This window comes from Helianthus annuus, chromosome 17, assembly GCF_002127325.2.
Source record: "Helianthus annuus cultivar XRQ/B chromosome 17, HanXRQr2.0-SUNRISE, whole genome shotgun sequence".
Taxonomy (NCBI): Eukaryota; Viridiplantae; Streptophyta; class Magnoliopsida; order Asterales; family Asteraceae; genus Helianthus; species Helianthus annuus.
In genome coordinates, this window is record NC_035449.2 from 159,872,519 (window position 1) to 160,016,697 (window position 144,179).

The 144,179-nt window shown below is 38.5% G+C and overlaps 1 protein-coding gene across 1 annotated transcript; it reads left to right on the forward strand.

Moving 5' to 3' along the window:
- The first annotated feature begins 15,736 nt into the window (after positions 1-15,736).
- Positions 15,737-17,704, forward strand: LOC110925067 (protein FAR1-RELATED SEQUENCE 2-like). The gene is made up of 4 exons (XM_022169038.1): positions 15,737-16,236; positions 16,627-16,885; positions 17,028-17,594; positions 17,678-17,704. The coding sequence occupies exons 1-4, from the start codon at positions 15,737-15,739 to the stop codon at positions 17,702-17,704; spliced, it is 1,353 nt and encodes a 450-aa protein (XP_022024730.1).
- The last annotated feature ends 126,475 nt before the right edge of the window (positions 17,705-144,179 follow it).

Here is a 144,179-nt window from a genome sequence, read left to right on the forward strand (position 1 = left end):
ATTAATGAAGAGAGAGAATGTCAGACGGGCACGGGGCCGTGTCCAGCGGACACGGGGCCGTGTCCAGCGTTCTGTTCAGCCTATAAATAGAGGAGCTTGGCTTCATTCTCTCTCATCCCTTGGCACACCACCTCTCTCACACTTCATCCACCACCCATCACCACCATAACACCATCATCCACCACCATCATCCATTGTCCATCATAGAGTGTGTGAGTCGTCTCGGGATCCAAGATTGATCGTAAGAGTTCTTGACAATCAAGGCCATGTTTGCCTAAGTCTCTTACATCACTTGGTGAAGACAAGTGTTTAGTATAATACTTTTTATTTTTAATCTTTTGCACTTTTTATTTGGTTTTGTATTAATGACTTTAATAACTAGTTACTTATGTTGAAGGTGATCTTTCCTTATCGTTTGTCCGTGGTGTCTTGGCATTATTTTACTGTCTATATAAAATAAAAGATTTTCACCATTCATATCTCCACGGTCTATATGGAGGTATGTTGGCTACCTGGTCGGGGGTTAAGGGAACGGTTTGGTAAAGGTCTTGCCCTTGTTCAGCGTTTAGAGGTCCTGCTTGGGACCTGGGTCAAATTTAGTAGGATCTCCTTCAATGCCCATAGGTATTGGATGGCGGGGATCCAAACTCTTTGATCCCCTCATAAGCTAACTACTATTAATACTATAACCCGGCTATTTAGGACTGTATCCCTGCTGACTCAGACTACTTAGCCGAGGGTAACGTCACCGCCAAAAGCGGGGCCTACCATAATTTGCATTAATAACTTAATTCATTATCTTTCAATAATCCGACCCTTTAGGATTGTATCCTTGCTGACTCAAACTACTGGGTTGAGGGTAACGTCGCCTTCAAAAGAGGGGCCTACTACAATAACTAAGATAATCTCTTAAACAAGTGCAAAAGTGCGAAAATAATCAAAGGTTATACTAATACACGAGTCGGATCCAAGTGATTCATCTTGTCTATCTGTTTTTATTTTATTTTCTTTTTCAGCATTTAGTTAGTTTTTATTTTTCTTAGTTTAAAACATTTTTCTAACTTTTTGATTTGATTAGACGTTGAGGATAAACCGGTATTAAAAGCTCTTGTGTCCTTGGACGACCTCGGTATCTTACCAACACTATACTACGTCCACGATGGGTGCACTTGCCCATATGTGTGCTTAGTGTTAGTAAATATCGTGTTTTATAAATTTAAAACTTGGCTAAAAGTGTAAAAAGGGCTTAAATAAACATCTAAAAACATATATACACTAACACGCATCAATTATCCTTATTATCATCTTCTGCAACTAGTTTCAAAAAAAAAAAAAAAATACAATCAGCCTAACACAATACCATACAAAATACAACAATTTAAAAAAAATTTACCTTTGTTTTCTTCATCCTTTTCATCTTTATCATCCAAAGACGACCCCAACGACGCTCCAATATCACCTTCCTTTCGCGACGCTAAATAAGAAGATAATAAAAAATGTTATACAACATACAGTACACATGTGTACATTCACGCTTAACACAATACCTAATCTTTCCTTTGCTACAACGACGCCAATCGGTTTACTATTTACATTTGTCCGTTGCGTACTCTGACTTTCTTTGATATCAACTGTAGACAAATCATAACAAACTCATTTAAATCCATTCACACTAGCACTACAGATGTTGTTACTTTAAATTGAAATACTATTAATTTACTTTCTCGTACATCAGAAAACAGAACACGAACGGGCTTCATTATCGGTTTTCTTCCCTTTTTCATCGACAAACTTTTCACTATCTGCCACCTATTTAAACTTTTCACTCTCTGCTGACTCTCGATCTTTATCTCGCCGGTTGAATCTGCGTTAACCGCTACAACCATTTTACATTACAATTTCTTCAAATTTTAGCATGCTATTTTGTAATTAACGTTTTATATTTTTGTTACTTGCCTTTTCCGTCAATCACCCTAGGTTCGCACGTTTGTTCCCTCTTTTTCCCCGGCTTCTTTTCACATATACCATGGACAGTTTTTCCATGATCAACACCTACAAACAACCATTACAAAAAACAGACTCTTACGATATCATTAGTTACACAACTATGTAACATACAAAACCTTAACTTAAAACCATAAAAATATAAAACACATTTTTTCACAATATTACCATCATCTTTCTTAAACCGTACGTCAACATCCGTTGCAGCAGCCATCGGTTTCTTACAGTCCCTTGTTTCCTTTAACATCTTCGGAACTTTTTTTCAAAAATAATTATTTTAATCATTTATACAAAACAGACAAAACCCAACTTACAATTAATTTAAATAAGACATTGATATTAAATTATAGACTATTAACTTTAAAACATTTTCACCTATATTGTCCGTTCCTTCGTCCTCCGAACATTCAATGGGGCAATCTATTCTGGATACTAAATCTACGCGCCAAAATACGAGCTATCCTCTTGCTCTTTCCACCTACAAAATTAAGTTACATACGTTCCTAGTAAATTTATTACCACCTACATTCAATCAATTCAATCGTGAGATCTTGCAAAAAACCTAAAACTTACGTCTTCTTATTGTTACATTTTGAACCTCAAATGTAAACACAAAAGAAATTACTCAGCAGTAAAACTTTATCCATTGCTGTAACATTACGGTATTGTACATAAATGTAATATCATTATTAACACCAAAAATAACACATACTAAGGTAGCAAGGCACATAATAGGCATAACATATCACTTCTCAATTCATCTTATAGTATACATACACATGTGTACACATTCTCCTGACATTCACATTCATATAAATACACAATTTTGGGCAACCAGTTCACATGTGTACTTTGAAAACCCACTCCTGGATAACTCAACAAACAGACGAACCTAAAATTACTTAAAAACATGGCACAAACCCCTATTTGTGATTAACCAAACTTTTTATTCAACATAATAAACAAACAAAACATATATCATCATATTACCACTATGTACACCGGTGTACATCACGAATTAAACAACATCATCAACCGAATTGCCAACAACATACACAGGTGTACTGATCGATTATATATTATCTAGAACAAACCAACATACCTACAATCTAATAAAAAAGAACAAAATCAAAACATTCAAGCCCTAATTCCAACTAACTGCTTCAACGTAATCTTACTCAGAATCGATTAACTCCTACTAAAAATAATACCATTGTACCTAAGATTTGTAACTAAACAACTTTCATAACACAACATTCAAGCCCTAATTCCGATTGGTGTTCTTAGTTCATTAATAAAAGGAACGGAACATGCAACTAGTTTATGAAACATATAAGATTTTCAATGTGTACCTTTGATTGTTGAAGAAGAAGCTGTTTTTTCCGGAGATTAAAAAAGTTTCGACGCCGTTCTTGGGTTTTTCTCTGCTGTCGACGATTGAGTATAGAGAGGGGGGGGATACGTGATTGATTTTGTTATAAAGGGGATATGAAAAGATTTGACAAACAAAAGAATAGATAATTACGGGATTTGATCTCTTATTATGGAAATAATCTTGCAATTTGTTTTTAAATGAGTAATTAATGTAATTACACTTTTACCCTTTTGATTTTAATAAAACAATAAAAGCTAACATATTAATTACAATCATGCCACCCATTCACGCAGTTCACTCTTGGAGGTTGTTCACTCTAGAACCTCACCCTATATATAGTATAAAAAGGGCCTAAAGTGTGAGAAAGGGTGAGAAGTGTATTATAACACTATATATAATACTATATAACACCATATAAACACCGTATAACAATATGTAACATCATATAATACCATATAACACTATGTAACACTATATAACATTATATAACAAATATAACACTATACATCTATCATAGACATGCTATCAGACACCCTATAGTGTTATATTTGTTATATAATGATATATAGTGTTACATAGTGTTATATGGTATTATATGGTGTTACATATTGTTATACAATGTTTATATGGTGTTATATAGTATTATATATAGTGTTATAATACACTTCTCACACTTCTCACACTTTGAGCAGTTTTTACAGGATCCTCTACCTATATATATATATATATATGTGACAACTCGAAATTTAAAACCTTTCTTGTGCCTCGATGTAACATACTTGTACGTTATGTGACTAGTTAACTGATTAAGCTTAATGATAAACGTGAACCTTTTATGTGATATGTGCTTTGTCATGTGTGCATTTGTATGTATATATGTACGTGTTATATGTGAGCCGAGAACCCAACTCGAGACGACAAGGACCCGACTCGAGACCATGAGGTCTCGAGTGATTAGTGGCCAATTTGGGCCTTTGGGCGGTGACCTCCTTTAACCGGTTTAGTAAGCCCTTTAGGGTGCATGTGTGAAACAAGTATATATATTATACTTGTAACCATCTTTGCCATTTTCTTGGGCAACCAACACACCCACACTCTCACTCTTTCCCTTTCTAAAAACCCTTGAAACCAATCATCACCTCCATCTCCCTCTTCTTCGGATCTAACCGGCGGAACTAGGACTCTCGGATTGAGCTTGGGATCACCATTCGAAAGTGCACTCATCGATCCTTCTTACCCTCACACTTAGAGAACATAACCGGTTAGTGTTTTATGATTGTGTATTGTGATATGTAGTGAAGTTGCATGATGATATGTGGTTGCTTGGTTGTTGTTTAATCCATAATGAAAGGGTAATGTTTCGGTTAAGTGTTTATGCTATAAAGGTCACCATACTTGATTTGTAAATGAAAAACCATGGTTTAAATGATTATGTGTTGTTATGTACAATGTTTCGGATGATGATAATGTATAATGGAATGGTTGAATTCATGTTTGCTTAGTAGCTTTGTATATGTCTTGATTGAAAAATGAGTTGGTATCTAGTTTAGAAACCATAACACTTGTCCGAAAATGCATAAAAGGTTTGTATGAGGTTATTTATGCTTTGAATGTTTGAAGAACATGAAGAACTTGTTGAATATCATATGAATGTGTGTTGAATATTTGAATTCTGCCATGTTTGATCCATTTTAGCAAATGTTTAGACAAGAAAACATGTTTAAGTGGATAGTACACAAATAGGGTGCATGCAATCGGAATGTTATTGGATAGTACAACTGTGCAGAATCAGCAACTGTTGGGGAGTCGAGAACCCCTGGTTGCGACTCGGAATCTCCAGGTTACGACACCGGTTGCGAGTCAAGAACACCCGATTGCGACTCGCAACCACAGCATGATGAACCGAGACCACAGGTTGCGAGTCCTGTTGCGACTCGAGATCATAACATGACCAGCCGAGACCATGGTTACGACATAGGTTGCGACTCGAAACCTTAGCATGATCGGCCGAGACCACGGTTGCGACTCGCAACCACCCACGATCAACATAACAGCACAACTCGAAACCACGCTTGCGAGTCCGGTTGCGACTCGAGACTACACTTGGTGGGCTTGCTTTGTTATGGGCCTAATTTAGTGGGCCGGACTTATGGACTTCTGTATTACTGTCGACGTGTTGTTTTGGGCCTGTTATTACGAGCCCAACTGTTGGGCCTCACTCTTGGACCTTAGATTGTGTATGACTGTTAACTGTGAACTGTTGATGTTAAACGTGTTTGCCATGATTATTACCTGTGTATAATACGTGTTGAACATACGTGCACTACTTGGCTTGAATCTGATACGAATAATATCTGTGATAGGACCCAATTGAATTCCTGCAACTTGATTAACTTTTCTGTGATTAACTGCCGAGCAAACCCAGGTGAGTTCACACCCTCTACAAAGCATGGGATTCCCTGGGTTGGGAACGGGGTTAAGGAACGTGGGTTCCTCGTCCTCCTTGGGTAGGACGGCTATGATTCAGGAATGTGATTCCTCGTCCGGATGGACGGATAACTCGTACTAGACTAAAACTCTATCACGAAGTCCCTCCTTTTTGTATCGACTTAATCGCCGGGCCAATGGCGAGCGGGTCATTAGTTAGATAGCGCTATTTAGGTCTGACAAACCTCACACCGTGCCGCAGAGGGCGGGCGTGAACTAATGGATCTGGGGCACGTCAATGATGATAGACATTGATGTTTTCAGGGCACATAAACATGACTACAGTCAGCAGTCGATATGGTAACAAGTCTAGTGTACGCATGGGGTAGCCCCCACGGCCGAAATGCCTGATAACTAACATGGGGTAGCCCCCACGGCTGGAATGCCGGAGTAACTGGGAATGAACAAGTCACGTTTTTAAACTATGGGGTAACCCCCACGGCAGGATGCCAGATAAAGGAAACTGTTTTCGAAACAATTAAAAACGAACACCCAACTGTGAACTCACTCAACTAGTTGTTGACTCGTTACTACATGCTTTGCAGGACCTTAGGTACTCAGCTGGAGCTTGCATGGAGGAGAGTCGTTGTGGGACACGGATTGCTGCGTACTATGTTAAACTTGAAACCATTTGAACTTATGTTTTAACTTTAAGACTTATGCTTCCGCTTGCAACTTAAACTTGTTTGTTTAGAAACACCAATCGTATTGGTTAAACTTTTATAACTGTTTATATGCTTGTTCAGTATGATTGGTGGCTGGATCCTGGTCAGTCACGCCTCCAAGCGGTAGTACTCCGCAGGTGGATTTTGGGGGTGTGACAGATTGGTATCAGAGCCATTGGTTATAGTGAACTAGGTTTTAATAAAAGAGAAACGTTTTTGTTAAAACCAGACTATAACCGGTACAGTGCTCAACGGTCCACAACGACACTTCACTCCGCATGCAAGGCTCGACATACTAGGTAATATGATATGTGTATATTGCCTACTTGTTAGTTACGTAGTACATTGCTCATGGTATGCTTGATTAGTATAACTACTGTTGCTTGAACACATGCGTGCTTACTCTATCCTACTATCGTACTTTCGCGAACCTCTCTCACTCGTGTTACTCTTATTATGAAGAATCATGTCTGGACGCGTTAACATGACACAAGCCCAGTTGACGGCTTTGATCAACGAACGAGTTGCCGCAGCACTCGCCGCTGCACACGCAGGAGGTATATCCTGCAGCCCGAACTTATCCTAGGATCTTTAGGATCCTACTCTCGTGAACCAACCTTTGTGTTAAACTCTGTCTTTCTTTCACCTACCTTAGGTCAATATGCTCAGGCACCGGTGTGCACTTTTAAGACCTTTATGGACTGTCGACCCACTACTTTTAGCGGAACTGAAGGAGCAGTAGGTCTCCTCCACTGGTTTGAGAAACTGGAGTCTGTGTTCGAAATGTGTGAATGCCCTGAAGCGCGCAGGGTAAAGTATGCTACTGGTACTCTCGAGGGTTTGGCCCTCACCTGGTGGAATGCTCAAGTGCAAATGCTGGGGTTGGTTGCTGCCAACGCCACCCCATGGGAGAATTTCAAGGAAATGATCAGGGAGGAATACTGCAGTCTTGATGACATTCACAGGCTAGAAGATGAGTTCTACAATCTCAAGATGACGGGGTCAGAGATTGAGGCATACACTAAGAGATCGCATGAGCTTGCCCTATTGTGTCCTACTATGGTGGACCCTCCGTATAAGCGAATTGAACTCTATCTCAAGGGCTTGGTGCCAGAGATCCAAAGTCATGTGACTTCGGCAAACTTGACTACTATCCAGCAGGTTGTACAGTTGGCTCACCGTCTCACTGATCAGGCGGTGGAGCAGAACAAGTTACCCAAGCGCATAGGTGCTGCAACTACTTCTGGTACTTCCAGTGAGAACAAACGGAAATGGGATGGAACTTCAAGCAAGGGTTCAACTTCTGTGCAATCTCAGTCTCAGCAGAGAAAGACTGACGACCACAAGAGCCCCAGTCAGCAGTCGTCTGGTGGTCAAAGTCATGGTGGGTACAAGGGGAATCACCCCAAATGCAATCGTTGCAACCTACACACAGTGGGCCATGCACCAGGGGCAACTGTCATCGGTGCAACAAGCCTGGTCATGTTGCAAAGGATTGCAGGAGCGCATACCCCGCCAATCAGAATCGTCAGCAACCTCAGCAGAACCAGCGACAACAGCAGGGAAACAACAAAGGATGCTTTCAGTGTGGAGCTGAAGGCCACTTCAAGAAAGATTGTCCCCAACTGAACCAGAACAACAACAACAACAATCAGGGGACTGGTAACAATGGGAACCACAACAACAACAATGGTGCTAGGGGACGAGTGTTTGTGATTGGTCAAGGTGAAGCAAGGAATGATCCCAACGTTGTGACGGGTAAGTTCCTTCTCGACGACTTTTATGTTACAGTTTTATTTGATTCGGGTGCCGATACTAGCTACGTGTCACTAGAAGTTAGTAAAATGCTTAAGCGTATTCCAACACCCCTGAGCGACAAGCACACTGTAGAGCTAGCTAATGGTAAGAGTTTGGAGGCCTCACACGTAGTCAAAGGTTGCCAGCTTATCCTCGCTAACCAGACCTTCTCTATTGACCTTATCCCTATCGTCTTGGGTAGTTTCGACGTTGTCATTGGGATGGATTGGTTATCCCAACACCGAGCAGAGATTCTTTGCAACGAGAAGATCGTTCGTATTCCTGGTTTAGGTAGTGAACCTCTCATGATTCGCGGCGACAAGAGAAGTGCTGTTGAGAACATCATCTCTCTTCTTAAGGCCCAGAAGTGCTTACGGAAGGGCCACACTGCGATTTTGGCTCTTGTTACTGATTCCACAGAGAAAGAGAAGAAGCTAGAAGATTTTCCAGTTGTACGTGACTATCCTGAGGTATTCCCTGAGGAATTACCTGGTCTTCCGCCCCATCGCCAAGTCGAGTTTCAGATTGAACTAGCTCCTTGAGCTGCGCCTATAGCCCGTGCACCTTATCGTTTAGCTCCATCCGAGTTGGAAGAACTCTCCACGCAACTACAAGAACTCCTGGATAAAGGTTTTATTCGTCCTAGTTCATCGCCTTGGGGAGCTCCAGTACTATTTGTGAAGAAGAAGGACGGTACCTTCAGAATGTGTATTGACTATCGTGAACTCAACAAGGTGACTGTGAAGAATCGTTATCCTCTACCGCGCATTGACGACTTGTTCGACCAGTTGCAGGGGTCGAGTTACTATTCAAAGATCGACCTGAGATCGGGATATCACCAGCTGAGAGTTCGGGAAGAGGATGTCTCTAAGACAGCCTTTAGGACTCGATATGGGCACTATGAGTTTTTGGTCATGCCGTTTGGGCTGACAAACGCACCTGCAGTTTTCATGGACTTGATGAACCGAGTTTGCAAGCCGTATCTGGACAAATTCGTTATAGTCTTCATCGACGACATCCTGATCTATTCTAAGAGCGAAGAGGAGCACGAACAGCATCTACGGCTTATTTTGGAACTCCTTCAGAAGGAACAGCTTTACGCAAAGTTCTCGAAATGCGACTTCTGGCTTCGTGAAGTCCATTTCCTAGGGCATGTGGTGAACAAGGATGGGATTCACGTTGATCCATCCAAAGTGGACTCTATTAAGAACTGGCCTGCGCCTCGTACACCAAAGGAGATTCGCCAATTCTTGGGATTGGCAGGTTACTACAGGAGATTCATTAAGGATTTTTCTAAGATCGCGCAGCCTCTCACCTTATTAACGCAGAAAGGCGTTGTTTATCATTGGGGAAATGCACAAGAGTCAGCTTTTCAGCATCTAAAGGAAAGACTTTGTAGTGCACCTATCCTTTCACTGCCAGAGGGCACAGAAGATTTTGTGGTTTACTGTGATGCATCAATTCAAGGTCTTGGTTGTGTATTGATGCAACGAGATAAGGTCATAGCTTACGCCTCACGACAACTCAAAGTTCATGAGAAGAACTACACTACGCATGATTTAGAGCTGGGAGCTGTTGTTTTCGCACTTAAGTTATGGCGGCATTACCTGTACGGAACCAAGTGCACCATCTACACCGACCACAGGAGCCTAGAGCACATATTCAAGCAGAAGGAACTGAATATGCGGCAACGACGATGGGTCGAGCTGCTAAATGATTACGAGTGCTCTATCAGGTATCACCCGGGCAAGGCCAATGTTGTGGCAGACGCCCTAAGTCGAAAGGACACCGCGCCTAAGCACGTAAGAGCTCTATAACTCACGATCCATTCTAGTCTACCTTCGCAAATACGAGCTGCTCAGATAGAAGCACTGAAACCAGAAAACGTTAGAGCTGAAGCCCTACGAGGGTCAAGGCAACGCTTAGAGCAGAAGGAAGACGGTGCTTACTACGTAACAGGACGCATTTGGGTCCCACTCTATGGCGACTTACGAGAACTTGTGATGGATGAAGCACACAAATCTCGCTACTCGGTACACCCTGGTTCGGACAAGATGTACCACGATATTAAAACTACGTATTGGTGGCCTAGCATGAAGGCCCACATAGCAACTTACGTCAGCAAGTGTTTGACTTGTGCGCGAGTCAAGACGGAATATCAGAAACCCTCAGGCCTACTCCAACAACCAGAGATACCACAATGGAAATGGGAGCAAATTTCCATGGATTTCGTTACTGGCCTACCTAGATCACAGCGCGGAAACGATACTATCTGGGTGATTGTGGATCGACTTACAAAGTCCGCACACTTCTTGGCAATTAAGGAAACAAATAAATTCTCCACTCTAGCGGAAATATATCTCAAGGAAGTTGTTTCGAGGCACGGGGTGCCCACTTCTATTATCTCAGATCGAGACGCGCGTTTTACCTCAGAGCTGTGGCAATCAATGCACAAATCTTTTGGCTCACGTCTAGATATGAGCACAGCGTATCACCCACAGACGGACGGGCAGTCCGAGCGCACTATTCAAACCTTAGAAGACATGCTACGTGCATGTGTAATCGACTTTGGCAACAGCTGGGAAAGGCATCTGCCACTCGTGGAATTCTCGTATAATAACAGCTACCACACTAGCATTAAAGCAGCTCCGTTTGAGGCATTGTACGGACGTAAATGCCGGTCACCTCTTTGTTGGGCAGAGGTGGGGGATAGTCAAATCACTGGTCCTGAACATGTGGTAGACACTACTGAGCGGATTGCTCAAATACGACAACGCATGGCGGCCGCTCGAGACCGTCAGAAGGCCTACGCCGATAAGGGCAGGAAACCACTTGAGCTCCAGGTTGGGGAGCGGGTATTACTCAAAGTTTCACCCTGGAAGGGTGTGGTTCGTTTTGGTAAACGAGGCAAACTCAACCCACGATACATTGGACCTTTTGAAATCATGGAGAAAATAGGCAAGGTGGCCTATAGACTGAACCTACCAGCAGAACTCGGTGCAGTTCACAACGTATTCCATGTGTCGAATCTGAAGAAGTGTCTGTCAGATGAGACCCACGTAGTTCCTCTGAAGGAACTCACGATCGACGAACAGTTGAAATTCGTCGAGGAACCAGTCGAGATCACGGACCGGGATGTTAAGGTCCTCAAGAGCACTAGAATACCTCTCGTTCGAGTTCGTTGGAACTCACGTCGCGGCCCAGAGTTCACCTGGGAGCGCGAAGATCGGATGAAACAAAAGTATCCCCAACTGTTTGAGAACAGTACAACCGCTACTGAGGCTGAAGCTACGGAATTTCGGGACGAAATTCCAGATCAACGGGGGGTGGATGTGACACCCCAGGAAAACCGGGAAAACCATACAACTTGACTAGCTTCCTCAGCGAGTGTCATCAAATTTCGGGACGAAATTTCTTTCAACTTGGGGATGATGTGACAACTCGAAATTTAAAACCTTTCTTGTGCCTCGATGTAACATACTTGTACGTTATGTGACTAGTTAACTGATTAAGCTTAATGATAAACGTGAACCTTTTATGTGATATGTGCTTTGTCATGTGTGCATTTGTATGTATATATGTACGTGTTATATGTGAGCCGAGAACCCAACTCGAGACGACAAGGACCCGACTCGAGACCATGAGGTCTCGAGTGATTAGTGGCCAATTTGGGCCTTTGGGCCGTGACCTCCTTTAACCGGTTTAGTAAGCCCTTTAGGGTGCATGTGTGAAACAAGTATATATATTATACTTGTAACCATCTTTGCCATTTTCTTGGGCAACCAACACACCCACACTCTCACTCTTTCCCTCTCTAAAAACCCTTGAAACCAATCATCACCTCCATCTCCCTCTTCTTCGGATCTAACCGGCGGAACTAGGACTCTCGGATTGAGCTTGGGATCACCATTCGGAAGTGCACTCATCGATCCTTCTTACCCTCACACTTAGAGAACATAACCGGTTAGTGTTTTATGATTGTGTATTGTGATATGTAGTGAAGTTGCATGATGATATGTGGTTGCTTGGTTGTTGTTTAATCCATAATGAAAGGGTAATGTTTCGGTTAAGTGTTTATGCTATAAAGGTCACCATACTTGATTTGTAAATGAAAAACCATGGTTTAAATGATTATGTGTTGTTATGTACAATGTTTCAGATGATGATAATGTATAATGGAATGGTTGAATTCATGTTTGCTTAGTAGCTTTGTATATGTCTTGATTGAAAAATGAGTTGGTATCTAGTTTAGAAACCATAACACTTGTCCGAAAATGCATAAAAGGTTTGTATGAGGTTATTTATGCTTTGAATGTTTGAAGAACATGAAGAACTTGTTGAATATCATATGAATGTGTGTTGAATATTTGAATTCTGCCATGTTTGATCCATTTTAGCAAATGTTTAGACAAGAAAACATGTTTAAGTGGATAGTACACAAATAGGGTGCATGCAATCGGAATGTTATTGGATAGTACAACTGTGCAGAATCAGCAACTGTTGGGGAGTCGAGAACCCCTGGTTGCGACTCGGAATCTCCAGGTTACGACACCGGTTGCGAGTCAAGAACACCCGATTGCGACTCGCAACCACAGCATGATGAACCGAGACCACAGGTTGCGAGTCCTGTTGCGACTCGAGATCATAACATGACCAGCCGAGACCATGGTTACGACATAGGTTGCGACTCGAAACCTTAGCATGATCGGCCGAGACCACGGTTGCGACTCGCAACCACCCACGATCAACATAACAGCACAACTCGAAACCACGCTTGCGAGTCCGGTTGCGACTCGAGACTACACTTGGTGGGCTTGCTTTGTTATGGGCCTAATTTAGTGGGCCGGACTTATGGACTTCTGTATTACTGTCGACGTGTTGTTTTGGGCCTGTTATTACGAGCCCAACTGTTGGGCCTCACTCTTAGACCTTAGATTGTGTATGACTGTTAACTGTGAACTGTTGATGTTAAACGTGTTTGCCATGATTATTACCTGTGTATAATACGTGTTGAACATACGTGCACTACTTGGCTTGAATCTGATACGAATAATATCTGTGATAGGACCCAATTGAATTCTTGCAACTTGATTAACTTTTCTGTGATTAACTGCCGAGCAAACCCAGGTGAGTTCACACCCTCTACAAAGCATGGGATTCCCTGGGTTGGGAACGGGGTTAAGGAACGTGGGTTCCTCGTCCTCCTTGGGTAGGACGGCTATGATTCAGGAATGTGATTCCTCGTCCGGATGGACGGATAACTCGTACTAGACTAAAACTCTATCACGTAGTCCCTCCTTTTTGTATCGACTTAATCGCCGGGCCAATGGCGAGCGGGTCATTAGTTAGATAGCGCTATTTAGGTCTGACAAACCTCACACCGTGCCGCAGAGGGCGGGCGTGAACTAATGGATCTGGGGCACGTCAATGATGATAGACATTGATGTTTTCAGGGCACATAAACATGACTACAGTCAGCAGTCGATATGGTAACAAGTCTAGTGTACGCATGGGGTAGCCCCCACGGCCGAAATGCCTGATAACTAACATGGGGTAGCCCCCACGGCTGGAATGCCGGAGTAACTGGGAATGAACAAGTCACGTTTTTAAACTATGGGGTAACCCCCACGGCAGGATGCCAGATAAAGGAAACTGTTTTCGAAACAATTAAAAACGAACACCCAACTGTGAACTCACTCAACTAGTTGTTGACTCGTTACTACATGCTTTGCAGGACCTTAGGTACTCAGCTGGAGCTTGCATGGAGGAGAGTCGTTGTGGGACACGGATTGCTGCGTACTATGTTAAACTTGAAACCATTTGAACTTATGTTTTAACTTTAAGACTTATGCTTCCGCTTGCAACTTAAACTTGTTTGTTTAGAAACACCAATCGTATTGGTTAAACTTTTATAACTGTTTATATGCTTGTTCAGTATGATTGGTGGCTGGATCCTGGTCAGTCACGCCTCCAAGCGGTAGTACTCCGCAGGTGGATTTTGGGGGTGTGACAATATATATATATATAGAAATCCGCTAAAATAAGCACCACCTCCAGTTGTAAGAACCGTGAGAACTACTTGATCCGGGGCGAATTGGACCAAAATTTTTTTTTCATAAACGTAGATGCGTGTATTATAAACACATTTGTAAAAAAAATTCAAAAAAAAAAAATGCCATGTGTGTAGTTTTGAGCACCACAAGTTTGGGTTTACGGGTACCGTAAAATTTAAATTAAATTTTACGGTACCCGTAAACCCAAACTTGTGGTGCTCAAAACTACACACACGGTATTTTTTTTTTGAATTTTTTTTACAAATGTGTTTATAATACACGCATCTACGTTTATGAAAAAAATTTTGGTCCACCTCGCCCCGTACGGTGTAGTTCTCATGGTTCTTACAACTGGAGGTGGTTCTCATTTTAGCGGTCCCCTATATATATATATATATATATATATATATATATATATATATATATATATATATATATATATATATATACACACATATAGAAACGGGTTCAGGAGAGAACGGTGAGAACGGATCCTGGCCCAACACGTGGCAGGGGGCGCTAATTGTTATGCGGGGGTAAGATTATCCTTTTATGCGTTCCCTCCTTATTCGCGTTATAAATCTCTTTCAAATTAAAACTCCAAAGATTTATTGTTAGTTGTTATCTCCTTTGCAAGCTTTCTCAGATCTATGGCGTTTAACGTGGATTCTGTTCGACAAAGTAAAATTCGTTGGCGTTTTCTATTTTTGTTGCAACAAATCATGCAACAGATATGGCGTTTTGTTCTTTTATCATTGTTTCATTTTTTTGTATTAGTATTTTTATAATGTGTTGTATGATTTTTAATAGCATTATTCAATTATGCAATTTAATCACGTTTTAATTGGTATTTAGACAATTATTAAGAACTGGCAATTGGAGGTTTCAATATTAATTTTAATTGTCATTTACGTTCTAGTATATTTCTTATGTTTATACGATCATTGGCGTTTTACATCTATTTGATTAGTTTTGAATTTTATTTAGTAGTATTTGTGAACATCAGTTATTACTATTTTGTTAATTTGTGTAAACATCAGTTTTGTTAATTATGGAGTTTTCATTATGATGTTATATTTTGTTAATTATTTTTGTTGTTAAGTGTTTTTAATTATTCATCTCATGGCTTTTTTATCATGTCGTTTTTAAATTATGTGTTTATTATGTCTTGTTTATTATTCAATTAATGGCGTTTTAATATATAATGTTATTGTGAGACAACACTGTGTTTTTCTGATTTTTCTGTTCCTCACTGTGTTTTCTCAGACGAAGTTTCTTCCTCGAGTCAAAGGCTTTGCCCCAAAACTGGATTACCATTTATCATTCCTGACGTCAGTGAAGAAATAAAGCCCCCAATGGACATGGTATTCTCAAGCCTCGATGATTTTTATTCAATGTATGTTAAGTATGCCAAGGAGTATGGGTTTTCAGTCAGGAAAGGGACTACAAAGACAAACTCTAAAGGTGTCTTACATATTAAGTATTACTTGTGTACGAGATCTGGGTTATACAAGGACAAGAAGGTTGATACGTTGGACCCCAATCAAAAGGAGCGAGTAGTGCGATCCAACTTTTCAAAGAGGACTGATTGTGGTGAACTGTTATGTGTACTTTTTGAGGCTGGATCATGGAAGGTGTATAAGTTTGTCGAGGAGCACAATCATGATCTTGTTGAACGTCCTGATAAGCATTTTCTTCCAACTGAACGACACCTCACTCAGCTCCAAAAGCATGTTATACACAGCATGTCTAAGCTGAATTTGGGTCCCGTCAAGGCGTTTAATGTTATGAAGACTTGTTTTGGCGGTTTTGAAGAAGTGGGTGCAAGTAAAGTTGAATTTAAGAAATATAAGAGGCAAATTAACTTGTTTATAGGGGAATATGACGCCGATATGGTTGTGAGACATTTGATGAAAAAAAACATTCCCAGCCTAATTTCTCATATGATTACTTCGCAGACGAAGAGAATCATTTGAAGGGACTTTTTTGGTGTGACGATCAAGCAAAACGTAATTACCACGTCTTTGGTGATGTGATTTCGTTTGACGCCACATATCGTTCCAACAAGTAATATTTTATAATTCAACTTCTTCTGTTTTTGGCGTTTTATTAGTTTACATGCAATGGCGTTTTATTAGTTTACATGCAATGGCATTTTATTAGTTTACGTGCAAAGGCGTTTTATTAGTTTACATGCAATGGCGTTTTATTATTGTTTCAGTTCTCATGGCGTTTTCATATGCAGATACTCTATGGTGTTTGTACCGTTCACTGGTATAGACAATCATCACGGAAATGTTACATTTGGTGCAACATTATTGGTGTCAGAAACTGCTGATACGTATATTTGGTTGTTGAGAGTTTTTTTAAAAGCTGTTGGTTCTCAACCAAAAGTTGTTGTCACTGACCAAGATCCAGCAATGAAGAAGGCTATTTCTGTTGAATTTGTTGACACGAGGAATCGGTTATGCATGTGGCATGTGATGAATAAACTTTCTCTGAAGGTTGTTATGCTTTTTTTACCTTTGGCGTTTTAGGATACACTGCGTTTTAAAATAAATGGCGTTCTTTACCTTGTTAGTGTTTTTTTAATTAAGTTTTGTCTTTGTGTTTTTTTTATGCATGGCGTTTTCATGTTATACATAGGTTGGTGTTAGGCTATGCAATTCCACCAATTTTAAAGAATGTATTTGTGGTGTTGTGTGGACGGATATCCTCACACCTGAAGAGTTTGAATCAGAATGGGAAGCGGTTATCGCAGAGTTCAATTTAGCAGATAATGACTGGCTATCTGATATTTTTGCACTTAGGGAATCTTGGATCCCTGCATACTATAGAATGGTGGAGATGTCTGGTCTTATGCGAACGACATCGAGGTCGGAGAATGAGAATCATTTTTTTGGTCAAGTGTGCAATTCGAAAGCTACTCTTGTTGAGTTCATGACGCATTACGGGACTGCAATAGAAGCACAGCGTCACACACACCGGAAAAATGATCATGAATCTCGATACAAAAGACCCCAGTTGAAGAGTAATTACCAATTGTTGGAAGGGCAAGCTCTTGACATATACACAAAAAGTATTTTTTGTGACGTTCAAGCTGAGCTTATTGGAGTTGCGGATTGCATAAATCAGCGTTACGAAGATCAGCCTGATGGGTTTGTTAAGTTTTACATAAATGACTTTCAACAGCCTTGTACATCTTTATTTGCGGTAAATAATGGCGTTTTGGTTTTTATGGCGTTTTCTGTTAATGGCGTTTTATCATATGCAATGTGTTTTTTTTATTTTTTTAGAGAAACATTCTATGCATGGCGTTATAGAGATATTGTTTTTGGCGTTTTTCAGGTAATGTTCCGTAAGTCTGATTGCACATGCAGTTGCTCATGCAGGCGTTTTGAACAGTTTGGTTTGCTATGTAGACATATATTCTATGTTTTGAGAATTATGGACATTAGGGAATTTCCAAAACAATACATTCTGAATAGATGGCGCAAAGAGGCTTCCCCAAACTGCTCTGCTGAATACTCAATTGGTCGTGAATATATGACCGAGCTTGATCCTGATGTGCAAAGTATGATGCGAGATATTATTTTTTCAATGGAATATACTTTGAACCGTTTATCTGGTAATAAAGATAAGCTATCCTTGTACAAGGATCATGTTCAATCTTATATGAAGAAGGTTCAAGATATGCAGATTGTTGCTCCTCCAGCTAGTACTAGGGATAGATTTGCCGAGATAACCGGTCAATATAAAAACCACAAGAATCCGATAAGAGACCCTGTTGGGTATAAATCCAAAGGTTCTAGTTCTCGGAAGCGCCTGAAATCTAAACAGGAGATAGCAATCGTCAAAAAGAAATCAAAGTTGAAATCCGGGGCCAAAGAAAGACAGTGTCAGAACTGCAAAGGCTATGGACACTACGCATCGACATGCAAACATGCCGTAATTAAAAGAAGATCGACAAGGTCTTCGAGAGCTAGTGAAGAGTAGGTTGGCGTTTTGTATTTTTCATTCTTACAGAACACACACAGATGGTCTTTAAGAACCAGTGCAGAGTAGTTTGGCGTTTTATATATTTCAATCCTATAGAACACAGACAGATCTTAGTTTGGCGTTTTACATCATTTTTATACATCATTTTTTTCATCTTTTTTTTCTACCTATTTGTTCATAACATGCTACTTCGAAGTTACATAGCAAACAATATAAGATCGGACAAGGAAATCAAACGCCAAAAAAAAAAACAATAACGCCACTAAATAAAACTACCATAAACTTCTAATTTTGGTCATGCTAAACTCAATAATGTTTTACTAAACGAGATGGATAACATTGCTATTCCTCAGCCAAGAAAGATGTCTAACAATGTTGTCCATCCCATTTAGCTAAACTTTATTGAGAACAAAAACTGAATTTCCATGAAATGGCGTTTTTGAAGTTTTGTGGTTTTTGTATGTTTTGGCGTTTATATTGAGGATCTTGCTCATTACATAAGTGAAAGTTTATTGAGAAAATAGTGTATATCAAAGAAACATGGATTGGAATCTTTGATATTTGGGTTTTTTGGCATTTCTAAGATGAATGGTATAGAGGAAAATATAGGTTTTGGGGTTTTGGTGTGGATTTTAGTAGTTCTGAGAGTTTGTTTATATAGGAAGTTTTTGGCGCGTATTTTAGGCGCGATTTTTATTACACTAAATGCTAGTAATTAAGTTCCGTCGTTTCAGTACTGTTTGTTCAGCTTTATCGGTTAAAAACAAAGTTTGGCGTTTTATATCTAATGGCGTTATATTATGATGAAGTGTGCTATGTGTGTTAAGGCGGGATTTTAATAGCGTGAGTTTGGCATTTTGTGTAGAGAAGTCAAAAGACCCTTTCACCCTTAATGAAGCGCGCCAGATTAATAAAAGTGATTTTATTTACGAAAACGCCATCTATTCCATAGATTGTTTTGATCCGACGTTCCATAAGCGTTCTCTCCGTTCTCACACTTTTGGGCGTTTTCTCTAAACCCTGACCCTATATATACATATATATATATATATATAGGGGGGCATCTAAAATAAAAACCACCTCCAGTTGTGAGAACCGAGAGAACCACTTTCTAACCATTAGATCTTCAAGATGGATAGTTGAGATTAAAAGTAGTTAAAAATAATATTAAATACTTTTTGTCTTATTATGTTTTTAATATTTTAATCCAAAAGGGCAGTTTAGTAAAATTACTCTTTTTTGTCTTTTTCTCTTTATTATTTTTTATTACTTTTTTTGTATTATTATATTAGTTGTTTGTTTAAACATATTTTTTTTTTATTAAAAACCATTTTAAATTCAGATTTTTTTACAAAACAAAGTTTACGTCTTACGTTTTACGTTAAAAAGTTTATATTTTACGTTAAAAAGTTTACATTTTACGTTACAAAGTATACGTTTTACGTTAAAAAGTTTACGTTTTACGTTTTACGTTAAAAAGTTTACGTTCTACGTTAAAAAATTTACGTTTTACGTTAAAAAGTTTACGGTGTTAACTTTTTTTTTTACAAAAACTTTTTTACACAAAAACGAACGCACCCAGAAATTGCAACTCGATAGGTGCCTCAAATAGATTGCTATCATCATCGACTACGAAAAAAATATAAAAACCCAACAACAAAAATAAAACAATGAGTGGATTCTTAAAAAAAACGGGGTTTGGCTCAGATTTTCTGATAACCACAGGCTGCAAAGTGGGGGTTGCAGGTTCAAAAACCTACCCTCCACCATCCTTGCCGCGCCATCGTTATCAAAATATGCGTTTTTTTTTTTTTTTTGCATCATCACCGCCCAAATCCAACACATCAAACCCACATAGTTCACTGTTCAATCTTCCAAATAGACACCCAAAGATCAACAAAGTCAAAACCACAAGTATGCAACGATACAAGCAAAAATCTGAAGATGAACACATGAAGACACCAAGATCAAACATGTTCTGTATAAACATGAAAAAGGGGACATTAAATCAAGAAACTATGTGCTACAAATAAAACAATAAACAAAAGAACCTTCACAACCTCCATTAATGGAAGCGATTTCTTCAAAGTCACCAAAGATCATAATCCAAGCACAAATCTTGAACCGATACAAGCAAAAATCTGTACCTGTCCAGGCACAAATTTTGAATCTGAACCTCTACCCACCATTCACCGCCACCATAGCCTTCGACACACCAGCACCCCTAACCCACCACAACAACCACCCTTTCACCCACCCCTTCACCCATCTTTCACTGCCACCTCCGCCTCCAAAAAAACGTTGAAAAACCCAAATCCGGCACCACCTCTACCCACCACCCACCACCGGTTGTACTACCGGACCACCTCTGTAACGCGCTGCGTCCCTGAACTTTTACCTTTTGACAAGTTTAGTCCTTGCACTTTTTGAGTCTTAACTATGTTAGCCTATTTGTGAAACTTATGATACTTGAACCTTGTGAAACTTTGAAACTTGACTCTTAACGCTTGATACTTATGAATCTTGATTCTTGGTGAAACTTGAAACTAGATACTTGATACTTAAAACTGGATACTTGATTCTTGAAACTAGATACTTGATTCTTGACACTTGAAACTATTGAACGAGACTCTTGAAACTTATGAAACGAGAAACTTTGAGACTTTGATAAACTAGAAGCTTGAAACTTGACACTTGTTAACTAGCGTGTGTTGACTTGAAACATGGAAACTTTTGTGATAATTATACAATCTTGTCATGTAATGATATTACACAATAATACGCAACACAACTCTTAATCTAACTCGCAAAACGAACCAATGGTGGAAAACGGATTGGACTGTCCGAACGGACATCCGATCGGATGACCATCCGATCGGATAGCCGTTCGACCGAATGGCCGTCCGATCCAACTAGCTTGCACCACCTTACCCTCTGTCACCTATAAATACCCCTGTCACATCACTTGATGTGACAGGCTCCTCCGACCAGCACGCTCTCCAACTTTCTCAGGCATTTTTCTTCGATTTTCAAGCGATTTTTGTAAGTTTTCTTCCTGATTCTTGTACAAACATCATCATCACACATTTTTCACTAAGATTCTTTATCAAAATCATACTTTTCACCATGAAATCACTAGGATTTGGGCTTCTTGAGGATGACGTCATCATGGTTGCTTGTACAATCGGAAGTGTGATGTCATTCCGACAAGATTTAGTCCAGATCTAAGAGATTTCCACATATTTTACCATGAATCTTTACTAAATCTAGACATTTTCAAATGTTTACTTGTTTTATTCAAACTTTTTTAACTTTATACTCAAATCGGTGGAGTCTAGACCCAAAACAGGCCTAGGACTTGTTCCTTAGTCTGGAGTCGGCTCGATAACGGATTCCCACCGGAGAAGATGATCGGGTTACGGGTCAGACATGAAACTACGCCAAGAACAGTCATCCAATCGAACGGGGTGATTCCCACCCGATCAGACGGGCTGAACCTTAATGGGTTTCCCGTTGTCTTGATACGTTACCATGTCGTCTCCGTTAAACTCGAACTTAGAAATTTTACAAAGGATCCAAAGGAGCAGGATCACAACAACCAAATGACCTTCCGATCTGACGGCCCTCCGATCGAACAGTCATCCGACCGGACGACTTGTTCCCTGTTGCCTTCCAACACTTAAACTACTTTGAATCAAGAATTTGTAACTATTGAACTTACACTCGAATAGTCATCCGACCGAACGGTCATCCTTCCGGATGACCCTCCGAACGAATGACTTGAACTTATACTACAACGAAAACTTCAAAAAGATTTTGCACACATCACTGACCATCTGACCTGATGGCCATCCGATCAGATGACCATCCGTCTAGAGGGTCTGATCATCATTACACTTGTTGTTTTTACAGGACACTGTGATCTCGTCACTTGAAACTTTATCAGTTCATAACATTTACCTACTGACCGAACGACCGTCCGTCCAGATGGGTTCCATCTGGGTCGAATGGTCATCCGACCGGATGACCATCCGTCCGGATGACCATCCAAACAGGAGGACAGTCAGGCACTTTCACTCAATTTTGCATGATTCGACTATCTCTTCAATGCTCATACTGTTAAACTATAATCAGGCTAATTTAGGCACTCCCTTCGATCCAAGTAGTTGGTGTTTGATACTTAGCACCCACTATGAGTATACTCGATCCCTTTTTGTTTTAAACACTTTTGAGATGCAACATGTATTCAATAAACTTGACACGTGACACTTGAAACCTATTTGAAACTTACTCTATCCACTGTAAACATGGAAACTTAATACTTGGAAACTTGAGACTTTTATGCTATGTGAACGTTTAATCCTTGTGTGTAGTTCCGCCATAACAATGGTAGCGATATAGGGGTTGTTAGGATCGGAGGCTGTCATGATAGTGTTTATTTGTATAATTTGAACAAATCAATAGAAATGAACAGAGTTTAAGTGCAGCGGAAATGAACAACAAACTTTGTAAACACAATCAAAGAAGAAAATAGTTTTGATAAACACATGATTTGCATTAGTCGAAAGATTACAAATCAAAGCAAAAGATTACAAAGCATGCTTACAAAACTAAACTCCCCCTCAGCTTGATGCTCCAAGGTTGATTGCACAAGATGAAAGGATTAGACATGATGAGAAGAACCCACTCAGTCAACCAAATGTAACAGTACAGGGTACTGCTCCATTTATAGGCAAACCAAACCACTAAGGCATCTCAGCTAACATCACCATGAAAGCGACATCTAAAAACTAACAAACTCTATCTACTGTTCTATAACTACTGACCATACAGACACTGATTGCATTCTAATCACTAATGTATAAATACTGATTCTTCATTCCACTGATGTAGTCAACCACTGTTGTTTGAGCATCAGTGCTTTCTTCAAAGGGTGATCAGACCTTGAGTGGGCAGTGCTTTAACTCTTCAACAGTGCTTGGATTTCGTCAGTAGATTGAGCCTCATCCTTTAAACTTCATCAGTTCTTTAGTAGCAGTTGTTCTATTGACCAGTACTTTGAAGTCTATCAGATGCTAGATGACCACTGTCAAGGGGAAAGCTTAATGTAAAAAACTTCTTATTATGAATCCACTCTTGTGATCCGGTTTTGGCTTTCATTATTTGTTCCTCTAGTAGGGTTCAATCCCAACAATCTCCCCCTGGAACAGATAATGCCAAAACCCTTCATTATTCTGGATTTTTATTTCTCATCAGAAGTTCCCTAACTTGTCTTTTAAATTCCACTTCAAAATCCATGGAACTTGAGTCATCCTCATCCCTGCACAGTGTAAGTTCAAGGAGATCCTGTAGATCTTCAACACCAAGGCCTAGTGCTTGTTTTCTTGATATGTACTTCACTTCACCATTGGATCTGAGCAGGGTCAATACATGGGTCTTTTGATCAGACATCCATTTTAGTATTTTTGAATCCAATGGGTTTCTTGGGAGAGATTTATTCACTGATGAGTTTGGAGATATTGGCCTTGTGAAAAGTTGTGAACTTTCAGCAGACATTTGTTTGAAGGCCATTTTGATGACATCATTTGCTGCAGCTACATCTTCTGCAGTCTCTTTTTCAATATGCTCTTGTCTCTTCTTTTGATCTAGCTCAAAGGCTTTCATGTCTGCTGAAGTGTTTGGTGATGCAGGTTTGGTTAATACCTTTTTGACAAGGTTTTGAAGTTTCACTGAGCTATCTTCTTTTAGATCCATTTTCTTGATGGCTTCTGTAAAGTACTCAGCTTCTTTTTCTTTTTCTTTTTCACTGGTCAACAGTTTTCCTTTTTCTTGGTTTTTCACAAGGATAGGGTTATCCGCTGATGTGATCAGTGGTTCAAGAGCACTAATCTGCTGTTCTAGCTTTTTGTAGTCAGGCTTCTTTGGAGTGTCTGAGACTGTTATCCTCCTTTTCTTAAGCCTTTCATAAGCCTCATCGGTATAATGCTTTGTCCATTTTGCTATGGCTTCAGCAGTATCCACCTTAGCATCCACCAGCTCCTTCTTCTTTCTTTTGTACTCAGATATAAGGTCAGCAATGAGCCTTTTGTATTTGTTCCAATTTGGAGCTGTCTTCTTCTTTCTTGGATCATTTTTAATCCTTTCAATTCTGTTTGCCTCATGCTTTAAAGCAACTATTGGCCATTCTTCAAATTGTTTTTCTTCAGCTGGATAGAATTTTTCTTTCATGATGTATGCAAGATATTCTTTTCTCATTTCTTTTCGTAGATCTGCTTTTTCTTTGCTCAGATCTTGTGCATAGTCTTCCATCAGCTTGACTTTAGTGAGCAAGAATTCCAATTTTTCAGAAATGGCTTCGTCACTTTGACCTTCACATTCAATTTTGGCTCTTATCTTAGCCTGCCTTGCTTTGAGCTTGAGATATTCATCCATATTTTCTGGGACTATGAAGCCTTTGAGAGAAGGAAATCTTCTTGTTGAAGGATCATCCTCGGTGTAGAATTGTCTCATCTCATTTTTTACAGCTTCCAGTTCTAGTGGATATTTTGCAGCATTAGGATCATATTTGTCCTCATTTGCCTGAGTAGTTTTTCTTTTTCTGGTGTAAAGCCTTGTTGGAGAAGGGGATTTTGGTTGTGATGTAGACATGTTGAGAGCAGTGGTGGATGGTTGACTAATAGCTGTTGGAACAACTAGTGTTTCAACTTCTGTTGTCATTACAACTACTGATGTGTCAGTAGGTGTCTTCTGCTTTTGAGCAGGTGTTGAAATGGCAGTGGTTTGAGTGGTGGAAAGTGTCTGACTAACAGAGGTTGAAACAACTGGTGTCTCAACCACTATTGTCATTACAACAGATGTTGTAACATCTGTTGTCTTCTGCTTTTTGGCAGGAGGAGATGATGGGGTGGCTGTTTTTGGTGGTGAGTTTGGTTTTGGTGGTCGTGATGTGATCATATATGATGATGGTGGTAGGGCAGTGGTTGTGGTGGTGTGTGGTGAGGTGGTGTGTGTTGATACGGCAGCTTTAGTCTGGCTATCTTTTTCCGGTTCAATATAGATACCATCTTCAATTCCCTTCTTCTTCCACTTGATTTTCTCCCCCTTTTTGGCATTATCTGGAAAGGGTTCATTCATGAAAAGGACAGTGGGAGGAACTTTTCCAGTGGTACTTTGGATGTGAGCCTTGATAGCTTTGATGTCTGACTGAGTATATTTAAACCTTGACTCCACCATGTTTGTCAGCATTTGTATATGTATTGCATGTTGTTGATCAGCCATTTGTTTTTGTTTTTCAAGCAGGGGTTGGAATACATTCCATAGCTCATTTGCAGCATGTGCAGGTTGTGCAGGTGCTTGAGCTGGAACAGCAGTGGAATGTGCTTTTTGAGCTTTTAACAGCTATTGCACCATATCCTTTATTTCAGCAACTGAAGTTTCAAGATTTTCAACTCTGCCCGTCAATTCCTGATATTTTAAATCATCACCCAAGTTAATGGGATCATCTGATTCCCCACCACCAGTGGTTGTATCAATGTGTGACTTAGGAAATGAATCCCAAAAGTCATTCATTGATGCCCCTTGTTCTTGGTACTGAGGACTTCTTTCTTCAGCACTTGATAGCCTTTTGAAGGTACCAGTGGGCATAACAAACTCACTGGTGGTTCTCAGAGGTGCTATTGAAGAAATTGCCTTCAAGGGAGTCTTATGAATGTAACCACTGTCCAAATGTAAACCAGTGGGTTCAACATTTGTAGTGGCTGCTCCACTTGAACTACTGTCAGGAATTACTTGTAATCCCTGCAGCGTAACCTCCTCAATTATTGCTGGGATAGCAGAGGTATAGACATCAGACCCAGTCACTTGTGGGAGTATACTCTCAGTGATAGGTGATTGAGAGGAACTGGTTTGTGTCTGAGCTATATCAACTGCATGCAACAAAGGTAGCATGGATTATGGTAATGTGAGGGGTGAAGATAAGGGCGTTGAAAGAGACATGTCCTTGAGATCAGGACTGAGGAAGATGGATCCGAGTGGATCCAGAGCTTCATAATGTGGGGTCCATGTGTTTACAACCTGATCCTTTTGTGAGGATGCAAGAGGAGTTTGAGACAAGGGTGGAGATCTTTCTTCCATCTGTTGTGAGGAAGTAGCAGTAGTGGTTATTGGTGACATTTGTGTTGTCACCGGTAATGGCTCTGGGATCTCATCTTCCAGAGGTGCCTTTGTTTTGGGTTTGGGGGGCTTTCTGGATGTTTTCTTTTTTGTCTTTTTGGTAATAGCAGGTGTGGGTTTCAAAGCAGTGGTTGTGCTGTTAAGATCACCTGGAGCAGTGGGCTCAGCAGCCGATACCTGAGGAGCAGTGTCATCTACTAAATTCTGCTCAGGTACCTCTGCTTTTGTTTTTGAAGGTGTTAACATTCTTGAGAATGTCTCAGGTGTTAAACCATTTATTTGAAAATAAACACCTTGTTTGAGCAAATTTTCATCTTCATTTCCAAATTTTTGTTCAAAATAGTAGCTTAAAAACCTTGGAAAAAGCAAAAATGATTTGCTATCAACATTTTTACCAAGTCATTAAAGATCTCCTGGGAGTAATTTTAATTTTCGTTATTTAGAATAGCATATCCCAGACATTGGATCTTTAATGGTATTTCGTTAAAAGCAGTTGTTTTATTTGAAACACACATCAAAAGAGTGTGAAATAGAAACCTTGGTGCAGAAGGGAAATAACCTTTTTGTAAGGTATCTCTTTTTGGTTGTTCTGCATACCCCCTATTCAAGAAATCATTTTTCAACGAGGTTTTAGAAAAAAGAAGTTTTACCTTTCTGATCATCGAGTTTAAAGACTTCCGAAATGGATTGTGGAGTAATTTGAATCGCTTTGCCCTGTATAGAGGAGTTAATGGCTATGACGATGTTATCTTGTTTTTCAAGGATAGCATTTTTCCAGAACTCTCTCTGGGTTTGTTGGTAAATGGGAGCATCTGCTGTTAGCAAAGTTTTGTACTTTGATGCAGATAAGGTGTCGATGATGGAATCGTAAGTGTTGGTGGTAGTGGGTTTTGTGAGTAGACCCAAGTAGTTGTGAGGGGCTTTGTATGGTATTTCGATGGGTTCAGCGGCCATTTGAGTGGCGTCTTTGGAAGCAGAGGAAGAAGATGATTTTGATTTTGATTTCGATTTTTATTTCGTCATTTTGGTGAAGAAGATCGAAGAATGATTTTAGAATGAAGAGTGGGAAACTGCTTTGAGAAGAGAATTTTTGGAATTCAATTCGACAGTGAAACCCTGTTTGGGGTTTTAGTCGGGGTTTTATTTTGGGAAAAAGTGAATGCTGATGTGGCAACGGTTACAACGATCTGATGGCTAAAAACTGAACACGTGCCAACCCCTGATGAAAGATTAAATAATGGAGGACAGTTGTTTTGAGAGCCACTGATGGATCAACCTTCAGTAGGTACAACGGTAACAAATGAAACAGTGGACAGACTTTAGAAAGCAGATGTTTGGGCACAACAGTAGTTAAGGGAAAGACAGTGGTAAGAAAATGAAAGACCATTTGCTCAGCAACTGTTAGTGCAACAATGTTTGAACTTTTGACAAATAAAATTTGAGCATCTGCTTGTTTAGATGTGGAAATTGATTTTGTCTTGTGTAAACACAATATCATGTCCAACACCTGTCAATATACATCTGCAGAAATGCTATACTTAACAAATTACATTTTAGATGCAAATTATCAAGTTTAATTTGTCAGCAGTTTTTCAGGGATTTATGTTCTAGTTTTTACCACATGTTTTCTACAAGCTTTGAAACTTTTATAAATTCCTGACAGTGGTTTAGTATCCTAGATGATGAAAATCTTTTTACTAAGGCTACTCATTTTGTGTCTAATTATTTGAATTAGAACATGAGTATCTCAGTAGTTTAAAGTCTGTTAGCAACCAATTTTTGATCTGTGATAAAACAAACTTGAGGTTGATATGACCTTGGCACTAGTACCTTTTCCTTTTGATCAGTTTTTAAGGATAATATCACCAACAAAAATAGAGGTTCTATATCCTGACAGGAGATTGATATTTTTACAATCAAAAACAAGTAAAAATACAAAATATATTATTCTAAAAAATTAAGAATAATATATCCTGTTTTATTGTGAAAAACCTTTTCAAAAAATAATTAAAGGTTATTCTGAAAACAACATCAAAAGGAGTTCTGGTATATTTTCCAATTAAAACTCATAGTCACATCAGGCTCAAGTTTTAGGAAAATGGTCAATGATTTGAAATGACTATTTTGTGTAACCATTTCCTTGTTAATTGATTGCAAGAAGAGGAGACATGTGAGGAAATTTGTCTGGTCCTCTTATCAGTTTCATCATTGGTGATACCATTGTTACCTGAACTTCCTTGAATCAATGAACGCACAAAATTGCTTGATGACCACTGTTTACCCAACTTTGGACTCTTAAGTGTTTTATATTTATACTCCTTTCTTTTGACTTCAAAAGTTTTGAGACAAACACACGTTTGAGTTTTGTTAATTTTCTTCTTCCTTTTTTTACCCTTCCAATTCATAAGTACAAAAATACTTACTGGAGGTTTTTATTGAGGAGATATCCAGACCAGAATCATTTTACAGCAATGTTTGGAGAAACTTGGACATTTTTGCATGAACTTATGTCAAATCTCACATCACGTATGATTTAGTCTGTTTTTCATCTGATTTTCTCGATGTGTTCTTAACAGAATTGATTTGATCCTTTTTAACAGGATTCTCAACCTGTTTTTCAACACATAAGATGTAATAACTCAAGTTTAATTTCCCTCCTTTTATGTTAACAAAAACACTATTGTTTTTCTGAAACTAGGTTATTGTAGACAGGAGGTTCATACCTTAGTATTAAACATGATGGAAACAGCACAAACTTCATATTAACACTTGAAATCAATTTTGTAAAGGAAATGATTATACCATAGTTATCAGACATATTTTCAGATCTAAGCACTATAGGTGTTTTATGCATTATATCACTTGTTATGTGAAGTCTGTGTGTCTTATGACATCTTGGTTGTTTTACAGAGTATCTGAATAATCATTTTGAACATGATTTCTCGTTACTCTGTTTTTCAACTAAATACAATCAACCTTAGTATCAATGAATTTTGAGCTGAACTGTTATGTCAAATTGATTGTTGAATTTGACTGTCCGTGCTCTGATACCAGTTGTTAGGATCGGAGGCTGTCATGATAGTGTTTTTTTGTATAATTTGAACAAATCAATAGAAATGAACAGAGTTTAAGTGCAGCGGAAATGAACAACAAACTTTGTAAACACAATCAAAGAAGAAAATAGTTTTGATAAACACATGATTTGCATTAGTCGAAAGATTACAAATCAAAGCAAAAGATTACAAAGCATGCTTACAAAACTAAACTCCCCCTCAACCTGATGCTCCAACGTTGATTGCACAAGATGAAAGGATTAGACATGAGGAGAAGAACCCACTCAGTCAATCAAATATAACAGTACAGGGTACTGCTCCATTTATAGGCAAACCAAACCACTGAGGCATCTCAGCTGACGTCACCATGAAAGCGACATCTAACAAACTAACAAACTCTATCTACTGTTCTATAACTACTGACCATACAGACACTGATTGCATTCTAATCACTGATGTATAAATACTGATTCTTCATTCCACTGATGTAGTCAACCACTGTTGTTTGAGCATCAGTGCTTTCTTCAAAGGGTGATCAGACCTTGAGTGAGCAGTGCTTTAATTCTTCAGCAGTGCTTGGATTCCGTCAGTAGATTGAGCCTCAGCCTTTAAACTTCATCAGTTCTTTAGTTGCAGTTGTTCTATTGAGCAGTACTTTGAAGTCTATCAGATGCTAGATGACCACTGTCAAGGGGAAAGCTTAATGTAAACAGCTGCTTATTATGAATCCACTGTTGTGATCCGGTTTTGGCTTTCATTATCTGTTCCTCTGGTAGGGTTCAATCCCAAGAGGGGTAATGCACCTCCCCGTTAGTCTTTGGGGTATTCTTAGGAGGAGACATTTTTGCTTCCCTTGAGTCTTGGGGAAGTGGTTAAGCACCTCCCCGTTAGTCTTTGGGGTATTCTTAGGAGGAGACATTTTTGCTTCCCTTGAGTCTTGGGGAAGTGGTTAACGCATTGGAAACTTGGGCTATCACTCGGACTGCGTCTAATAGCATGGTGAAACTTTTTATTTGTGTTTATGATGGATATGAGTTTTTGGAATGTTTAAAACTACTATGCTACTACGTACTCAAACTTGTATACTCGCCAACATTCGTTGATATATTTTAATACATGTTGCAGGTTGATAGTAGCTGAGGAAACAAGAAACTTGTTAGGATGCTGCCTAGAAACACATCGTAGCTAATTCAGAAACTTTTGAACAATATTTGGAATGTTTGTATTTGGTGTTTTGTGGTTGTGAAACTTGATGATTAGACAATGTTTTGAATTCGGTTAATCTATATTGAAACTAATAGTGTTATGGAAACCTTTGAGCAATCTGAACGCTTAGTGCCGCACCCCGATGTTTCCGGCATCGGTTGGGGTGTGACAGATTAATATCAGAGCTATAACTATAGGGAATTAGGAAAAGTAGGAATACTTGCCCTAGTCTATAGTTCTAGGAATCTTGACTCTTATCTGTTGTTTAAGACTTATGCGTTCTACCGTACTTGCTTCCTAGCAACACATTTCCTGCTAAACTTGCTTGCCTTTCCTAAGGCTGACACAATATAACCTCAGATACTTTGGAAACGCTGCTATGCAGTGTTTGTATTTTGCACGAGATTTACCTCCAAGCCAGGAGTGACAACCAAACCTTGAAGGAAATTTCCATATTATGTTCTTGTAGGTCTTATCTTTTGATAAGTAGCGACGCGATTAGGGTACGACGTTGTCAAGTTAGAGGTGAAACTCACACCTTGATAACTATTCCCACTCTTCGATTTTCTGCCTCGTCAAAGTCTCGAAATTCCCAATCAATTAGGAACGTGTGATGATCGAAAGGACAAATATCGTAGGCCTAACATCGATGACGTATTTGTCTAAGTAAATTAAGGCATGTTGCCTCAATTCGAGAGGGGTTCGATTCACTTCGGTTAGTCAACGTTCCTCTACCCAGAACAATCTTATGAGCCTATCTTTTGTGTTATCTCGATTTTGTGTGGTTTTAAGCTTGATTCTTTGTTCGTTTGAGACTTTTACACGAATTGCACGTATCTCCGCAATCGAAAACAATAATAATCATAATCTCTCAGGATCAAACTAAATTTACGAGGCTTATTTCCTTATGTTATGCTATATGGAATCTTGGAATGACTATGGGAAACATGATTGAACGCTATGCTACGTGAAACTACCTGTGTAATCTATGTGGAATGTGTTTTTGTGGGTGGCAAAACACTATACGTAACATGGCACCGAGTGAAGAGACAAAAGTAACATGGACGAAATATGGTGGATACGCTGCTGGTACTTCCTATATATAAGTGTTTCCGACATGTTACCAACTTTCGTACCACGCGCCATGCGAAATTTGGTGTTTCGCAGATCGGTGATGAGAATGTTGAACGTTAAGCTATGTAAAACTACTTGATTGATCTAAAGTGATGGAATGTACTGTTATAAGAGGTAAAACACGACATGTAGCATGACGTCGAAGGACGAGACGGACGTGACATGTCCGTAACATGGTGGATACGCCGCTGGTACTTCCTATATATAAGTATTTCTGACATGTTACCGAATTTTCGTAACACGCGCCATGCGAAAGTCGTGGGTTTGTGGACTTGTGATAAGAATGTTGAACGTTGAGTTATGTGAAACTATTTGTTGGATCTATGTGTATGTGATCGGTTGAAGCGTGTGAAAATGATGAGGCGTACAGATATGTATGGTAAAACGCGACACGTAACATGACACCGAAGACGAGACGGACGTGACATGCCCGAAACATGGTGGATATGCCACTTGTACTTTCTATATATAAGTGTTTCTGACATGTTACCGAACTTTCATACCACGTGCCATGCGAAAGTCATGGGTTTGCGGACTTGTGGTGAGAATATTGAAACTATGTGAAACTTGTTGAACGTTTGGTGAAACTTGAGTCTTTATGCGAATGTGTGTGAAACTATATACTACGAGACCTTGTGATCTAGACTTATACGATCCTTTTCTTGGATCTTTAGATGTCTTCCCGCAAACTATCCGACTCTCTCAAGAGATCCAGGGAAAACTCTCAGAAGAAGATGATGTCCTTCATGGCCGATCAGATTGCTTGCATCGTGACAAAGATCGTCTCTGAGATCCAAGGATCAAACACTCCTCCCTCCTCTGGAGTCGGAGGTGGATTCCTTCTTGCTCTTCTTTGTCAATTTCTTCGACACGGCGTTGGACGACATATAAGAATCAAAAGAGAAGGAACGAATGAGACTTGATCATAAATTCAAAATAAGTTTGCAAGTTTAAGCATGTAAGCATGATGTATCACGTATGGTTCACATAATTAGCATAAATTTGTCAAATATTCAACAGGTATAATCACGTATGAATGTGTAAAAAGAGTATAAATTTAATTTGTTCATGAGAATTATTGTTGTTTTTTATTGCGCAAGACGTGTGAATTGTGTAACGGTTTTGAAATGAACGAGGTAACAAGTATAAAATCACATATAAATTGAATCACATAAAAGAGAGGCTCATAAAAGATAGGATTGTTTCGGGTAGAGAAACGTCGAATATTCCAAAGTGAATCGAAAGTCCTTTCAAATTAGAGAAACGTGCTTTGGCCTATAGGTAAGATACTCTCGTCGAGAAGCGACTAACGGTATCTTACCCTTCCAGTTACTACACGTCTCTAATTGATCGAAACTGTCACACCCCCCCAAATACCACCCATGGGAAACCCTACTAGGCGTGTGACAAACCAATAATGAGCCACTAATCATATTGAACCAATCACAAGTTGTTAAATAAATTTAATTAATGAAAAGTGCCATCAATAAGTTTAAATGAAAACCAATATGTTCAGCGGAAGCATATAAAAGAAATCATAGTTTAACTGTTTCAATATATAATGAAGGATCGTGTTCGGACCCGAGACGAGTCGATCAGAGGTGTTCTACTCAAAATGAAAGGCGGAAACAGACATGATGAGTAGAATTCAGCTAGATATACACTTTTTAACTCTCGTTTATATTGATCTGAAACAGTTCTACAGCAAGACAACACTTCGACAGAGCTTCGCCGTCGGAAAATCTCTAAGTAATTTCGTACCAAATGACACGAAATCACAACTATTTATAGGCTAGCTAATTCTGTTTGAAACATGCTCAAACGATATTACAATTCATGCGATATTAAGACTCAAACGGAATTACATGTTAATCTCTTGAAGCGGAATTATCATCTTCAAGCGGAATTAGCTTTCTATCATGATTTCTCGAACTTCGTGTCCCGTGCAATGCAAGACTCGATACAAGACGAAGTCGACAGACGTATGCACCAACAGACTCCCCCTCGGATGTTGACGAGTCTTAACTGTCGAGTCTTCAACGTCTTCAGTCTTTATCAGTCTGTCTGCTCTTCTCTTTTCATCAGCACCAACATACTTTTCTCAAACAATCTCTCTCGGATGTCTTCAGACTCCCCCTTTCAATATGCTGGGATCGCAGCCTGGCTTTTTAAAATCATAAAGGTATTGGAACCTGGCTTTCTATCACTCCGAATCAAGATCTGAATCTTGATATCCTGCATTCTCTACCTCACAATAAATTTCACAAATTTAACATTTGACAAATTTATGTATTCAGACTCCCTCTCAAATTTACTCAGAACGATTTAACAATGTTAATAACTGATGAACCACTTATAGACAACAATAAAAATTTATCGATTAAAAAAAACACAAACTCCCCCTCACAAAATAATCATCATGTTTAGCACTCGGAATTTTGAAATTCAGCTCTTCAACATCAGTTGTCGAAAATCTTTTTGTATTTTTCAAAATTTATGCTAAAACACACTAAAATCTTTTTGAATTTTCGATTTTAATGGAAAGCAGTATAGAAATATTTACAGACAATATTTTTGTGAGTTTGTGTAAGAGGATCATATCAGTTTTTGAGACAAATCACTAACACCGTTAAGCTTTAGACATTTTAAGTTCTAAACAATTCACCTAGATTGTCAGTATACTGGTCCTCTTAAATTTTCACACAAAGTTCAACTGTTTCGAGATACGAGATTAATATGTTTTATAGACTTAAACTTATTCGCGTGTCCCACCACTTTAATATACTCCCGTATTCAGATCCCAATATTCAGTCTTATAGGTGAGTATACCTAGATGATATCTGTAAAGGGTTAAATGTGAAACCGTGAGAGCTCAGGTCAGAACTTTCGTTCAGCAGAGAGATGACGGCTCGTCTTATGGTGTGTCCCCTTTAGAGGATCTTTTCTTCAACAGCACATGATTAGCATTTTTCAATGTTTCATCATTTTTTATGCTAAGGGCGGTGCTTATATTTCAAGTAAGCAGAAAGTATTATACGGGGACTAGGCCATTGCTTCCGCAAAATCAGAAGTCCCGGGATAATACCCCAGATATCACTGAGTATAAAGACCTAGTATCTCAGAAAGAGGGACCTTTCAAACAAGATTTTGGGGGTTACCCATATATCCAAGAGATGTTCCCTACGAGATAAGCAAGTTTGAAATTTAGGTTTATATCTCGAACACAGTCTACTAAATGTGCAGAAACCTACTGGCACATCCACAGTGAGATTGTTTATCACATTTTGACTTTCCAATTCTTTAGCATGTTGTGATAGTCCACTGATGTACTATCATTTCCTCTCTTTACAACAAAACTCATTTTTTAATTTTCCAATGTTTTTGGATTTTCTGAAATTTCTTACCCCCCCCCCTAAAATTCAGAAACATTTAAAGAAACTTGAAAACAAACTATACAAGAAACTGACAACTGATCCGAATTGCTTCAATTCGCCATCCTCTTGGCATAAACAATAAGAACTCCCCCTTACAACAAACTATTTTCCCATTAAGATTTCAAAACACTTAAGTTTGTTTTAATCAAAATGGTTTTTCCGGAAAATAAGTTTTGTTGATTTTACCACTTGTAGGTTGGGGTGTATTTCATCACTTTGTTTTCAACCACTTGTAAGTTTACCAATCAAACATATCACTTCGTAGAAAATCAAGTACAACTTAATGTCCCTGATTTACCACTTGTAAATCAAACCAATCAAGCTTGATACAAAGAATGATGCCGATTCCTGCTCCACTCTTACCAACCTAGGAGCTCCGGCAAGTCAGGTTTTTCAAGTAAAAAACACAGACACCCAAGCCTGACTAGCATTGGGTGTAACCAACTCATCTGCAGTTGGGGTATACGTTGCCTTCTTGGATTTATAAAAATCTTTAACCCCTTTAACTTTCCCTTCGATCATCTTTCCAAAAATCTTCTTCACATTTCCATTAATAGCTTTATCAACATCAAATTCATTCTTTTCAGGATAAAATTGATTTGATATTTCAACTTTTCCAACCTTTGATTTTAAATTCTCAGCCCGCAATGGTGGAAAATGAACATCATCCAAAGGCGGGACTGAGTTTTCAATTTTAGCATCAACTTGTGGCTCCTCTGATTTTGTGGAATCAGATTTATCACCAGGTTTTACATCTGATTTCTTAACAACCCAAGCTTGATTGTCAAGATTTCCCCTTTTCTTGTAAAACCTTTTCGAACACTCACCAACTTCATATATAGAATTTTTAAACACTTTAAATTTTTCAGTTGGTGGTTCGGTTTTATCAACAACTATTTCTTTGAGTTTTTCTGAGACTCCCTGTTTTGTGTTGGTTGCTTTAGGACAGTTCCAAGCGATGTGACCAACTTCTTGACATCCGAACCATAACTGTAACCCATTTTTTTGTTTATCTTTTATTTAATTCTTGAGGTGTAAGGCTTAGGTTTTCCAGAAAGATTTACATCTTTTATTTCAGAAATATTAATTTCTGTCAATTTGAAAAACTTTTTGATCATTTCAGTTTTAACACCTCTTATTGGAAACTCTTTATCAAAATATAATTTGTCAGAATCATTCAAAGTATATGCAACTTCAAATGTTTCGTCATTCAAATTGGATTTTGACAGCAAAAATTCTTTACTATAAACCCGTTTTCCCGACGACTTAGAACTCTTGACAAAAAAAACTCGAACTCCCGGACTCGGACATTGACTCGGACTCCTCATCCTTATCCAACACCTGATCGATCATCCTTTTTATTAACTCAGACTCATGATCCGTGTCAGATGCTATAAATGTGACGTCAATATTGTCTGGTAATGCATCGGTTATCTCGGACTCTAACTTTATACTGACTGCCTTTTTTACTTGTTCCTCATTCGGTTTTCTAGGCGAATACCCTTCCCAAATCGGAGGCGGACACTTATTATAACAGACACTCTGTTTCTTACCAGTATCCTTCTTCTTCAACTTCTTGTCTTCAAACACTTCAAAACCTGCAACAGTTGGATAAATTCTGTCAATTAAGTAATCAGAACTTGAATAACTTTTCAGTAATCGTATGATTCTTTCATTTTCAACTTTTTCACTTTCCAACTCTTGCTTCAACTTCGCACATTCTTCGATGTAAAATTTTATCTCTTTCTGTTTAGACATCATTGTTGCATTCATCATTGTCAAAGCATCTTCTCTCTCAGAATTTGTCTTTTGCAAACTATTTACAGTTTTGTTCAATACATCGTACGACTCTTTCACATTCTTGACATCAAACAACAATTTTTCTTTCACCTTTTCTAGATCACTAAACCTTTCATCTTTATCTTCACATTGTTTGCAAGGTTCCAAACATGTAAGAAAAGGTTTTGTGACTTCAACAATCTTTTCAATCTCCACAATCTTCTCGACTTCAACTACCTTTTCCACTTCAACTATCTTTTCAACAACCTTGACTTCTTTCATTTCTTTTGTGTTGGTGCACTACATCTGTTGATTGCGTCTTAGATCGAGTCTTTCTTTGTAATGTATAGATTAGGGCATGTTTTACGAGAAAACTAGAGAATATGTGTTGTAGAGAGGAGGTCCACTTATTCGGACATAGGAGGTCCACTTATTCGGACATAGGAGATCTTCTTTTATGACAGGTCCTCTTATTCGTACATAGGAGGTCCCCTTATTCGTCATGTCCATAAAAGGGGACCTACTCACCTATAAATACCATAAGAGAGGACCTCATTTGTAACTTCTGAAATTTCATACCGAGGTGCTGCCGGTGTGAGAATCGATTGTAAACACTGTCAAATTAATCAACAAAGAGAATTAAGAGAATATCTAGCTGTTTCTACATCAGGTACTTGTTTTCCGCACCTGTATCTGATCAAACTCCTCTGATTGACTCGTTCGGGTCAGAATCCGATCCTACAAGTGGTATCAGAGCTTCAGGAGGAGGAGTTCTATTGAAATTTGCTGGATTTCGTCACATATTCTTACTTCTACACCTTTTTCTTCGTCAGACCGAGTTTTCACGGTCCATTTCAGCTGATTTTTGGATATGTTGTGCGTATATACCTGATCTACAACCCTACCAAGTTTCAGATCGAAACTCCTAGCCGTTTAGGAGAAATCGAGGTTTTTCGGTTCGTTTTCGCGTCAAACAAACAGGTCCGCTCGTAAGATCTTTGACAGGTTCGCTTATAGGGTAAAAAAAGGGGTTCGCTTTTTCGTCATTTTTAAGGTAGATTCGCTCCAAATCCGTGTTAGATCCGCTCAAAACTTCAGTTCAGGTTCGCTTTTAGGACAATTTGTGTTAGATCCGCTCCAAAAATCATGGGTTCGCTCAAAAATTAGCAGATCCGCTCAAAAAAAAATTGATAGATTCGCTCATATGACTTGAGGTTCGATCCAAAATAAATGTATGGTCCGCTTATTAGTCAAAATTATGGTCCGCTCATTGATCCAAACAGATGGTTCGCTTATATAGATCATTATTACAGTTCGCTTATATGTCAACATAACAGACTAGGTTCGCTCGTTGTGCAATAATAGTGGTTCGCTCATATGGCCCTATCATCTTTCTAATTGCCGCCCCACTTTATGTTGTTGGCCCAATCAGGTTGAAGTATTGTGTTCACGTGAGCCACCAATTTTTGCACCGCCCAAATTGTTAAAACCTACACATATATGGCCCAATAAAAATTAACTGAAGTAAAGTTCACTTTGAATTGAGAGTTGTCAGTACATTGTATCAGTTCAGTACTATGTGGGTGGTCCAATGAGGTTTATATGATAAAAAACTTGTCGGCTATATTTGATTTTTAGTAAAACTACACGGCTCAATGAATGATTTTTTTAAAAAAAAAAGGATATATGTTGGACATTGATATGCATGTGAAGTGTAATTTGAGGTCTAGTCATATGGCATATTAGTGAAATGTCGGCCCAATCAAGGTTTTATAAAAGATAAAGGTGTCGGCTACTAATTCAAGTGAAAAAGGTTGTACATTTTTTTTGAAAAGGAAATTGTCTATCATTTTGAATTGAAGCCCAATCAAGTGAAGTTTGCCCACTTTATATCATCGTCCACTAATTCATTTTGTCAGCCCATGTGTTTTGAACGGCCCAAGTATTGTTTGATTAAAGTTCATGGCCCAAGTATTCTGAACTTTGAAGATTTGAAGGATTAAACAGGATTGTTTTCATCACACATATTATTCCTGAGGTCATGTAGTTGAAAAGGTCAAATTCACTTGAAAGCCGGGTCATAGCTTTTTCGTACGGTTTGAAAATCTGAAATCCTAGTTCGCATCAAGTTCCGTTCGCACGGTGTATCAATCTTCAGTCTGTCAACCGTCAATCTCGCAAAGAATACTCATCAGCTCGAGTATCAGTATTATATTGTTATTTGATAAATTTTTAAAACTGATTGTGTTTTTGTTTTGTTTGTGTTACGCCAGGTAATCCGAGACCGTCGGGTATTTCAAGATCGTCAGGTAATTCGAGATCGTCAGGTGATACAAGTGTGAAACATGGATACTGAGTTTTACAACGCGTTTGCTACAACTCCTGCTAGTCCATCCGATCTTACGAAGACTATGACAATGGAAAATGAAACCGGAACAATGCAAAAACCCCCGAAACTTATGGGAATTGAAGATTATCACGGATGGAAGAAACGTTTCGAGAATTGGGTGCAGGCGAATCATCTAAAAGCATGGGAGAGCATCGAAACTGAATATGTTAGACCACAAAGCGCTATGAATGTCGATAAAATCATTTCTGAATTCACTGGTCAAGAGAGGGAAAGTTATAAAGGTGAGAAAATGATGATCAATCTGTTACAGCAAGCAGTAAAGGAGGATATATTTGTGTTGCTTCAACATGATGACAATGCGTACTGTATCTGGGAAGCTCTTAAGAAGAAGTTTGAGGGAAGTACGGAGATGCTACAGAGTAAAGCAGCTTTACTAAAGAAAGAGTTTGAATTGTTTACTTGCATGCCTGGCGAAACAACAAAGACTCTCATTGAAAGATACTGTCATCTTGTTCGCACCATGTCACAGTTGAAAATTACAAAGACTCCAGCTGAATGGGTTGAAAAGCTTGCTGATGCGTTACCGCAAAAGGAATGGGGCACATATCTGATGATATTGAAGAATTCCGGACAGTTTAGCAAGCTATCGATTGCACAGTTTATAGAGAAGTTGGAGGCACAGGATCTGGAGCAGCAGAAAATTGCCAGAATGAACAGTTCTACTCATCAGCAAGATATCAAACTGTACTATAAAGGAAATGTTCAAACTGCTGAAGCTAGTCCAAAGATACAAACTGCATTTAGTGCTGGAAATCAATCTCCGCCAAGCAGTCAAGGATCTGTCAACACTAGTGGGTTCTCAACGGTGAATCCTCCAAGTGTTCAAAGTGCATCTGCTGGAAATGGACATTCGATTCAGTGCAATGTAGCTCTACATCTTCAAAATGGTCAGAATTATTTTGAAGAAGTTGTAAAGCATCATATGGGATTATTGGTCACTGCCTTAGAGTCTTATGAAGGGTTGATTGCCGGAAGAATTGGCAATCCGATGCTCACAAAGGAAGATTATGACCAAATTGATGCAGAGGAGCTAGAACTGATGGATATTAAATGGGCCTTAGCGAGCGTTTTGAGGAGAGCTGAAAAGTTTAGATTGATAACAGGGAGAACTGATTTCTTGGATGCAAACCTTTCTAACTTAGGATTTGATAAATCTAAAGTTGTTTGTTTTCGTTGCAGGGAGAAAGGCCACTTTAAAAGAGAGTGCAAGAATCAGCAGCCAAGAGGAGAAAAGGAGTCGTCTGGGAAAGATGATTATTATAGAAAAACCATTAATCAGCAAATCACTCATCAACCGCATCAACAAAAAGAACCTCAAACGGCACATGGAAGAATGATCGAGGATGCAAACAGGAAAGCTTATTATGGCATCATTAATCAAGACGATGAGAAAATGGCTGAAGGTTTTAGCTGGGACAAGTTTATTCCAGCTGACTCAAATGTTAAAGCGTTCATTGCACATATTATTCGAAAGCCAGAAATGCTGAAGGAATGGATGGAAGTGTTGTCTGATGAAGAGAAGAGTGAAGATGAAGGATCTGTTTCTTCTGAAAACAGTTCATCAGAAACAAGTGATAGTGATGAAGAGATTGAACAGATTAATATTGGAAAAACTCACTTATCTTCTGATAGCTTTGAATTTTATTTTGGAGAAAAACTGAAGAAACTAAAAGAGAGGAAAGCTGCAAAAGAAATGAAGGAAATCAAAGTGATTGAGAAGATTGTGGAAGTTGAAAAGAGAGTTAAAGTCGAGAAGATCGTTGAAGTCACAAAACCTTGTCTTACATGTTTAGAGTCTTGTAAACAATGTATAGAGAAAGACGAGAGGTTTAGTGAGTTAGAAAAGTTGAAAGAACAGTTGTTATTTGATGTAAAAAACTTGAAAAAGTCGTATGATGTATTGAATAGGCATGTGAATGGTCTGGAGAAGACTAACTCAGAAAGAGAAAAAGCTTTGAAGATGCTAAATGCAACAATGATGACAAAGCAGAAAGAGATCAACATGTACATAGAAGAATGTGCAAAGTTGAGGAAAGAGTTGGATAGTGAAGCAGCTGAGAATGAAAGAATCAGAAGATTGCTGCAAAGTTACAAAGGTTGTGACTACATAATCGACAGAATTTATCCAACAGTTGAAGGTTTTGAGGCATTTAAAGATGAACAACCAAAGAAGAAGAAGGATACTGGTAAGAAACAGGGTGTCTGATATAACAAGTGTCCGCCTCCGATTTGGGAAGGGTACTCGCCTAGAAAACCTAATGAGGAAGAACTAAAACAGGCGATCAATATTAAGCTAGAATCCGAGATAACCGATGTTTTACCAGACAATATTGACGTCACGTTCACAGCGTCCGACACAGATCATGAGTCTGAACTGATAAAACGAGTGGTCGATCAGATGTTGGATAAGGATGAGGAGTCAGAGTCAAAGTCCTAGTCCGAAAGTTCGTGTCAGTCAGTCAGGAGTTCGAGTTCGTCCGAAAAGAGTTCGAAATCATCGGGAAAACGGGTTTATAGTAAAGAATTTTTGCTATCAAAATCTAATTTGAATGATGAAACATTTGAAGTTGTGTATACTTTGAATGGTTCTGACAAATTATATTTTGATAAAGAGTTTCCAATAAGAGGTGTTAAACCAGAAATGATTAAAAAGGTTTTCAAACTAACAGAAATTAATATTTCTGAAATAAAAGATGAAAATCTTATTGTAAAACCTAAATTTTACACCTCAAGAGTTCAACAACGACTAAACAAGAAAAAAGGTTACAATTCTGGTTCGGGTTTTCAAAAGAAACCAAACCAAAATCGTAGCTACAAGAAGAAAGGATTTGGTTTTACTCCACCAGAAAACTATAAAAATGGAAAATTTTCTAAAACAAATACAAAATTTGTTTCAGGTACTAGCTCGGAAGAGGAAGCAAAAAGCACATTCTGGAGACAAACAAACCAAGAATTTCTTGCTGAAAAGAGAAAGAATGGAGCTTACGTGAAGAGAGAAACCAGAACCTGTTTCCGATGCAATGAAGCCGGTCACATTGCATGGAACTGTCCGAAAGCGACGAACACAAAACAGGGAGTTTCTGGAAAAATGGAAGAAGTTGTTGTTGATAAAACCGAACCACCAACTGAAAAGTTTAAAGTTTTCAAAAATTCTACATTTGAAGTTGGTGAATGTTCGAAGAGATTTTACAAGCGAAGTGTAAAACTTGACAACCAAAAATGGGTTGTTAAGAAATCTGAGGTAAAATCTGGCGATGAATCTGATTCCACAAAATCAGAGGAGCCACAGTTTAATGAGAGTGATGTAAACTCAGTTCCTTCAATGGATGACGAGAACTTTCCACCATTGAGGACTGAGAATTTTAAGAGAAAAGTTGGAAAGACTGAAATCTCAAATCAGGATTTTTCTGAAAAAAATAATTTTGATGTTGAGAAGGCTTTTAATGGGAATGTAAAGAAAATTTTCGGTAAAATGGTTGATAGGAAGGTGAAAGGGGTAAAAGACTTCTACGCTACAAAGAAAGCAACTTACACCCCAACAAAATCTGAATTGAAATCACCCAAGGCTGGTCAGGCTTGGGTGGACATTTTCTTTGGTTGAAAAACCTGACTTGCCGGAGTTCCCAAGTTTGTAATCGTGGATCAGGAATCGGCATCATTCATGTATTTTGAGTTTGTATGAAAAATTCTTAAAATTGTTAAAACTTTACAGGTTGAATGACTACGCCGGAGCTTCCAGGTTGGTAAGTGCGAAGCAGGAATCGGCATTTTGTATATACATACAAGTGGTATTGTATGGTTATTTTACAAGTGGTACAGGTTGCTTAATTGCAAAATGGTAAATCAGGGACATTAAGTTGTACTTGATTTACTACATTTGATTAACTGACAAGATGATGAACCATATCCCCGATTTTAACAAAGTGATAAACCTCCAAGTGGTCTTATCTTAACAAACTCATTTTCCGGAAAAATCATTTTGATTAAAACAAACTTAAGTGTTTTGAAATCTAAATGAGAAAATGGTTTGTGAAAGGGGGAGTTCAGATTGTTTACGCCTAGCGATTGGCGAATTGAGGCGATTTGATATCGGTTGTCAAGTTTATGTAAAGTTTGTTTTACTTTTCAAGTGGGTCAAGAATATAGTTATTTTCAAATTTCCTTTGAAATGTGTTTGCATTTTAGGGGGAGTAGGGAAATTTCAGAAAATCCAAAAACATTAGAAAATTTGAAAAAGTCAAAAACATGATAAAATGAAAAATGAGTTTCGTTGTGAAAAGAGGAAATGATAGTACATCAGTGGACTGTCACAACATGCTAAAGAAATGTAAAGATAAAATGTGATAAACAATCTTACTGAGGATGTGTCAGTAGGTTTTTACACATTTAGTAGATTGTGACGAGATATAAACCTAAGATTCAAACTTGCTTATTCTGTGGGTTAACAAAACTGCTTGGATATATAGGTAACCCCTGAAATCTTGTTTGAAAGGTCCCTTATTCTGAGATACTAGGTCTTTATGCTCAGTGATATCTGGGGTATTATCCCGGGACTTCTGCTGTATGGAAGTACTGACCTAGTCCCCGGATAATGCTTTCCGCAAATGCTTGAAACATAGCATCGCCCTCAGCAAGCTGATGAAACAATAAAATTGATAGTCGCTGCTGTTGAAATCAAAAGATCCTCTAAAGGGGACACACCGAAAAGTCGAAGCTGTCATCTCTCTGCGTATACGAAAGTATCGACCTGAGCTCTCACGGCCCTCGCATTTAACCCCTGAACAGATATCATCTGTGGTACACTCACCTGTAAGACTGAATATTGGGATCTGGATACGGGAGTATATTCAAGTAGTGGGACAACGGATAAGTTTTAAGTTCTTAAGACATTAACATCGTATCTCTGATCAGTTGAAATTTGTGTGAAAATTTAAGTAGACAGATATACTGACAATCTAGGTGAATTGTTTAGAATTTAAAATGAAATGAAGCTTAACGGTGTTGGTGATGTGTCTCATAAACTGATATGATCCTCTTACACGAACTCACAAAAATATTGTTTTGTAAATATTTCTTTATTGCATTTCATGTTTCTTTATTTCAAAATCCAAAAAGATTTTCAGTGTTTTTTAGCATAAAATTTTGAAAAAGTCAAAAAGATTTTAGACAACTGATATTGGAAAGCTGATTTTCAAAATTCCGAGTGCTAAACATGATGAGCAATATTTGAGGGGGAGTGTATGTTTGAAATCAAATGTTTTCATAATTTAACCTTTCAGGGGATTCATCAATATTGTCACTGATAAAGTTTCAGTTTGGTTTGAAAAAGAGTTTGTTTTAGTGCATACATCTTTATTCTAAAATTGTAAAACTTATGTTTTGGGTAGAGAATTTGCAGGATAAGATGAGAAGCTGTTAGATGAAAAAGACAGACAACGATCCTGAAGATGTTACTGAAGAACAAAGGAATGCCAGTAAATCGAGAGGGGGAGTCTGAAGATAGAGAGAAAGAAAAGCCCAGAGACTGATCAAGACTGAAGATGTAAAGACACAGCATTGTTGTGACTCGATAGTCGACTCCATCAACATCTGAGGGGGAGTCTGTTGGTGCACTACATCTGTTGATTGCGTCTTAGATCGAGTCTTTCTTTGTAATGTATAGATTAGGGCGTGTTTTACGAGAAAACTAGAGAATATGTGTTGTAGAGAGGAGGTCCACTTATTCGGACATAGTAGATCCACTTATTCGGACATAGGAGATCCTCTTTTATGACAGGTCCTCTTATTCGTACATAGGAGGTCCCCTTATTCGTCATGTCCATAAAAGGGGACCTACTCACCTATAAATACCATAAGAGAGGACCTCATTTGTAACTTCTGAAATTTCATACCGAGGTGCTGCCGGTGTGAGAATCGATTGTAAACACTGTCAAATTAATCAACAAAGAGAATTAAGAGAATATCTAGTTGTTTCTACATCAGGTACTTGTTTTCCGCACCTGTATCTGATCAAACTCCTCTGATTGACTCGTTCGGGTCAGAATCCGATCCTACATTTTGCAGCTTTTCTCTCTTTAAGTTTCTTCAATTTATCTGCAAAATAAAATTCAAAGCTGTCAGAAGATAAATGAGTTTTTCCAATGTTTATCTGTTCAATTTCTTCATCATCATCACTAGTATCTGTTGAACTGTTTTCAGAAGAAACAGATTCTTCATCTTGACTTTTCTCTTCATCAGATAACACTGCTATCCACTGTTTCATCAATTCTGGCTTTTGAACAATTTGAGCAATGAAAGCTTTAAACGCTCTATTTTCATCTACAAACTTATCCCAGCTAAATCCTGGAGCCATTTTCTCATCATCTTGATCAATAATTCCATAATAAGCTTTCTTATTTGCATCTTCGATCATCCTAGCATGTGCAGTTTGTGGTTCTTTTTGTTGATGCGATTGATGAGCAACTTGTTGATATATGGCTTTTCGAAAGTAATCATCTTTTCCAAACGGATTCTTTGCTCCACTAGCCTCTTGATTTTTGCATTCTCTCTTGAAATGACCTTTCTCCCTGCATCGAAAACAAGTAACTTTAGATTTATCAAAACCCAAAGTAGAAACATGTGCATCCAAAAAATCATTTCTTCCTGTAATCGTTTTAAACTTTTCTGCTCTCCTCAAGACACTAGCTAAGCACCACTTTATATCCATGAGTTCCAATTCCTCTGCATCAATCTGATCGTAATCTTCCTTGGTTAGCATAGGATTACCAATTCTTCCAGTAATCAATCCTTCATAAGATTCCAACACAGTAACCAGTAATGCCATATGACTTTTAACAACTTCGTCAGAAAAATTCTGACCATTTTGAAGATGTAATGCAACATTGCACTGAATCATATGTCCATTACCAACACTTGAACTTTGAACACTTGGAGGATTGACATTTGAAAATCCACTAGTGTTGATTGAACTTTGACTAATTGATCCAGATGAATTTCCTGCACTAAAAGTGGTTTGGATCTTTGGACTTGCTTCAAACTTCTCAACATTTCCTTTGGGTAATATAACTTGATGTCTTGTTGACCATTTGAATTATTCATTCTTGCAATTTTTTGTTGTTCAAGATCTTGTCCCTAAAGTTTCTCAATGAATTGTGCAATTGATAATCTACTAAACTCTCATGTATTCTTTAAAATCATGAGATATGTACCCCATTCTTTCTGAGGTAAAGCATCAGCTAACTTTTCAACCCATTCTGCTGGAGTTTTAGTAATCTTCAACTGAGACATGGTACGCACAAGATGACAATATCTTTCAATAAGACTCTTTGTAGTCTCCCCTGGCACACTGGTAAACAACTCAAACTCTTTTTTCAGCAAAGATGCTTTACTCTTGAGCATCTCTATACTTCCTTCAAACTTTTTCTTAAGTGCTTCCCAAATCGAAAACGCACTCCCATCATGCTGAAGCAAAACAAATATATCCTCTTTAACTGCTTGTTGTAAAAGACTTATCATCATTTTCTCTCCTTTATAGCTATCTATCTCTTTGTCTGAAAATTCCGAGATGATTTTGTCAACATTCAAAGAAGTCTGCGGTCTAACATATTTTGTTTCAATGCTTTCCCAAGATTTTAGATGATTTGCCTGAACCCAGTTCTCAAATCTTTCTTTCCAGCTATGGTATTCTTCAATACCCATTAGCTTCGGGGGTTTTTGCAAAGTTTCGGTTTCATATTCCATATTCATGTTTTGAGCAATGGCAGTCGGAGTAGTCGGAGATGTGGCAAATGCGTTGTAGAATTCTTCATCCATTATTCGGTTCACAACAGACACTTTCAAACGAAATTAAACCTTCAAATGAAATCACTTCAAATGAGATTACCCAAGCGAAAATATCTTCAAAGGAAATTAACACTGCACACAACTTTCAAACGAGATTAGTGATTTTCAAATGGAATTAGGTAATTCCGTGCGGAATTACTCAGTTTTCACACGAAATTAGGTTTTGAACGAAATTACTCAAACGATATTCTAATTTCATGTGGAATTAGAAGTATTTTCAAGCGAAATTAAGAACAACTAGTAAATCCGTGCGGAATTAAGATGCATTTCCACGCGGAATTAGAATGACGTCATCAATTCGATTCAAACTTTCAAGCGAAATTACAAATATTGTCAGATTTAGATCTATTTAAGGTCCAATTCTCTCAAGGATTTGTTCAAACATGATTTCGCTTATGATATGTGAAATTCAGATCATTTTGACCGTTAAAACTTGTTCAATTTAGAAAAGGTGTAGAAGTAAGAAAATGAGATGAAATCAAGCTGAAATCTGCAGAACTCCTCCTCCTGTGCTCTAATACCACTTGAAGGATCGTGTTCAGACCCGAGACGAGTCGATCAGAGGTGTTCTACTCAAAATGAAAGGCGGAAACAGACATGATGAGTTGAATTCAGCTAGATATACACTTTAACTGTCGTTTATATTGATCTGAAACAGTTTTACAACAAGACGACACTTTGACAGAGCTTCGCCGTCGGAAAACCTCTAAGTAATTTCGAACCAAATGACACGAAATCACAACTATTTATAGGCTAGCTAATTCCGTTTGAAACATGCTCAAACGATATTACAGTTCATGCGATATTAAGACTCAAACGGAATTACATGTTAATTCCGTGCGGAATACATGTTAATCTCTTCAAGCGGAATTATCATCTTCAAGCGGAATTAGCTTTCTATCATGATTTCTCGAACTTCATGTCTCGTGCAATGCAAGACTCGATACAAGACAAAGTTGACAGACGTATGCACCAACATATAAAATCAATAAGTCAATCACGTGAATCCCTCCAGTAGACCCATGACCACTCCAGCTACGCCAGACAGCAAGTTCCCAAATCCAAGATACCTAACGACCTGCGAGCATGCAACAAGTGTGTCAGACAACGCTGGTGAGTTCATGGTTTTGTGAAAACGTTAGTTACCAAGTGTTTAGTTCTGTTCATTGAATTGAATTCCAAAAGTGATGTTGATAATACCCCGAATACAAGACAGCTTCTGATTATTTTGCCCTTTCTCCAATGCTCCTATCATAGCATTGGTCATGACTATGTCATTAGTTCAACACCCGTCCTCCCAAGTACGGGGTGAGGTTGCCAAACCTAAGTAGCGCTACTAACTAATACCATGTTACCTCCCCGGTAACCAAACAACACGGAGGGACTTTAAAGGTGATAGGAAGAGTATATTATCCAACATTCCCGTTTTTACCAAAAAAACTTATCCCTCCCCAGGATACCCACTGACTGTCCCAACCACCGGGACGCATGCTCAAGAGATGAACTCACCTTAGGTTTGCTCGGTAGAGTTAATTAACTGCCTGACAGTCGGTCAAACACGTCCTATCATTGTTTACCAACAACGATCAGTTAATTTTCACAATGCATCACATAGATTGTCACGTATTCACAAATAACAAACAAGTACGGCACATATCCCTACCGCTTATCATAGCAAATGTACAAACCACAAACACCCTCATGTTACAAGTTCGTATTCTCCAATATCATGACATCAAATAGTTATATTCACAAGCTAGACCATATATTACATAATAAACATCCGGGTCACACGTTACTTCGTTTCACAAGCATAACCGATTAACAACACATAGCAGTTTATTACGTCAATCAACTTGAAGTGCGGCCCACTGGGCTTTATCGAAGCAAGTGCGTGTGTGGCCCGGGTTAATTTGACCACGATTTAGTTCATAGCCTACAGCCCACTATTTAGTTTGTAGCCCATAACCCAGGCTAACCCGGCCCACTCGGGTCCTTAGTTTAGTCACAAGGCCCACTCCCACTAATACCGCCCGAAGTCTTTTGTTCAGCCCAAGACTTAAAACAAAGCCCAACTTCCTTGGCCCCCTTTTTGTTTCGTGAATAACCAAGTCCAGACGATGTTCATGTGTTTCTCAGTTTCAACATCAGGCCCAAACAAATATTGCATGTTACCAAATTACTACCTTAGCCCACAGCCGATTACATATTATCACAGTTCAATTTCCACATAAATAAATCAATCCTAAGCAGTACCCTATGAAGTCTTTTCTACCATTTATTTTCAATGTCAATATACATAATTCCATGGTTCCATTTAATACAAAGAAATACCCAATCATCGAGTAACAGACGTCAAGATTGGTATCACCTAACCCATCCCTATTTCACAATTAATTCCTGCATATCATAGACTTACATGTTTGTGGTGTATAACAGAAAGCATGTGGGATCCTTATGACATGTGCACCGCCCACTTAGGGGTCACATGATCAAATCATTAATCATTAACTTCATATTTATTTATTATATTTAATATTGTTCCATGCATTCCCTCAAACCATAACAACTCTAAATCAAATCCTCCACTCCAGGCCATCCGTGTATCACTACCAGATCATTGGTGGTCATGCATGGACAATACTTCTAACGACATCAATCAGGACTTATTTTTTTATGTATGGATTCTTAAACCCTCATACGGTTGCGACATGTTATCCCACAAATACAATTAGTCACATAAATCACCAATTATCCATATCAACCACACAACTACATACAAATAAATATCATTCCACAGAATCATAAAACTTTCCTCAATCATGCAAGAACATAACATAATTTTCGCACGTTTACGATCAAGCATATAATACGCAACCATCAATTAAAAGTTAGCATGAACATGTACCTATTAACCCTAAAGGGTTGATCGACAGGCTGCTAATCTCGAAGGGGGGGTTCCTTCTGCCGTACGCACAAGATGAATGGGGTGATTATTGTTAGGGTTTGTAATGCTACATGAAATCTTATACAAACTTCACGTAAACACATAACTGGAAAAAGGCTAGGATTGGTTTTGGGCTTAACACTCATGGGCCGATTTAATGTGAGAGGGAGTGTTAGAGGGTGCGGCCTTAGGCCCAAGTGGGTGGCTCGAGTTTGAGGTAGGTGCGGTCCCTTAATGTTGTACATAATCATAAAACATCTAACAATTACGGTTCCTACCTTTCATATCCACCAAATATGACCATGCATCTACTCATTTATATATATTATACACAATTAAAATCAAGTAATTATTTAAGCAAGTTCATTTAGTACTCATACGTTAAGCATCGAAGAAACTAGAGAAGTATTGAAAACACGGGTTGTCACATCATCCCCAACTTGAAAGAAATTTCATCCCGAAATTTGACAAGTAAGCGTAGAGGAGTGAAGTGATAAATCAAGATTGCTGCTGGTTTTCCCCTGGTGCCACATCATCCCCAACTTGAAGAGGAATTTTGTCCTGAAATTCACCAGTAGTACCAGATTTAGATTGATCGTTAGGAAAGAGTTGAGGATACTTAAGCTTCATCTGATCCTCGCGTTTTCGGTAGATTCCCAAACATCTGCAACTTGTCTATAACCTCAGACTCTCATAAGGGTATCACAAGCGTTTCATCGGACAAACACTGCCTTAGATTCGAGTCATAAATGATATCATACACGTTATCCAATTCATCAGGTAACTCGAGTTTGTAGGCGGTGTGACCAATTCTTTCCAGAATTCTGAATAACTCACCGTAACGTAAATTAAGTTTGCCACGCTTCCCAAGCGTACCACACCCTCCCAGGGTGAGATTTTTAACATGATACGACCATCTACAACGAACTCCTAGTGTTTCCTAAGCTTATCTTCTTTCCTGACGGTCACTCGATGCCGCCAAACAATTTCCGATCCAAGCAATCTTCCCAAGAGTTTCGAGTAGAAGTCCTGGACCCGTGTTTAGGTGGTCATCCACCTCAATCCACGAAGAGATTGGCATTATCATCCAAGCAATGCCCCAAACAGAGTTGTTTGAACACTAGGAGGGTAACAGCTACAGTAGAACTCAGCCAAAAGTATACGTCCTTCCAATTTACACCAAGTTAATCTCACACATGCTCGCAACATTTCTTCGAGTGTCAGGGGGGGTTGTTTACTCAAACCGTTCGTCCTATGTTGATAAGTAATTCTCATGTCTATAGGTGAGTGAAGGGTGTTGTGTATCGCTTGTCATAAATCAGGTATAGCTCAAAATAGGAGGTAATAGGAGTTGGCACCTCGTGCCTATAAGCCGCCTCTCTCAGTGGAACATTCGCAACTTGTGAAGACTCGTTAGTTCCTTGTTTGCAAGCAAATGTGTTGGTAACGTGAGACCGTCAATGATCACCCAGGTGATAATGTTTCCATTTCGAGTTGTAAGTAGACTAGAGACAAAATCCATGGCAGTCTGTTCTCATTTCCATATATGTGCTCTGATTGCTAATATCCCACCTTAACTTTCCCACATGTCAAACATCGTTCCCATGCGTGGCTATGTGGGCCTTCAGGCCCGGTCACCCACACATGGTCTTCAGGTTTTAATACATCCTATCAAAACTCCGACGAATAGGATATTCGAGACCCGTGTGCTTCACCTGCACCAGTTTCCCAAGGTTGCTGTATAGTGAGGTTCATATTCGTTCCATGAAGTAGCAAATATCGTCCGACCTGCCAATGGTTGCTTCCCCATGCCCCGCATGGGTTAATCTTGAGAACTCTCTTCCTTCAGTTCTTCAGTTTGAGCAAGGCGAGTCTGATCAGGTATGTTAGAGTCGATAGCAGGCTACAAAGCTCGTGCACGTCCAGGTTTCACGGTCATATTCATTCAAAAGTTCCGTCCAGCGGTGCCATCACATGTTTAGCTCCACGGGAGGCCCTTGTGATCGATCTAGGTAGTGCATTTGGTACCGTCCAAGTAATGCCTCCAACTTAAATCCAAAGACCAGGGCTTCCACCGCAGGTCGTGACTCGTGCAGTTCTTCCTGTTAGTCCATTACGTAAGTCATCACTTCCTCGTGTTGCGTCGGTGTGTAAACATTGCAGAGTTGGGATTCGAAAGCTGAAAAGACGTCCTCCTGTTTTGTCTTTCACGAACATAGCACCCTACTGTGCTAAAGAGATTTAAGCTGCGATCTTCGAAAATCCTGTGGTGAATCTGCGACAAAGTCTAGAAGTTACCTTTAACAAGACTTCGCGCGGAGTGGCTCCTCCCTCAGGAGCTCTAAAATAAGATACAAATGCCGCCCATGATGTTCCTTCCTCTTGGAAATGATCCAGAACGTCATCCATAAATACAGTCGATTTATGTGGCCCATAAAGCTGCTGGTGTGTTGACTAACTCAATGGTCATGGTGTACAAAGTTGCAATGGCCGTATTGCGTTCGATATGCCATTTCAGGAACATTCTCCTCTTGGTCTTCCGTCAATACATGGTCAAGGCAAACAGTTCTCGATTGTCACCTTGTTGAGTTCTGGATAATCAGTACACATACGCAAAGGCTTTATCTTCCCGAATATAGCTGGGGCTCCTCAAAGCAAACAAAAACTATGTCCAATAAAACTCCTGTCCAACAGTTCCTGTAGATAGCCCTTGCAACCCTCCTGGTGCAAGACGGTATGTAGCACGAGTAATCAGGGCTGCCCCTGTCATGAGATCAAACTGAGACTCTGCCTAACAGTGGTGGAAGTAAATCTGTAAGCTCCTCGGGTAGCACACTGAGAGGAATCACGAACAATTGGTGGATCCTCGATCCTCTTTTCCTTAGCCTCAACATCAGTAACGGTTGCCTAACGTAGCAGGGTGATCCCTCCTTAGACACTTCTGGGCCTTCATAGCTGATATGGCGCTAACCTTTGCACCACTCTGTTACTTTAGAACAAATAACGATTCTCCACACAAAATTTTCTCCTCACAAGGTATGTCTGCGCGATTTCTGAATAACCAATACACACTAACTACTGCATTGTAACCATCAGGGGTAGTAGAGGGAAGGTCGATGTCGAACACCTGTCCCCCAAGGTCGGGTTTGCATCCCAGAGAACATATAAGGCTTCAATTGACTTGCATCAACCGACTCCACAACAGGTTCGGTTTTAAGAAGCATCAGGGTTAAACAGAACAGAGACGAAGCGAATAGCTACCCATCCAAGCTATCGTGTTGCTATTATGCCTGGTATAGCCTGTGCCGATACTAAATGTCCTTCCATGAGCTTCATTTCCAGTGTTGTTTTCGTCACGAGAATTTCCAGTACTGTCGTCGTTCCCTTGGTTGTCGTCACCTTGACTTAACACAGTCAATCCTTGTCGAGGTCACCTTCGTTTCCATACTATAAGCTACGATCACGAGTACCTTGATGTTGCCGCGACTGTTGCCTCTAATATTGTTGCCTGTAAAGGTGTCCTGCGTTCTTTCTCCAACAAGGTCCATCTTTTCACATTTTGTGCCACGTCCTAAGGCACTACTCATGGTGCGGGCGGTTACACAGTCCGCTCTATAGTCAATCGTCATCGATTTTGTCCCGATTAGCTCCTAAGAGTCGACTCCCATGAGTCGCTGGCTGGGGTTAAGGATTCGATTGGAGTCAAATCGCTGTTGTTAGTTGTCGGTAACTAGGGTCGTTCAAATGCTGAAGTCGGTAAGGTACTACGTTTACCCTCTTGTCCATCGTTCTTGCAAGTTGACTGAGTAATACATGGTATGTCGCGAGAGTGTTGCAGAAGTGATCGCACTTCAGGATCTAAGGCGTCAACACGCTAAGTTCCAGCAAACAAAGATAAGTGAGGAAAGTATAGTCCAATCATTTGACGCTGAGCCATCCAACTCAGGGACGTTCGTACTAGCACCTAACATTCTACACAGTTCGCTAGGCGTTCAGATGTGTGATCAGGTGATACTCGATAGCATCGAGATTCGTAAGGATTCGGAAAGGGGTGAAAAGTTCATGTTCGAGTAGGAGACAATCACTGCTATGACTCCTATAGACTGCTGAGTTCTAACATAACATCAATTAACAGAGCGGAACCCCTCTCACACTCGTTAAGCCTCACTAGGACTCACATGCACCCCACATTATTATTATGTGTGCACCCATAATAATAAGGCAATTTGCATGCTTGTCTCAGTGCCTCTTAACTCGCGCTAAAAGGTTCCCCGAATTCAAGCAATAAGACAGATGATGCCACAACATAGATCATGAAAGTTCAAGAAGAGTCGCACTCTTAAAACACGTAACATAGGTTGGTAACATAGAAGTTCATACTGCAGTGCTAAGTGTGCATTCACGTGTGATGTTATTCATAAGCAAACACTAGATATACTATGCAATAGTAAACGAGAAACGATCCTTGCAGTCTGGAGCTGAGTGTCATGGTCGATTTCGGATCTGTTCGATTATAGTCTGGTTTTATGAAAACGTTTTAAAACCAAGTTCACTATAACCAGTGGCTCTGATACCAAACTGTCACACCCCCAAAATACCACCCATGGGAAACCCTACTAGGCGTGTGACAAACCAATAACGAGCCACTAATCATATTGAACCAATCACAAGTTGTTAAATAAATTTAATTAATGAAAAGTGCCATCAATAAGTTTAAATGAAAACCAATATGTTCAGCGGAAGCATATAAAAGAAATCATAGTTTAACTGTTTCAATATATAAAATCAATAAGTCAATCACGTGAATCCCTCCAGTAGACCCATGACCACTCCAGCTACGCCAGACAGCAAGTTCCCAAATCCAAGATACCTAACGACCTGCGAGCATGCAACAAGTGTGTCAGACAACGCTGGTGAGTTCATGGTTTTGTGAAAATGTTAGTTACCAAGTGTTTAGTTTAGTTCATTGAATTGAATTCCAAAATTGATGTTGATAATACCCCGAATACAAGACGACTTCTGATTATTTTGCCCTTTTTCCAATGCTCCTATCATAGCATTGGTCATGACTAGGTCATTAGTTTAACACCCGTCCTCCCAGGTACGGGGTGAGGTTGCCAAACCTAAGTAGCACTACTAACTAATACCATGTTACCTCCCCGGTAACCAAACAACACGGAGGGACTTTAAAGGTGATAGGAAGAGTATATTATCCAACATTCCCGTTTTTACCTAAAAAACTTATCCTTCCCCGGGATACCCACTGACTGTCCCAACCACCGGGACGCATGCTCAAGAGATGAACTCACCTTAGGTTTGCTTGGTAGAGTTAATTAACTGCCTGACAGTCGGTCAAACACGTCCTATCATTGTTTACCAACAACGATCAGTTTATTTTCACAATGCATCACATAGATTGTCACGTATTCACAAATAACAAACAAGTACGGCACATATCCCTACCGCTTATCATAGCAAATGTACGAACCACAAACACCCTCATGTTACAAGTTCGTATTCTCCAATATCATGAAATCAAATAGTTATATTCACAAGCTAGACCATATATTACATAATAAACATTCGGGTCATACGTTACTTCGTTTCACAAGCATAACCGATTAACAACACATAGCAGTTTATTACGTCAATCAACTTGAAGTGCGGCCCACTGGGCTTTATCGATGCAAGTGCGTGTGTGGCCCGGGTTAATTTAACCACAATTTAGTTCATAGCCTACAGCCCACTGTTTAATTTGTAGCGCATAACCCAGTCTAACCCGGCCCACTCGGGTCCTTGGTTTAGTCACAAGGCCCACTCCCACTAATACCGCCCGAAGTCTTTTGTTCAGCCCAAGACTTAAAACAAAACCCAAATCCCTTGGCCCCCTTTTTTGTTTTGTGAACAACCAAGTCCAGACGATGTTCATGTGTTTCTCAGTTTCAACATCAGGCCCAAACAAATATTGCATGTTACCAAATTACTACCTTAGCCCACAACTGATTACATATTATCACAGTTCAATTTCCACATAAATAAATCAATCCTAAGCAGTACCCTATGAAGTCTTTTCTACCATTTATTTTCATTATCAATATGCATAATTCCATGGTTCCATTTAATACAAAGAAATACCCAATCATCAAGTAACAGACGTCAAGATTGGTATCACCTAACCCATCCCTATTTCACAATTAATTCCTGCATATCATAGACTTACATGTTTGTGGTGTATAACAGAAAGCATGTGGGATCCTTATGACATGTGCGCCGCCCACTTAGGGGTCACATGATCAAATCATTAATCATTAACTTCATATTTATATGTTATATTTAATATTGTTCCATGCATTCCCTCAAACCATAACAACTCTAAATCAAATCCTCCACTCCAGGCCATCCGTGTATCACTACCAGATCATTGGTGGTCATGCATGGACAATAGTTCTAACGACATCAATCAGGACTTATTATTTTATGTATGGATTCTTAAACCCTCATACGGTTGTGACATGTTATCCCACAAATACAATTAGTCACATAAATTCACCAATTATCCATATCAACCACACAACTACATACAAATAAATATCATTCCACAGAATCATAAAACTTTCCTCAATCATGCAAGAACATAACATAATTTCCGCACGTTTACGATCAAGCATATAATACGCAACCATCAATTAAAAGTTAGCATGAACATGTACCTATTAACCCTAAAGGGTTGATCGACAGGCTGCTAATCTCGAGGGGGGGGGGGGTTCCTTCTGCCGTACACACAAGATGAATGGGGTGATTATTGTTAGGGTTGGTAATGCTACATGAAATCTTATACAAACTTCACGTAAACACATAATTGGAAAAAGGCTAGGATTGGTTTTGGGCTTAACACTCATGGGCTGATTTAATGTGAGAGGGAGTGTGAGAGGGTGCAGCCTTAGGCCCAAGTGGGTGGCTCGAGTTTGAGGTAGGTGCGGTCCCTTAATGTTGTACATAATCATAAAACATCTAACAGTTACGGTTCCTACCTTTCATATCCACTAAATATGACCATGCATCTAATCATTTATATATATTATACACAATTAAAATCAAGTAATTATTTAAGCAAGTTCATTTAGTACTCATACGTCAAGCATCGAAGAAACTAAAGAAGTATTGAAAACACGGGTTGTGACAGAAACAATCGAAACTTTGGCGAGATTGAAAATCAAGGAGTGGGACTTAATCAACAAGGTGCGGGTTTCACCCCTAACTTGACTATTTTGTACCCTAATGTGGTTGGTACTCGTCGGGTCAAAATATAATTTCAACACTTTGACGAGGGTCCACTAGAGTTTGAATTGGAAATTTACCATTAAAATGTGGATTTCACTCCTAGCTTAATGGCGAAATTTCGTGCAAAATAAGAATAAGCGGAATAAGAGTCGTTTTGCCAAATTGTGGGTTTCACGCCTATTTTGGTAAACTCGTCTCTTTTGTATAAAGAGTGTCTTCAAGTCTTCAATTGTATTATGTAAAATGTCTTAAGGAAGACATTATGTAAATATTTAGACAAAAAAGAAGAGAAAGAAGCAAAGTAGGAAGAATAACACTTTAAGCAAGAATCAAGAATGGTCAAAAATATGGTTCCTACTATAGACTAGGTCGAACATCGCACTTCTACCTAATTCCCTATAGTTATGGCTCTGATACCAATCTGTCACACCCCAACCAATGGCGGAATCATCGGAGTGGGACTAGTTCGAGATTGTAAGAGACTTCATAACACTATTTGTGATAATATTTAATTCAACCGATTTCATTTCATAATCAAATTGTCAAAACATTACAAGGAAATTCAAATAACAACATTGTTCATAAACATAACATAACAAAATTGATACAACACTTTAAACTAAACGTCTAAGTGAGATCTAGGAATCATTACTAATCCGTTTCATAGCATCATCAATCTTCAACCTGTAACATGTTTAAAATACAATTCAATGCAAAAGCAAAGGCGAGTATACAAGTTTAAGAATAAGTATAAGTATAAGTTTAAAAGTTTAAAACGAATCCACATGGCAACTTTGTTTATACAAGAGCATCATACAAGGCATGCAATATTTCTAGTCAACCCTCTGTTTACGCAAAATGATATAATTCAACATGACCTCTCGTTCACGGGTGGTGCGTTACTCCTATAGCGTTATACATGTTAAATGGTGGCTCATACAAAGCTAATGACTAAAGTATCACATAAGAATCACCCAAGTATAAGCATCAAATTATAACAACATAGCATTCATGTATAAAGATTGGTTTCGTGCAAGTTTAAAGATTAAAGTTTAAGTGTGATTTTTTTAGTTTAACATGTTACACCCCAAAAGTGGTAAACATAAAAAGGTGGTTTGCGAGTATACTCACGGTTTTGCAAGTCTTCTATTTGTGAATCCACGAGTGAGTTGTTGTGGGAGATTGGAACACCAAGTCCTTCTACGCGAAGAAACAAAGTGTATGAGTACTGGAGGATAACGGTTGATTAAAGATTCGGAGATTAAAACGTATGAACCTATTCATATGAAAATAATCATCTATTAACACATAGTGTTTAGATGATGTAACCAAACTCTTTGACAAGTGACCATTATATCATCATCAAAGGTTGATTACTGTTGGTGCAGTCATCTGTCGACTACGTCTAATGTCGAGTCCAGATTGCGATGCGGATCTGATCAAGCATGATGTCATCATGTGACATCATCATAATATGGATATAATCATCAACATCAAGTAAACGACAAAGGAGTAAAATGTGAATTGTGTTCCTTGTGTTATGATAGGACCAATTAATGGTCCAATGATATGTCACCATTTATATGACCAATGAGATGCAAGAAACAATATGAAGGTCAAATTATAAGAGTTCAAGTGAAGACAATAGGTTCAAACTAGTCAACATATGGAGGATCGCCTTTATGGCAGTTATGTCAGATCGCTTATTCGGCACATGATGAATCGCTCTTACGGAAACTTGTAGGATCGCCTTTACAGTCTTTGTGTGGATCGCTTTTGTGGCTGTCACTATAAGCGATCCCAAACTAGTATATATAGGATCATTGTTCATTTCATTTGTAACGACTTTCAGATCTGGTACCGAGGTATTGCCGGTCTTCCTTGTAAATGAAAACGTTGTAAAATCAATAAACAAGAGGATTAAAGTGTGATACAAGCTGTGTACACGTCCGTTTCCTTGTTTCCGCCTCTGAAACGGATTTGAGCTCTTCCGAACGACTCGTTTAGGTCGAAAATCGATCCTATAATTGGTATCAGAGCCAAGGAGGAGGAGATCTCGCATATACAGCTCGTTTTCATCGTTTTTCTGCTTCTACACCTTTCTTTTTCGAAAAAACTGAACTTTTACGGTCAAAATTGCTCCAAATTCACACAGTATGTGCGTAATCATGAATTAACAAAACTTTGAAGTTTTCAGAACTAAATTCGGCTTAAAATTGAGTAAAATTGAACTTTTGTTCGAAAGTGTTCGTTCGTTGCTGATGTCATGTCAGGACCGCTCCAAATTATCACCTGTGAATCGCTCATTTGGTAAAATTCTGGACCGCTCATAGGACCGCTCAAGTGAGGGTCGCTCTTTGTGACGTTTTTGAACCGCTTTTTAAGACAATTGAGGACCGCTCATTGTGCCAAAGTCGTGACTCGCTTATAAGACAACATTGTTTTGCTTTGAGGTCCGCTTATAAGACATATTAATAGAACAATGTGAACCGCCCAATTAACAAGTTTCCGTCCATTAACCTTAGAGGCTCAATCGGATTTTTTAAAAGAAATATAATATAGCCGCCATTTCATGACCAAATTATTTCAACCATAATTGCACCGCCCCATTACTTTTAATGGTCCAATCAAGAAGGTTACAGTAAATGGTTATTGACACATTAATAATTCTCATAGACACCGTCCATGTGATCACCGCCCCATTATAGTTAAAAAATAAAAAAATATAATCAGGTAACATGATATTTTTTTGATTTGTGGTTGGTGTATAAGGACGGATCAATTTTATATTAGTTTAAAGGAGCTTTTTGTAATTTGTGGGTTTAAAAGTTCAAATAGTTTAAAAGGCTCATATATTAGAATTTGTGAAGTATTGTAAGGGTGATTTCCAGTTCACTTGAGATTTGATTCCAGTTCAGGTTATTTGAGTTCGATTTCGTTCCAGATCGTGTGATTTTGCCAGGTCATTGAAAAGGTCAAAGCTGTCCGCACAGTGCGTCAATTTTCAGTCTGCTCAGTGTGTCAATCTTCTGTCCACTCAGTGTGTCAACTTTCAGTCCGCACAGAAAATTCATCAGTTCGAGTACCAGTTCATTTCCATTAATTGATAAATCTTTAAACTGATTATGTTTTTTTGTTTGTGTGTTATCAGGTATTTCCCGAAGCATCATCTGCGCTTTGAAACATGGCTGAAGAGTTCTACAATGCGTTCGCGACACCCGTTGCCCCTGTAACTCCTGCTGAAGCATTGTATAATGAGAATGAGACGGGCACTCATCAAAAACCGCCGAAACTCATGTACATTGAAGATTTTCAGGGATGGAGAAATCGATTTGAGAATTGGGTTCAAGCCTACAGATTCGATGCTTGGTGTTCACTGATAAAAGACTATGAGAAACCAAAGAATGAGCGTGGATTAGTAAAGGGTTTCGATGATTTTACTGAAGCTGATAAGTTGAAGTACACTAGTGAGAAGATGATGATCAGCATCCTTCAGCAAGCAGTTAAAGAAGATATCTTCGTCTTACTTCAACATAACGGAACAGCTAAATCCATTTGGGAAGCGTTGATTCAGAAATTCAGAGGGAGTGCTGATATGATCAAAAACAAGAAGGCATTATTGAAGAAATCGTTTGACATGTTTACTGCATTTGATCATGAAACAACCAAGCATACTATTGATAGATACTGTCATTTGGTGTTGGAAATGGGTAGGTTGAATATAGTGAAAGATGATGATGAGTGGGTTGATAAATTAGCAGAGGCGTTACCACAGCATAAGTGGGGAACGTATTTGATGGTTGTGAAACTTATGAGAAAGTCCGAGAACATGAATTTGGCACAGTTTATTCAGAAAATTGAAGAGCATGAGTTGGATATCCAGAAAAAAGCAAAAGTTGAAGAAAGTTCAACAAAGGAAGCTGAAGGACAGAAAACTGAAAAAGAATCTGATGAACCAGTGACTGAGAAAGAAGTTGAAAAATTAGTGGATGTCGAGAAACTTGTTGAAGTTGACAAGATTGTCGAAGTCGAAAAGATAGTTGAAAAGGTGGTTGAAGTCATTAAGTCTTGTGAGAAATGTTCAGAATCTTGCAAAGATTGTGATGAGAAAGACAAAAAGATTGCTGAGTTGGAGAAAATGAAGGAAGATTTACTGTCTGATGTGAAGTATGTGAAAGAGTCATACGATGTACTAAATAGGACAGTTGACAGTTTAAAAAGAGCAAATGCAGAATTTGAAAAGTCAAATGATAGAATGAGTGGAACTTTGATGACAAAGCAAAGCGTCATCAATGATTACATTGAAGATTGTGCTAACTTGAAGAAGGAGTTGGAACTTGAGAGAATCGAGAGTGAAAGGATTAACCGATTACTTTTGAGTTATACTACGTGTGATTATCTGATTGATCGTGTTTATCCTACTGTCGCAGGTCTTGAAGCTTTCAAGAAGAAAGGAAAAGAAGAGGATACTGGTAAGAAACCAAGTGTCAAGTATAACAGATGTCCGCCTCCTATCTTTGAGAGTTATTCCCCCAGGAAACCAAACGAGGAACAAGTAAACAAGGCTCTAAACATCAAATTAAAGTCTGAAATCACTGATGAATTACCAGACAATATTGATGTTACATTCACAGCGTCTGACACTGATCATGAGTCCGAGTTAGTTAAGAAAGTTGTCGATCAGGTGTTGGATACGGATGAAGAGTCAAAACCGGAGTCTAAGTCTGAAAGTTCGAGTTCGTCAGAAAAGAGTCCGAGTTCATCGGTTAAGAGGGTTTACAATAAAGAATTCTTGTTATCACAATCTAATTTGAATGATGAATCAATCAAAGTAGCGTATACATTGAATGATTCAGACAAATTATATTCTGATGAGGAATTCCCAATAAGAAGTGTCAAAACTGAAATGATTAAACAGGTTTTCAAATTAACAGAAATTAATATTTCTGAAATAAAAGATTTAAATCTTGCTGAAAAACCTAAAAAGTACACTTCAAGAGTTCAACAGAGATTGAACAAGAAAAAGGGTTATGATTATGGTTCAGGTTATCGAAAGAAACCAAACCATAATGGTAATCTCAAAAAGAAAGGTCTTGGTTTCAATTCTTCAGAAAATCATAAAAATCAGAAAACTTATAAACCAAAAACAAACTTTGTTTCAGGAGGGAGTTCTGAAGATGAGCAGAAGAAACCGTTCTGGAAGCAGTCGAATCAAGAGTTTCTTGCTGAAGTGAAGAAGAATGTGAGGAATGCTTCAAGAGTTGATAGAAGAACCTGTTTCAAATGTCAAGAAGTTGGTCACATTGCGTGGAATTGCCCCAAAACCAACTACCAAAAACAGGGAGTTTCTTCTAACTCTGGTTTGAGAAAAACTTGTGTTGATAAGAAAGAACAACCTGTGAAAAATGTTAAAAAGTTTGAAAACTCTACTTCTGAGGAAGGAGAAAGTTCAAAACGTTTTTACAAAAGAAAAGGTGATATGAGTAAACAAAAATGGGTGGTTAAATCTGAGGGTAACTCTGACAATGAATCTGATTCCATAAAATCAGAGGAGTCATGTGTTCAGAAAAAGATTGATAATTCCGTTCCAGTGGTGAACGATGAGAATTTTCTGTCACTGTCAAAGGAAAATTTGATGAAGAAAGTTGGAAAGACTGAGATTTCAAATCAATTCTTCGCTGATAAAGGAGAATTTGATGTTGAGAAGGCTTTCAACGGGAAAGTCAAACATATTTTTGGGAAGATGGTTGATAAGAAGGTAAAAGGTGCTAAAGAATTTTATAAATCAAAATGTTGGTGGGACAGATGTGTTCCAAAGTCACCCAAGGCTGGTGAGGCTTGGGTGGACATTATGTTTGAGTAATACACCGGACTTGCCGGAGATCCCAAGTTGGTAATCGTGGATCAGGAATCGGCATCTTTCTAGTGTTTGAAAAGTTTGTTTGAAAGATTTTGAATAGTGTTTGAATGTTTACAGGTGAGAGGACTATGCCGGAGCTTCCAGGTTGGTAAGTGCGAAGCAGGAATCGGCATCCTGATTGGTAAAATGGTGATGTAGACGTAACATTCCTACAAGTGGTATTGTGTGCTTTTACAAGTGGTTATTTTTACAATTGGTTTAGAGATGGCTTGATTGCAAATGGTAAATCAGGGACATTAAGTTGTACTTGATTTACTACATATGGGTAAAAGATAGACAAGATGATGAACCACATCCCCGTACTTAGTATTGATATACTTACAAGTGGTAAAATCAACCAAACTTATTTTCCGGAACAATCATTTTGATTAAAACAAACTTAAGTGTTTTGAAATCTAAATGAGAAAATAGTTTGTTGATAGGGGGAGTTCTGATTGTTTATGCCAAAGTGAATGGCGATTTGATGCGATTTGATATCGGTTGTCATGTTTCTGTACAGTTTGTTTTCAATTTTTCGTTAATGTGTTTGCATTTTAGGGGGAGTAGAAAATTTCAGAAAATCCAAAAACATTAGAAAATTTGAAAAAGACAAAAACATGATAAAACCAAAAATTGAGTTTGTTGTGAAAAAAAGGAAATGATAGTACATCAGCGGACTATCACAACATGCTAAAGATTTGGAAAGTGTAAAAGTGTTAAACAATCTTACTATGGATATGTCAGTAGGTTTTCGTACATTTAGTAGATTGTGACGAGATATAAACCTAAATTTCAAACTTGCTTGTTCTGTGGGTTAACACAAACTTGGATATATAGGTAACCCCTGAAATCTTGTTTGAAAGATCCCTTATTCTGAGATACTAGGTCTTTATGCTCAGTGATATCTGGGGTATTATCCCGGGACTTCTGCTGTATGGAAGTACTGACCTAGTCCCCGGATAATACTTTCTGCAAATGCTTGAAAAAGCGCCGCCCTCAGCAAATCGATGAAACAATAAAATTGATAGTCATTGCTGTTGTAAAAAAGATCCTCTAAAGGGGACCCACCAAAAGTCGAGCCGTCATCTCTTTGCTGAACGGAAGTTCTGACCTGAGCTCTCACGGTTTCGCAATTAACCCCTTACAGATATCATCTGTGGTATACTCACCTGTAAGACTGAATATTGGGATCTGGATACGGGAGTATATTCAAGTAGTGGGACACACGGATAAGTTTAAGTGCTTAAAACATTAATATCGTATCTCGAATCAGTTGAACTTTGTGTGAAAATTTAAGTGGACCAGTATACTGACAATCTAGGTAAATTGTTTAAAACTTAAAATGAAATGAAGCTTAACGGTGTTGGTGATTTGTCTCATAAGCTGATATGATCCTCTTACACGAACTCACAAAAATAATGTCTGTAAATATTTCTTTACTGCATTTTATTTCTCTTATGTTAAAAAATCCAAAAAGATTTTCAGTGTGTTTTAGCATAAATTTTTGAAAAATACAAAAAGATTTTCGACAACTAGTATTGAAAAGTTGATTTTCAAAATTCCGAGTGCTAAACATGATGAACAAATGGTTTGGGAGAGTGTGTTGGTTTTTGAAAACAAAAATGATATATATCTTCAAGTGGTTCTTCAAATTGTAAAATCAATTTTTGTTTTTGTTCTGTCTGCAAATGATTCATTAGATCTTTACATGTTATCATCAGAAGTTTTATTTTTGGGTAGAGGATGTGCAGGTTTCAAAGAAATAGAGAACCAGGTTCCGATACCTGAAGTCTTTGTGATTACAACATGCCAGACTGCGATCCCAGCATATCGAAAGGGGGAGTCTGAAGACATCCGAGTAAAGATTGTTCATGGAGAGTTTATTGGTGATGAGGTAAAGAGAAGAGAAAGATTTGAGGATGCTTTCACTGATAAAGACTGAAGTCGTTGAAGACTCGACACTTTAGACTCGTCAACATCTGAGGGGGAGTCTGTTGGTGCAGTCATCTGTCGACTACGTCTAATGTCGAGTCCAGATTGCGATGCGGATCTGATCAAGCATGATGTCATCATGTTTAATGATGACATCATGTGACATCATCATAATATGGATATAATCATCAACATCAAGTAAACGACAAAGGAGTAAAATGTGAATTGTGTTCCTTGTGTTATGATAGGACCAATTAATGGTCCAATGATATGTCACCATTTATATGACCAATGAGATGCAAGAAACAATATGAAGGTCAAATTATAAGAGTTCAAGTGAAGACAATAGGTTCAAACTAGTCAACATATGGAGGATCGCCTTTATGGCAGTTATGTCAGATCGCTTATTCGGCACATGATGAATCGCTCTTACGGAAACTTGTAGGATCGCCTTTACAGTCTTTGTGTGGATCGCTTTTGTGGCTGTCACTATAAGCGATCCCAAACTAGTATATATAGGATCATTGTTCATTTCATTTGTAACGACTTTCAGATCTGGTACCGAGGTATTGCCGGTCTTCCTTGTAAATGAAAACGTTGTAAAATCAATATACAAGAGGATTAAAGTGTGATACAAGCTGTGTACATGTCCGTTTCCTTGTTTCTGCCTCTGAAACGGATTTGAGCTCTTCCGAACGACTCGTTTAGGTCGAAAATCGATCCTACAATTACTTAGGTAATATATATAAGCTATGTAGTATGTATTATGTCAAATATGTCAAGCCTGACGTAGGAGGATGAATCTTCCATTTAGGAACTTCTTAAGTATCAAAGAATTCATGTAGGAGGTAGGAAGAACAAGTCTTCCATTTTGGCACCTCTAAGTGTTCACCACTACACTTGATGTTATGAACATTCAAGGAGGGTCTCGAACTTACAAGTGATAATAGAATATGAACATCTAATCTATGAGAAATCATCAAGCAATGTGTGGATTTTTAAGTAGGATAGCCCAAGCTAATCCTAAATCACACTTTTATCAAGTCTTAAGCTTGAACATCACTTGTGGGTTAAACCCTTGAACAAAACAGAAAGTTTGTGAGGTTTATACCTCTGATTTTGAATGTCTCAACCTTGTTTTTAAGCCTAACTAACCATAGATGTGGTTATAAGCATAAGGACATAGGTTTGAGATGAGTTTTCTCAAGTTAATAAGTTTATCAAAGTTCTAGTATATAACAGAAAAATCAGTCAACTTTGGAGTCTTTTTGGCGACGTTCCAGGCTCTGGTTTTCTTGGGAAAACCTCTGGAAATGTAGCTAAGATCAATCCAAAGAAGTAGGAAAAAGAATCGAGTGAATCAGACAAGAAACGAGTGAGTTATGCTCACTTTTATAAAGTTGTATGAATCTGTCCAATCTTCTGCAATCAGCTGCGAATGTGGGTGATTTGGGAGTGATTAGAGAGTGTTGTGAGTGTTTAGAAAAGTGAAAATGGCTTGGAGATGGCTTGGTATTTATAGGGGATGGATTAGGGTTGGGTTGGTTGGCATTTAATAGAGTTGTTGGTGGTTAAAAGTTAAAAAAAAACAATTAAGAACAGCCACACTTACGGCCGCAACTCTGCCATATACATATCCTTTTTATTTTTTTGTTGTAGCAACTTATGTACGGTATTAATTTGTTTTGGTATATATAAAATATAATAAGTAATACTAACATGTGAAAGAAAAGGGCCAAAGTCAATTCAGTGATTCATGGCTGTATGCGCTGACATGTGTGTATATATATATATATATATATATATATATATATATATATATATATATATATATATATATATATATATATATATATATATATATATATATATATATATATATATATATATATATATATATATTGTTTTGTTTTTTTTAAATATATGAACATAATAACATCAACGAAAGTTGATGTTTTACTATACTATTATCAATTTTTTATTATTATTATTATTATTATTATTATTATTATTATTATTATTATTATTATTATTATTATTACTATTACTATTACTATTACTATTACTATTACTATTACTATTACTATTACTATTACTATTACTATTACTATTACTATTACTATTATTATTATTATTATTATTATTATTAGAGTAAACTGCCATTTTGGTCCATGTGGTTTGGGCACTTTTGCCATTTTAGTCCAAATCTCAAACTTTTTAAATCTGGGTCCCTGTGGTTTCACAAAGTTCAAAAACCTCCTTTTTTAACTGTTAAAAACTAGTTGTTTTTTCTTTTTGTCCAAGGGCATTTTTGTCCATCTCAGGTTTTATTATAACATATCAATAATTAATAAACTAAATTAAATATATTTAATTCCTTTTATACCCTAATATTAAAATACATTTACAGATCTCATCTTTATTGTCATCCTCCCCCCAAATCATCACCCCCCCAAATCATCTTCCCCCAAAGAGGAGCCACCGTCTTGCCAAGACCTGTGACAGGGGTGTATCTACTGTTAGGATCTGAGTTTGGATTGATTGTGATTTGTGTTTGAATTAAGATGAACAATGAAAGAGTAGTGCAGCGGAAATTAAATGGAAGCAAACTTTTCACAATCAAACAGAAGAAATGCTTTCAAACATACATTTTCAACAAAGAATCAAATGCTTAAATTTATTTCAAACTTTGATTACAATTGCATGTATGCTTTGCAAACTCCCCCTCAGCCCGAGCTCAGTATTTGTTCGTGCATGAAGAAGATGGTGAAAGAGCTAAACAGAACAGTACAGAGCACTGTTCTATTTATAGGCACTAGCAAACCACTGAGCATCTAAGCTGACGTCACCACGAAAGTGACATCTAACCTCCTAACAAACTCTTAACAGCTGACCTATACAAACACTGCTATGATAACTACTGATGTTACAATACATTACATAAAGTAGACATAAACAGCTACTGCATCCTTCCACTGCTGTGAACCCAGCAGTACTTGTCATGATCAGCAGTGCTTGAAACAAGGTAGTAGATTGAGCAGCAGAGCTTTAGTTCTTCAACAGTCTTTGACTTGATCAGCAGATAGGAGGTCAGCAGATGTTGAAACCACTTTCAAGGGGAGAGATTTGCATGCATAACATCTGCTTATTCTGGATCCACTACTCTGATCCAGTTTTGGCTTTTATTATCTGTTCCTTTGGCAGGGTTCAATCCCAACAATCTCCCCTGGAACAGATAATGCCAAAACTCTCCATTATTGTAGATCTTTATTGCCTCATCAGTAGTTCCCTTATTTGCTGTTTGAGTTGTAATTCAAAAGTTAAGGCATTTGTATCATCTTCATCCCTGCTAAGTGGAAGATCAAGGAGATCCTGCAAATCTTCAAGACTCTGGCCAAGAGCTTGTTCCCTTGTTAACTTCTTCACTTCTCCACTAGACTTGAACACTATCAGTACGTGGGTCTGTTTATCAGTTTTCCACTTTAGTACTTTTGAGCCTGGTGGGTTTCTTGGGAGATTTTTATTAGATGAGGTATTTGGTGATGCTGGCCTATTCATGACTGGCTGAGCAGTACTTGCAGATTGTTCCAATTCAGAATCTTCTTTCATCATTAACCTAATGCCCTCTTTTACAAGGTCATTACCAGCAATTAGATCTTGAACTGTTTCAGCACCCAACTGGTTTTATCTCCTTCTTTTGTAGATGGCAGCACCAGCAGGAGCAGTGGTTCTTTTGGCTTGCCGCTTTGGTGGTCTTTTTGAGACCTCTGCTTTGGAGTAGTCAGGCTTTTGTGGAGCTGTTGGATCTTTCTTCCTAAGTTCCTCCAACCTTTTATAGGTGGCCCTGACCCTAGCTTCTCCCCACTTTGACACAGAATTCTTTGACCCATAATCAGCTGCTACCAGCTCGTCTTTCATTCTCTTCAACTCTAAGGCCTTGTCAGCTTCAAATTGTTTAAATTTTCAGGAGGAGTCTGCTTGACCTTATTTTTTATCATTTCATGAATCCTGGCTACTTCTTTTTCAAGCTCAGGAATGGTCCAGTTTTTGTACATGTGTTTCTCCCCCTTGTATTTCTTGTAGGTCATGATGTTTTCAATGTAGTCTTTTCTCAAGGACTCATCTGCCCTTTCAGAGATTTGCTGACATACATTTTTGGCAAATTGCTCCATAGATCCGACCTGTGTGAGTAGAAACTGATAGTTTTGCTGAAATTCTCTATCAGATTTCCCTTGTTTATTTTTTATTGAGATATCCTCTGCTTGCTTGGCCTTGATTTTCAAATATTCTTCAATATTGTTTGGCCTGGGATATCCTTCAATCGATGGCAAACTCCTTTTGGCAGGGTCATCCTCATAATAGAAAGATTTGATTTCTTCCCTAACTGCTATGAGTTCCAAAGGAAATACAACACCTGTAGGAGGTAATGGCTTTTGGATTTGAGCTAAAGAGAGAGGAATGGGTTTTAGAATTGTGACAAGTGTTTGGGATTTTGAAGCTGTTGGTGGTGGTGATAGAGAATCATCATCTGATATGATAATCCTTCTCCTTTTTATTTTAGGAGAGGCAGATGATGTTTTGGGTGGAACAGTGGAGGTGGTTTGAGTGGCAGTGGTTTGTGACTGACTAACAGTTGTTGAAACAACTGGTGTTTCAACCACTATTGTCTTCTCCTTTTTGGCAGGAGATGATGGTGGAGATGTTGTTTTTGGTTGTGATAAGGTAGTGGTAATGGTGTGTGTTGAAGTGGTGTGTGTTGAAGTGAGAGCAGATGTTGTAACAACTGAAGTACCAGCAGATGTTGATACAGCAGGAGTTTCAGCAACTGTTTGGGTGGAGGTTTAATGTTGGTGGCTTTTGGATGGTGGTTTTGAAGTATGCTTTGGAAGACTGGATGTTGTGGACTTGGGTTTCCTTACTTTTCTAGTAAGATTTCTTTTTGGAATAGGATTTTGAACATCCTTTACACCAGAACAACCCTGCGCATTCAGCTCCATGAAAGCTCTCTTCTCCTCATTCCACCTTGATAAATCCTTTGCCGCTCTATCCCTTTTTACACTTATGACACCTTCATCAAGTGCATTCTGGGTAACATCAACCTTCTTGCTTCCATCTGGCAAGGGAATGTTTCTGAGCATAGCATCCTTTTCAGGCTCAAGATACAGACCATTATCAATCCCTTTCTTCCTCCACTCCTGAATTTTCTCCCCCCTTTTGGCATTATCTAGGGGGAGTACATCAATAAAAAGAACTGTTGGAGGAGCAGTGCCAGTGGTTGACAACAGATGGGCCTTGATAGCCTTGATGTCATCTTGTGTGTTCTTGAACCTAGACTCCATTATGTTTCTCAGCTCTTGGACATGTTTTTCATGTTGCTGATCAGCCACTTGTTGTTGTTGTTGGAGAAAAGGTTGAAAAAGGTTCCAGAGCTCATTTATAGCATCTGCTGGTGGTGGAGCAGGTGCTTGAGGTGGAACAGCAGTGGATTGTACCATTTGAATTGTCAACAACTAATGCAACATTCTTTGATTTCTGCAACAGAGGTATCCAGTTTTTCAACTCTGTCCGTCAATTCCTGGTACTTTAAACCATCACCCAACTTAATGGAATCATCTGATTTCCCACTAGCAGTGGTTTTATCAGAGGTTGAGGTAGGGAGTGTACTCCAAACATCAACAACTGATGCCCCTTTTTCTTGGTATTGGGGTCTTCTTCCTTCAACACTTGATAATCTTTTGATGGAACCAGTGGTTAAAACAAACTCACTAGCAGATAACAGAGGTGTTATGGAAGGAATTGCCTCCAAGGAAGTCTAATTGATGTAACCACTGTCCAAGTGTAAACCTGTAGGTTCAACACTTATAGTGGCTGCTTCACTTGGATTAATACCAAGAGTTACTTGTAACTCAAGGGGTGTAACCTCCTCAGGTTGTGTTGGTGGGTTAGCAAAGATTGATACATCAAGCCCAGTCTTATGTTGAGGTATATTCTCATGAACAGGGGATTGAGAAGAACTGGTTTGTGCCAGGTTCAAATCAATTGCATCCAAAACAATTTTGGTGTTTGGGGGAATTGGGGATGTAAGTTTGGGTGTAGAAAGAGGATTTGCCTCGGTCATTGGGCTGTGGATGATGGAAACAAGTGCTTCCAGAGCATCATGATGTGGTGACCCTTGTTGTACAACCTGTTCTTTTTGTGAAGAGACAGGAGGAGTTTCAGTTATGGTGTGAGATATTTTTACCAACTGCTGTGAGGAAGAAGCAGCAGTGGTTTGTTGTGACTTTTGTGTTGTCACAGGCAGTTGCTCTGGTATCTCATCCTCCAGAGTTGCCTTTTTGGTAGGTTGGGGGGGTTTTTGAGTTTTCTTTTTATGTGGCTTTTTGGTGATTTTAGGTGTGGGTTTCAAGGCAGTTGTTTTGCTACCTTGATCACCTTGAGCAGTGGGCTCAGCAGCAGATACCTGAGGAGCAGTGTTTGCTGCTAAATTCTGCTCAGGCACCTCTGCTTGTGTTTTGCAAGGTGTTGACATTCTTGTAAAAGTTTCAGCAGTTAAGCTGTGCATTTGTAGAGATTCACCTTGGTTTATTACAGCTATATCATCCTTACTGAATTTTTTTCTCAAAATAATAACTTAGAAATCTTGGAAACAGTAAGAATGATTTTGTTTCAACATTTTTAACCAAATCATTAAAGATTACCTGGGAATAATTAAAGTTTTCTTCTTGAAGAATAGCATACCCTAGGTTTTGAATCTTCAATGGTATTTCATTAAAAGAAGTGGTTTTAGTTGAAGCACACATGAGGAGGGTATGGAATAAAAATCTTGTTGCAGGAGGGAAGAAACCTTTTTGTAAGGTATCCCTCTTCATCATTGTGTCTGCATACCCTCTCTCAATGAAGTCAATTTTTAACTCGTTTTTAGGGAAAGAATCTTTACCTTCCTGATCATCGAGCTGAAAGACCTCTGATATGGATTACGGTGTGATGTTGACAGCTTTGCCCTTTAGAGAAGAGGTAATGGTAGTGACAGGTTCGCCTTGTTTTTCAAGGGTTGCATTTTTCCAAAACTCTCTTTGGGTTGTCAAGTAAATTGGTGCATCGGCGGTCAACAAAGTTTTGTACTTTGAAGCCGTGATTAAATCAAGGATGGAATCAAAGGTATCAACGGTGCCGGGTTTTGTGAGAAGACCAGAAGATTATGAGAAGTTTTGTGTGGAATTTCGGTGGGTGTAGCCTTTTGAGAGGCAGCTTTTGATGAAGATTTTGCGGAAGACTTTGATTTAGGCATGTTGGAGAAGACGATTGAGGAAGTTTGTGGATGATTTTGATGAAATGTGAAGGAAACTGCTTTGAGAATAGAATTTTTGTGAATTCAATTCGACAGTAAAACCCTGTTTGGGGCATGAAAAGGGGTTTTATGGAGAAAAAATGAAGGCTGACGTGGCAGCGGTTACAAAAGATCTGACCACTATATACTCCACGTACCATCCCCTGATGAAGTGAAGGACAGTACTTTTGTGAAAGTTACTGAAGAAAGCAGTGGTTGTAACGGTACGGAAGGCAGTGGATGATTTTTGCTATCAGTGGATAGCTCATCAGTGGATACAACACTGCTTTTGAACAACAGTGTTTATCAAAGAAATGAGAGCACAGGGGATGACTTTCAGCAGTGGACAGTCTTTTGAAGTAGAACAGACTTTTGAACTCATCAGTGGTTATGGCAGACTTTTAAGGATTTTAATGAAAAATTCATTTTTGGCTATATTTAAGGATGGATTTTTTATTTTCTGAAAACATTTTAATGCTTTTATTCATAGAAAAACAGGATTTTGCCTGTTATTCCATGTTTAGCATGCCAATCCTAGAGATCAAGCTTTCAAAGGTGGATGTGTCTAATGCTTTGGTTAGCACATCTGCCAGCTGATCCTTAGTTGGAACATGATGCAGAGAAATCAAACCTTTTTCATAGCAATCCCTCACAAAGTGATGTCTGATGTCGATGTGTTTGGTGGTTGAATGAAAAACTGGATTTTTGATGATATTTTCTACTGCCTGACTGTCCAGCATGAGTGGTGTCTTCAAGGCAATGATACCAAAATCCAGCAACTGATTTTAAAGCCAAAGCAGTTGGGATGTACAGCTTGCAGCAGCTATATACTCTGCCTCAGCAGTGGTTGTGGAAACAGCTGCTTGCTTTTTGCTTTGCCAAGACACTAAGTAGTTGCCTAGGAATTGGCACCCTCCTGAAGTGGACTTCCTTGTCTTGTCACATCCAGCAAAGTCACTATCTGAGAAACCTGAAAGCTCAATTTTACCATCAGCTGGATACCAGATACCAAGTGTGGGAGCACCTTTTAGGTATCTGAATATCCTTTTTACAGCAATAAGGTTTGACAGATCTTGCACAGACACATGTTGCAAACATGATGTCTGGTCTAGATGCAGTTAGGTACAGTAAGGACCCAATCATGCTTCTATATAAGGTCTGATCAACCAAATCATCCTTTTCATCAGACATGACCAATTTATTGGTTGCAATGGGTGTACTACATGGCTTACAATCATCCATATCAAATTTCTTTAAAAGTTCTTTGGCATATTTGCCTTGATGGATGAAAGTGCCATTTTGCAGCTGCCTTACTTGGAGACCAAGAAAGCACTGGAGTTCACCCATTGCACTCATTTCAAACTCAGCTGTTATGAGTTGCCTGAACTCTTCACACATTTTATTACATGTGCTTCCAAAAATGATGTCATCCACATAAATTTGGACAATCATCAAATCTTTCCCTCTCCATTTTAAAAACAGTGTTTTGTCAATTCTGCCTCTGGTGAAACCAATGGAAAGTAGAAAGGTGGAAAGAGTTTCATATCAGGCCCTTGGTGCTTGTTTCAGGCCATACAAAGCTTTATTCAGCTTGTAGACATGATCTGGATTAAATGGGTCCTCAAAACCTAGAGGTTGACAAACATAAACCTCCTCTTGAATCTTACCATAGAGAAATGCACATTTGATATCCATTTGATACACCTTGATGTTGTGGTTGACAGCAAAGGCTAGAAAGAGTCTAATAGCTTCAAGTCTTGCTACAGGGGCAAATGTTTCATCATAGTCAATGCCCTCTTCTTGTCTGAAACCTTGAACCACAAGCCTGGCTTTATTCTTGACAACAATACCCCTTTCATCAGTTTTATTTTTGAAGACCCATTTTGTGCCAATAGGACTCACACCCTCTGGCAATGGAACAAGCTCCCATACTTGTTGTCTTCTAAACTGTTGGAGCTCCTCTTGCATGGCTTCTACCCAGCTGCTGTATTTTAGTGCCTCTTGGTACTTGATTGGCTGATGGAGTGATAGAAAGCCAGCAAAAAGACAAATGTTTTGGGATTGGCTTCTTGTGAGCACCCCGTCATTGATGTTACCAATAATTTGATCTGGTGGATGAGATTTCAAGAAGATGAGCTCTCCTTGGTATGGAACAATGGCATTGAGTGGTGAGGGCTGCAGATGTGTATCATCTGAGCTAACCACTGCTGGTGACTTTGATGACCCAGCAGTGGCTTCAAAAGGTGGTGGCATAGGGGGTAAAGGAGTGGACACATGCTGACTTTGATCCACTGTTTGAGGACTTTTATCAATAGTGCTTGATGATGTGGAAGAAGTGGTTAATGGGCTACTTTGGTCAACAACTGTTGAGGTAACAGTGGTTGAGCTTTGACAGCTGTTTTGGACATCTGCTGCTCTTCCCATTGTGGCAGACTTTTGTTGAGGAATGATGATCTCATACCCATAGTCTGGTGATGAATTCTCAGATGGACCTGCACTGTTAGTCTTGACAGTAGTATTTTCAAAAGTGAACTTATCAAGATCAAACAAATCTGCAGGATTTGCTGGAATTTTAAGTGATGAAAGTTCATTGAACTTTACATTCAAAGTCTCCTCCACTGCTTTGGTCCGTGTATTAAACACTTTGTAGGCCTTAGCAGTGGTTGAGTATCCCAGGTGGTATCCCATATCAATTTTGGATGCAAACTTTGAGATAGAATCTTTTAAGTTCAAAATGAAACATGGACAACCAAAAACTTTGAAATATGAGATTAATGGCTTTATTTTATACAAAATTTCATAAGCAGTCTTTTTGTGCCTGGGGTTGATTAAAACTCTGTTTTGGACATAGCAAGCAGTGTTTACTGCCTTTGCCCAAAAAGTTAATGGCAAACCTGAATCTGCAAGCATGGTTCTGGCAGCCTCAATAAATGTTCTGTTCTTCCTTTCAACAACCCCATTTTGCTCTGGTGTTCTAGGGATGCTGTACTGCCTTACAATCCCTTTCTTCACACAGAAGGCATCCAACTCCTTATTTTTGAATTATGTGCCATTGTCACTCCTGAAGACTTTCACTGGAAGGTCAAATTGCTTTTCAACCTGTGTCACAAAGTGTTGCAAAATGCCTGCAGTCTCATCTTTTGAGTGTAAAAAGAAGGTCCATGTAAACCTAGAGAAGTCATCAATAATAACCAAACAATATCTCTTCTTTTTGAGACTCATGACTTGCACTGGGCCAAACAAATCCATGTGCAGCATTTGCAAACACTGGGTTGTTTTGGACTCTTCAATGGACTTGAAAGAGCTTTTATGTTGTTTTCCTTTTAAACAGGAAACACAATGCTCAGAACATGAAAACAATTTTTGTGGTAAGCCTCTTACTAAGCCATTTTTTGAAATTTCAGTGATTGTCTTGAGATTTTTGTGCCCCAGTCTTTTGTGCCAAAGCTCTGTCTCTTTGTTAGAGGCAGCTGAGAACAGACAGGCATTAGTTTTGGGACACTCTTTTTACATATCAACAACATAAACATTGCCACTTCTTTGAGCAACAAGTTTTGTTTTTCCTGACTTAATTATTGCTTCAATCTTTTCAACCATTTCTGGTCCAACAATCCTACAACACTCCTTTGTGAAGAATGACCCATACCCCTTGTTACTCATTTGTGAGACACTCAGGAGGTTGAATTTCAGATTATATATCAGATTGACATTTTCAAATTTTACATTTCCATACTGAACTGTACTAACCCCAGAACTTTCCCTTTACTATTATTCCCAAAGGATATATCACCCCCTCCATGGATTTTGAAATCTTTGAGTAGGGCTTTACATCCTGTCATGTGCCTGGAGCCTCCACTGTCTACATACCAAAGACTGTCTAAACATGCAGAAGCTCCCTGCACATGAAGTAAAAGGATTAGTTCATTAAGGTCTCCAAAGCCAATAAGGCTTTGGATGGGGTCTCAACAGTGTCTGGGATGGTGGCAGATGCATGGACAGTGGTTAGCTCAGGGGTTTGAACATTTTTGGGAATGTTTTTCTCTAACCACTGCTGGGGGTCTTGGCCAATCACCTGTTGATAAACAAAAGATGCATGTTCACTTTTGGTTTAGAGGGCCTTTTGTAAGCCTCATAAACATGTGGGATCCTTTGGTATGATGGTTGTCCTTTGCCTCTCCTGAATTGATTGGCAGGGGGTGTATCAGTCACTTGAACATCCCTTTGAACAGATGTTTGGTTCAGCTGTTTTGTGACAGCTGTTTGGACTGGCACAAACAGAGGTTGCTTCTTTGTGAATTTGACAGATGATGTTGGTAAACTTAAGGATGTTTTTGCAGTGTACTCCTTCTTTTTCTCATCAAAGTTTTTGAGATACACACATTCCTTAGTTTTGTGGTTATTTTTACCACAGATGGTGCAGCTCTCAGCATGTACAATGACACTTGTTTTGTTTAGATCATGTGCTTTTAGATGAAAACAGTCTTTTGTTAGATGGTTTCTCTTTTCACAAAACAGGTTTTTAATCTTTTCTCTTTTCTTCCTTTTCTCAGATTCCTTAACAACAGAGTTTTGAACCACTGTTGGGATATCTTTGATAGGAATGACCTTTGCTTTTGGAGCTTTTACACCATCAGTGATTGTGAAGTCCATTGGCTTGAAGTTTTCCAGGATGTCACACTCATCAGACCATGTGGGTTTAAATTGATATTTCTCAATCTCCTTAAAAGTTGAGGATCCCACAGATCTTTCCAAAGTGATTTTGTTACCAAGTTTGTCAGTTATCTTAACCTCTTGGCCATCCTTGTTTGTGGGAATAACTTCAACAATGGTTTGAACAGATTCTTTGGAAGCATTGTTTTCAATTTCATCATGTTTTCTAAAAGCAACACCAAATTTTACATTGCTCTTAATCTGTTTTTCAAGCATGACCTCATAACCTTTACAAGATTCCACCCATTTTTCACAGGTGATCTGGGTGGACTCCAACTCCTTTTTGCAAACTTGGTATTTTTCTACCATAATTTGGAGTTGAGTTTTTGTTATGCTCTTCTCTTCTTTTAGACTGCTGATCTCTTTATCTTTTTCAGCCAATTTGTTTCTAAGTTCTTTTAATGACTTTTCAAATTTGACTTCATCATACAAGACTTTATCTCTAAGGTTTTCATTTACCTCTTTGATGTTAGCAAATGCAATAATACATTTGTCTGAACACAGTTTTTCAAGAACTTGAGGAGTTACCTTAGCAGCAGCCATCATGGCACAATTACACTGATGATCACCTTCTTCATCAGCTCTCTCTTCTACCTCACCAGCTTTCTTCAACTCTTCTTTCTCTTTGTCTTCTTTGGACCAAGGGTCGGACAGTGGTTCAATCAGGGTTTCTGAATTTTCTTCCAGCAGTAGTTCACCAGCAACTGCAGTAACCAATGCTTCAGCAATTTCATCCACTGTTTCAGCACTTAGCTGTTCACCTTCAGTTTCTACCCCTTCTGGTATTGACTCTAATGCCATCAAACAAAATTCATCATCAAAAGTATCATTAGAAGCATAGAGAGAAAAATTTTCATCACCAAGTTCATCAGGCATGCTGCTCCAATCAACAAAGCCTTGTGTGAAGAAGCTTTGCTGATCTGGTTGAGCCACTGTTGGAGCAGCTTGTTGAGGTGCAACAGGTCGCACCTGTGCCTGAGGAACAGGGGCCTGAACATACTGAATTTGTGGAACAGTGGTTTGAACATAATGCACAGGCACAGGGTTGCAGCATAATGAGCAGTGTTAACATGTGCTGCAGGGGCATATTGGGTATAGTGCACAGTGTTTTGTTGTTGTGGTCTAGGGTTTGAGCTAGGATGAGTAATTATGGGACCAGTGGTTTGACTCCTACATTCCCTAGCAAAATGACCTAGCCTATTACACTTATAACACTTGATCTTTGACTTATCCAACCCCACCCTTAAATTCCCATGAAGCCCTGGGAATTTTCTCCCTGTTCTTTTGTAGAATTTGCTTGTTCTAACACTAAGCAAAGCCAATTGATGCAAAATGTCCATCTCTTCTAAATCAGTGAGATCAAAATGTTGCAAATCATTGAGTTCAAAGCACAAGTTATCTGACATCTGGTTTTCATTATTTGCAGTGAATGCATAATTTGCAGAGTAAGAATCAAAGTTGTTAAAATTGCCACCAGCAGTTATGTCAATAAAATGATCATAACTCTGATCCTTACTACTGCTACCAGATTCTTCCTGACCAAACAGAGCTGTGCTGCCAAATGAATAGTCATCAGCAACTTTACCAGACTCTTGCAACTTCCTTTTCAGGTTTAACTCCCTTTCATAGGTCAGGAGTCTACCATGGAGTTGGGTCAGGGTCAGATCTTTGAACTCAGCTGAATTCCTGGTGACAAAAGCAACTGTGTCCCATTTTTCGGGCAATGATCTAAGGAACCTGCTATTTTGAGTTGCATTTGGAAATGTAACTTTAACAAGCCTTAGTTCACTGATGAGACAGCTGAAAGTTCAAATTGTTGGGTTAGTGATTCCCCTTTCATATGAAAAAATGTTTCATACTGCTGATTCAGAATTTCCCTGTTGTTTTCAATAACCTCTTCCGTCCCCCCAAATTGTTCCTTCAATGCATCCCATAATTCTTTGGCACTGTTACAGTGTAACAGCCCAGCATAGATTTCATTGGGTAATGTAGAAGCTATGATGCTAAACGCTTTGGCATCAAGTTCGAACTTTTGAAAATCAGTTTCAGTATAGTTTTCAGTTGGTTTAGGAACGAACTTCTTTGCATCCTCAACACTTGGCACCATAGGAACATGAGGACCAAAAACAACAGACCTCCAACATCCAGTGTTCTGTTGAGCAAGGATGTGACCCATTCTTCGCTCCCAGATGTTGTACTCATTACGCTTAAGCATAGGTGGTTTAAACAAAGAGCCAATGTTATTTTTATCATCTTGTGATTGTGACGTCATCCTGGTTGTTTCACAGGCACTGATTAATCAACTTTGATGGTGATTAAACCTTGCTCTGTTTTTCAACAAAACGAACAAACTATCAGTATCAACGATTGCGAGCTGAACTATTTACGTCAAAATGATTGCTAAACCAAATTTGACTGTCCTTGCGCTGATACCAATTGTTAGGATCTGAGTTTGGATTGATGTGATTTGTGTTTGAATTGAGATGAACAATGAAAGAGTAGTGCAGCGAAAATTAAATGGAAGCATACTTTTCACAATCAAACAGAAGAAATGCTTTCAAACATACATTTTCAACAAAGAATCAAATGCTTAAATTTATTTCAAACTTTGATTACAATTGCATGTATGCTTTGCAAACTCCCCCTCAGCCCGAGCTCAGTACTTGTTCGTGCAGGAAGAAGATGGTGAAAGAGCTAAACAGAACAGTACAGAGCACTGTTCTATTTATAGGCACTAGCAAACCACTGAGCATCTAAGCTGACGTCACCATGAAAGTGACATCTAACCTCCTAACAAACTCTTAACAGCTGACCTATACAAACACTGCTATGCCAACTACTGATGTTACAATACATTACATAAAGTAGACATAAACAACTGCTCCATCCTTCCACTGCTGTGATCCCTGCAGTACTTGTCATGATCAGCAGTGCTTGAAACAAGGCAGTAGATTGAGCAGTAGAGCTTTAGTTCTTCAACAGTATTTGACTTGATCAGCAGTTGTAGGTCAGCAGTTTGCATGATCAGCAGATAGGAGGTCAGCAGATGTTGAAACCACTTTCAAGGGGAGAGATTTGCATGCATAACATCTGCTTATTCTGGATCCACTGCTCTGATCCAGTTTTGGCTTTTATTATCTGTTCCTTTGGCAGGGTTCAATCCCAACATCTACACTAACCGAGGGACTGCAAGATGATAGGGGTGTATGCAGCCACTGTGACAGTCGTGAATCGGAGCTCCGCCTGAAACACGTCGGCTCCGAACAACGGACCCGAGTTTCGAACCAAGAACCACCACCATCTCCCCGTCGTACCCCATCTTTAACCTGCTGCCATCACTTCATCGCTGTCAATATCATCACCGGAAACCACAACCCCAACCTGCAACAGAACGTCGGCCGGAGAAAGAGGAAAAAGAAATGAATAAGTAAAGAAAACACGAGACAAGGAAGCTCACGGGAGACACCACCACTGCGGGAAAAATTCCATCAACTCGCCTGCCGCCCGTCTACCGCCGCAGCGCCGTCGTTCTCTTTCCATCTCCCTCTTGTGTCTCTCTCTCTCACCATCGATTCTCGTTTCTTCGCCGCCGCACACGGTGGCTCCTCTTTGGGGGAAGATGATTTGGGGGGAGGATGACAAATGATCTGTAAATGTATTTTAATATTAGGGTATAATAGGAATTAAATATATACTATTTAGTTTATTAATTATTGATATGTTATAAAACCTGTGATGGACAAAAATGCCCCTGCACAAAAAGACAAAACAACTAGTTTTCAACAGTTAAAAAAGAGGGTTTTTGAATTTTGGACTAAAATGGCAATAAAAGTGAAACCATAGGGACCCAAATTTAAAAAGTTTGAGATTTGGACTAAAATGGCAAAAGTGCCCAAACCACAGGGACCAAAATGGCAGTTTACTCTTATTATTATTATTATTATTATTATTATTATTATTATTATTATTATTATTATTATTATTATTATTATTATTATTATTATTATTATTATTATTATTATTATTCTGTTTTCGTCCCTGAGGTTTGTCAATTTTAACTAGTTTAGTCCAAAAATCTAATTTATAACAAATCCAGCCCTGAAGTTTGCATTTCTTAACGCTTTTCATCCCTAAGGGTGCTTTTTCATTAAATTCTTAGGGATGAAACGCGTTAAGAAATGCAAACCTTAGGGATGAAAAGCGTTAAGAAATGCAAACCTTAGGGATGGTTTTGTTATAAATTAGATTTTTGGACTAAACTAGTTAAAATGGACAAACCTCAGGGACGAAAACAGAAATTTACTCTTATTATTATTATTATTATTATTATTATTATTATTATTATTATTATTATTATTATTATTATTATTATTATTATTATTATTATTATTATTATTATTATTATTATTATTTTTATTATTATTTTTATTATTAGAGTTAATTGCCAAAATGTCCCTAAGGTTTGGGCAGGTTTGCCATTTTCATCCAAAATGACACTTTTGTACCAAATTGCCCCCAATGTTTGTAACTTTTTGCCATTTTCATCCAAACCACCAACTTTGTTTAGTTTTTCTGTTAAGTTGATGATATTTATATGAAACTGACAAATATAAAACCACATGGACGATTTTGGCAATTTACTCAAACTCTTTTAAATTTCTTTTATTTAATTAACTTTGTTACGTATATAATAAAAAAGAATATACATTCAATTTTTATATGAAAAAAATAATAGCTTTGTCATATAATTTTTATAAATTTTCATCCAACCACTAACTAAGTTAATTTTTCTATTAAGGCGAAGGATGTTTATAAACTAAGACAGAAATTAATTTCGAATTTTTTATATAGATCAGTTTTATAAAAATAAAATCTACTTAAACCTCTAAATTTTATAAAACTAAAATGTTGGTGACCTTATTGAAAAAGGTCAAATAAAAAAATCTTATCATATGTACCAAGTTTGTAATTCATCTTCTACTCTTTTAAATTCGCTCCAAAGGAAAAACTGAAGCCAGTGCCCCCCTCCCTATCAAACAACGTATCGTTAACAAACCTTAAAATTACCCACCAAATTGTAATTATAATGCTATGAACCAAAAGTTTCTTTACTCAAGCCACTCAGAATACTTATTAGTTAGTTACCCTCCTAAAATTAAATAAATATTTTATTTTTACCAACGTATTTCCTAGGTGCTCAACACATTTAAAAAATATGTAACGTTTTACAATTTTTTTCTATCTCTGCAACTGATAAATACTAAAAGTTGTAATCGATTTTTATGTGTTGCACACCAATGACGTTTTCTCTTTATAAAACTGATTCATATAAAGAAGTTGTAAATTAATTTCTGTCTTAATTTAAATAAATTTAAAAATCCTTCACCTTAACAAAAAAAAATAATCTGAGTTAGTGATTTGGATGAAAATTTATAAAAATTATGTAACAAAACTATTAATTTTTTTTTCTAAAAACTCCATGTATATTCTTTTTTATTATATATGTAACAAAAATAATTGAATAAAAGAAATTAAAAAAAGGTTTGAGTAAATTGGCAAAATCGTCCCTGCGGGTTTATATTTGCCAGTTTCATCCAAATAACCTCAACTTAACAGAAAAAAATAAACTAAGTTAGTTGTTTGGATGAAAATGGCAAAAAGTTACAAACCTTGGGGGCAATTTGTTACAAAAGTGTCATTTTGGATGAAAATGGCAAACATGCCCAAACCTCAGGGATGATTTTAGCCATTAACTATTAACTATTATTATCATCATCATCATCATCATCATCATCATCATCATCATCATCATCATCATTATTATTATTATTATTAGAGTAGGGATCCTGCGGAAAGTGTGTTTTTCGTAGAAAGTGTAGGAAGCGATCTGGGCCATTAGATGAGTGTGTTTAATGGCTTAGATCAAATGGATGGCATTTTCATAGTATCTGAGTTATATAATTAGAGACTTTAATATAGTGAGGGTATTTTGGTAATTAGAAGTGTTTTAAATCAGTTAAGAAACTGCCATATCAATAACCAATCCCTAAATTCATGCGATTTCCCCTCTTTCTCTCTCTCTCTCTCTCTCCCTCTCTAAACCCACCCCCAAAAACCTCAAAACGGTGATGGCCGCAACACACAGCGGAGGAGGGATTTTGTGGGGTTAGGTGGCGGCGTAGGATGGCGCTGTGGTGGTGGTGCTCAGCGACCAGAAGGGGGTAGGCAGAGAGGAGCGGCTGGGGTGACGCCGCCGCCGACGATCAGTCAAGGTTTCTGGCGAGCCCTTTTCGAATCCAAGTCAGTCTCATTTAACTCTAGGTTACCCGATTCACTTTCGTATCTTCGTTGTATGATTTTAGGTTGATGTGTTTTACCAATTTAAGGTTGTGTTGAAGACGAAGACACTGACAGTGTGTCCAGCAATCTGCTTGCTGTTAAAACACAATGTCAAGAAATCAGCTTTCTGTTAAAACACAGCGTCAGGAAATCTGCTTGATATTAAAACACAATGTCCAGCAATCTGCTTGTTGTTAAAACACAGCGTCAAAGAAATCTACTTGTTGTTAAAACACAATGTCAAGAAATCTGCTTGCTGTTAAAACACAATGTCAAGAATCCTCCAGCAATCTGCTTGCTGTTAAAACACAGCGTCAAGAAATCTGCTTGCTGTTAAAACACAGCGTCAAGAAATCTGCTTGCTGTTAAAACACAATGGCCAGCAATCTGCTTGCTGTTAAAACACAGCGTCAAGAAATCTGCTTGATGTTAAAACATAATGTCAAGAAATCTGCTTGCTGTTAAAACACAATATCAAGAATCCTCCAGCAAATCTGCTTGCTGTTAAAACACAGCGTCAAGAAATATGCTTGCTGTTAAAACACAATGTCAAGAATCATCCAGCAATGTTGTAAAATCCTTTTTTACGAATTCCTTTGAATATGTTGTATGGATTGTATGATTTAAATTGAAACTGTCAATTTGAATTAAATGGGATATTTACTTTCCATAATTTTCTGGTTAGTTAGTTATCCTAATAAAATAATCCATAATTAAAATAATATTCAAATTACACAATTGCCCTTTTAGTTAAAATCCTTCAATGCCACATGTCGCGTTCTTATTTCTTCCTAGACTTTCTAGGAAAAACACACTTTCTACCCAACTCCTACTCATTATTATTATTATTAGAATTTAACCATGTATTTAATAGTTAACAAGCATGCATGAGTTATGAGTACCAGTATGTCGTGTATTGGTCGCGCGTATGCGTTCGAGATTGGTAACGTATAACCCGAGTATTGTAACACGTATAAGCATGTATAAAAAATAGAATTTCATTACGATCGAAGTCTCAGATTTACAACAGTTTGAAACGAAATGCGATATACAAAAGGAATAAGCTTCCAAAAATATAAATACAAGACACATTTTCTAATTAAGGAAAGTTATGAAAAAGCGGAGCGTTACATCCTCCTCCTCGAGCTGTTGATTTTCGTATTGATCTGATACCTGGTGCGACTCCTGTCGCCAAGGCTCCTTACCGACTTGCACCTTCCGAGATGCAAGAACTATCCAGTCCACTTCAGGAACTGCTCGACAAAGGTTTTATACGTCCAAGTACCTCTCCGTGGGGTGCTCCTGTGTTATTCGTCAAGAAGAAAGATGGTTCGTTTCGTATGTGTATCGACTACCGTGAACTAAATAAACTCACCACTAAAAATCGTTATCCTCTCCCTCGTATCGATGATCTATTTGACCAACTACAAGGCGCGTCCTATTTTCTAAAATCGACCTTCGATCTGATTACCATCATCTTCGTGTTCTCGAAGATGATATCCCCAAAACCGCATTTCGTACACGTTATGGGCACTACGAATTCGTAGTTATGCCTTTTGGCTTAAACAACGCACCCGCCGTCTTCATGGATCTTATGAATTGTGTTTGTAAACCTTACCTGGATGTTTTGTGATAGTCTTTATTGATGAAGAACCAAGCTGATCATGCACGACACTTACGTCTTATGCTAGAACTATTACGTGGTGAACGCTTGTACGCTAAATTTTCTAAGTGTGAATTTTGGATCGATGAAGTACAATTCCTCGGGAACGTTGTTAGTAAACAAGGTATTCATGTTGACCCTTACAAGATCGAAGCTGTGAAGAATTGGAGTATGGCTAAATCTGCATCTGAGATTTGTTCTTTCTTAGGATTGGCGGGTTATTACCGTCGATTCATCTCAGACTTTTCGAAGATCGTCGTTCCTCTCACTTCTTTGACTCGGAAAGAGAAACCTTTTGCTTGGGGTCCTGAGCAAGAGGAATCCTTTCAAACTCTGAAGACCCTTCTTTGTAATGCTCCTATTCTTGCTCTCCCTGATGGGAATGACGACTTCGTGGTATACTGTGATGCCTCGAACCGTGGCTTGGGCTGTGTGCCCATTCAGCGGGACAAGTTTATTGCTTATGCCTCCCGCCAACTCAAAATACATGAGAAAAACTATACTACTCACGATCTGGAGCTTGGTGCAGTCGTGTTTGCATTAAAGATTTAGCGACACTACCTGTATGGAACTAAGTGTGTGGTTTTCACTGACCATAAGAGCCTACAACATATCTTTAGCCAAAAGGAACTGAACATGCAACAGAGACGTTGGGTGGAATTGCTTAACGACTATGACTGCGAAATTAGCTATCATCCTGGCAAAGCGAATGTCGTAGCCGATCCTCTTAGTCATAAGACTCATGTTAATACTATTCGTTGTTTTCACATCTATGGCGATCTTCATACTTGTATCCGTGAAGCTCAATACTCGCCAGCCAATGAAGGTAGTCTAATCTTTGAAATAGGAGGCGTTACTATGGACCAACTTGTGACAAAGTCTGATGGACTTCAATACTATCTCAATCGCGTCTGGGTGCCAGATCGCGACAATCTTCGTGAGCTCATTATGAATGAGGCTCATAAATCTCGATACTCTATTCATCCAGGTGTTGATAAGATATACCATGACTTGCGTATGACTTATTGGTGGCCTGGTATGAGAAAGGACATTGCTGCATACGTCTCCAAATACCTTACTTGCACGAAGGTAAAAGCTGAACATCAACGTCCTTCAGGTCTTCTTGAACAAATTGAAATCCCTGTTTGGAAATGGGATAGCATTGCTATGGACTTTATAACCAAACTACCCCGTACACCCTCTGGTCATGATAGTATATGGGTTGTCATTGACCGTTTGACTAAATCAGCCCACTTTCTTCCTATTCGTGAGGATTTAAAGTGGAGACTTGCTCGAATCTATACTGATGAGATCTTATGCCGCCATGGCATACCTCTTGATATAATCCCAGACCGCGATGGTCGTTTCACTTCACGTCTTTGGCAAACCTTTCAGTCCGCTATGGGTTCTCACTTGAATCTTAGTACAGCCTTTCATCCTCAAACGGATGGACAGACTGAACGCACTATTTAGACCCTAGAGGATATGCTTCGTTCCTGTGTCATCGACTTTGGTGGTAACTGGGATGTATATTTACCATTGATTGAGTTCTCGTACAACAACAGCTATCATTCCAGTATTCAGATGGCTCCTTTCGAAGCTTTATACGGTCGCAAGTGCCGATCTCCTCTCAGCTGGCATGAGATTGGTGACAAGCAACTTACTGGCCCTGAGATCATTCAAGAGACGATGAATAAGATCCTTCAGATCCGTGATAACTTGATCAAGGCGAGGAGCAGACAAAAGAGCTATGCTGATAAAAGGCGTAAGTCTCTGGATTTGATGTTGGGGATCGAGTGCTGCTCAAGGTATCTCCTTGGAAGGGAGTGGTTCGTTTTGGTAAAAAGGGAAACCTCACTCCTCGCTATGTAGGTCCTTTCACAATACTTGAAAGGATTGGCAAGGTGGCGTACTGACTCGACCTGCCACAACAACTTAACAATATACATCCGGTGTTCCACGCATCTAATCTCAGGAAGTGCTTAGCCGACAAGAAACTTCAGGTTCCCATCGAGGACTTGCGAATAAACGAAACTTTACATTTTGTCGAGAAACCGGTCGAACTCATGGACCGAGGTATCAAGCGATTGAGGCGCAGCAAGATTTCCATAGTTAAGGTACGATGGGAATGCAATTGTGGCGCCGAATTCACTTGGGAACTCGAGAGCGAGATGAAGACCAAGTATCCACAGCTCTTTGATCAGTCTTCCTCTTAGATTTCGGGGACGAAATCTCCTAAAGGAGGGGAGACTGTAACGCCCTGCGTCCTTGAACTTTTAACTTTTGACAAGTTTAGTCCCTGCACTTTTTGAGTCTTAACTATGTTAGCCTATTTGTGAAACTTGTGATACTTGAATCTTGTGAAACTTTGAAACTTGACTCTTGATGCTTGATACTTATGAATCTTGATTTTTGGTGAAACTTGAAACTAGATACTTGATACTTAAAACTAGATACTTGATTCTTGAAACTAGATACTTGATTCTTGACTCTTGAAACTATTGAACGAGACTCTTGAAACTTATGAAACGAGAAACTTTGAGACTTTGATAAACTAGAAGCTTAAAACTTGACACTTGTTAACTAGCTTGTGTTGACTTGAAACATGGAAACTTTTGTGATAATTATACAATCTTGTCATGTAATGATATTACACAATAATACGCAACGCAACTCTTAATCTAACTCGCAAAACGAACCAAAGGCGGAAAATGGATTGGATTGTCCGAACGGACATCTGATCGGATGACCATCCGATCGGATAGCCGTTCGACCGAATGGTTGTCCGATCCAACTAGCTTGCACCGCCTTACCCTTTGACACCTATAAATACCCCTGTCACATCACTTGATGTGACAGGCTCCTCCGACCAGCACGCTCTCCAACTTTCTCAGGCACTTTTCTTCGATTTTCAAGCGATTCTTGTAAGTTTTCTTCCTGGTTCTTGTACAAACATCATCATCACACACTTTTTCACTAAGATTCTTCATCAAAATCATACTTTTCACCATGAAATCACTAGGGTTTGGGCTTCTTGAAGATGACGTCATCATGGCTGCTTGTACAATCGGCGGTGTGATGTCATTCCAACAAGATTTAGTCCAGATCTAACAGATTACCTCATGTTTTAACACGAATCTTTACTAAATCTGGACATTTTCAATTGTTTACATGTTTTCTTCAAACTTTCTTAACTTTATACTCAAATTGGTGGAGACTAGACCCAAAACAGGCCTAGGACTTGTTCCTTAGTCTGGAGTCGGCTCGATAACGGATTCCCACCGGAGAAAATGACCGGGTTACGGGTCAGACATGAAACTCTGTCAAGAACAGTCATCCGATCAAACGGGGTGATTCCCAGCCGATCAGACGGGCTGAACCTTAATGGGTTTCCCGTTGTCTTGATACATTACCATGTTGTCTCTGTTAATCTCGAACTTAGAAATTTTATGAAGGATCCAAAGGCGCAAGATCACAACAGCCGAATGACCATCTGATCGGACGACCCTCCGATCGAATGGTCATCCGACTGGACGACTTGTTCCCTGTAGCCTTCCAACACTTAAACTATTTTAAATCAAGAATTTGTAACTATTGAACTTACACTCGAATAGTCATCCGACCGAACGGTCATCCGTCCGGATGACCCTCCGAATGAATGACTTGAACTTATACTACAACGAAAACTTCAAAAGATTTTGCACACATTGCTGACCATCTGACCGGATGGCCATCCAATCGGATGACCATCCGTCCAGAGGGTCTGATCATCATTACACTTGTTGTTTTTACAGGACACTATGATCTCGATACTTGAAACTTTATCAGTTCACAATATTTACTTACTGACCGAACGACCGTCGGTTCGGATGACCATCCGAACAGGAGGACAGTCAGACACTTTCACTCAATTTTGCACGATTTGACTTTCTGTTTAACGCCCATACTGTTAAACTATAATCAGGCTAATTCAGGCGCTCCCTTTGATCCAAGTAGTTGGTGTTTGATACTTAGCACCCACTGTGAGTATACTCGATCCCTATTTGTTTTAAACACTTTTGGGATGCAACATGTATTCTATAAACTTGACACGTGACACTTGAAACCTATTTGAAACTTATTCTATCCACTGTAAACATGGAACCTTGATACTTGGAAACTTGAGACTTTTATGCTATGTGAACGTTTAATCCTTATGTGTAGTTCTGCCTTAACAATGGTGGCGCTATAGGGGTAATGCCCCTCCTTGTTAGTCTTTGGGGTATTTGTGACAACCTGAGTTTTCAAGGTCTTTCCTCGACACGTTACTTGTTTCACACTGTCTTTTCATAATTGTTTGTGTTGTAACATGTGCATAGTTGATGAATTGTTGAATTATTATGATGATGAATGTTTAGTATATAAATTAAGAGTTATTTAGGTTTGGTAACCTCTTGATTAAGGTTCTTCATCGGCTTGTTCTTCGTCGTCAATAGTTCACGACAAACTATGTTTTTCGTCACCATTGGTCCAATGAAATATGTTCTTCGTCGGAGAGAGAGAGTCTTTCGCCGGCCCTTATCCCTTCGAAGCCCAAAAAGAGGCCCAGCCCACTGATTTGTTTATATTCACGTAAAGGGTCCTATTTCTCACAAAAACTCACTTCACGGCAAACCCTAGCGCTACTCTTCTTGCTCTCTGTCGACGGCAACTATACTCTTGAGGCCCGCGTCGTTGATTGATCATTCCAACACCTTTGTGCACACAACACATGGTTAGTAATGTTATCTTGAATAGAGTAAACCTTCTGTGATCCTTGTTCATGTGTGTTGGTTGACTCATGTTAAGGGTTATATGCAAAGTAAGGATTAATGTTTATTTAGGGGATTGATTTAATGATAGTCATGAACAGATTATGAATAACATGAATCTTGTAGGATTGGAATTAGGGCTTGTGTGTGTTAATGATCATTGCTTGATTTTAATCATATATGTGTGGAATGGAAACTGTTACGCTTGAATGGTTAATGTTCGTTCATGATTTGGGTAGTAAGAACACGAATAACTGTTGTTGATCCGCTGTTCAAGTTGAAATTATGTTAACTGCAATTATGTGTCTGGTGAATTGTAACTGTATATATTGGTCCGACGAAAGACATGATTCGACGAAATATATGGTTCGACGAAAGATGGATCTTTCGTCGACTGGCTCATGACGAATCTCCTGGGTTCTTCGTCGTGCCCATCTATGACGAAAAATTGGTTCGTCATCGTCGGGGTATTTTGCCAAGAGGGCACTGGGTGTAACAGTATTCAGTGTGTTGCATGTGTTGTTGAATACTTGTGGTTATTAGCTAATGCATGATAACAATTCAATCTAAGGATATGAAATCTGATTTGTATTGTGTGGTTAAGACATTCATCTGTTAGGTGTTATGTGGTCACATGGGATGTGTACTCGTGCGTGAATTGGGTAGTTGATATATGTCATACAATGATCTTGTTAATGAATGCAAACTGTTTTAATTATGTGACTTGAACGATTATGAAACTGATATTGTTTGGTAACCACAGTAGGGTTTGGGTTGACCAACTTGGACGGGTAATTTAACATACCGAGCAAATCAAAGGTGAGTTCATCTCTCTTGAGCATGCGTCCCGGTGGTTGGGACAGTCATTGGGTATCCCTGAGAGGGATAGGTTTTGGGTAAATCAATTGGGTATTCCTGAGAGGAATACGTCTTGTGGGTAAAATCAGAAATGTTGGATAATACACTCATCCTATCACCTTTAAGTCCCATCTTGTTTGTTACCTGAGAGGTAACGGAGTATTAGTTGGTAGCGCTATCTAGGTTTGGCACCCTCACCCCGTACCCGAGGATTTCGTGGTATAGTGCGATGCTTCTATTCAGGGTCTCGGTTGCTTGTTGATGCAACGCGAGAAGGTGATAGCCTACGCTTCTCGACAATTGAATGTGCACGAGAAGAATTACACAACTCACAACTTGGAGCTGGGAGATGTGGTTTTTGCGTTGAAGTTTTGGAGGCATTATCTATACGGTACCAAATGCACTATCTACACCGATCACAGGAGCCTCCAGCATATTTTCGACCAGAATGAATTGAATATGCGACAACGTCGCTGGGTAGAACTATTGAACGACTACGATTGTGCCATTAAGTATCACCCAGGTAAAGCTAACGTTCTAGCTGATGCCCTTAGTCGAAAGGAGACGAAACCTAAGCGGGTGCGAGCCTTACAGCTCACTATTCACACAAATCTTCCTGATCAGATCCGTTCGGCTCAGACAGAAGCGTTGAAGGAAGAAAATATTGAAGCTGAGTATTTGCGGGGCATGGAGAAACGACTTGTGGAAAGATCTGACGGCATATACTATTTTATGGAACGGATTTGGATTCCTCTGTTTGGTGACCTTAGAGACCTTGTGATGGACGAAGCGCACAAGTCTCGATATTCTGTTCACCCGGGTTCGGATAAGATGTATCAAGACCTCAAAGTTATGTATTGGTGGCCGAAGATGAAAGCTAACATCGCGGCGTATGTGAGTAAATGTCTGACTTGTGCGAAAGTTAAAGTGGAGTATCAGAAACCCTCAGGCCTGCTTCAACAACCAGAGATACCCATGTGGAAGTGGGAGCAGATTGATATGGATTTCGTCACTGGTTTGCCAAGAACTCAAAATGGAAATGATACCAACTGGGTGATCGTTGATCGACTCACGAAGTCAGCACATTTTCTAGCAATCAAGGAAACGGATAAGTTCTCACAACTTGCTACTGTTTACCTGAAGGAAGTGGTATCTAGGCACGGGGTGCCAACCTCTATTATCTCTGATCGTGATCCGTGCTTCATATTTGATTTGTGGCAATCTATGCATAAATCATTCGGCTCACGTCTCGACATGAGCACTGCTTATCACCCACAGATGGATGGTCAAAACGAACAAACCATCCAAACACTTGAAGACATGTTGCGGCATGTGTAATCGATTTTGGTAAAGGCTGGGAGAAACACTTGCCATTGATCGAGTTCTCCTACAAGAATAGTTACCACACTAGCATCCAGGCAGCTCCTTTTGAAGCGTTGTACCGCCGGAAGTGTCGTTCTCCTCTTTGTTCGGCTGAGGTGGATGACAGCCAGGTCACAGGCCCGGAACTTGTTCTTGAAACTTCGGAAAAGATTGTCCAGATCAGAAATCGTATGTCGGTAGCGCGCGACCGTCAGAAAAGTTACGCTGACAAGCGTAGGAAACCTTTGGAGTTCGCTGTAGGCGATCATGTCATGTTGAAAGTCTCACCCTGGAAGGGCGTGGTACGGTTTGGGAAACGGGTAAACTCAACCCTCGTTATGTTGGGCCTTTTAAAATTCTGGAACGAATTGGTAAAGTGGACTACAAGCTAGAGTTACCTGCTGAATTGGGTAACGTTCATGACGTTTTCCATGTGTCGCAACTAAAGACGTGTTTGTCTGATGAAACACTTGTGGTACCGTTTCAAGAGCTGAAAATCGATGACAAGTTGCAGTTTGTCGAGGAACCTATTGAAATTATGGACTGGGAAGTCAAGGTTCGTAAGCATATTCGAATTCCAATCGTGAGAGTTCGTTGGAACTCAAGACGTGGACCGAAGTTCACGTGGGAGCGCGAGGATCAGATGAAGCTCAAGTATCCTCACCTTTTTCCCAACTGAGCAACCTAATCCTAATGCAACTGGGGAATTTCGGGACGAAATTCTCTTTCAAGTTGGGGATGATGTGGCACCTGGGGAAAATCCACAGTCATCCTGACCTATCACTGTGCTGGAATGCTTATCAAATTTCGGGACGAAATTTCTTTCAAGTTGGGGATGATGTGACAACCCGAGTTTTCAGGGTCTTTCCTCGACACATTACTTGTTTCACACTGTCTTTTCGTAATTATTTGTGTTGTAACTTGTGCATAGTTGATGAATTGTTGAACTATTATGATGATGAGTGTTTAGTATATAAATTAAGAGTTATTTAGGTTTGGTAACCTCTTGATTAAGGTTCTTCGTCAGCTTGTTCTTCGTCATCAATAGTTCACGACGAACTATGTTTTTCGTCACCATTGGTCGGACGAAATATGTTCTTCGTCAGAGAGAGAGAGTCTTTCGCCGGCCCTTATCCCTTCGAAGCCCAAAAAGGGGCCCGGCCCACTGATTCGTTTATATTCACGTAAAGGTTCCTATTTCTCACAAAAACTCACTTCACGGCAAACCCTAGCGCTACTCTTCTTGCTCTCTGTCGACAGCAACTATACTCTTGAGGCCCGCGTCGTTGATCGATCATTCCAACACCTTTGTGCACACAACAACACACGGTTAGTAATGTTATCTTGAATAGAGTAATCCTTCTGTGATCCTTGTTCATGTGTGTTGGTTGACTCATGTTTAGGGTTATATGCAAAGTAAGGTTTAATGTTTATTTAGGGGATTGATTTGATGATAGTCATGAACAGATTATGAATTACATGAATCTTGTAGGATTGGAATTAGGGTTTGTGTGTGTTAATGATCATTGCTTGATATTAATCATATATGTGTGGAATGGAAACTGTTACGCTTGAATGGTTAATGTTTGTTCATGATTTAGGTAGTATGAACATGAATAACAGTTGTTGATCCGCTGTTCATGTCGAAATTATGTTAACTGCTATTATGTGTTTGGTGAATTGTAATTGTATATGTTGGTCCGACAAAAGACATGATTCGATGAAAGATATGGTTCAACGAAAGATGGATCTTTTGTCGACTGGCTCATGACGAATCTCCTGGGTTCTTCGCCATGCCCATCTCTGACGAAAAATTGGTTCTTCGTCGTCGGGGTATTTCGCCGAGAGGGCACTGGGTGTAACAGTATTCAATGTGTTGCATGTGTTGTTGAATACTTGTGGTTATTAGCTAATGCATGATAACAATTCAATCTAAGGATATGAAATCTGATTTTGTATTGTGTGGTTAAGACATTCATCTGTTAGGTGTTATGTGGTCACATGGGATGTGTACTCGTGCGTGAATTGGGTAGTTGATATATGTCATACAATGATCTTGTTAATGAATGCAAACTGTATTAATTACGTGACTTGAACGATTATGAAACTGATATTGTTTGGTAACCACGGTAGGTTTTGGGTTGACCAACTTGGACGGGTAATTTACCATACCGTGCAAATCAAAGGTGAGTTCATCTCTCTTGAGCATGCGTCCCGGTGGTTGGGACAGTCATTGGGTATCGCTAAGAGGGATAGGTTTTGGGTAAATCAATTGGGTATTCCTGAGAGGAATACGTCTTGTGGGTAAAATCGGAAATGTTGGATAATACACTCATCCTATCACCTTTAAGTCCCATTTTTTTTTTGTTACCTGAGAGGTAACGGAGTATTAGTTGGTAGCGCTATCTAGGTTTGGCACCCTCACCCCGTACCTGAGAGGGCGGGTGTGAACTAATGAATCAGTCATACCCAATGCTTTGATAGGAGCATTGGGGAACGGGCAAAATAAATCTAGAGCCGTCTTGTATTCGGTGTATTATCGACATTGTAATCAATAAACAGAACTAAACACTTGGTAACTAACGTTTTCATAAAACTATGAACTCACCAGTGTTGTCTGATACACTTATTGCATGCCCGCAAGTCGTTAGGTACCTTGGATGGGGAACTTGCTATCTGGATGGCTAGAGTGGTCATGGGTCGTGTCACTTGGATTTACAAGACTTGTTTACCGATTTCGCATACATTGGTTTTTGAAACATTTGAACAGTGTTCTACTATTTGCTTCCGCTGACACTATTTAACTTGGAATATGTTTTATGAATGTTTTACTTAATGAATGGGAATTTTGTTAAACATTTTATGGTTAGTTCAATGTGATTCGTGGCTAGATCCTAGTACGACACACGCCTAGCGGGGTCACCGCATGTGGTATTTTGGGGGTGTGGCAGTATTCTTAGTATTCTTAGGAGGAGAAATTTTTGCTTCCCTTGAGTCTTGGGGAAGTGGTTAACGCATTGGAAACTTGGGCTATCACTCGGACTGTGTCTAATAGCATGGTGAAACTTGTTATTTGTGTTTATGGTTGATATGAGTTTTTGGAACGTTTAAAACTACTATGCTACTACGTACTCAAACTTGTATACTCGCCAAGATTCGTTGATATATTTTAATACATGTTGCAGGTTGATAGTAGCTGAGGAAACAAGACACTTGTTAGGATGCTGCCTAGAAACACATCGTAGCTAATTGAGAAACTTTTGAACAATATTTGGAATGTTTGTATTTGGTATTTTGTGGTTGTGAAACTAGATGATTAGACATTGTTTTGAATTCGGTTAATCTATATTGAAACTATCAGTGTTATGGAAACTTTTGAGCAATTTGAACGCTTAGTGCCGCACCCCGATGTTTCCCACATCAGTTGGGGTGTGACAGCCTCTGCCCACCACCCACCACCTGGTTTGCCCATTCTAACAGATCAAACAAACCCCAGATGGAACATAAAACCACACAAGATCCAGAACTCAAACAAGATTAAAAAAATCAAAACATGACCCGACCCAGAGAATGAGGGTCGCCGAAGATGGGTTGCAGATCACCCACCGCCTCTCTCCCTGATGCCGTCGGATCACCCACCCTTTCACCGCATCATTCACCGCCACCACCGTCGTCGACACACCGCCGCCCCTACTCCACCACATAAAAAAAGGTCTTGTCACCGGAGAATGGCTAGGGATTGTGCCGGTCTTGTAGCTAGAGAATGGCTAGCGGCGGTTGTTAGATGGTGATGAATGGCTAGCGGTTGTGCCGGTCTTGTCGCCGGAGAAGGAGTGGGGTACAAGGGGGAGTGGGTGCGGCTGCAGATTAGGTGGGAGGGGGGATCGGAGAAGATGAATATGGTGGTTGGTTATGGTTTGGGTTGAAGATGAAGGTCTGGGTTTTTGAAGAAATGAGGAGATAGACAAGATGAAAGGAGACAAATGAGGAGAGAGACAAGGTCTGGTGGCTTTAAATGCAGAGAGATGGAGAGATTTGACATTTAGGGTGAATGACCAAACTACCCTTTAGGGTGGTAGAATATGATTGGTGGAGAGTGGTTTTCACGGTTCTCGCAACTGGGGATTGTTTTCATTTTAGCGGCTCCGTATATATATATATATATATATATATATATATATATATATATATATATGTATATATATATATATATATATATATATATATATATATATATATATATATATATATATATATATATATATATATGTATATATATATACATATATATATATACATATATATATATATATATATATATATATGTGTGTGTGTGTGTGTGTCTATATATATATAGGGGAAGGTTATCTTGAGAACGCTAAATATTGCGAGAACCGTGAGAACGAATGAAAAAACCAATCAAAACCAATTTTTTTTAATACAAACCTCATTGTAATTGAGATACAACATCAAAAAAATAAATTTACAACGTCAAATAATTCATTTCTCCTTTCAAAATCACTCTTTTTAGATTTTTTACACATGTGTAAATATAACAGATTTACACATGTGTAAATGGCAAACTTACGCATGTGTAAATTTTCTTTATTTATGAATTCACGTAAATTTAAACGTGTAAATTAAATTCTAACATTGTATTTGAATAATAATGATAGGTGTAGAAAAAAATTTTGAATTTGAATTGTTTTTGACCAAGTTCTTGCGGTTTTTTTATTTGTTCTCACAGTTCTCACAATATTTAGAGTTCTCATTTAAACCTTCCCCTATATATATATATATATATATATATATATATATATATATATATATATATATATATATATATATATATAGGGAGCCGCTAGAATGAAAACCACCTCGAGTTGTAAGAACTGCGAGAACTACACCCCACGGAGCGCCGTTCGCCATGATTTTTTTTTTTTACAAGTAGATGTGTATATTATAAACACAGCCGTAAAAAATCACGGCGAACGGCGCTCCGTGGGGTGTAGTTTTTTACACCACAAGTTTGGTGAAAAAAAAAAGAAAAAAGAAAAAAAATTAAAAAACACCAAACTTGTGGTGTAAAAAACTACACCCCACGGAGCGCCGTTCGCCATGATTTTTTACGGCTGTGTTTATAATACACACATCTACTTGTAAAAAAAATCATGACGAACGGCGCTCCGTGGGGTGTAGTTCTCGCGGTTCTTACAACTCGGGGTGGTTCTCATTCTAGCGGTCCCCTATATATATATATATATATATATAGGGTGGGGTTAGGCTACAAAGTCCATTTTTCTTACAAAGTGTACAAAGTCATAGAATTCCAAAATTTAAGCTATAAAACACACTCAAAACCCACAAATAACAGAGTTAAGATCACTAAAACACAATATCCGAACCCTAACAGTCCATAAAAACTTCAAACACAACATCGTAGAACTATGAATATAAAACATAACATGATAATCAACATAAAACACACAAATGTTAGTCATTCGAAAATCAAAGCCTTATCATCCAAAACAAAACACAAAACCCACAAATATGGCGTTTTAGTAATCTTCACATTATTCTTTGTGGGTTTTTAGTGTGTTATATGGCTGAAATTGTGGTGTTTTATGACTTTGTACACTTTGTAGGAAAAATTGACTTTGTAGCCAACTCCCACCCTATATATATATACACACACACACACACATAGGGTAAGGTTCATGCGAGAACCACCTTTATTGCGATAACCGCGAGAACCAATGTGAACACAACCTAAAATAGCTAAAAGAAACCTAAAAAACCTAACCCCCACCCCCCCCCCCCAAAAAAAAAAAAACCTAACCCCCCCCCCCTCAAGCTAAATGCTAAAAACTAAACCCCCCAAAAAAACCTAACCCCCCCCCCCAAGCTAAAATGCTAAAAACCAAACCCCCAAAAAAACCTAAAAAAATCAAAAAAACACACAAAAAAAATTTTTAAGTATTTTTTACATTAAAATCACTACTTTTCGTAGCCAAAAAAAATTTCTTTTTTTTAATTTTAAAAAAAATTAATTTAAAAAAAAAAATTGCCTACTAAAAGTAGCGATTTTTTTATAAAAAATATTAAAAAAAATTGTGTGTTTTTTGCTATTTTTAGGTATTTTTGGTTGTGTTCACATTGGTTCTCGCGGTTCTCGCAATAAAGGGTGGTTCCTAACGGATCCTTCTCCTACACACACACACACACACACACACACACACATATATATATATATATGATAATGCTGGGGAGAAAACCCTCCATTTTGAAAAAACCCTAGAAAACCCAACCTCCCGACTTTTTTTTTGGAAAAAAATAACACATGTAATATACATGTTTTTAAGAGTTTTGAGCCAAAAAAATCAAAAAAGCGCCGAGTGGTTTTTTTTAAAAAAATAAACAAGTTTCAGCAACTTTTTCACTAACATGTATTAGACAAAAAGTTGCTGAAACTTGTTAATTTTTTTAAAAAAAAAACACTCGGCGCTTTTTTGATTTTTTTGGCTCAAAACTCTTAAAAACATGTATACTACATGTGTTATTTTTTTCAAACAAAAAAAAAAAGTCGGGAGGTTGGGTTTTCTAGGGTTTTCTCAAATTTTTAGGGTTTTCTATCTGACCTTACCCTATATATATATATATATATATATATATATATATATATATATATATATATATATATATATATATATATATATATATATATATATATATATATATATATGTTATAACACGAGAAATTCTCAGGTAGAAAAAATTACTTTATATTAATCAAATTATGTTATTAAATAAAATAAAAAGACATGGTTTCAAACATTATTTTGTTTTATAATTGTTTTAATTTAACGGTTGTAGTTGAGAAAAATTTTAACGTAATTGACAAATTTTATACAAAACATGTATTAAACAATATTTGTTAACATATAGATTGTAACTCCTCCACTAATTTCCTCATATAGCTTGTAATCCTTGCATCAAGATGAAACTTCTTTTTTGGCTCTCCCATGGCTCGCCCATGTGCTCTTCTATATTATAAAACTAGGTTTTTATCCGGGATTGCTTCCCGGGCTCGGGAAACATAGTTATATTAATTACTATTTGTTACTAATACGACCACATTACATCAACCATCTCATTAGATTCAACAAAAATTGTCTTCAAATCACCGGATTAGATCATGAACGCATATTAGAGGTCAAACACAAGCACAACATGACCACATGAATAATATCATTTCCACTTTTACTTCAATGCACTTAAATGTTAGGTTGATTTGGGATTTTGTAAAAATGTTTGTTTTTGTACTTCTTTACAAAATAAGATGTTGACCAAAAGTAAATCAGATGTTGATCATCACTGAATCTATAACAACAGACACTGATTATATTCAAACTACTGATACATAAACACTGATTCTTCATTCCACTGTTGTAATCTAAGCACTGATGTTGAGCATCAGTGCTATCTTCAAAGGGTGATCAGACCTTGAATGGACAATGCTTTGATCTTCAACAATGCTTCGATCCAGTAGTTTGAGCTTCAATTTTTATGCTTCATCAGTGCTTGGATTCCAATGTATGTTGAACCTTTGCTGAGCTGTCATCTTCAAATGCCAATGTCTTGATAGCCTCTTTAAAATATATAGCTTCTTGCTCTTTCTCTACTGCATCAGTCAGCTTTTGCCTCTTTCTTTGGTTTAACATAATGACAGGGGTATCTGATGATGTGAAAAGTGGTACAGAATTGTGGACCTGCTTCTTTGACATGTCAATAGTTTTGTAATCAGGCTTCTTTGGAAGGCTAGGATCTGTTTCTCTCCTTTTTCTCAACCTTTCATAAGCTTCATCAGTGTACTGCTTTGTCCATTTTGCTATGGCCTTGGCAGTTCCAACCTTTGCATCAACCAACTCTTGTTTCTTTCTTTTATACTCCAAGGTAAGATCATCAATAGCCTTTTTGTATTTACGCCAGTTTGGTGCTGACCTTTTCATACTTGGATCTCTTTTTACTCTTTCAATTCTATTGAGTTCTGTCTTGAGACCAACAAGTGGCCAATCTTGGAATTGTTCTTCCTTGGCAGGGTAGAACTTCTCACTCATGATTAGTGCCAGAAAGTCTTTTCTCAAATGTTTTTGTAGGCCAGGTTCTGGTGGTAAATTTGACATTTCTTTACTCAAATCTCTAGCATAGTCTTCCATGAGCTTGACTTTGATGAGTAAAAACTGATAATGACTTGAAACCACATTGTCGTTTTCTCCTTGGCATTCAAGCCTATCTCTTATTTCAGCTTGTCTAGCTTTTAATTTTAGATATCCATCCATGTTTTTTGGATTTCTAAAACCAAGCAGAGAAGGGAATTTCCTTTTTGAAGGAGCATCCACTGTGTAGAACTGCCTCATTTCATTCTTTACTGCATGGAGTTCCAGTGAAATAAAAAAATTACTTTATATTAATCAAATTATGTCATTAAATAAAATAAAAAGACATGGTTTCAAACATTATTTTGTTTTATAATTGTTTTAATTTAACGGTTGTAGTTGAGAAAAATTTTAACGTAATTGACAAATTTTATACAAAACATGTATTAAACAATATTTGTTAACATATAGATTGTAACTCCTCCACTAATTTCCTCATATAGCTTGTAATCCTTGCATCAAGATGAAACTTCTTTTTTGGCTCTCCCATGGCTCGCCCATGTGCTCTTCTATATTATAAAATTAAGCTATATGGTGTAAGTCAACTTGACATTAAAATTTCATTCAACGTGTATCAATGTTTAACTTTACATATCGAGTAACTTCATTAAAACATCAATGTTAGGGCGTTAAAACTTTAACAAATGTACCGTTACTGAAAATACCAATCTCGAAAATCTCTATAGATATTTTAAAAAATTTACTTGAGTGATATCTAGGTGTTTGCACAATTTAGATTTATATACAGATCAGTCCATATACAGCATGATTCCTGCATATTTTATAGGAATCATTTAGCGATTAAAATAAGTATCTCATCCGATTCTTGCATATACATCTCAAAATTGCATAAGAGCAATCCAAGGACTCAACTGGATTATTAATCAGAATTCAAAATGAACTTCTTGAAAACCGGTTCAAATGTCTGTTACTCTGTTACATTTATGAAAAACCGTTGCAAACCTCATTTCTTGCCACTCTTCTAAAGACCAGCACTTCCCAAAGCTCCCTTTTGAGCTTTGGCTCTAAGCTCCTTAAGGGCATTCCATCATCATTAAGCATATCTGAGCAATATCACCATCATCATTCATTGAGTGTTCTCTTTCATCACAAACCTGAACTTTTTTAAAAGGATAATTATCATAACTTTTTGTAGCAAATAAGTAACTAATTTACTTGTTTCTTTTGCACTAGTTAAGTCAAGGCTTGAAGGTCTTTGAATCCATGCACACGTTCAACATTAGGAGTACTAATAGATTTTGCAACTTCATCAAGCACAAGATAAATTTCCATTTCTAACTCTTTTACCTATTAGTTAAATAGGAATGAAATATTTATCATAAAAAGGTAACCTAGGGTTGATATATATTGCTAAAAAGTATAACTTTTTAATCATATTAGACACAAACACAATCATTGTTTATAAATATTTTCAAACCTTTTTGCACAAAATTGTTCTGGGTCCACCAAACCGTCCATTTTTCCACAACTATCTATTCATATATAACGATTAATTCAGCACTTTGACTGTCCAAATGTGTTTATATATCTCTAGATTATTTTAAAAGAAATGTGTAATAGTTATTGCACCATATTTGATTACCAAGGTTATATTATTAAAAAAATATAAAAAGGACCTTACTCTTATCAAGTCTAGAGATCTAATGAATTCTTTTTTGTGACATGTTAGAGATAAAATATAATAGATCAATCCATCGTTAGCAAACGGGCCAAGTTTCCACTTCTTCTCTAACATGAAAGAAAAACTAAGAAAACAGTTTGTTAATTATGTTTAATTGTGGCATAACTGACTTTTCAAAAAGTATATCAAGGCTTAATTTATAAAATTTTAGCATAGTATAGTATCTGGAGTCGAGAACAGAATCCCTGAATTTTTCCCTATATTTTAGATAAAAAACAACGCCTTAATGTCTCATTCAAACCAATAATCTCCACTTCAAAATCTATCATGTACCTACACAAATAATAAATAGCGACCAATTTAAAGTTTTGATTCAAAAACAGTTTTTATAAAGAAGTGATAAACAAAGCATTTAAATATATGCGTCAAAATTGTTACATGCTAGAGTTAATAATAGATAAAGTGAACTTACTCTCGGCACAACGAAGGGCTACTGTAGTATTCGTTGTGAGGAAGGGATTTCCGGTTCCAACAGCAAAGAAATATGACAACCCTTCATTTTTCCAAATGCCTAACGAACCTTCGACGCAACTTCGTCGTCTGGATTTGTTGGAATACCAATGCTCTCCATTGTTGCTTGCAAATATATAGCATTCATCATAGTTGCCAACATCCTAATCCATGGTAATTGCAAGGTTAGTATAGTAAACAAAGAGATATTGTTCTCATTGTCACTTAGGTCAACAATTGCCAACATACCGATATTATATATCCGTCTTCATGAAATTTCTGATGTCATATGGATAGCTAAACGAAAGCTTTCTAAACAAAGAGATATTATTATCCCACTGTCACTTCAGTCAACAGGAACACGAAATGTAGCTAACATAGGAGCCCTACAAATAGTCGATATAACTAAAAACACAAAAAACTGCTTGAACATACAACATCAAACAAACTCGACAAAGCTAGACTCCCTACACCAGCTTACCAACCAACCCTGTTCAAGTCAAACGAACTCCAAACATTTTAGTCATGCGTTCTTGTTTAATGAGGCGCTAAATGCAGCTTCCTCAAACTCTGGCACATGTAATGATTTACCATAAAATAATAAAGGACAGGTCATATACAGATTATAGACCTGCGATCTGTCACCAGTTTATTAAATATTTTTATAATGAACTAAATTATTATTATTATTATTATTATTATTATAACAAAATAGATATCAAAATCATATTTACTGCAATAACTATTTTTTATGCAAGGATAAAAAGAGTGTAGGATGGGTAAACCCAAATCAGACCCTACTGGCACTAAAATTGACCTATCTTGACCCATTATTCAATCAGGTCATTTTTTCACTCTATATACCACACAGAATACAAAAAAGTTCATACCAGCCATCTTGCCCTTTCTCACCCAGCCAAGCATGCAACCATCCTCTTTGGATCGACAAATTGATTATTCCATTGACAAATCACTTAAACCCATTATGAGAAAAACAATATTCAAAATTACGACCCGTATAGCTTCTAAACAACTCAAGCGGGCTGCGAATTTCCATCATCATACATGTAAAATCTATGCAATATAGGCATATCATATATTTAAAGAGAATGAATAGAAGACCTGTTAGGAAACTTTATTTGTAAGTATTGAAGAAAATCACAATCAATTGGATCTATGAAGAGATAACAGTCCTGAAGATCAAAATAAAAAGAAGAAGATCAGATAGGACAACTGAAATGCGCAGCATCTACTTCAAAGAATCACAAGTTGATCAAGAGCTGATTTGGATTATCAGAGAAGGTCATTTCTGATGGATCTGATAATATTTCTGATGAAATATCATCAGTTTCTTCTGACGATTCTGATCATCAGACTTTCTGATGATTTGTTCACCAGAATTTCTGATGAAGTGGTTTATCGGAATTCTGATGAATACCCCACTTATCTAAAACCAAGCTCTATCCTGCCACCATGACCGAAGCAAGTTAATATTATTGGATATCATGATTACAAAGGCAACTTGAACGTTGGATTCAATGAATATGTCAAATTGCTACTTTATGCAGGACTTATTGCATGAATAAACTATTGTTTATTCATGTACCCGGCCTTCTATAAATAGAGGGCCCAACCAGCAGAAGACAATTGAGTTTGAAGCTTATCATTAATATACAAAACACAAACTCCATTGCTCTTCTCACCCACAGAATTCAAGATTCATTTGTGTTAGATAATAATCTTACAATCACCTTGTAAACTATTTTGTTTCAAAGTGATATAAACTTGATAATTCTGTAGGTCTTGTTTCTGAAAGTCTGATTTCCATTTCCGCACATCTTTTTCACATCTACTAAAATCACTTGCCATATTACGTGAAAAGAAGTTGTTAAGGCCATATTGGGTCCAACAATTGGTATCAGAGCAGATTGAATAAACTATTTTCAAACGAGCAATCGCTCATCTTCTTTTCTCTAAATATGGCCAGCTTTCAATCCTGGAATAATGCTTTTAATATTGGTTCTATGTCTAAACCTCCGACTCTTGTCAGAGAGGAATACCCCCAATGGAAAATCAGGATAGTCAATTTCCTAAATGGTCATGACCGAGCTCTGTTTCAATCCATTGAAAGGGGTCTACATATACCAATGACTGATATACCAGCAGTTCCAGCAACTGACCAAACAACAGGAATCCCTGCCTCCCGCGCTCCCAAAAGTGAAATAAACTGGAGCGCGAAAGACAAGGAACTGGTGGCTGGGGATGAAAGAGCAAAGTCACTCTTAATAATGGCCATCCCCAATGACATATTTTCACAAGTTGACGCATGTGCATCAGCTAAGGAAATATGGGATCAGTTGGAAAATCTTTGTGAATGAGGAGAAAGGATGAGAAGAAACAAGAGAACAAACAATGTTTCCTCATATGAGAGGTTTAAAAGTTTACCTAATGAAAGATTAAATGATACATATCAAAGGTTTACAAAACTTTTAAACGAGCTAAAGAAATTTGGTATAACTAAATCAAATGATGAAAGAAACATAAAATTTCTTGATGCTTTACCTAGAGAATGGATAAGTCTGACCATGACTTTGTCCTCAACCTTAGAACTAGGAAACATGAGTCTTCATGACTTATACAGCATCTTAATCCCCAGAGAGGAAGAAATATTTGAAGAAACCATTCAAAGAGGGGGATCTTTAGCTCTTATCTCAAACTCACAAAGACCAACAACTTCCAATGATCCACAACCTTCAAACAGCCAAAGTTTTGAAATTTCTGATACTTCATCAGATTTTTCAGCTTTTGCTGAAGCAATAGCACTACTCACCAAAACATTTGAGCAGAGGTTGAGGGGAGGAGGCCAGAGATACCAGAGGATTGATAGAGGGAGGATGGATGGAAGATCTAAGGAAGAAGTTAGATCTAAGGATAAAGGGAAAGTTGAGGTTGTGTGCTACAAGTGCAAGCAAAGAGATCATTATGCATCAGAATGCAAGACCAAGAAGCTGAAAGATGTTGCTTACTATGAGAAGAAGCTTGAAGAAGCTAAGAAGCAGCAGCAACAAGTCAGCTTAATTGCTGGGACAGATACATGGCTATCTAATGACTCTTCTGATGAAGAAGAAGAAGAAGAAGAAATGGCCAACTTCTGTCTCATGGCACTTTCTGATGACATACCAGAAACTTCAGGACAACAGGTAAATTTAGACAATCTTGATCTTGAACACAAGCTAAATGAGCTCATGTCAGATTTTCTAAATCTGCAAGTTAAACACAAATCAGATATTGAAAAATCTAATGAGTTGCAAAGGACCATGAACAAAATTATTCTTGAAAACCAATTACTCATAGAAGAAAGTTTAGATCAAAGAGCTAAAATTGAGTTCTATAAAAATGAAAGAAAAGATCTTTACAAGAAAATCCATGATAAAGAAATTAATGTAAGAGGTTTTCAACAAGCCAAAGAATTTATAAACTTCACTGAGTCCACACCAAAGAACAAAGGAGAGAGTTTGGGATATGTAAGAACAAGTAACAGCAAACCCACTATCTTTGTAAAAGCAACTCAACAGATATCTGATAAATTTTCATCAGAATCTGATTCTGAAACTTGCAAGTCAACCAGTTCTGAATACTCTTTTGATAAACCCAACTTTGAACCAAAAAGAAGTGAATGCAAACAAGAGTCTGTAAAAACTATAGAGGCAATTCACTCATTTTTTTCAAGAATATCCCATCATTCCATCACAAGAAGGAATATCAGAAAATTCTGATAAATCTTGTATGTGTGTTGACATACTGAAGCTTGTTCAACACCATCTCCAAAAGAAAAATGCAAAATTTGTTAATGGCTCAGCATATAACAGAGTTTCTGATGAAAAGTCAACAAGAAAAAATAATGTGTTTAAAATTTCATCAGAAAGAGTACCCATACATGCCTGGGTACCAAAAACCCTCTAACCATTCCATTTCAGGACCATCATGTGCAGCAGATCTGGTACTGCGATTCAGGAAGCTCCAAGCACATGACTGGGGATAGGAGCTTACTCAGCAACTTTGTTCCAAAGCTGGGTAAAATGGTAAATTTTGGAAATGGTGTCACACCCCCAAAATCCACGTGCGAAGTATCATCGCTTGGGAGCGTGACTGACCAGGATCAAGCCACCAATCATATAGAACAATGTATGTAGTTAAAGTAATAGCAATTAAACCAAACCAAATCCATATGAAAGGTGTTTCCAAAACATAAGTAAGTTATCACTGTTTAGCGGAAGCGTATAAGTAAAACCCAATAATAATAGTATGTAATGTCATAAGTGTTTAAAGAAACAATCACGATTCAAGCCCACAACGACCAGTTCCTCCCTGTGCAAGCTCCATGAACCTAACGACCTGCAAGGCATGTAACAGAGGATCAACAACTAGTTGAGCGAGTTCACAGAAAGTAAATGCGTAATAGTAAGTTCGTTTGTAACAAGTGGCTCTACCGGGCCGATAGTACGTTCTATTGGTGGGGGCTTCCCATGTTGTATATCCACTAGACTATTTGTAACCATAAGTGTTCTACATATCCCGAGAACAGTAATACGTACAAGTTTACGTAGGTTTTACGTAAGTAATCCTTCACAACCGAGGATAGGGGTACGCGGGGGTTTATGTAGGCTTTACGTAAGTGCCTGACACAACCGAGGCAGTAGTGAGTATAAGTTCACGTAGGTTTTACGTGAGTATCCTTCACAACCGAGGATAGCGAGTAGCATAAGTATACGTAGGTTTTACGTATGTGTCCTGCACAACCGAGGACGATGGTATGGTAGTCTAGTAACAGTGTATGTACGAATCTAGTCAATCTCATTCCTTTAATCCCATTCCCAAGCCCTTGGGAATCCCATGCCTTAGTAAGGGTGTGAACTCACCTTGGTTTGCTCGGTATGTTAAACTGTGTGCTCACGAATACTCAATCACGTCCTATAGTATGCATGTATACATAATCAGTTAAGTTCTCACGGATGTCGCATGCAACATATATCATGAAGTGTCGTTAAGCAATCATCATCATGCAACGCATAACAGTTATATTTCACGTTCATCGGTCAATTCTAACGTAGTTAATCAATATCAGTATTTATGGATCATCAGGCAAAACCACAGTTGCATGCTTTACAATCTGACGAATATAACACAGTCAACACTTAACAGGTTCAATCATGCAATAACTAATAACATACTTTCAGCTTCACTTAAAAATCATACCAAGTCAGACAGAACCTTGCCCTTCTTAAAACTCAGACAAGTGCGTGGGGGGGTTTCCCTTGTTCAAAACTCGGACCAAAGGTCCCTAGCATGAAACTCGGACCCTTAGGGTGCCATTAAAGCTCGGACATTAGGTGTGGGTGTCATGAAACTCGGACATAGGTAGGGGGTTTCAAAAGTCGGACAAGGTCATGGGGAGGGTTAAAAGTCGGAACATGGATCCCCTTGCAAAGCTCGGACCATGCACCTCACTAAGAAACTCGGACCTTCTAAAGGTCACAAAAGTCGGACAAGGTAGTGGGTCACAAAACTCGGACCCTATTCCTATCATAAAAGTCGGATTCATATTAACCATACAAAACTCGGACAAGGTGTTAATGTTTATAAATTTCGAACATTTATCATTTTTAAAGAAACTCGGACATGCAAGCCTTAACATAAAAACTCGGATAAAGCCTCTCCTATGTCTAAATCTCGGACCACACTTGTGTTTAAGAAAATCGGACCCCTCCTAGGGTTAATGGTCGGATCACATGAGTAATATATATAAAACTCAGACAAGCATGTTATACGAATACATAAACGTCGGACTTGCATCATTCACAAAACTCAGACTACAAGTAAAATCAATCATCGAGAGCAGAACATCATTCACGTGAACATCAGTTACGTTTAGCATTCATACAATCCAAAACCCTAATTTCTTATGTATCGATGTATAGCGGCAATCCAATTTCTTAATCAATCATTCTACAAATCAAGTATCTTAATCATCAAACAATGATTACACAATGATCAACATCCTTTCACCATAAATCAGAATCAATTAAACAAGGAATCATTACATGTGGGACTAGGGTTTGCAAGAATTATAAGAATCAAGAATTGATACAATCAAACAATCAATTAGGGTTTACAAGTATTACAATGATCAATAAACAATTACCTTGAATGATTCTAAAGAAAATGTGGAATCAAAGTGATGAATGTCTTGCCAATGATGATGGTGGTGATGATTGCCAAGGAATCAGAGAATTGCAAGTACGTGTTTTGTTTTTGTGTAGTGATTAGTGAAAAAGGGATTAGGGTTAAGTATCTCTAAGATTTCACTAATTACCCTCTACCTCCCTAAGTATCATATTTTACACATGCACACCATCTCATAACAATTTCATAGTTTCACCACCAAGTTCATATATTTACCAAGTCTTTCACAATTAACAAACAACCATGCACAATCACACAATACGATTCATTGCATCAAAACGTATACAATTCCATAGCAATCAATTGTGCAAATAAACAGCTAAACAATACATGAACGTGCAATAAATGTGAAATAGAAATCTTGGAAATTCGAGTTGTCACATTATCCCCAACTTAAAAGAAATTTCGTCCCGAAATTTGGTACGCACTCACTGAGGAAGCTAGGTAAGCTGTATTGTTCACTGGTTTTCCTAGGGTGTCACATCATCCCCCCGTTGATTTGGAATTTCGTCCCGAAATTCCGCAGTAGTAGCTTCAGTCTCAGTAGTGGTTGCATTGGTTTCGAATAACTGGGGGTACTTTTCTTTCATTTGGTCTTCGCGTTCCCAGGTGTACTCTGGGCCACGTCGGGAGTTCCAACGAACTCGAACAAGAGGGATTCTCTTGCTTTTGAGGACCTTAACATCCCGGTCCGTGATTTCAACTGGTTCCTCGACAAACTGCAACCGCTCGTCGATAGTGAGTTCCTTAAAAGGAACTATGAGGGTCTCATCTGACAGGCACTTCTTCAGATTCGACACGTGAAATACATTGTGAACTGCACCGAGTTCAGCTGGTAGGTTTAGCTTGTAGGCCACTTTGCCTATTTTCTCAATGATCTCGAACGGTCCGACATACCGCGGATTTAGTTTGCCCCGTTTGCCAAAACGAACCACACCCTTCCAGGGTGAGACTTTAAGTAAAACCCGGTCCCCGACCTGAAATTCCAAAGGCTTCCTACGCTTGTCCGCGTAGGCTTTCTGACGGTCGCGTGCTGCCGCCATGCGTTGTCGTATCTGTGCAATCTTTTCCGTGGCGTCCACTACAATCTCTGGACCCGTGATCTGACTATCCCCCACCTCTGCCCAACAGAGAGGTGACCGGCATTTACGTCCGTACAATGCCTCGAATGGAGCGGCTTGTATGCTGGTGTGATAGCTGTTATTGTATGAGAACTCCACCAAAGGGAGATGCTTTTCCCAGCCGTTGCCGAAATCAATAACACATGCCCGAAGCATGTCTTCAAGAGTTTGGATCGTTCACTCAGACTGCCCATCCGTCTGAGGGTGATACGCTGTGCTCATGTCTAATCGTGAGCCAAAAGATTTGTGCATCTCTTGCCATAGCTCTGACGTGAATCGTGCATCCCGATCTGAAATGATGGAGGTGGGCACCCCGTGCCTCGAAACAACTTCTTTCAGATAGATGTCTGCGAGAGTGGAGAACTTATCCGTTTCCTTTATAGCCAGGAAGTGTGCATACTTGGTGAGTCGATCCATGATCACCCATATGGTGTCATTCCCACGCTGGGATCTAGGTAGGCCTGTAACAAAATCCATGGATATTTCTTCCCATTTCCACTGTGGTATCCTGGGTTGTTGAAGTAGGCCCGCTGGTTTCTGATACTCCACTTTGACCTTTGCACATGTCAAACACTTGCCGACGTAAGTAGCGATGTGGGCTTTCATGCTAGGCCACCAATATGTTGTTTTGAGATCGTGATACATCTTATCCGAACCTGGATGTATCGAGTAGCGAGACTTATGAGCTTCATCCATCACAAGCTCTCGTAAACCGCCATATAGTGGGACCCAAATGCGTCCTGTTACACAGTAGGCGCCGTCTTCCTTTTGTTCTAATCGTTGCCTCGAACCACGTAAAGCTTCAGCCTTTACGTTTTCTGGTTTTAATGCTTCCACCTAAGCATCTCGTATTTGTGCGGGAAGATCAGACTGAATGGTGAGCTGTAAGGCTCGTACACGCCTAGGTAAAGTATCTTTTCGACTGAGAGCGTCAGCCACAACATTGGCTTTGCCTGGATGGTACTTGATGGCGCATTCGTAATCATTAAGCAACTCGACCCATCGTCGTTGACGCATATTCAGTTCCTTCTGCTTGAAGATATGCTCGAGACTCCTGTGATCGGTGTAAATAGTGCACTTGGTACCGTACAGGTAGTGTCGCCATATCTTAAGCGCAAAAACAACAGCTCCCAGCTCTAAATCGTGCGTTGTATAATTCCGTTCATGAACTTTGAGTTGCCGCGAAGCGTAGGCAATAACTTTATCCCACTGCATAAATACACAACCAAGCCCCTGTATCGATGCGTCACAATAGACCACAAAATCATCCGTGCCCTCTGGCAATGAGAGAATAGGTGCGCTGCAAAGCCTATCCTTTAAGTACTGAATAGCCGTTTCTTGTGTATTACCCCAACGATAGGTAACACCTTTCTGTGTCAACATTGTAAGCGGCTGTGCGATCTTGGAGAAGTCTTTAATGAATCGCCTGTAATACCCCGCCAAACCCAAGAATTGGCGTATTTCCGTTGGTGTACGCGGTGCAGGCCAGTTCCTGGATCGAATCTGCCTTGGATGGATCGACATGAATCCCATCCCTGTTCACCACATGGCCTAAGAAGTGGACTTCACGAAGCCAGAAGTCGCATTTTGAAAACTTGGGGTACAATTGTTCCCTCCGAAGGAGTTCCAAGATAAGACGTAAGTGCTGCTCGTGTTCCTCCTGACTCTTGGAGTAGATCAGAATGTCGTCGATGAAGACAATGACGAACTTGTCAAGATAGGGTTTGCACACCCTGTTCATAAGATCCATGAAAACTGCAGGCGCGTTCGTTAACCCAAATGGCATGACAAGAAACTCGTAGTGGCCGTAGCGAGTTCTGAATGCTGTCTTGGAGACGTCCTCATCCCGGACTCTCAGCTGATGGTAACCTGACCTTAGATCAATCTTTGAGTAGTAACTCGACCCTTGCAACTGGTCGAATAAGTCGTCAATACGAGGAAGAGGATAGCGGTTCTTCACTGTGACCTTGTTCAGTTCCCGGTAGTCTATGCACATTCTGAACGTACCGTCTTTCTTCTTCACATATAACACTGGAGCTCCCTAAGGCGATGAGCTTGGACGAATAAAGCCCTTTTCCAAGAGCTCTTGCAGTTGCTTTGATAGTTCTTCCAGTTCTGACGGAGCTAGACGATACGGTGCGCGAGCTATAGGTGCTGCTCCTGGAGCTAGCTCGACTTGAAATTCGACTTGACGATGAGGTGGTAGGCCAGGTAAATCTTCTGGAAACACTTGGGGAAATTCACGTACAACTGGAATATCCTCTATTCTTTTCTCCTTTGTCGACGCATCAGTAACAAGTGCCAAAATGGCCATATGCCCCTTTCTTAAACATTTCTGAGCCTTCAAGAAAGAGATGATGCCAACCACAGCACCACTCTTGTCGCCTTGAACTTCGAGAGGTTCCTTTCCCATACGAGGAATACGAATGATCTTCTCCTTGCATAGGATCTCCGCCTGCTGCTTGGATAACCAATCCATGCCGATGACGATGTCGAAACTACCCAGAACTATTGGAATAAGATCAATCGAGAAGGCTTGACCCGCTAGAACGATGTTACAACCCTTGACTACATGCGTGGCTTCTACACTCTTACCATTTGCTAGTTCTACGACATGTTTGGTGTTTAGAGGTGTTGGTGTACGTTTTAACAATTTACTCATTTTCAAAGACATATAACTCGTATCCGCACCCGAGTCAAACAAAACAGTAACATAAATATCGTCGAGAAGAAACTTACCCATAACGACGTTGGGATCATTTCTGGCATCACCCTGCCCCAACACAAACGCACGACCCCTTGCTTCATTGTCGTTGTTGTTCCCACCATTGTTGTTGTTGTTGCCATTACCCTGATTGTTGTTATTGTTGTTGTTGTTCTGGTTCCTGTTCAGCTGAGGGCAGTGCCTTTTGAAGTGACCCTCTGCACCGCAATGAAAACATCCTTTGTTGCCCTGTTGCTGATTCTGTTGCGCTTGTGGCTGCTGCTGATTCTGGTTCGCAGGCCGAGGGCTTCTACAATCTTTGGCCTCATGACCCATCTTGAGGCATCTTTGACAGTGACCCTTGTTACACTGGCCACTGTGGTGTCTGTTGCAGTTGTTACACTTTGGGAGATTCCCCCGATATCCACCCTGCCTGTGACTGCCTGAGGAGTGCTGACTGGGACTCTGATAACTGTCAGTCTTTCGCTGCTGAACCTGTGACTGAACTGAAGCTGATCCCTTGCTGGAATCCCCATCCCATTTTCTCTTGTTGTCGCTGGGGGTAGCAAGGGTAGCGGAAGTAGTAGCGGTAGCAGTAGCGCTGATACGTTTAGGCAGTCTGTTCTGATCCACTGCCTGATCTGTGATGCGGTGAGCGAGGCGTTGAATGGCCTGGATGTTGTCAAGATTGGCCGATGTCACATGGCTCTGAATTTCTGGCGCCAAACCCTTGAGATACAACTCAATACGTTTCACTGGAGGGTCCACCATAGTTGGGCACAGCACGGCCAGCTCATTCGACCGTTTAGTATAAGCTTCGATCTCTGACCCAACCATTTTCAAATGATACAGTTCGTCTTCCAACTTGTGAATGTCTTCACGAGTGCAGTATTCTCTTTTGATCAGTTCCTTGAAATCATTCCAAGGGGTGGCGTTAGCAGCTGCCAACCCTAGGATCTGTACTTGCGCGTTCCACCAAGTTAACGCAATCCCCTCTAAGGTACCAGTGGCATACTTGACCCTGCAAGCCTCAGGGCATTCACACATCTCGAACACAGACTCGAGCTTTTCAAACCAGTGGAGGAGTCCAACCGCTCCTTCAGTGCCACTAAATGTGCTAGGACGACAATCCATAAAGTTCTTGAAAGTGCAGACGGGCTGCTGAGCGTGTTGACCTATTGTGTATGAATAGGACAAGGTTAAACACAAGAGTTAATGTAGGATCTAAAGATCCTAGTGTGAGTCTAAACTGCAGGGTATACTACCTGCTTGAGCAGCTGCAAGTGCCGCAGCAACTTGTTCATTAACGAAAGCCGTCAGCTGGGCTTGTGTCATGTTAATTCGTCCGGCCATTGATCTTCACATCAAAGGCAACATAAGTGAGAAAGGTTCGCGAATAGTGCGATGACAGAAGAGTGTAAGCACACAAATGTTCTCAAGCAATAACAAGTAGTGAGCAATGTAATCTAAGCATACTACGAGCAGAGTTCTATGCAATTCTAGCATGTAGGCAATAAACATAAACCTTATTACCTAGTATGTTGAGTCTTGCACGTGGAGCGAAGCGTCGTTGTGGATCGTTGAGAGCACTGTTCTGGTTATAGTCTGGTTTTAATAAAAACGTTTTCCCCATATTAAAACCAAGTTCTCTATACCCAATGGCTCTGATACCAATCTGTCACACCCCCAAAATCCACGTGCGGAGTATCACCGCTTGGGAGCGTGACTGACCAGGATCAAGCCACCAATCATATAGAACAATGTATGTAGTTAAAGTAATAGCAATTAAACCAAACCAAATCCATATGAAAGGTGTTTCCAAAACATAAGTAAGTTATCACTGTTTAGCGGAAGCGTATACATAAAACCCAATAATAATAGTATGTAATGTCATAAGTGTTTAAAGAAACAATCACGATTCAAGCCCACAACGACCAGCTCCTCCCTGTGCAAGCTCCATGAACCTAACGACCTGCAAGGCATGTAACAGAGGATCAACAACTAGTTGAGCGAGTTCACAGAAAGTAAATGCGTAATAGTAAGTTCGTTTGTAACATGTGGCTCTACTGGGCCGATAGTACGTTCTATTGGTGGGCATTGGCGAAGCTTGAGCCGAATGACCGAGGGGTCGAAAACGTATATACCATAAAATTTCTATAGAACCGGGGGGTCAAAAACGTATTTACCCAAAAATTCTATACGAAAACCACATATATAACACTACTGAGAGAAAAGTTCGGGGGGTCGGGCGCCCCTCCCCGCCCCTTCTATACTTCGCCAATGTTGGTGGGGGCTTCCCATGTTGTATATCCACTAGACTATTTGTAACCATAAGTGTTCTACATATCCCGAGAACAGTAATACGTACAAGTTTACGTAGGTTTTACGTAAGTAATCCTTCACAACCGAGGATAGGGGTACGCGGGGGTTTACGTAGGCTTTACTTAAGTGCCTGACACAACCGAGGCAGTAGTGAGTATAAGTTCACGTAGGTTTTACGTGAGTATCCTTCACAACCGAGGATAGCGAGTAGCATAAGTATACGTAGGTTTTACGTATGTGTCCTGCACAACCGAGGACGATGGTATGGTAGTCTAGTAACAGTGTATGTACGAATCTAGTCAATCTCATTCCTTTAATCCCATTCCCAAGCCCTTGGGAATCCCATGCCTTAGTAAGGGTGTGAACTCACCTTGGTTTGCTCGGTATGTTAAACTATGTGCTCACGAATACTCAATCACGTCCTATAGTATGCATGTATACATAATCAGTTAAGTTCTCACGGATGTCGCATGCAACATATATCACGAAGTGTCGTTAAGCAATCATCATCATGCAACGCATAACAGTTATATTTCACGTTCATCGGTCAATTCTAACGTAGTTAATCAATATCAGTATTTATGGATCATCAGGCAAAACCACAGTTGCATGCTTTACAATCTAACGAATATAACACAGTCAACACTTAACAGGTTCAATCATGCAATAACTAATAACATACTTTCAGCTTCACTTAAACATCATACCAAGTTAGACAGAACCTTGCCCTTCTTAAAACTCAGACAAGTGCGGGGGGGGGGGGGGGGGTTTCCCTTGTTCAAAACTCGGACCAAAGGTCCCTAGCATGAAACTCGGACCCTTAGGGTGCCATTAAAGCTCGGACATTAGGTGTGGGTGTCATGAAACTCGGACATAGGTAGGGGGTTTCAAAAGTCGGACAAGGTCATGGGGAGGGTTAAAAGTCGGAACATGGATCCCCTTGCAAAGCTCGGACCATGCACCTCACTAAGAAACTCGGACCTTCTAAAGGTCACAAAAGTCGGACAAGGTAGTGGGTCACAAAACTCGGACCCTATTCCTATCATAAAAGTCGGATTCATATTAACCATACAAAACTCGGACAAGGTGTTAATGTTTATAAATTTCGGACATTTATCATTTTTAAAGAAACTCGGACATGCAAGCCTTAACATAAAAACTCGAGTAAAGCCTCTCCTATGTCTAAATCTCGGACCACACTTGTGTTTAAGAAAATCGGACCCCTCCTAGGGTTAATGGTCGAATCACATGAGTAATATATATAAAACTCAGACAAGCATGTTATACGAATACATAAACGTCGGACTTGCATCATTCACAAAACTCAGACTACAAGTAAAATCAATCATCGAGAGCAGAACATCATTCACGTGAACATCAGTTACATTTAGCATTCATACAATCCAAAACTGTGCTGGAAAGTGTTTACAAAGTCTGCAAAAGAAATCCAGTAGAAGAAAAACTTGATATGTTGTTGTCAGAAATACAAGGTCAAAGGGCTGATATGAAGACTTTGTCAGAATCAGTGGAAGTAATAAAGAAACAAACTGAAGAAAACACTGAAGCACTTAAGTCTCTCCAAAAGATGAAAGAAAAGACATCAGAATCCAACATCTCTGCATCAGAAATCCAAATGATTCTCACAAAAATAGAAAATATCAAGGTACAAGTTGCAAAGGCTATGGAATCAAGGCAGTCAAGCAGTTCAAACAGAGTTTTGGAGGAAGTTACCATACTAAGGGCAAGTAATAACAGTATCACAGATGCCCTTGAGAAGCTGTCAAAAGAATGGGCTGCAATTCAGATGAAAGCTCAAACTGAATTCAACAAAGTTCAGAAAAACATGGCCAACAACTCAAAATAGGTGAGAGAAGTGCAACAACTGATGGAGGAGATGCAATTCAACATTGCAAAATTGGCCAAAGTGGATCCCAAAGAACTCATGAAAGAATTACCTGCTGAAAGCTCTCAACAAGAAGCTCCAAAGTCAACCCAACAGCAATCATCAGCTACACCAAGCACAAAAGCTGGAACCACACTGATGGGTCCACCTCCAAATGTCCCAAGAGATGAAATGCTGAAAAGATTAGCAACTTCAAAACCTCAAGTTGTTAAAGATTTAAAACTTTTAACTTCTGAAAATGTCCCAAAACCAACAATGTCTGATGACTCTGCAATGAGTAAGCTTATGAATCTGCAATCAATGAATGAATGGGAACAAGAAGGAGATTCAAGAAAACCAAACATTGTTATGAGAAAAATCTCTGAAACGAAGTCTGACATGGTGAGAGAGATTGCCAGGGATGTAATGATATTCCCTGAGTTTAATCTTGTGAAGTATTATTTGACAAGAGAAGATGTACCACCAAGACCACTGACTCCTGTCATAGTGGCTTTAAGAGATGAAAGGATAAAAGAGGTCCAGACAGCATTCACACCAAAAATGAGAATCCAGTAAAAAGGATTCTAAAAGTAGATGAAGTGAAAGTTGCAACCAATGATGTTGGAGGAACTAGTGTGCAAAACAGGTACACACTTCTGAGAAAGAATGGGGAAGAACACAAGGTGACTGATGAAGAAATAGCTGACCAGTTGCATCCTATAGACATTCTGTTCATGAAGGATCACTATGAAAAGGAAAAGAAAAATAATCAAGAGGTCAGGAGAGCATTAAATGGCATATCAAAGGCTGGAATACTACTGTTTGAAAGAATGGCTTTTTCAGGCTTTGATCTACGCATCAACTATGAGCATGTACACAACAAAAAGGTGTACGTCAGATCACCCAAAACAAAAGTCCCCACAGAGATAGTGGAAAATGCAAGATCTGGAGACATCATTGAATTAACAAGCAAAACTAACTGTCACAACAATGGTGTCATCTTCAGAGAGTTTGAAAATAACAAAGCTCTATTCAGAAGTGTTGATATCTGCAAGTACTCAAATCAAACTCTGAGGTTTATCTTGAAAGGTATGAACAAAAGACAAGAATACCTACAGAAGACAGGAGGAAACTTGGAGGGCCACAGGAAAGAGATTGAGCAAATGATTGAGGATTGGGTCCAAGCAAGAGAATGGTATAAAAGCATGTATGTCAGCTGCAACAAGTATATCTCCTACAAAAAGCAGTTAAAGAAAGGAGATGTGCACAAGAGAGTGAAGCTGAATTGAAGAACCTGTTTGTTTGAATTTTTATCTTTTATGTAATTTGATTTTCAAAAACATCAGTAACTGGTTTCAAATTGCAAGTATTATGTTTCCACTGTTTGGAAATTTTCTGTTCATATAGGTAGTTCATTTTCTTACAATACTTAGGGGGAAACTGTTAGGAAACTTTATTTGTAAGTATTGAAGAAAATCACAATCAACTGGATCTATGAAGAGATAACAGTCCTGAAGATCAAAACAAAAAGAAGAAGATCAGATAGGAAAACTGAAATACGCAGCATCTACTTCAAAGAATCACAAGTTGATCAAGAGCTGATTTGGATTATCAGAGAAGGTCATTTTTGATGGATCTGATCATCAGTTTCTGACGATTCTGCTCATCAGACTTTCTGATGATTTGTTCACCAGAATTTCTGATTAAGTGGTTTATCAGAAATTCTGATTAATACCCCACTTGTCTAAAACCAAGCTCTATCCTGCCACCATGACCGAAGCAAGTTGATATTATTGGATATCATGATTACAAAGGCAACTTGAACATTGGATTCAATGAATATGTCAAATTGCTACTTTATGCAGGACTTATTGCATGAATAAACTATTGTTTATTCATGTACCCGGCCTTCTATAAATAGAAGGCCCAACCAGCAGAAGACAATTGAGTTTGAAGCTTATCATTCATATACAACACACAAACTCCATTGCTCTTCTCACCCACAGAATTCAAGATTCATTTGTATTAGATAATAATCTTACAATCACCTTGTAAACTATTTTGTTTCAAAGTGATATAAACTTGATAATTCTGTAGGTCTTGTTTCTGAAAGTTTGATTTCCATTTCCGCACATCTTGTCCACATCTACTAAAATCACATGCCATATTTCGTGAAAAGAAGTTGTTAAGGCCATACCGGGTCCAACAAGACCTAATATGTTCAATTGAGAATTAGTATCGTTCACTTTGTTGTATAAAGCATGATCACACTATCAAAGACGTATGCAACAAATAAGTTATACTTCTACTCGTTTTATTTACTTATAACGCATTGATCATTTAAGGATAAAAATTACAGAAAATACTTACTTTCCTTTGCACCATCATTATAAAGTGGGGGTAACGGCTCTATGTTAAAAAGATCCACAACTTGCTAATAGGTGAAACAACCAAAAGAGCAGCACATTCATTATAAATTAAGTCATATTAACCAGTTCATTATAAATTAAGCCATATAACTATAAATTAAGCTCAATATGTTTTCTTAAAACTTACATGCAATAGGAATCAAAGGCTTCATGATCTAAGAGAGATACTATCACAGAGAACAAACATAAAGATTCCAGAAACAGAGACATCTAAAAGACCCCAACATCACCTAAGTATAAGAAAAGGCAAAACATAAATTATTAATAGCCAGTGAATTAGCAAAAAGTGTGACGCATATTGCACTGCATAACGTAAACATGTAGCCACTAGCGATTCATCACCAAAAATAGAAATCCAAAAGACAGAAAAAAAAACAATACTAATGATATATCTCATTTAAAACTAACAGACTTGATCAGAAGGCCAATTATAAAACATTGGCATCATGTTTCCACGTTCAACAACATTGAAATACATCACTCTTATTCTTCTAAATGATCCATTGTATTTCTGGGCATGTGCTACTGTTGAAGTGTACACTATTGGGGCGTATCCTGTTATTTGGTTAATTGTCCATAGCTTTATAGCCTAGTGGCATCTTGGAGGTGGGATAAGACTTTGGGACCAATAGGTCATGGGTTCGATTCCCACAATGGGGGTTTTTCCCATATTTACTGGGTTTCCTCCTGAATTGGTGTATAGGCATTATGCCTAGTGGAGATGGATATGTGTTAAAATAACAAGTGTTTTCAGTTTAAATGTTTATGCCTTTTATATCCGGTTCTCATTTTTATCCGATTCTTATTTTACTTCTTTCTGTTTTGTGAGGTTTTATCTGCTGGGCCGGCTCTTTGTCTTGCTGCTCGTTGGGCTTGAAGCAGCCGTATGGGCTTGTAGCTGCTGCGTGGGCTTCGCTGTTTTAGGGCATCAGTTTTGCCCTTTTTATTGGGGGCTGCGAGAGGTGCAGTATATTCAACCTGCTGCCATCTTCTTTTACATATTCTTGTCAGTTTCCTTCACATGTTCATACGTGAGGTTTCTGCACTTTGTTGAAGATTATTGCCATTATTATCTTTTCATACTTTTTCTACCAGCAAGCGGTGTTGACCTGTTAATCTTCCTTGTAATTTTGATCAGCCAGTTGTTTAATAAAATTATCTCTCTGTTCATTCTTGAGTTCTGACATGGTATCAGAGCTCAAGGGGTGATTCTGGTACTCGTTCCGCTGCGTACTAAGGTTCGGTCAACAAGGTGTGCTAGATCGGTCACAGATCTAGGGTTTTGCTTAGATCCGCTTCTGATTTGGGGCTTTCATTGGTGTGCTTGCCTACGGCCAGAGTCAAGACTCTGATTCGACTCTCAAGGGAGCATCACTGGTTTTTTCTCTGCCTCATAGTCACGTAACCCTAAGTGAAGGTTACGGACTGTGAGTTCTATTTGGAGAACCCTAACTTGGGAACCAGTCTCTGTGAGATCTTTCTTGTTTTTTCTGGTTTATCTTTAGGGCTTCTGCACTAAGGCTTGCGCTGGCACCTATTGAGTGACGAACCAGCGATCTGGAACACTGGTGCAGATCTGCCATTTGGTGTTATTTCTGTTTTTTTTTTTTTTGTGTGTGTAAGTCTATATTCAGTATCTTGGTTGTTCTTTGCTTGGCTATCTATCTTTGGCTATCTGTGTCTTTTTACTGATTGATTATTTGCTTAGCGTTTCTGTTTACTATGGGTGATAGGACTGAGTCTTCTGTTACGTTGATTAGCAAACTTGATGCTAGTGATCCTTTATACTTACATGCTAGTGATTCTAGTGGGCTTACTGTTGTTAATATCAAGTTAAAGGGAACTGAGAATTATGTGGTCTGGTCTAATGCCATGAAACTTGCATTAATGGCTAAAAACAAATTAGGGTTTATTGATGGTACTTGTTCTAGGTCTAAAACTGATGATGTTTTAGCTAGTCAATGGGATCGTTGCAATTCTATTGTGTTAACTTGGATTCTAAATTCTGTTTCGGATGAGTTGTATGTTGGTCAAGTATATTCAAAACTTGCTTCAGAGGTTTGGAATGACTTAAAAGACACATATGATAAGGTTGATGGTTCTGTGGTTTTTGGTTTGTATCAAAAAATTAATTCTGTGAGTCAAAATGGGACTAGTGTGTCTGAATATTATCATAGAATTAACACAATGTGGAAACAGTTTGATGCCATCCTTAAGTTACCCTCTTGTACTTGCAATTCCTCTACTAAGTTTAATGAGTTTAGTCATTTAATCAAGCTTATGCAGTTTTTGATGGGATTAGATGACATTTATCAACCTGTTAGGACCAATTTGTTGACAAGGGATCCTCTTCCTACTATTAAAACTGCTTTCTCAATTATATCTAGAGAGGAATCACACAGAGAATCTAATAATGTTTCGAAAACTCCTAATGTTGGTTTTGTTGCTAAGGCAAATAACTTTAATGACAATAAGAAAAAATCTAATAAAGGTCCTAATCCCGATCTTAAGTGCTCTCATTGCAATAAGCTTGGTCACACAGTTGATAGATGTTTTGAATTGCATGGGTATCCTTCCAATTATAGACAAAAATCAAATCAAAATGGTCATCAATGGTCAAGGTCTAACAATTATGTTAGTAATGGTGCTAGTTCTTCTGTGAGTGATAAATGTGCTAGTTCATTGAATTCCTTAACTGCTGATCAATTTTCTATGTTGCTAGGACTGCTAAATGAGAACAGAACTGAAGATACCAATAAGTTCAATGTAGGAGGTAAATGCAATAGTTCCTTCTCTTCACTAGGTTGGAACACGAATGTTTTTTTGTTTTAACTCAAATGATGTTTCAACACAAAATCTGAATTGGATTATTGATTCTGGTGCAAACCAGCATATGGTTACGACTAGTGAAAACATGTTTAATTTAGTTGATGTCTCTGAGTATAACATAACTGTTAAGCATCCAAATGGTACTAATGCTAAAGTTACTAAAATTGGTTGTTTCAAACTGACAGATTCTGTGGTTCTAAAAGACGCCTTTGTCATTCCTGAATATTGTGTGAATCTTATTTCTGTGTATAAGTTAGCCAAGGATAATAAGCTTAGAGTTGTCTTTGATGAAAATGCTTGCTATATTCAGGATTTATGCTTAAAGAAAACCCTGGTGACTGGTAGACAATCTGAGGGTCTATATTTTTGTGGTAACTCTCATAGTTCTGCTTTTACCTATTTAAGTAAGGCTGAAAATATAAAGCTTTGGCATTCTAGACTGGGTCATCCTGCTGAACAAGTGTTAAATATTTTACAAATTAAGTCTGAATCTAATGAAATTAATCCTTGTGATGTGTGTCACAAGGCTAAACAACATAGGATTCATTTTCCACTTAGTGACCATAAATCAACTAAGGTTGGAGATCTTCTTCACCTAGATGTTTGGGGACCTTACAAGGTTACTAGTATAGAGGGGTATAAATACTTTCTCACCATTGTTGATGACTTTACCAAATCTGTTTGGGTTTATTTAATGAAATCAAAATCTGAAGTTTTTGAAAACATACAAAGTTTTTATAACCTGGTTAAAACTCAATTTGAAGTTAATATCAAGGTTTTCAGGAGTGATAATGGTTCAGAATTCATTAACTTGCAAATGTCAACTTTTGTCAAACAAAAAGGAATCATTCATCAAACGTCTTGTACATATACTCCACAACAGAATGGTGTTGTGGAGAGGAAACATAGACACTTGTTGAACATTGCAAGAGCTTTAATATTTCAGTCTAATGTCCCTCTTAATTTCTGGTCAGAATGTGTTCTTACTGCTTCCTACTTAATCAACAGGCTTCCTTCTTCTGTGTTGCATGGTTGTTCTCCTTATGAAATGTTGTTTGGTTTCAAACCTTCTCTTGATCACTTGAAAGTTTTTGGTTGTCTCTGTTATTTTACTGTTTTAAATAACCTTGATAAACTTGAAGAGAGAGCTGAAAAATGCGTTTTTATGGGATATTCAAACTTTAAAAAGGGATATAAAGTTTGGAGTCTAGATCAAAAGAAATTTATCTTTTCTAGGGATGTTAGTTTTCATGAAACCGTGTTTCCTTTTAAAAATAATGCATGTTCTGGTTTAGAAAATCCTAAAAACTTAAATCAATTAAATTTTTTTGATAACTTTGAATTTTCAAGTGATGTAAATCCCAATGATGAAGAGAAGGTCTCTACTGACTCAACTACCTTGACACAGCAACACAGTGATGAGGTTGAATCACCTGAGGATAGTGATACTCAGCGATCATCAGGGACTGATGATTCATCTGAGAGTAATGAGTCCCTAAGGGATGAAACTGGTCCTGTGAGGGCTGAGTCTAGTAGTGTTAATGACGAGTCAAACCTTCCTGAGGGTACCATTCCCATTAGAAGATCATCTAGATCCTCAACTGCCCCAAAAAGATTTGAGGACTTTATTGTTGGAAATGCTAGATATAGCTATGATAAGTATGTTGGCTATTCTAGTTTGCCTAGTGAAAATGTGTGTTTTGCTGCTAATATTAATAAACTGGTTGAGCCTTGTTCTTATAAAGATTCTATTAAAGATAAACGGTGGGTAGATGCTATGAATGATGAATTATCAGCTTTGTATAGGAATAATACGTGGGATATCGTTGACTTACCTAATGGAAAAAAACCTATTGGGTGTAAATGGGTCTTTAAAGTAAAGTATAAGTCAACAGGTGAAATTGATAGGTTTAAGGCTAGACTTGTTGCAAAGGGATTTAATCAACGGGAGGGAATAGATTTTGAGGAAACATTTTCTCCCGTTGTTAAAATGGTTACTGTGAGGTGTGTTATTAGTATGTCTGTTCAGAATAACTGGCCGTTATACCAACTTGACGTGAATAACGCTTTTTATATGGTAATCTTAGAGAAGAGGTCTATATGTCATTACCTGATGGTTTAGGTGTTGAAAAGCAAGGTAAAGTGTGTAAGTTAAACAAGTCTTTATACGGTCTGAAACAAGCTCCACGTATGTGGAATGAAAGGCTTGTTCAGGTAGTGGTTAAAATTTGCTTTAATCAGTCCAAATGTGATCATTCCCTGTTTATTAAGTCTGTTAATTCAGTGTTTGTTGTTCTTCTTGTCTATGTTGACGATATTGTGTTAACAGGAAACAGTGAAGATGAAATAAATAAGGTTAAACATCTTTTAAAAACTGAATTTTTAATAAAGGATCTCGGTTTATTAAAATTCTTCCTGGGAATTGAAGTGATAAAAACTGCTGATGGTGTGTGTCTTACTCAAAGAAAGTACTGTATGGATCTATTGAATGAATATGGGATGAGTGGGAGTAAACCCACTAGTTGTCCCATAGAACAAAATCATGTTTTGACAAATTTAACAAAAAAGAAGTCAAAGAATGTTGATGTTACCCAGTATCAAAAACTTGTAGGTAAATTAATTTACCTATCTCATACTAGGCCAGATATAGCCTACTCCGTTCATTATTTGTCTCAGTTTATGTACAAGCCTACTGAGGCTCACACTCAAATTGCCTTTAAACTATTAAGATACTTAAAGGGTGCTCCTGGTGCTGGAATTTTGTTTAAAAAGGGAAGTTCTTTCCATCTAACAGCCTTCATTGATTCTGATTGGGCAAAATGCGTTGACAGCAGAAGGTCTGTCACTGGTTTCTGCATATTTCTTGGTGCGCCTTTGATTTGGTGGAAAAGTAAGAAACAAAGTGTTGTGTCAAGATCGTCCGCCGAAGCAGAGTATAGGTCAATGTGCAGTGCCACATGTGAAGTGTTATGGTTGATAAACCTTCTTAGAGAATTAAAAATTGATGTTGACATTCCTGTTGAGCTAAAGTGTGATAATAGTGCAGCTTTATCTATTGCTGCGAACCCTGTGTTTCATGATAAAACTAAGCATTTTGAGGTTGATCTTTTTTTCTTAAGGGAAAAAATTGCTGCTGGGATGATTAAAACCCTTGGCGTTAAGTCTGAGCATCAATTGGCTGACCTGTACACAAAAGGCTTATTGCCAAAGGCTCATTCCAACATGTGTAAGTCTTTAGGTCGTATTAATCATTTCGCACATTTAAACTGAGGGGGGGATGTTAAAATAACAAGTGTTTTCAGTTTAAATGTTTATGCCTTTTATATCCGGTTCTCATTTTTATCCGATTCTTATTTTACTTCTTTCTGTTTTGTGAGGTTTTATCTGCTGGGCCGGCTCTTTGTCTTGCTGCTCGTTGGGCTTGAAGCAGCCGTATGGGCTTGTAGCTGCTACGTGGGCTTCGCTGTTTTAGGGCATCAGTTTTGCCCTTTTTATTGGGGGCTGCGAGAGGTACAGGATATTCAACCTGCTGCCATCTTCTTTTACATATTCTTGTCAGTTTCCTTCACATGATCATACGTGAGGTTTCTGCACTTTGTTGAAGATTATTGCCATTATTATCTTTTCATACTTTTTCTACCAGCAAGTGGTGTTGACCTGTTAATCTTCCTTGTAATTTTGATCAGCCAGTTGTTTAATAAAATTATCTCTCTGTTCATTCTTGAGTTCTGACAATATGATCGGGTGGTTCCGCTGGTGGCACGATGATACTCCAGTGGTCCGTCAGTGATCCAAATTTGTCGTTCAAAAAAAAAGAGTCTGCCATAACATAGATATAATGTTATTGGTCAATATGTGATAAGATTTTGACATATAAAAACCAAATAATAAATATATTCAGCATTTTAGGACATAAATTTTCTTTAAGATCCCTTTTGAAACGCTTTTTCCATACAATAATGGGAACATCATACCAAAGTACAACCTTGCATTAAAAAATTGACTTTTCATAGGATTATCTCAATCCGACCCATCTCAACTCATGCAAACATATGGTTTGTTTCAACCCGAATCCTTTTTGACCTATTACCAAACCCCGACATCTTTCAACCTATAACTTAAACAAAAAATCTAACATACAGTTATTAGAGCAGCACCACATCGCCACTTATTTAAAGAATCCTTCAAATTGCTCACAGTGGCCATATAACCACTCACACCACTCGCCAAAATATGGTAACAAATATGTCCAATAACCTAATTGATTATTGCCTCACGGTTACTTGAAGAATATTTAATTTTAACATAAATTATACAGTGGACTATCCGGGAACGAAATGGCCAAAAATTGGGGACTATAGCTGTAATTTTAGAAAGTTAGGGACTAAATGTGAAAAATGGGCAAACCACAGAGACTGTAATTGATTATTGCCTCACGGTTACTTGAAGAATATTTAATTTTAACATAAATTATACAGTGGACTATCCGGGAACGAAATGGCAAAAAATTGGGAACTATAGCTGTAATTTTAGAAAGTTAGGGACTAAATGTGAAAAATGGGCAAACCACAGAGACTATCCGAGCATTTTTTGTGACAACCGGTGATTTACGGCCCTTAATTACGTGATTAACAAATGATTAACGCGATAATAAATAGTGTTTGAGACGCAAATTAACTTAATTAGGCCTTTGGAGTGCCAGGAACGTCTATACGACTTTACAGTGCGCGAACGGTGATCTACGAAAAAATCTGCGAGATATTACGCGACAACAAACTGATACCATACAAAATACTGACAACGCCGACAAATACGGATTTTCTACGAATATTTTATGTCTATAAAATTAATTTTGTGAATTTATTGGGCTTCCGTGCGACACAAATGCAAACGTGAACTGAAAACGCGACGATAGGAAACGCATCGGCAACAAAACAGAAGCGACAGAGACGCCTCTCACCTTCGAAACTTACATTTTACGCTATATTTAGCTCCGTAATAAAATTTTAGTAGTTACAGTCAAAACCGGATCGAAAAAACGGATTAAAACGGCGAACAACGTCTTTTACGTGAAATTTTACCGTTATCGACACACGGACGCGACAACGACAGATACCGACACAATTTTACACGTTTTTAAATCTAAAAATTCTATTTTTCCTTGCTACGGTGATTTCGGGTTTCGAAGACGGGTTCGTAGAGGATTTCAGGCCACTTAAACGCGGGAATTGGGCTTGTGGGCCTTGGGCCCAAGCCCAAAGCCCATCCTACCAACCCTTAATATATAAGGGGGTTTACCCCTTGTTTTTGCTCATTTTAACAAAACCACACACACACCCATGGTACTCTCTCTCTCTCTCTCTCGGCAGTTAAAGGGGCCGGACTCCGGCCGGCGAGCGGCGGAGCCGGTGACTTCCCGGCGGCGACGGCCGGTGATCACGGCGGGACGGCGGCGGCGCTCCGGTGAGGTTCCGGGGTCGATTTTTCCGATCACACACCCCTACCCCTACTAAACCAAACATTCCCGACACGATGGTGGTGACCGTTCTCAAAGATTCGGAGCCGTTTGGGCTCACGCGTAACTCCGGCGAAGTTCCAGCCATTTTTCCGGTGACGTCCGTTTGGGATTTTCACTTCGTACACGCTTAGATCGGGTTATGAGGAGCTTTTCTGAAAATTTACAAAACTTTTTATTTTCCGGCGATGTCAGTCTTTTCCGGTAAGTTTTATTGTTGTCGCCTTGTTCCATTTCAACTCAGATCCTTTAGATCCCCGATTTGTTTTTCTTTCTTTCGGCCGCTCGTGTGTTTCAGGTGGGATCCGGTGACGGCGGAGAACCGGCGGCGGCGGTGGAGCCGGCCGGCGACAGAGGCGATGGTGGTGATATGGTGACACTCGGGTTCAAGTGTTAGTTAGTTCAGGCTCCAGTTTAGTTTCGGGTTCCGTTCGGGTTCGGTTTGGTCAGGCGGTTCAGTTGACTCAGTCACCGAGTCAACTAAGTGTCCGAGTTAACTCAGTCAACGGGGCAGATTCAGTTCCGGGTCAAACCCGGTCAACACGACCAGTTTTGGGAGCGGTTCGAGTCGACTCAGTTGGACCGAGTCAACTCGGTCAAGCCTGGTCAACTCAGCAGTCAACTTCAGTCAACTCCGGGTCTTGTTTTGGTTCGATTTCGGAGCAGTTGGGTCTCGTTTCAGTTCAAGTTATGGGTTCGGGTCTCAGTTTCCGTTCGGTTAACAAAAGTCAGCAGCGGTCAATAGTTCGGGTCAGCCGGTCAGATGTGGGTTCGGGTCAAACCCGGTCAACGCTAACCTTGGTAAAGTATTGATGATGATGTTTCATTATACAATTATTTTGATTTGTCATAACCGTGACGTCGAGCTCCAACCCGGACCAACTAACATAATCGTCATGAAAATAAAAAGATTTTAGACTCATATCAGATTTTGTTGTTATCGTGCGTATATGCTTATGTACATATTAGTCAAAAACCGAACTTATACATGATATAATAGTATGTATATAAATATATATATATATATATATATGTTAAAATTTACAAGAAAGCGGCGTTTGAATAAAATGAAAGATAGTTGTGTATTGTTGAAAAGTTGATTGTTGAATTTTGAAAGAAACAACGACAACTTGTGTTGTCGAGGACGTCCAAAAATAGAGGAAACTCTGCCCGTTTTTCGAGAAAATCCGTAAAAGTAAAACGCGTTTTATTATAAAACAAACTATCGGACTCAAACGACTTTTATAAAAACAAATACAAATTACTTATGGTAACACTTTACAACTTACGAAAACGACTATTCGGAAATTATTTACAACAAATAAATATAGTTATTATATTTATTCTAAACTTCGAAACTTCGACAATTCTTCTATAAAAATAAATATAGATTATATATTTATTTCAAATATCATACAACACGAATTCTTTTTATAAAAATAGATACAGTTTATCTATTTATTTCAAATATCCAACAACTCGATGATAATTTTATAAAATAAATATAACTTTTTATATCTACTTCAAACGTCGAAACGGCATTATATTTTGACAAATATAAACAAGACGCAATATATAATACGAGCTAGTAATATACTACTTTCATAAGAATACTCTTACATACACATATGACTTCTCGGGACGACGAAGCGATCTTATCGCTATATTTATATATTTTTATATAAATATTTATATATTTTAATAATCTCTCGAGAACTAAGTCATCCAAGACTTATTAATTATCGACAATAAACGAACTAAATAAGTATAACTTACTCGTTTTCATTAAGTTAATAACTTACCTTGGAGTCGTTCGGTCAACGATTCGGTAGAGCTCGGTGACACATAGTTTAGTTACTACGTTTACTTAGAAACTTATAAGATACTCCGTGTTAGGAATATTGTAGAATGCACGCTAGCAAGTCAAGTCTTGGAAACGACATCACGAAGTCGTAATTAGCTAGCTTTGCACAGGAATATTCAGGTGAATTCATAACCCCACCTTTTTACGGTTTTACATTTTTGTAAATGTTTTCGGGGTGGAAAGACATGCACGATTTTTAGAAACATACAAAGTTTTCGATAAACAAAGACTGTATATTTTTAGACAAAGCACGTTTTGCAAGAACATACAAAGTTTTTGAACAAACGCAAAACTCGTATTTCTAAATCATATTAGGAATGGATTTCGAGGAACTCAAATGATTTACGAAAGGTTTATACTAAACATACCGGTTTTTACAAAACAAATGCGTATTTTCGAAATGTGAATGATTTTCATAACTAGGGACGGGTCGTATAGGGATAATATATAGAGACTAGGGAGTTGGCCTTAGAGGCTGGGAGGTTCAGCCTTAGAGGCTGGGAGGTTCAGCCTTAGAGGCTGGGAGGTTCAGCCTTAGAGGCTGGGGAGGTTCAGCCTTAGAGGCTGGGGTAAAATACATGTTACAGTTATTTCAGACATTTTATACATGGTATGGTTAGCGTAGGGAGGGTTTTTACTACTTAGCTCATGTTAGTGGGTAGGTGGAACTTAAGGCCAATAATCCTCGTTGTAGGACCGAGGGACATGAGTGATAGATCTATTCGGGTGTAGCGAGCCCCACTCCTGAGTCCGCCGAGTGGACCATGTGGTGATTATGTACCCGACGCACAAATCTGCTAGGTTTGAGTCTTCCTGCATCACTTCACACATATCAATGGCTTTGCAAACCATTGGTGATCTCTTTTTCCTTATTGCTACATACCCGGGGATTTTTATCCTACACACTTACAAAAATACTTGATTTATACAAACTAAATACCATGTTTTATAAAAATTCAAAGTATAGGATTATACGGGCATAGAGTCAAATTCAGGGTGGGCATTGACGGTTATACAAATTTTACAAATTTTGCAAATACAAGAGTTTACAAATACATGGTTTTACGAACATAAATCGTTACAAATACAAAGTTTTCATATAACTGGGCAAGAAAATGATTTTAAATTCGTTTTCTCAATATTATTTCATAAACCGGTTATTCAAAAGATTTATTTCAAATCTTTTTCAAACAAACTATGAACTCGCTCAACTTTATGTTGATTTTTCGCATGTTTCTTTCTCAGGTTACTTTCCAGAAATTATGGCACGGTTGGAATAGGAGAGCCATTGGAGATTCGAGTACTTAGTGGGCGTTCATTTTCTAGAAGTCTTAGCTTTATTTGCTTCCGCTGTGCAATGGAGATACCAGTCCAGTCACGCCAGCTCTGATAATTTCGGGGTGTGACAGATTGGTATCAGAGCTATAGGTTACAGCGAATAAGGTTTTTTGTAGGAAAACCTAGGCTCTAACCTCACTTTTCTCTGGGACTTAGACTATTAAAACGTTAAATACATACAGAACGCCCAGTACTCGAATATGGTCTTCAACCGTTGCCGAAAAACAAATAGTCAAAATTTTGTTTTCAAACATACGCTATTGTGGTGTTTCATACACGGTGCATAAAACAATTACATACAGTATACAACACTCTGAGAGTTTAGGAAACATGCATTTAAGACCTTCGGAAACTTATGTCTAAGTTCATTAAAGGTCATCACGTAGGAACCGCGAATATTAACTCGGGCACACACTATTATCCATATTGTCTATGATATTTTAACTTCATGAGCAGGCAGCCTACACATAACGAAACGCTAGTGCACGAGAATACGCGAAACTCAAATTTTACGTCAATGGAGGTCGGAGTACATCACATTCTACACGGAACGTAACGCTAGTGCACAGGTATACGAAAAACTTAAGCTATACATCAACGGAGGTTGAAGCACGTCACATACGACTATCGAGGCGAGGCCTTTGAGAAGGAACGATGGCGTAATTCAACGACGACGCTAGATTCCTGTCAGCGGGAGAACTATCGATCAGGAAGCGGCAATTTGACACGCGGTCCTGCAACGACACGAAATACGCCAAGGGGAAGACGTATGTCTCCGCGTTCCCCCTAACTCATAAAGACGAATACGCTATGTTCGACATTCCATGGTAATGTCACCTAACAACTGGACGTCACATGAAACCCCGGGTAAAGTCCTTAAATTCCTCTTATTGAAATTCTGACTTTTGCATCTAGTGAGAAGATTTTCACATCTCTACTCCTCTTAATGGTCATTGTATTACGATCATTTCTTTCAGTATGGCGAATATTCATTTGCTTCATTTCTTGAAAATTTATATGTTACACATGCATCGTTTGTTACGCATGTGGTATTGTTTCTAATAAAGCGTTCTATTAAAGTTCAAACATTATTTCGCTATATCTAATTATTGATTTGTGATTTAAATGACCTACATTATTGTAATTGTTGACTCCTTTGTTATCAAGTCAACACATTTCCTTGAAATTTCTTTTCTTTTCAAGTTACATACATGGTTTTTCGTTGTAACCATGCCGAAATTTCCTTGTCGATACGTGTATTTATTGTTAGATTGCGCTAAAACCAAGTTCAATTGTTTGAACTTGTCCATTACACATATTCAATTCAAAGCATCATATGATGTATTGGGAGCATCATATTCAAATCAATTTTTAACGAGCACTTCATTTGTTCTGAGTCATAGTAAATGAGACGGTGATTGGTTAAAGTAAATGGGTCAATATAATCTATCGCGAAGATATGCTCGCCTATAAGTGGGCACTCACCCCAAGAGTTCCCAAGTAAGAGTGACTGGTCCGATACTACGAATTTGTACGAACACTCTAGCCTTAGACAGAAGACCCAGGGTACAGGCACCCACCCTTCCAGTTTGCACATGTTCACATTACAAGGCCCAACTTTGACGAGATTTTGAAAACTTTGAAGGTTCAAAACCATATAATAAACCATCCTAGAACAGATGATTGGTTTTCAAAGCGGAAACGAAAGTTGTGTTCTCATTGTGGTTGTCACCTAAGGATAAGTGACGGTATTGTTTTAAAACTAAACACAAGATAACTTGTGTTAGGGTCCTAGGAAGGTTATAGTCTAGGTCAAAGCATTACTAATAACCTAATTCCCTATAACCATTGGCTCTGATACCAACTTTTCTGTCACACCCCGACCACGTAAAACAACAAAACATGGCGGAAACGTCGGGGAGTGTTGTAACAGAATCATTGTTTCACAACCATGGAATAAATAATTTCGTTTTATTGAATCATTGAATTCATTGTTCTATTACAAATCAGATAAATACAATTATTGTCTTTCAAATTTTAAAGTCGCTAAGGCACGAGTCCATCCTAAGTGTAGCATGTATCAACAATCATCACATAGTAGCACCTGAAACATGTGTAAAAATAGGTACGTCAGCATAAAAATGCCTGTGAGATACATAGGTTTTATTGTAATTAAGATTCATGACTTATGAGTTTAAAGAAAGGTTTTAATAAAAGTAGTCATAATCCTTGTAAAAATGTTTTTGTTTCGTAAATCATATAAAAATCGATAAGAAAACAGATGATATAAAAGAAAGATGTATAAATAAATAGTTAGGTAAAAATGAGTTTGTAAAAATGAGATGTATAAACAATATATATATTGTTTGAAAAACAATATTTTGATAAAAAGGTTCATAGTATATTTGAAATATACTTTAGTTTTTAAGAAAGTCAAATAAGTAATATATTAAAATATATTTCAGTTCCAAAATAGTCAAACAGATAGTATATTAAATATACTTTAGTTGTCAAAATAACGGTTTTCAGTAGTATATCAAAAGTATACTTTGGTTTTATAAATAACATATTAAACTATGTTTTTGGTTCTATAACTAACATATCAAAATATGCTTTGGTTTTGTAAATAACATATTAAACTATGTTTTGGTTTGTTAAATAAAGTATACGTTGGTTTTGTACAATATCACATATGAGAGCATATCAAACTATACTTTTGGGAGTATAACTAAATATACCAAAATAATGTGACTAAAGAATTCAATCAGACCTAGTGCATCAAACTACACCTTTGAGACTATAGGAATACCACGAAGGCAATCCCTATTTGGATGGAGAAATAAATTGGTTTCAGACATTCCATGACAACAGGAATGGGGTGTCAAATCCTATAGCGCTATATCATACTACCAACCGGTCTGGTGAACAAAAATAAGTACTATTCCAACAATTAATTTTATAATCTTTGAAAAATCAGTGTTTAAACCATAAATAATCATTTAGTTTGTCAAAAGATAAGTATTAACATGTATAATCAATTATACTTTGAAATCATGAAAATAACAGATAGGTACACATGCTTCACCCCAAAACAGTTGAAAACAGTAAAAGAGGGGACTATGTACTCACTTGAGGATGCTTAGAAGTCTTGAACAACTACAAAGCAAGCTAGACGAGTCCCGGAAATCAAACAGCACCTAATATAGGTAACTACATAAATAAACCGGACCTAAACCGGAGGATCGGATAGGATGAGGTCTCGTAAACCAAATGAGTGAGGGATCTCATATGATATGGTTTAACAAGGCCTACATACTAAAAGGAAACCTAACCTAAGTGCTTACGACCCATTACGACCCGTTTAGGTAGCCTATGCTACTTTAACGCGTCTTTCGCGTAAAACACGTTCGGACCGCCTAACTAGTCCTACGACAAGTATTATATGCCCTAACATGTTTAATTATGTTGCATAATCATTTAAATGACAAAAGTTTGGGTTACATATGCTTAAATATCAATTATGCATGAAAAGGGTATTTTGGTCGTTTTCCTAAGGCATATAGACTACCTATCATACAACTACTTAAACGAAGTGACCATAAGGTATAACCTCGGAAGGTTATTCCCTATACAACTATGGTCACCTAAAGTGTTTGGTTGGATCCTAAAGATCGACCAAATGGGTCGGGTTCGAAAGTATAAGCGATTGTTTAGATCGCTTATCTTACGACCCTACATAAGCACTAATCTAAAAGTGACGAGCTAAACATGTCGAAACATGTTTAACTAAGTTAGAAAACAGGTTTGGTATCAAAACAAACGGTTTTGATACCTAAAAGTAGTTTGGTTACAAAATACGAAAGAATACGCATTTTGGCCGAAACTACGACTCGTCACTACACCTAGATAACGTGGTAATCACTAGGTATAGTCACTAGGGACTATAACCATCATGATTACGCTCACGTTATGAAGTTCATATGAACTTCGCATTGACCATAGACTGGTTAATGCAGAAAGTCAAACGCAGTTTGACTTTAACGATAAAAACGAATGAAAAGAACGAAAGAATACTTACAAAAGGTCCCCGCAAGCTATGATCCAATTTACTCTTAGGTATGAAGCATAAACTTCAACTTAGAGAGCCAAAATCAGATCATTGTGGGTTTTGCAAGTGAAAGGAGGTGGGTATATATAGGAAATCTAGAACCGTTAGGATCGTTCATCGTAAAACGAGCTTCGATCTCATCCGTACACATGTGCCCATGGTTTTGTGAAACCATGGGAGCCCATAGTTTCATTAAAACCATGTGCAAATGAGGGGAACAGCTGGAACAAGCTGGAATTTAGATTTTTCATTTTGGTCCCTTCCTAAGATAACTATGGCAGAATGTCAATTTTGGTCCCTGAACTTCAGAATCTTGCATTTCGGCTCATTTTTGACATGTTTAAGCCCCGTTAACCTCATTTCAAGGCTCTAAAATGAAGTTAAAGTACAGGGAACTCAAAACATGTTCAAAAATATCTCGGATGTCGGTTCGTTTGGTCGTACGGTTGCGTTCTTCGGATAATTACGACGAAACACGAACGAATGCGAAAAACGATCCAAATTACGCGACGAATGGAATTTTATCATGCCAATCACTAAATAAAATATTTTAATGATTACATAAAGTTTTGGATGTCTGGATGTATTCAGAACGTAAGATATGCGTGAAAATGCAAACTTATGCACTTTTTGACGCTTTTAGTCCCTGAATGACCAAAAAGTTTATTTTTAGCACACCGAACCCCTCAAAGCCTATTTCTAAGCTATGTAAAGGATATTTAGGGTATGTTTAACTTATGGTCATGTTCCGGAATGTTCTTTACAGTACAAATCGGCATACTTTCGCAGTTTGTCGAAATTAGTCCCTGTAAGCGAATAAACTTGATTTCGCCACACCAAACCCTCCAAAACTTATTTCTAAGTTACCTAAAGGTTATTTATGGTATGTTAAGCCTATTTCACTATTCCGGAGTGTTCGTTGCATTAAACTGGTTATATTTGCGCATCAGTGCGCGTATAACCTTCCAGAAAGTGATTTAAAACTTGAAATCGAACAAGAATTGATATGTGCAAACGATACACATATTTTTACAAATCCCAAGTATGAAATAGAATATCGAACAAGAATTGATATGTGCAAACGATACACATATTTTTACAAATCCCAAGTATGAAATAGAATATTTCATTGGTTTGGTATTTGTTTGATGGTTGAAGTGACACAGGTGTCACAGTTTGCCCCTTGTTTTTGCTCATTTTAACAAAACCACACACACACCCATGGTGCTCTCTCTCTCTCTCTCGGCAGTTATAGGGGCCGGACTCCGGCCGGCGAGCGGCGGAGCCGGTGACTTCCCGACGGCGACGGCCGGTGATCACGGCGGGACGGCGGCGGAGCCGTTGTAGGCGGCGGCGCTCCGGCGAGGTTCCGGGGTCGATTTTTCCGATCACACACCCCTACCCCCACTAAACCAAACATTCCCGACAGGATGGTGGTGACCGTTCTCAAAGATTCGGAGCCGTTTGGGCTAACACGCAACTCCGGCGAAGTTCCGGCCATTTTTCCGGCGACGTCCGTTTGGGATTTTCACTTTGTACACGCTTAGATCGGGTTATGAGGAGCTTTTCTGCAAATTTACAAAACTTTTTATTTTTCGGCGATGTCAGTATTTTCCGGTAAGTTTTATTGTTGTCGCCTTGCTCCATTTCAACTCAGATCTTTAGATCCCCGATTTGTTTTTCTTTCTTTCGGCCGCTCGTGTGTTTCAGGTGGGATCCGGTGACGGCGGAGAACCGGCGGCGGCGGTGGAGCCGGCCAGCGACAGAGGCGATGGTGGTGATATGGTGACACTCGGTTCAAGTGTTAGTTAGTTCAAGCTCCAGTTTAGTTTCGGGTTTCGTTCGGGTTCGGTTTGGTCAGGCGGTTTAGTTGACTCAGTCACCGAGTCAACTAAGGGTCCGAGTTAACTCAGTCAACGGGGCAGATTCAGTTCCGAGTCAAACCCGGACAACACGACCAGTTTTAGGAGCGGTTCGAGTCGACTCGGTTGGACCGAGTCAACTCGGTCAAGCCTGGTCAACTCAGCAGTCAACTTCAGTCAACTCCGGGTCTTGTTTCGGTTCGATTTCGGAGCAGTTGGGTCTCGTTTCAGTTCAAGTTACGGGTTCGGGTCTCAGTTTCCGTTCGGTCAATAAAAGTCAGCAGCGGTCAATAGTTCGGGTCAACCGGTCAGATGTGGGTTCGGGTCAAACCCGGTCAACGCTAACCTTGGTAAAGTATTGATGATGATGTTTCATTATACAATTATTTTGATTTGTCATAACGTGACGTCGAGCTCCAACCCGGACCAACTAACATAATCGTCATGAAAATAAAAAGATTTTAGACTCATATCAGATTTTGTTGTTATCATGCGTATATGCTTATTTACATATTAGTCAAAAACCGAACTTATACGTGATATAATAGTATATATATAAATATATATATGTTAAAATTTACAAGAAAGCGGCGTTTGAATAAAATGAAAGATACTTGTGTATTGTTGAAAAGTTGATTGTTGAATTTTGAAAGAAACAACGACAACTTGTGTTGTCGGGGACGTCCAAAAATAGAGGAAACTCTGCCCGTTTTTCGAGAAAATCCGTAAAAGTAAAACGCGTTTTTTTATAAAACAAACTATCGGACTCAAACGACTTTTATAAAAACAAATACAAATTACTTATGGTAACACTTTACAACTTACGAAGACGACTATTCGGAAATTATTTACAACAAATAATTATAGTTATTATATTTATTCTAAACTTCGAAACTTCGATAATTCTTCTAAAAAAATAAATATAGATTATATATTTATTTCAAATATCGTACAACACAAATTCTTTTTATAAAAATAGATATAGTTTATCTATCTATTTCAAATATCCAACAACTCGATGATAATTTTATAAAATAAATATAACTTTTTATATCTATTTCAAACGTCGAAACGGCATTATATTTTGACAAATATAATCAAGACGCAATATATAATACGAGCTTGTAATATAATACTTTCATACGAATATTCTTACATACACATATGACTTATCAGGACGACGAAGCGATCTTATCGCTATATTTATATATTTTTATATAAATATTTATATATTTTAATAATGTCTCGAGAACTAAGTCATCCAAGACTTATTAATTATCGACAATAAACGAACTAAATAAGTATAACTTACTCGTTTTCATTAAGTTAATAACTTACCGTGGAGTCGTTCGGTCAACGATTCGGTAGAGCTCGGTGACACGTAGTTTAGTTACTATGTTTACTTAGAAACTTATAAGATACTCCGTGTAAGAAATATTGTAGAATGCACGCTAGCAAGTCAAGTCTTGGAAACGACATCATGAAGTCGTAATTAGCTAGCTTTGCACAGGAATATTCAGGTGAGTTCACAACCCCACCTTTTTACGGTTTTACATTTTTGTAAATGTTTTCGGGGTGGAAAGACATGCACGATTTTTAGAAACATACAAAGTTTTCGATAAACAAAAGACTGTAAATGTTTTCAGCCTTAGAGGCTGGGGAGGTTCAGCATTAGAGGCTGGGGTAAAATACATGTTACAGTTATTTCAGACATTTTATACATGGTATGGTTAGCGTAGGGAGGGTTTTTACTACTTAGATCATGTGAGTGGGTAGGTGGAACTTAAGGCCATTAATCCTCGTTGTAGGACCGAGGGACATGAGTGATAGATCTATTCGGGTGTAGCGAGCACCACTCCTGAGTCCGCCGAGTGGACCATGTGGTGACTATGTGCCCGACGCACAAATCTGCTAGGTTTGAGTCTTCCTGCATCACTTCACACATATCAATGGCTTCGCAAACCATTGGTGATCTCTTTTTCCTTATTGCTACATACCCGGGGATTTTTATCATACACACTTACAAAAATACTTGATTTATACAAACTAAATACCATCTTTTATACAAATTCAAAGTATAGGATTATACGGGCATAGAGTCAAAGTCAAGGTGGGTATTGACGGTTATACAAATTTAACAAATTTTGCAAATACAAGAGTTTACAAATACATAGTTTTACGAACATAAATCGTTACAAATACAAAGTTTTCATATAACTGGGCAAGAAAATGATTTTAAATTCGTTTTCTCAATATTATTTCATAAACCGGTTATTCAAAAGATTTATTTCAAATCCTTTTCAAAAAAACTATGAACTCGCTCCACTTTATGTTGATTTTTCGCATGTTTCTTTCTCAGGTTACTTTCCAGAAATTATGGCACGGTTGGAATAAGAGAGCCATTGGAGATTCGAGTACTTAGTGGGCGTTCATTTTCTAGAAGTCTTAGCTTTATTTGCTTCCGCTGTGCAGTGGAGATACCAGTCCAGTCACGCCAGCTCTGATAATTTCGGGGTGTGACAGGTTGGTATCAGAGCTATAGGTTACAGCGAATAAGGTTTTCTGTGTCACACCCTGGCTTTGCGGAAGCGTGGTTAATTTGGTGTGACTTCTTAATACCATAGCTTAATCATAACAAGCTATATGCATTTAAAATCATGCAAAGTCATCCATTGAAATTAAAAACATAAAACATTGTCTAAATGGGTAAACACCCAACAACCATTACTTGTCTAAACAATACAACCACTACCATAATGCAACATAAATTAAACATGGTTCAGGGGCTATGGCTTGTCCAGGAAAGAGCCATGAGCCTTGAACCCCGGATGACTTTAGGTCTAAATGCAGCGGGAATCCTGCTAAACCGTGCCAGATCCTTAATTTCCTGAAATACATGTAAGTTGAAAAATCAACAATAATGTTGAGCGAGTTCATGCGAAAAATGAGTAATAAACCTTTATCTTTATCAAAAACCTTGGTATGTAGCAAATAAGGAAAAAGAGATCACCAATGGTTTGCAAGGCCATTGATATGTGTAAATGCAAGTAGGAAGGCTCAAACCTAGCAAATTTATGCGTCGGGAACAAAGTCATCCCAAGGTCCGTTCTGCTGGACCTGGGACTGGGCTCGCTACACCCAAATAGATCTACCGCTCCTGCCCCTCGGTCCTACCCTGAGGATTAATGACCTCAAGTTTCCGCCTACCCATTCACATGATCTAAGTAACCCTCCTTACGCTAACCATACCATGTATAACATATCCATAATCATTGTAACATGTATTTCACCCCCGCAGTTTATAAAACTGAAAACAGTTAAGAGAAAAGGGGGACATGAACTCACAGTGAACGCGTCACAAAATCAAGCAATCCAATATCCAGGTGCTGTGCAACGACCTACATGTGCTAATTCTATTAGACGGATGGCCGTGCTTTAGCTTCATAGTTTACATTTTTGGGAAACAGTTAGTCAACCGTTTCGTATATATATTTGATACGCATTCTCCTTCCCAAGGATGGGGGAATTAAATACATGTATACTTATATTATTTTATTAAGTCCCACTTAATATATTTTATTTCTTATTTCAAAATATATTCATTTTTCTCAAAAATAATATATTTCCTTTTTCTCATAATATTTTCCCAAAATAATATATTGACAACATACGCGCTTATGAATACTTCTGAATAAAGCGTAAGTTATGTTTTGGCGATTAAGCGGTAATGATAATTACCGTTGTAACTTATATTCTTGACGTATAAGCGTTTGTATTATTTCGGGCTTGACAAGGTTAGTAAATATTATTTTTACTCTAAAAATAATATTTATACATTTTCACAAAATAATCATAAACAGTGTGATGACAAAATATATTTACCGAATATATATATTAATCACGCTTATTCTTGTGAAAATCCCACCTCCGATTATTTATAAATAAAGTTGTGGCGAAATATATTTTGAAAACATGTCAAAGTAGTCTAACACTCGTAAATAATTCTAAGTGTTAGATTTTTAGAAAATTTCGCCAGAGTTTCCCCTGTAACTGGAGGTGGCCACGCTTTCAAGCGTATCATTTTCTTTTACAAAATCATCTCAATACTTTCTTTATTTCAATCAATCAATTTTTAACACAATCAACAAGTTCCAACATTTCAATTTGTAGACTAGTATGTAAAATTGCGTTGTTTCATGAACTTGTAGTTTTTCTAAAACTATTGTGTAGATCTCGTTATATTTAGTGGATCTATATATAAAATACTCTAGTCTTGCAAAAACCCCGTTTTTGGAACAAATCACTTCTTACAACTTCCCGACAATTTTGTAAAAATGGTTATTTTGTCGGATCTTTCGTTTTAAAATTGTTTCTACATTTGTAGACTTTAAAAATCATATTTGCTAACATGTTAACCAATTTTGTCAAAACAAGATTTTCTCAACACCCGGTCCTACGAATATACCACTTGTACATCCGTGGATCGGCTCGTTTTAAATACTATTTTTCATGTTAAAACACTTTTATACAAGTTCATGTTTCCCGTATGGTGGAGTTTCACCTTTTAACCCTTGAACCGCTGGCAACTAGTGTATGTCAAGATTCGGGATCTTAACAAAGTCGGGTTAAACGATGATAAGAGCCACCATATCATAGATCGGGCCATATTAATCAACATATTCAAATACTACAACATTTACACGCGTTATGTGCTTTTATCCAACGATATACGCATTTTAGTAGACTTTAAAGTTTCATTAAGCGGGTTACCGACATTCAACCGACAAAAATCCTTTTAACCACTTTAGACATGACTAAAAACGAGTTTTAAACATTATACCTCTAGCTCGGGGCTAGGGAAGATTCTAGTCGAAAACTGCGTGGATAAAAGCTAACGGTAGAGGTCCTTCAACTTCCGCTTGTTCCGAGCTTCGTTGTATGCGATCACCGACACTTGTACAAGCTTGGAATGGCAAGACTTGAACTCGAAAGCGGTTGGGTGGTGGTGATAGTGTTCGGCCGAGAGGGAGAGCAAGGGAGGGAGAGAGAGTGAAGGTGAGGTGTGTGTGTGTTTAGGTGTGAGAGGTGAGGGTTATTTATAGAAAAATGTGCCTCGTTCCTCGTGTAATCTATTTTAATATTATAAAGGTGTACTCTCCCGGGGCCCACTAGTTGGCCGATCCCATTGGGATGTAATGGTGCTCGGTTCGTTTCCAAACGTTCAGTTACGGTTTAGTTTGGTTAAGTGCGTTAAGTGCGAGGTCTAACCCCGTTAGTTGCTTTAGTGCATTAAAAGCGGGTGTTAGGGTAATCAGGGACCCTAACTGGCTCAGAAAAGTACTAATATTAATTTTGGCAATATTTTTATGTTCTGGGTATTGTCCGGTTGTTCAGTCGGATAGTAATCCGTTAAAGTGCTTAAGATATCCGTTAAGCGTCATAAATAATATTTTTAGCGACACAATTTATTCTGCAAAGTGTCGGGAATAATTCCTCATATTTTGGCACTTTATTAATTAGCTAGAAGCTAGTGTGTTGATAAAAGTGCTGTGTTCCGTGCTTAAAGTATGTTTTAGGCACATCCAAATCTCTATATCTTATTCCTAGAGACGTAATCATACAACCCTTGTATCCCTACACACACTATGGGTGTAGTAAAATAATTCTGGCTCATTCAGGCCTTTAGAGGCAGTGTTTGCCTGATGCTGGCTATATCAGCATGTTCACTGTGTATCCGTTTAGTGCTACTGTGCTTTTGTGCATCATGTTTGTCACTAAGGTTCAGCAATTAAGTAGTGTAGTGACAGGAATATCAAAGTATGATGCAGATATGTACAAGTACCAACAATCAAGTAGCAGTTTATCAGCAAACTCAGTAAAGCACAGTAATTAGGCAATAATTGATAATTAATTAAGTCGTACGGATACCTGGTTTTGAGAGGGTTGTCACATTCTCCCCCCGTTAAATAAATTTCGTCCCGAAATTTAAGTTCTACTTGTAGATGCAGAGTTTTTAGGAAATAAGTGGGGGTATTTCTCTTTCATTCGGTCTTCACGCTCCCAGGTGAATTCAGGACCATGTCTAGCATTCCAGCGAACTTTGACGAGCTTGACACTGCTCCGGCGGGTCTTGTTAACTTTCCAATCTGTGACCTCAACAGGTTCTTCAACGAAGTGGAGCGTGTCATCAATATGAATCTCGTCGGTAGGAATGGCAACGTTAACTTGAGTTGGACTCCTCTTTAGATTGGATACATGAAATGTATCGTGAACGTTATTCAGCTCGGCAGGTAGATCCAACTTGTATGCTACTGTTCCAATTCTTTCCAAAACCTTGAAAGGACCAATGTAGCGTGGATTCAACTTCCCACGCTTCCCAAAGCGTGCTACACCCTTCCAGGGTGATACCTTCAACAAAACCATATCCCCAACCTCGAACTCTTGAGGTTTCCTTTTCAGATCTGCATAGGTCTTCTGGCGATCACGAGCCGCGCTAATGCGATCTCGGATTTGCGCGATCTTATCTGTAGTTTCCTGAACTACATCGGGACCTACCAATTGTCTATCACCTGCGTCAGACCAACAGAGCGGCGACCTGCACTTGCGCCCATATAAAGCTTCGAATGGCGCGGCGCCAATACTGGTGTGGTAGCTGTTGTTGTATGAAAACTCAACCAGGGGTAAATGCTTATCCCAGCTACCGCCTAAATCCATCACACATGCTCTCAGCATGTCTTCCAATGTCTGAATCGTCCGCTCACTTTGGCCGTCGGTCTGCGGGTGAAACGCGGTGCTCATATTCAGCTTCGAGCCAAAAGCTTCCTGGAAGGATTGCCATATCCTCGATACGAACCTTCCATCTCTATCAGAAATAATCGAGAGAGGTACTCCATGGCGAGTGACAATCTCTCTCATGTAAATTTCCGCCAATTTGCTTGTATGATCCTTTTCGCGGATAGGCAAGAAGTGTGCTGACTTCGTCAAGCGATCCACTATCACCCAGATAGTGTCATGGCCCTTAGGCGTTCTTGGCAACTTCGTAATGAAATCCATGGATATTTCTTCCCACTTCCATT

Excerpts from the sequence above, each read along its gene's own strand:
- LOC110925067 (XM_022169038.1), top strand. The coding sequence starts at position 15,737 with ATGGACATGGTATTCTCAAGCCTCGATGATTTTTATTCAATGTATGTT. Across the intron at positions 16,237-16,626 it reads GAATTTAAGAAATATAAGAG|ATACTCTATGGTGTTTGTAC; the intron begins GCAAATTAACTT and ends TTTCATATGCAG. Across the intron at positions 17,595-17,677 it reads CTTGTACATCTTTATTTGCG|AGAAACATTCTATGCATGGC; the intron begins GTAAATAATGGC and ends TTATTTTTTTAG.